This window comes from Argopecten irradians, chromosome 8 (assembly GCF_041381155.1).
Source record: "Argopecten irradians isolate NY chromosome 8, Ai_NY, whole genome shotgun sequence".
In the NCBI taxonomy this organism is placed as follows: Eukaryota; Metazoa; Mollusca; class Bivalvia; order Pectinida; family Pectinidae; genus Argopecten; species Argopecten irradians.
This window is the reverse complement of record NC_091141.1, coordinates 21727280-21841957: the sequence shown is the minus strand read 5'-3', so window position 1 is coordinate 21841957 and position 114678 is coordinate 21727280. Positions and strand designations below refer to the sequence as shown.

Sequence of the window (114678 nt, the reverse complement as noted above, 5' to 3'; positions counted from 1 at the left end):
GCTATTTTCTTGCAGATAGCTTGAAAATAATTCATGTTCTGTTTTAGAAAGCCTACCATTCAGCTAGCAGTTTTGCAATCTTGGTGATATGAGCGTCCAATTTCGATCGTCCGCAAGGGAAAAACCAAGATATCGATTATTTCTTTGCTCATCTTCCTTCTGATGAAATTAACAATAGACTTGAAAATAATGATATTGAGCAGACTGAACTAAAAAACTGAGGCGCAAGTTGACATTTCCTGGCGTTCCCAAAGACGTAGATTCCAGCCGCAGCACGTGAAATACTTTATCATTAATTGATTTTGGTGTAGAATAGGGACCAGGTAAATACCCAAGCATGAGATAGAATAATCCTCGGTATTTACCTATAGGCGGATAGGACACATAAACGCCGCAAACTTCGAGTGACTGTTCCAAATGCCTGTCCGAGCCAAAAGATATGCCAGTATTTCAATCTTATAAATATCATAAACTCTAAATGTGATAAGTATTGAACTATGAAAATAATATATGTCGCTAAGACTGAAAATATAAGGATTTTAGTTTCTTTTTGGTGTTTCTATAGAAAGATAAGTTGAGTAGGGTATAAATATTTGTTTTAAGGACCGATGTCCATTTCAAATATCGATACCTTATTCGTTTTTATCATTTGTTAGAATCACCAGAAAGTTATTTTAATCCTTAAATGTATCGCATGTATGAATGCATTAATGACCAACAGTGTGGTTCATCATTTGTACACAACACAGATAATATTATAGGCGTCACAAACTGTAACGCCATCGGCAAGTCTCATGTATTACTACATCTCGTGATCCTCTGGTAGAATGTATACATATCTTTCATTTCCATATGATTATTAAAAGTGTCTTTATACCATATACCGGCGACAACTGGCGTATTTTTATGAAATATTAGTTACAGATACCTTGTTCGTCTAACCTCTAGGCTGCTCAGCGCATTGTGTGCATGAAGTTAAAGATATAGAAATTGATATAAATGTTCTAATAAAATTTATTTTGCGATACTTCGATGAAAATATTTTTCTCTTTTTATGCTTTTATTTCTCACAATCTGATAAAAAAAAAACAAACAAACAAAAAATCTACCAAGCTCGATTCATCATCTTTATTTTCGATATATATTATAGTATGATATTAATATATCTTTTTGGTCGTTTTGCAAATACTGAATAATTCCAAATGCGACAAACCTAATGAAGGATCTATAAATTACCAGTTCACGCCTTCACATTGTCCACTTAACACGCGGAACTTTCTGCATGGTTTAATTGTTTTGGCTACATTTAAGTATCTACCTTAATAGATTTTATGTTACTATTGTCAAGGTAGATAACAGAAACTCGTTCAAAGCTCTACTATAAAGGTAGTTTCTACAATGGATTTATGTTTAGTAGAGTAAGGATAACCGTTTTGTCAGTGCAGTGCATATCGGAGGGAAAACACTTCCAGAGTTTAAATGTTACAAGGAGATGAAAATACATCCCCAAACACACTCACTCGCCACATCGCACAGAGGGATACCGTCCAAATAATGTACAAGTACCAGAGTCTGCGAACAATGTGAAAACAAAACAGGTGTGAGTTCCAAGAGACAGATTAAACTGTTATTGGCGGATACCCGGGATGTGTCTCGGTAACAAGACTGTCTATATATTAGTATTAGCTTACATGATATAGTAGGAATCCTGCTTGACTTAACTGAAAATCGATGCACCAGAAGACGACAATGGAATTCTGTAAGTATGCATTCAATGTTGAGGTCCTACCCGGGATATAAAGCTAGTACCGAAGACACCCGTGTGCCTAACAAACTACCATCGGCTTCTATAGCTATAGTAGAAAATTAATCAAAGCAATTTGTCTATGAATTTATTCACTTTGCTGTGTAGTAAGCGATATCGTTTTTGCTATTTCAACAAAATTCTATTTTAAATAAATTGAAAGGGGATAAAACAACAGGCAGTGCCTATGTAAGTTCTCTCCCTGGTAACAAAATGTATATATACAAATGACATGAAAGAGTATTTGAAAGTATATGTTTCAGAAGTCATGACATTATATGAGATATTATTAATGAGATTATAGATAGTAATTTTGTTTTTCAAAAAGTATAATAATAAAGAAATGAGAATGCAGCAGCCATGAGGAATTTATCTTCACCCACCAGATACAGACCAGAAAGTCCATGTGGCTAATAAGCCGATAGTTATCCAACAATGGGATTCAGAAATTCTACCATGGCTGCTGCATTCATGTATATGATTTAAAAGATAAAATGTTGCAGAATATCGAGATAAAGTTTGGTCTAAATTTATACTTGTCATGACACATGCATTAATTTTAACAATTACCTAAACAGATATGTAGCTAAGATAAATGTATTAATCATGTATTCTAAATAGTATGACAATTTATATAATAATACGTAAAATTTACAACTAATAAATGATAAATGCCCATCGAAACAGATGCTATTATAGAAGTGTTTTTCAGAACACTAACTTTATTAATTAAGGTATGGTATCTTTATCCACGATTAGTTAATCAATTCTTCAAAGTTATTGATGAATCATACAATTTAGAAGTACAAGATCTAGAGGAAGAATCAATAAGTCAAATAATTATGATGGTGGTTATATGTTATGAAATCTATTAGTAGCCCTTACAAACTCTAGTGCACACTGAAAGATATTCAAGTTTGTTTCATTATTACAATCATTACAACCAGACAAAAGTATTTGAAGGTCAAAGTGATTATGAGTAAAATTTATAAACTTATTTTGGAGAGTTCTGCGTTGTTCATTGTATTTACTACAGGAGAAGAAGTAATGTTCAGTGGTTTAATATGCATTACCACACTCGCACAATGGTGATTCTGCTAATTGATCATTATAAAGATCAAAGTTTAAGTTAATACAGCAGTTCCGTAATTGACATATCAGAATATTATCTTTCCTTTTGCCTGAACTAAAAAAAAGTTTTGTGCTCAGAATTATCTGTGGGTGTGATATCACATTATATTCTTTCAGAGTTTTTGGAATAAAACTATTAGCATAAATGGTAGATCTACTAATAGGAATTGCAAACAATCTTTCATTTCTTAGCAAATATGGGTTTTCATTATTAAAGTATTGTTCAATTAATTGTGGCAAGTGTATCCCAGCCAAGTTCTGAGTGAAGTTTATGATGAGATGTTCCCTTACGCAGTCCAGTGATAATTCGGGCAGCCTCTAATTGAATAGATTCAAGAAGTAATGCTTCCTGTTGTGTACAATAATCAAACAAGATATCACCATATTCTAATATTGGTCTAATTTATGAAACATAAATATCAGTTAGAGATTTTCGACTCAATTTATGTCTAACAGTTTTTAAAACGTTTATACAATTACAAGCTTTTTTGTAGATGTAGATGGTGCCATTTATCATCCTCAGAAAGAAATAAGCCTAGATGTTTGTGGTTTTTGACATTTTTGACAACCTCATTTTGGACATATAATGTTTCTTTAGCGACTGAAAGTAAGCGATTCTGTTTTATCTGGGTTGAATTTAATATCCCATTTTTAGACCATTTATCTATATTTTCAAGGTCCTCAGATAAACTATTTGCGGTATCTAAAGGAGAGATGTCTGTGACCTTAAAAAGAGAGGTATCACCTGCAAATAGTCTTTTATCAGTTGTTATACAATCAGTTATGTCATGTATATAGATAGAAAAGGGAAGCGATATTCAGGCGATCACTAAAAACTGTTATTTGAGAACATTTCGATAAAACTATGTTATTCGTAAAACTGACATATGAAGACACTTCACTTGGGTAACGTACAGGTATATGGTATGTCGTTTAATGCCATAATTAGTCATCTTTTCCTAACAAAACACCCACCGATTGGTAATGTTATTCTGAAGTTAAAGATAACATTAATTACTTTAGTATATGAAGATAATGCTTTCTTTAAATTTGATGTGATGCCTTACCACTATGCTTTGCTGCCATGTTGATTAGCACGACATACATCGTTGTTCCTTACCACTATGCTTTGCTGCCATGTTAATTAGCACGACATACATCGTTGTTCAAGATGAGCTCATGAATTATTGTAGGAAAAATCACGTACACGAAGGCATTGATAATTTGAATCAACAAGTATTTCAGCAAAGAATGATTATAGCATACTCAGTGGTTTTTTAAGCAACTTTATCATCAAAAGCTGAGGTATGATGGAATTGGATAACCTAGTGGCTTTCGAGAGCTTATTTACACAAACAGATCAAACAAAGCCGTTTTTGATATTTTTTATTTCAAAACTATGACATGAAGAAATGTAGGCAAACATTAACATAAATTATATCAAAGTGTATCTATTATGACATTATTTTAACCATGAATTATATAGTTTTGGCATGCTTGAATAACTTTGATCTCATTATAAGAGACACAGTAAATACCTGTTCTCAGCATAACGCATCACACACGACTGTATGGTGCTGTAAGTGAGTATTTGATCTATAGTAATTTAATAACGCTATATGTTTACATAATACAGGCAAACACAAATATGGTCACGAGAACCAACATCATAACGTTTGAAAATCAATCATCAATAAGTTTGAAAGTATAAATGTACAATTATATGAAAATCAATTTCGAGTTCCTTATCCTGGACGAAACCTGCTTACAAAAATGGTAACATTGATTAGAAATGTTAAACGTAACAATTGATTTTAATCTATTGGTATTGTATTTGTGTTAAATGTCAACTGAAAATAAGACGCGTATTGTTGCATTACTTTAACCCATATCATGATTTATTTGTTCGTTTATAGACCTGACGTGCAATGTTGGATTTTGGGAGACAGACAGCCGCATGCATTATTTTGATTCCCATGTATTTCACAATTTAAGGTTTTGAGAGAAGGTTGTGTTTAATGCCTATCTATTCCGTGGTAACATGCACTTCTTTACTACTTTCGATCACTGCTTGTGTGTACAGTTTACCGACAAAGGGAATAATTAATTTGACTTTCATTCATCCTATTTGTTACCTAACTTCACGGACAGATTTTTGTTGTTTATGTGATGCCCAAAGTGTATTCGTGAATACATAGTTTATGAATGTATCTACTACATTACTTAAATATCGGGTAGATTGTGCTTTTGGATGTTATACCGGAAGTATTCGTGTCAAGTTGAATGTTTAGTGATTTGTTATCTATGTACATAAAGGGCTATGTATAATACATAAACTACTCGACTGATAACTGAATAAGAACCATTTAGGATGACTGAACAGCCAAACTCGACATAACCCGTGTTGCAGGCGGATCATTATTTGTCCAGGTGAGAGCTAATCTATATTCTATGTCTACGTCTATGTATTATCATCTTAGAAATCAATATGTATTCCGTAATACTCTGACCTCTCGCACGTTTTTTTTTTATTATATTTGCAAATTAAAAATACATCAACATGGCAGAACAGCAGGAAACTATAATTGACAGTCAGCAAAAAGATAATATCACATATATAATATATATTATTAAAGATAAATATTATAATCCGCGTTTCTTTGTAATTGACGGTTGTATCGATGGATTCCATGCAGCCTTGCTTTGATGCAGGAACAAGATTATCACTCGAGGGTATAACTATAAATCAAATATTTATAGGGTGTCGATATCACGATTTTATCAGAAAATTTTACTAGCTATACCATAAATTAGGAGATCAGCCTTGTAAAGAATGTGGTGAGCCTGTTTTGTTCTCGCCATCTTTGATTTTTATTATTTGAAACATTGATATTGATTTGACACAGACTGTTTTACCTAGATCTGAATGACTTATTTTTTTCTCACTTTCTCACATAAATATGGTTTATCGTCCGATATTCTCCTTTTGGATCACTATTAAGTTCCTTGTCAGCCTGCCGTTTTGTTAAATAAAAATTGCCTTGAACATTTCTATTTCTATTTTAAGATCTATAGATGTCCATTTAATTGCTTGTTTAAAGTTGTCATAGATGTGAGTATTCTAGTTCTGAATTTAGACTTTTAGATAGATATGAGCTGGGTACATAAAGCTGTTCTACACAAACTATATTTAATATTTGTGTATTCCTCAAAAGTGTGATTGATTTATAGACAAATAAACATGTACAGCTTTTAATATTACAAAAACAAGATACTATCTATGTACCGTCGTGGCTGTCATCTTTCCTTGGGGTTACATCTTTGTGTCGGTAGTCGATATACATTGAATATTTCATTTTCCTCACTCTTTCATGAGATGTCGTAGCGAACTATGTAAACATTGAAAATGGGACACTTGAAACACATCTTCATTCTTGGAATTAAATACAGTTTAAGTTTAAAACCTCGACTATTTGCGTTTATTACATTTTTTTAATTCTCTTTTGACGATGTTGTTTTATTAATGTTATCCTTGAGTATTTACCTTGATTTCGAGGTTGCCCATGTGATTTTTATTTTACTGCGGCAAACTGATATATAACCACTGTGTCTCTATAGTATAAACCACCCGCTATCCGCGCCTACACTATTGAAATGTTGTGTTATCACCAGTGATATCTGACGGAATCGTTCTCTCTGTCAGACGTTTGGGAGGGCTTAGCACTTGTCGTTATAGTTAACATCCTCGCCTTTATTACGGGTTAATCGATACGTAATGACACCTGTTCAGTCTCGTGACACGGTTAACAAACTTTCATCTGCAACAGTTAACTAGAGTCGCAGGTAAGTACTTCTTTCCTATTGTCCGACAGAGGACTTTAATTCTGTTATTGTTATGGAATCGGAAAAAGTTTCATCTTGCAAGTATTATTTGTATTGATATGATTTACATTACAGGGTTTCATTGATTTTTACATCATAGCTCACATGTATAGAATTTTATGTAAGATTTCGATATCATATTTTATATATGATTTTAACACTATATTTTATAAAATATGTTGTTGCATTATTATATCTCATACGTCATATGTAAATGTTATTATGCATACTATAATACATGTAATAATAATAGACTTTATTTAGACTTGATATTTAGACTTGTCTCACATATGGTCTAGTAAAAATGTACAATACAGTATATACAACATTTACAATTATAGGGTAGTAAAAATGCTTAATGTAGAAAATTCGTGACAAAATATATAGTAGAAGACGAATGACAATTAACAACATATCACAGTTCAATTTAAATTGAGGGAGAATAATACTATAATATTTCTTGTATTATATTTTAAGTCAAAATATGGTAAAGTTAAATAAAAAATCCTTGATACAAATAACAATCATTATAACATTGTCTTACTGCATATGGACATTAAATTAAGATTGTTTTCTTTACTTGGGGAATAGCGCATTCAATTTTTCTAAGATTTATTATTTCTTGATTATCAGATAAATACATGTATATCGGCCATGGTGAAATGAATACCACGTAATACCGGACAACCAGCGCTCACGTTTCCGTCGCGACAATAATTATACAGTTTCTGGTTTTAATTCTGCTGTCACGGATGCATTTTAGATGGTCTTCTTCCTGCATGACATCTATCTGTATGGGAACATTTCTGATTCGTCTATCGAGGACGACTTAATTAAATATATTGATGGTAAATATTACTGTAAATAATTTATAACCGGCCATTACATAATGATTATATATCAGTGATTGGCAATTCGCTATTTGGGTGTAACTTGAAAATAAGGTGACCAGACACGAGGGTGATTACAGAAATACAGACAGAGACTAGTATGATATGAAGAATAGAACAAGCCATATGTAAATATGTGCAACAGGTGTTTATAGATTCCAAATACATTGAGAAGTGACCTTACAGACTGAAAAAAAAACATTTGAAATTTCGTGAAATACATGTGTACCACACTTGTCTTAACTGTTGGCTAATTTCGACACCACCATAATATTGAAAAGGCTTGCTATAAATAACATATGGCACATTTTGTCGAAAACTTTAATAAATCATTTGTTCATTGATGGACATACGTCAACAAAAAACAAGTGCTTGTGGGATGACCATTCCATTAGGTTGAGAGTACAACTTGCATTTTGCAAGTTTAAACATTTCCTTCAGGTTTGACCATTCATTGAAGTTTGACCATTCATTGAAGTTTTGACTATTCATTGAAGTTTGACCATTCACTGAAGGTTTGACTATTCATTGAAGTTTGACCATTCACTGAAGTTTTATGATCACTCATTGAAGTTTGACCATTCATTGAAGTTTGAATTACTGGCGTTAATGTGTAATACATTCTATTAACACAAATGTATTTACTCTATGATAGCATACCTGGTCTTCATTTTTACAGAAGATTATCATTATTTTCTGTACATTTTATGCTTTAATAGCGTTACTAAGCGACAAAACAGGCATCGGAAAGTCTATTGATTAATACTGAAACATCTTAGATGGCTAACCAGGATCATTCAGTAAGGTACTTTCCCTGCAACAACTTCGCTTACTATGGGTATTTATCATGATGTTCTTCCTGAAACAACTTCACTAACCACGGGTATTTATTATAATATTCTTCCTGAAACAACTTCACTTACCACGGGCATTTATTATAATATTCTTCATTAAACAACTTGGCTACACCAATTCAGTACGATACTATTAATGAATTCCCCTTGCTTATCATTTTAAACTTGACTGATTCGTTTCAGAAAAGATGAATGTAAGAAACCATTCGAACTTCAGAAAGCGTAGAAATGCTTTGTCGTTAGGTTACCTGATCACCGACTATATGACTTATGGAAGCTACTCTATTAATGATTGATTATGTCCTAGGCACTCCATTTTCTCATTTTAAACACTGATTATAAACCTCGAAGGATTCGTGAAAGTAATTCTCGTGGTTGTCGTTGTTTTTAAAGGAAACAAATCAACAACTTTACATCATTACGAACTATGCACATGTCATTTACCGTACTCTGTTATAAAATCAATCTTATATACTATACAAGGTCATGTAAATTTTGAGAATATTTTATCCCACAAAAATTGGTCTATGTAATTAATGTTCACAACTACATAGGCAGAAGGATATTCAGCAATAGTAAATGGAACAGAATGGCTATCTATTTGGCTGAAATGTAAATATCGTAAATTGTGAGTTGAAGGCCCGGACATGGTCTGAATCATAAATTGTTTTCTCAATCACTAAGTTATTGATAATTTAGTACGCTGTATATAATCTGTCGTGTCGTCGTTGGTAGAAGCATCAAGAATAGTATAATAACACAATATATAGGGGATGTAATTCCATTCTTTTTAAACGGGATTTTGTACTATCCAATTATTATTAAGTGGATTGAACTGTGAAATATTCTATTGCCTTTATATCACCTTTATACTTTTCCAACCAAATGATACGCCCCTAGTCACCAGATGTACTTTTATTCAAACATGTAAGCTTAGACCTGAAATAAACCGTGTCAACATGACGGTGAATTGTGTAGTTGTCGTGTTTAAACACGAGATCTGTCAAGTTTGCGACATTGATTTGGGTTATAATTCACCTAACAAATATCAAATGGATCATCAAAGCAACATATATACGTTGTTGTGTGTCTGTTTGTATCGGTTTCATATTACATCTGACAATAACATTAAAAGATACGTCTGCGTCTAACCTGATGGTTCCGTGTCACTGTTTGACACTGGCCAAGCGAATTAAAACACACACCATAGTTTGTACTTTTGAAAATCAATTTGCAATTTGTAATAAAAACGTCATGTTAAAGTTATATGGGCCATAACTAGGCGAAAATTTAGTTTTTTCTTCGGTAATCTTTTAAAATCCATAAGGTTCGATGAATTAAGCTGTAGAAATCATACAAATGTCTTCAGATGCCTTATAAACGTTAGGTACAACACAAATTATATACTGTAATTCTTTATGCCTTTTGTATGTTTAGATGGAAACATATCTGCAGTTTACGGTTACTAATTACACTGTAAAAATGTAAAATGGGATTGTAGAACACAACTCAGCGTCATGGTCTGGCCGTACGTACTCATTCTACTTCACTATAGATGTAAATAAAATGATTTTTGGCAGTACTGCCAAAACATTTTCAGCTCTTATTTGTAATTCATAAATCATAACCTATACATTGAAAGTTCTGTAATACTCAAAATAGTGTTAACGTTTGGTATTGAATAACATATTAAAAACTCTTCTTGATTCGTGAGTATGAAAAAATATGGCACATATAACTTTATAGCTAGAATATTCTGCTTCCTCGAAATTACCTTTATGTATGTATTGATTTATCATGTAATCTGGTACTCTGGTTACAAGCTGACACAGAAAACGAACGTTTTACGATGTAAAACTAAAAATATCAAAATAACGGCCAAGATAAAAAAAATATTGTTAATGAATACAAATATAGCATTTTGTTAGCGAATTTGGTAAATTGACAAAGACTTGCAGACATGATTGCGTTACAAATCTATTTATGGAATCTCCGTTTATCTCTGTTGTATATAGCTCTAGGCTTGCTCTTTACTCTTCCATACCATGGATTGTTCAACAGTCAACAACCTCGCTTAAACCGGATTCGATATAGCTGGGTATGGTGACGTTGAATGGTCACCTGATCAGTGGTTTTAACAAAAAACAATCAATTATTTATGTAAGTCTTCGGTTTATCGATTTTAACTATGTTAGATTTTCGTATAATCTTCAGTACTAAGATCAAGGTTATTCAAACTCACCATGAGATATGGTATAACTACTAAATGAATTATGGCGTTATAGAATGTAAAATAAAATGTGATATTGTTTGATATCGTATTTAGCTGTCGTCGGAGAGTGTGAGTTAGTATATAGAGGCTGTGCTATTATTGCTGTAGATGACACTCTATAGTTTTAACTTGATTTTTGTATGGTGGTTGTCAATGCAGCAGTGTGATTTGACCTATTTCTATAAGGCGGATGTCAATGAAATAGTGTGATTTGACCTATTTCTGTAAGGGGGATGTCAATGAAATAGTGTGATTTGACCTATTTCTGTAAGGCGGATGCTAATGAAATAATGTGATTTGACCTATTTATGTACGGCGGATGTTAATGAAATAGTGCGATTTGACCTATTTGGGTGTGATTACACCTCGATTTTGCATGGCGATTGTCAATGAAGCAGCGTGGTTTGACCTAGTTTTTGTATAATGTTTGAGATGTAGATTGTGATTAGACCTAATTTTGTAGGACGTCGATTGTTATGAAGATATTTTAAGATTAATCTGCGTGGTAGTTGTTGATGAAGAAGTTATTTGAATAAATAAACAGCTTCCTTAGCATAGATATGTACAACTATCGGTTAAGGTAAAAATTTTTATCGGATCTTGATATCACTTTGATGTACAGTGAAATCGATGATCAAGAATATGTCTGTTTTTCGCTTGTCTGTCTTATTTTGGGATGTTTTTTTTCTTTATAAATCAATTATAACATGGCGTTAGTGATGATCTTCAGTTGCTTTGATTTATTTGATCTGTATTAATGAACAATCTTCAAAGTTGTGCATTGTCACTGATCGATACAAATCTGTACACGTACATACTGCAGTCCTGTGTCTCCTCAATTACCACAGTTATACGACTTGAAATGTTTTGAAGTGCTACAAAGCTAATCTAATCTACAACTAAGCTTTTACGTCCTTCTAATCTGAAAAAAATATCAAAATCCAAGAGTTTTAATTTATACCTTAAGCTTTATCTTTTTTAATCAAAAGGAAAACATACATTGAACTTTGACCTTAAAATGTCGTGACGCATGCCGACGTATTTACATTGTTAGTAGTGAATGGAATTTGGTATCCGTAAAACATAAACAAATTGTTTGTAGCATTCCTATGGTAATTATAAGTTTAATAATATAAGGATGTGTATATAGTGACCGTACCTGTGGTAATGGTGACGGTTACAGTGTTGTAGAAACACATGATAGATTAGATTAAGTAAGTATATAATAAAATGTATACAGTGATCCTACTTGTGTATGTTTATATGGTGTATTATAAAATCTTGAAAAAAGAGTGAATAGAAAACAAAACCATTACAAATTTAGTTAAAGTCTTAACATTTTGCATGCATTGATTTCTCTTGAAGATAACTTATCTTCAGGAATTGAATAACTTTATTATAAAATCTTGCAAAAACAGAAAAAGTTGAAAACAAAACCATTAAAAAATTAGTTTTTAGTTTATCTTAAGGAATTGAATGAAAATTGTACATAGTTATATTAAGTATAGTTATCTGTCTTTTTTATATACTCATGTGACCAAAGACCATCGGCCACATTGAAAGAGGTAAGTGATAATAACAAATTGAAATACTTTTCTAATCCTAACACAAAATATTTCATGTGTCACTTTTAATGTAAAGCAAAATTTCACGGGAAGCTGTGACGACGTAGCTCTGAACGACAGACGTCAGATGTCAGAGCTACCATATAGTGTAACTATGAGTTCCGTAGCAAATTGACCTTAACTATACCTTACCTGTACATTTAACGTTTAGAAAGACTAATCATTAAAGGAATCAACCTACTCTGATAGTCCTCCGTAAGGTGACTTAGCACACACGTATTAATTAAGTCAGTTTAATACACAGAGGGATCCTTCTGTTGTGGGTAGACAATGGGTGTGTAGCACTTGACTGGATATGATTGTGTTGTGTGGGTAAAACAATGCATGGTACCAGTGACCTAAAATAAGGCTATTCCGTTGGTGTTTCTATTAGCTTGTGATTACATTGAAACAATCCAGGCCTCTAATGAATCGCTGTATACAGTCTACAAATACAGGAGGTCTGCTTGGGAACTCTATAGTATTATAGTTATTTTGGAATAGGCGAAATTATCTAAGTACATTTTTAAGAAGAACATACAACTATATTTAAATGGATTGTAGTAACTGTTAGTTTTATTAATCGCATATACACTTTGTTGTTTGTGTTAACTGTATGTTTAACCCTTGACATCCCTCGCCGACTCTGGAATACAGTCGCTGTGACTGTTAATGTGTATAATTAGACTGAGGGGCCTACACATATGGAGTAAATATATTTCATATCAATTTAATCATCAGTATTTATATTGGATGTGATAGTTCCACGGATACAGGAATATGTCACCCCGTCGGTAAGTGCATCCAGTAACAGATGTTATACGTAAATTGTATTTTAATTGAAATATCTATAAGTTTATCTTTTGTTATTTGTGTTAAGATGACACATGTGGTGAGGTATATAACATTCACGTCAATTAATAATGTAAATGCATGCTTTAGTGACAAGGATGCTTATTATTTATGGTAATGCTACGTAGGAAAGAATGTCTTCCCATATATAGTATGTGCATAATAATTTTACATGTTTATGAAAATGTGAAAAATATTTACACTTTGATGGTTACTAGTTACACAAATTCGACATACCTATCAGGAGACCCTTAATCTATCTTTTATTTGACCATTCAACTAATTCCAAATTGTTGATTTCGAACTTTGTTAAATTCTAATCATGTAACTCAAACATCTGGTATTGGTTTGCATAGGCAGGGTAGCAGCTGTTTGAAACAATTAACTACCTCCTGTAATCACATTTATTTTAAAGAAGAACATTATTTATACATGCTAATTAAGTTAAATATGAAGTACTGCTAGTCTCTTTATCTACAGTTTTTGTACATGCACAATTATTTTAATAATTAGGATACCAAGTGGAAGTCTAATATAGCATGTTATATTTTTCAATCATAAGAATATGCCTTTCAATGCTTGACGCTTTTGCAATTATCTGTTGCGCTAATACGTTTATGTAAATCCTGTATGAAAAGTCTATCAAGTAAATCAAGTTCCTTCCTTCGGTGGTTAATCATAGACTGTTAATCATTCTGTTTGAGGGTTACTAAAAGAACGACATTAAAGATGAAAACATTAAATAAACATCAAAATAGATATAAATTTACAAAATAAGTACTGGTAAAAGTCCTGTTAGAATTTATGTACTCTTTAGTCGTAGCTCAAATAGGTTTTTACGGCTTAATGTCGCTTTAATGTTAATTAAAACACAGTAGTACAATTAGATATATATTGACTTTCCCGTGTCTGATGTGTGCTAAACATCACATAATGCTTATCTAACTCGACCGCAGCGCTAAATCTGCAGTGTACCACTTACGGGCCGGCCACACCATGGCTTATTACACACTTGTACATTCTGGTCACGGACAAGTATTATATACGGAAGCGAATAAATATCTTTTACATCAGTTTTTAGGTCGCTTTAGACAAGATTCAAGTGGCCTTAATATAAATGTTACTTTCCCATGTCGTGCGTTGTCCGTTAGTTAAAATTACAATTACGAATGCTTCTACAAACTAATGGGAAACTGGTGATAAATATGTAGGAAATATATTTGTTTAATATCTGATTTCAGAAGTGTGTTTAGAGTAAAGTCTTACATATACGATGTTAAAGCAACATTTTCAAGGGAAAAAAAGGAACAAAAAAATGAATAAAGAAAGAAAACAGAGATTGTAGACAGTAATGTGATACAAGTATCTTAAATAATAAACCATTAATTTTCATTCTTTATATTGCCTGTTATGCAAATAGTAAACATTACTATTATATTACATCTGAAATAAAACAGACTCAGTACCTGTTGTTATGCAACTAGTTTGCCTTTGATGACGTTACAAACTATAATAACAACGGTTGATTACGGAGTTGGGGAAAGTCCTAGTATCCGGAAAAATAAAAACCAATTAACACTCAGTTGGTTTCGAACTCGCTACTCAGAGGTTGAAGGCTAGTTGTAAAGTGTCGGGACATTTCATTCATCATGCCACCGCCCGCAGAACCCACCCCTACCCCCACACCCACCCTCAACCCACACACACATGGGGTACAGGTGTGTACTAAAACATATTTAAAAAAGGTATGATACAAAATAACGAGTTTAATAAATTTGATTTTCATATTATGTAGCCACGAGTGTAATTTTCTTTTTACACATAATTAATTTCAATTTCAATTTTAACACATGTCTCTAACGCAATGAGACTCGAACTTTATTTTCTACGATGTCACAATAGGGTTATTACACGTTAACACACCACCCTCCTCACCTTTATATGAAATATTCCCCAGTCCGAATATATTGGATGGGTTTGAATAAAATGTTCAATCTGCGCCATGTTATGTTTACGGTGATATATCGGTACTATTGAACCAGTAAACCGTAATATTTATTGTCTTCAATGTTCTATGGTTGTCCAAAATTAAGTCTTTTCAAGCTTTTGTTTACATAATAATAATGTGATCGCAACGTATCAAATGTGACCGTGTGTTCGTGTTTACATTTATTAGATGCAGTGTTTGAATGCCATAGTTCTCGTCTTTGTATTTAAGAGCAGAGAATCGAGGTCTCACGCGTCTGTATGTCTGATAATCAATAACAAGACTACTGACTACTACAAACCTTAGAATTTTAGATTCTAGGACATGTACCTGTAGTGTTTCCACAATTTTGACAGCTCACTAACGTCATCCTCTTTGTTCCTCATGTAGAAACATGTGTATACAAACAACAGACATCAAATTAATAAACGAGTCGTAAAATGATTTTTTGTGCAGTCACACGGAAATTGGAAGGTAAAGATTGAAATATTATAAAACCTTCCAGTGTTCTGAAACGTTATTATGTATATAAACGAATTGCGTATTCAAATTCTACATATCTTACAAACAGTGGTTATTTTTGTTATCATTGTATTGTAACTGATACGGCAGGACATTTTATAACTGGACAAACCAGTTGTCTTATTGTTTACAAGGCTATGTAAACTGTCATATATTGTGAAACTGGCAAGTGATGGGCAGGTCACATTCCTCAAGCCCTCATCACACCCTATATATGAAATTTCTTACGAGAGATATATGAGGGGGAAAGGAACAAATAGCATCTGTATAACAAAAGTAAGTAGTTAATGTTGATAACAAATCTTCAAATACTTAATTGATATGAGGATGATAATGATTTTATTTTGGTTGTAACGCGATTTGTCATATTTGGTTAAATAATTTTGTCTGTCAATTGAGAGACCGCAAAGGACCTCTTTCACGAACAATGGAAATTTGCCCACGAACCAATTTTATTAAAACTAAATGTTACATGTTGCAACATTAATGCAAACCCTTGAAATACGTTTGAAAAATTCAAAAGGTCCCAGGGGCCTGTGCTATGGCCAAATTAATGTTGCCCAGTAGAGGTGTATGACAGGGTTCCCTTTTTTATCCAAAAATGTATCAAAATAATGTCTTAAGTCATAAAACTGTAATATTTTCTGGAAAATTTTGCTACATTTTAAAGACAGAAAATATCGAAATTTTGGGTGTTATTTTCGGCCGTGTCAATTATTAACAATGGTGATTCACCCACTTCCAGTTTGAGTGCACCAAAAACATTTTCTAAAAAGTTGGCTCATTACTTGAAGTAAATATTGAAAAAATTTCAGTGGGTGTTTTATGACCACAATAAGCTGTTTTGCATTTGAAGTAGCTTCACTAATATGTCCTGTTCTAATGATTTATTTTGTAATTATAGAGCATATTAACAGTGAAGAGAGTGATTAAAATGGATTTCTGTAACTGTGTGGTTTGAGAGGGAAGAGTTACCAAGTTACATGGGTCATGTTACAAACCTACCATAGTTCAATAATTTGCAGGGCTAACACTTTCAGAAATAATTTGTCTTTAGAGTAGAAGATACAATGTATATATGTATCTAAAATTTGATAGACGTCATTTGACCATTAGCAATTATGGAATAGGATTAGAAGCCGTTATGTGTTGTACGTCCTACAAGGAAACCAGGAGTCCGAGAACAACGATAAATTAACGTAAGTTTGAAGTAAGGTTAAATATTTATCACATAATCCGCCTGATATCCAGTGATTTCGCCCGTGTAATATTATTGCGTATGTAACTAGCGTAATATGACATGGAGCGATTTTCATTGGCTAGAAATTCATTGTGACCTCAGACAGAAACAATAAAATGACGTCAGGATAAAGATGACGGCGGGCCAAAATGGCGGCCTCTGCTGGATTTTCGGAATACATTTTGACGTGAAATTCTTTGTTATGTAGGTATTCGTAGTTATGTGATAAAAAAGTATCTTAAGTTTATGTTCATTTCATATGAGATTTTATGAAACTCGTCTCCAAGTTTTAATTTTTGCTCGCCAAGGCTCACAAAAATAAAAACTTCTTAGACTCGTCTCATAATAAAATCTCATATGAAATGAACACTCATGTAAGATCCTATATATATGTCAGCTTTAGATTCCATAAAGCCTGGCTGACAGTGACCACCTCGATATTGACGTTTTAATGACCTGCTTACCCCAGTTTTATGGACATATGATTAGTGAGTAGTAATTGTCTTTTCGCATACATATACCATCAGGGGCCGCGGTGGCCGAGTGGTTAAGATGTCCCGACATATTACCACAAGCCCTCCACCTCTGGGAAGCGGGTTCGAATCCCATGTGGGGCAGTTGCCAGGTACTGACCGTTGGCCGGTGGTTTTTCTCCGGGTACTCCGGCTTTCCTCCACCAACAAACCTGGCACGTCCTTACATGACCCTGGCTGTTAATAGGACGTAAAAATAAACAAACCAAACATATACCATCAAAACATTCAATCCTATTCCCGGCCTGTTACACGGTTATGATTATATACGGAAATTAATTCGGCAGGTTGAAATAAAGCAAGTGCCGTTCACAGAATAAAGGAAACGTTAACGTAATGGTTAGTTATTGGGAAGCAGAAGTCGTAGATAAAGTTTCCGTGAATGATCCTCTGGCACTGTTACACTCATGTATGAACGATAAATATTTCATCATTCAGTTTTAATACAATCGATGGGCGTTTGACAAATCAAAGTCATAATCCATTAGAATTTACGCGTGAAAAGCAACATAACTCCACTTTGTACGTACGCATTTCTAATAGTTTGATAATTACAAATAAAATCTTCTTGTCATACATAATATAAAGCTTTTAGCATTGGTCAATAGTCTTATATTAGTTCCGTCTTAGTAGACATATGGAAACCATACTTCTTATCATCGTCCAAACCTGGAGCTGCTAGGTAACCGCTGTGATTGTATGATGAATTATCCCTGAGGCTTATACAAGGGAATGTCTAGGACATTGGTAAGCACATTTGTCTTTACCTGTTTCTCCGTACTAATCAATCGTATAATGGTTTAATGAGGGATAACGATGCACGGTGACAATCATAGCTCTGTGGGAAGATAATTATTGAAAACTAAGTTGATGTTTCGGGGCAATTATAAAGATAAGCTCGTAAACCGAGAAATTAAACAACTTCACTGATCTATGCTTAAAATCAATAATTGTAAGTACGTACATACTAAGACGAAATGATGGCGAAATAACCTTTTCTTGGCGTAAATGTCGTAAAAATCAACCGCAGGCGCCTAGCGAGAATCAACCTTGATTCATGATGGTGATTTATGTATAAAAATAGCAATACAATATACAATATATATTTACATCGCCTAAACTCTATTTACGAGGTTGGCAAGAGCTAATTAAGGTCCATGCCATCTGTTACAAAGTGTGTATCCCATCTTTGCTTCCTTTCATTGGCGATACAGGTTAGGTAATTGATAAATGCGCGGTATGTAAATCAAAATACGTCATTGATTTATAGGCATTTTAACAACAATAAATTGGTTATGTTACATATGATTTTTTGTTAAGTAGCAGCAACAAGCGAACCTCTGATTGGGGAGAGCCAGACTATAATTTACCTTTGTGTATGTCTATTTCACGCAATCTCCGTCTAAACAATACCAACTATAGCAATTACCATTGAGTTTGTAACAATTTTAGTTATAATCGATCTTAATAAGATATTCTAACTCCTTGATCAGGACTACCTCTGGACGGTTTAGTAAGGTCAATAATTAATGGCGCAACTTTTGTGGCGTCACATGCGATTGACTAATCCTGAACGTGAGACAATTTTAGACTTGAAACCGTTTTACTTAATTATAAGAATTTTCCATGGCCTTAGCTAAGCCGATGTGTTAAATAATATTCAAAGCTTGTTGTAGGCCTTATATAAAAATAGAACTTTCGCGAAAGTGGATGACTAATACCTCTGCTGCACAAATTCAGTAATAACTCCATTAATGGGGGATATTTCGGACCCTGTATAGTGCACTCTACTTCCCTTTATGTCAGGGTTATGTGTATCAAATATTATCAAAATCTGTAAAGTAGTTACGAGGAGTTTGCCGGACAAAGTTGTGTCTACAGACAGACAGACCGACAGACAGTTGCACAGATAGAAAACCCTATTCCAGTATATCCCCTTAACTTAATTGTCTATAGATACATCTGTACATGACTTCATATAGCCTGATATATTATCGATACACAGGCTTGGCATTGTTTTCCAGATCTATAGAAACACCCATTAATCGTTTAGGGTATGCAAGAGTCATCTTTCTGTAACTGACCCTAACAACTTTTAAATTGTCATTAATCTTTGTAATCAGCTTGGGGTTCGCGAATAAAAATTACGTAGGTTGGTATTAAGTAAACTTTAATCTATAGTTTCGATTTACGCCCGATCAAACATTAAATGTAAATTATATCTTCAATGATATAGAAGTTCAGTGGTTACTAGTTCACCTAGCCATAATATTCGTGAATATTGTATCGTAAGACTTAATGCTATTAATAACAACATTGTTTTAGTTTTCAGCCAATTACATATCTGGTGATGTTGATTATGTTTAGTTATCATACGTAGGTAAACTACGTTACTTTATCATGTCCATAGTACTTAAATACTACTCACATATCTGGTGATGTTGATTATGTTTAGTTATCATACGTAGGTAAACTACGTTACTTTATCATGTCCATAGTACTTAAATACTACTCACATATCTGGTGATGTTGATTATGTTTAGTTATCATACGTAGGTAAACTACGTTACTTTATCATGTCCATAGTACTTAAATACTACTCACATATCTGGTGATGTTGAACATTGTTAGTTATTGTACGGAGGTAAAACCATGTTACTTTATCATATCCATAGTACTAAATCCTACTCACATATCTGGTGATGTTGAACATGGTTAGTTATCGTACGGAGGTAAAACCATGTTACTTTATCATATCCATAGTACTAAATCCTACTCACATATCTGGTGATGTTGAACATTGTTAGTTATCGTACGGAGGTAAAACCATGTTACTTTATCATATCCATAGTACTAAATACTACTCAAATATCTGGTGATGTTGAACATTGTTAGTTATCGTACGGAGGTAAAACCATGTTACTTTATCATATCCATAGTACTAAATACTACTCACATATCTGGTGATGTTGAACATTGTTAGTTATCGTACGGAGGTAAAATCATGTTACTTTATCATATCCATAGTACTAAATCCTACTCACATATCTGGTGATGTTGAACATTGTTAGTTATCGTACGGAGGTAAAACCACGTTACTTTATCATATCCATAGTACTAAATACTACTCACATATCTGGTGATGTTGAACATTGTTAGTTATCGTACGGAGGTAAAACCATGTTACTTTATCATATCCATAGTACTAAATACTACTCACATATCTGGTGATGTTGAACATTGTTAGTTAATGTACGGAGGTAAAACCATGTTACTTTATCATATCCATAGTACTAAATACTACTCACATATCTGGTGATGTTGAACATTGTTAGTTAATGTACGGAGGTAAAACCATGTTACTTTATCATATCCATAGTACTAAATACTACTCACATATCTGGTGATGTTGAACATTGTTAGTTATCGTACGGAGGTAAAACCACGTTACTTTGTTATATCCATAGTACTAAATACTACTCACATATCTGGTGATGTTGAACATTGTTAGTTATCGTACAGAAGTAAAACGATGTTACCTCATTAGATCATTAGTACCAAATACTACTCACATATCTGGTGATGTTGAACATGGTTAGTTATCGTACGGAGGTAAAACCACGTTACTTTGTTATATCCATAGTACTAAATACTACTCACATATCTGGTGATGTTGAACATGGTTAGTTATCGTACGGAGGTAAAACCACGTTACTTTGTTATATCCATAGTACTAAATACTACTCACATATCTGGTGATGTTGAACATGGTTAGTTATCGTACGGAGGTAAAACCACGTTACTTTGTTATATCCATAGTACTAAATACTACTCACATATCTGGTGATGTTGAACATGGTTAGTTATCGTACGGAGGTAAAACCACGTTACTTTGTTATATCCATAGTACTAAATACTACTCACATATCTGGTGATGTTGAACATGGTTAGTTATCGTACGGAGGTAAAACCACGTTACTTTGTTATATCCATAGTACTAAATACTACTCAAATATCTGGTGATGTTGAACATGGTTAGTTATCGTACGGAGGTAAAACCACGTTACTTTGTTATATCCATATTACTAAATACTACTCACATATCTGGTGATGTTGAACATGGTTAGTTATCGTACGGAGGTAAAACCACGTTACTTTGTTATATCCATAGTACTAAATACTACTCACATATCTGGTGATGTTGAACACGGTTAGTTATTGTACGGAGGTAAAACCACGTTACTTTGTTATATCCATAGTACTAAATACTCCATGTCCTCCTTTATAGATGTAGATTATATTTGTTTTTGAAAATAAGTTTTGCAATAATTTCAGTGAAGATCAAGACAGTCTTACTTAACAAAAACATTATTAGCTATTCTTATGTTTGCATGCCGATATTTATACACAACAAGACAAGATCGCAAGTCGAAAGTAAACACTGAGAAATATATTCTATATTTTGGAGAAAACAGCATCAAGATGGATCGCAGGCTATGCCTCATTCCAATACAGGGTGATTGAGCTGGTGTGAGACTGATATGGATTTTTCCACGTTGCATTCTGCATTTATCAGATTTTTGTAAAGACAAAAATAATCATGTTTATACGTCATTATACATATGCTGAACTGTTGGAGGTGTGTGGTTGGACAATACACCATGATTTACCATGATAGCATTACTACCAGAACATTCCACTTTTATTTTGTAGCACCATGAAGACTAAAAGTAGCATCCCAAAGATTGGCGTGCAGATCGGTTTGATCGGAGTAGTTATCATACTGGTGAATTATCAGATCTTTTACTACAGTCAAGGTAAGGCCATAAATAACTCTACTTAATGTACACTCTATATCTACCCCGCATCAATTAATTCCGTTATAATAAGGATGTTTAACATGTGTACATATATATCCTTAGTTAACTATACAGTAGCACAGACTTGATGTATTGATCGTATTTGCTCGGCCAGGTTCGTCATAACTGAACAAAAGGCTTCCATTACTCTAATGACGTTTTCATAAGTATTTTTCTACTGTATTAGACACATATCTTACTTGTAATATAGTGAAAAAAATATTATATAACCCTAAACAAATTTAATAAAGTGCTCCAATCTTATGATATCGATATCGTTATGGAAATCTAAAAATATATTGAATCATTAAAGTAACAGAAATAATGATGTGCATGTATTACCAGGAAGGAAATAAGAAGTGTTGGAAGGACGAGCATTCTTTTATATTGATATCATTAAAATGCTGTCAATACTAGAAGGTCGAACATAAATGGCGTTATTATTTGTGTTGTGGGCAGACGTCATGGTTTGATCACAAAGATATTTCTGATACAGCGCTTTTGGTAGACTTCAGCTGATAGAAATAACGGAATATCATAAACACTTCATTATTTGATACTCATTAACAGGTTTATTTTTATATTTAAAAAAAAATGATTTTCAATTTTACAGACAATGCAGACAAAGATAGAGAGCAATTTACTATAATAGTTACAAAAGCTATTTCATTTGTATCAATTTTACATAACATTCACATTTATCCTTTTACACACCTTCATGTACACACATTTACATACTCATATATACCTGAGAGTTTACTTTCATTATTACATACATTCAGATATTTCCATAACACACATTCATTCAGACATACATGAACTTTAGAAGAGGCGGAGAAGATAGGTTGAGAGGCAATAGTGGTATAAAAGGAAAGAATCGTGATGTAGATTATATGAAACTTTAAGCTGATGGCAGACAATTTACTGTAAAAATAATTAGTTGTCAGAATTTTAAAAATTATTATCAATGGCTTTCAAATTTTTGCATAATTTAAAAGAGTTCATATATGAAATTGCATAAAAGGTTCCCATAACTCAAACTTCTTAAAAAATTTTGCTTTCAAAAAATCATTTTGACTTTTTGTCTATGGATATTATGATATTCTTCGATGTTTTTTACCAGTGCGTTTATATTTAAGTTTTTTTTTGAAAACATCTTGTTAAAAATGAACTGTTTAATGATTAAAAGTATAACATTATCAACTGGTGCATTAATATGTTTGGTTTATATAAGATGTTTATACCACCTTTAAATATCCTTTCACCTCAGTTGAAATCTGTTTGATATTACGATTCCTCTCTGTTGTTGGTAACAAGGACATGTACAGTATTGATTAATTATCGTATAATAAAATTGAAATGAGATATAAAACTTCTACCTATTATTTAAGATACATTTACCTGAAATAAATGTTAATATCTTAGTGGTGAAAAACAATGAAAAATAAACGTTAGAAATGGAATTGAAAAGTTATTATCATAACAGTGAAAAAAGTGTCTAAGAGCGTGGTTAGAAATGTCGAAACGCAGCCAAAATGTAAGTCGGCAATAGTGTTTTTCTGGCTAAGTTATAAATTACTTACGGTTGTGACTTATTTACGAAATTAACTTTGATGTCTCCAGTTAATCCCCTAATGCTCAATTTAACAAACATATGAAGGAAATGGTAAGTTTACAAAGATATATGCTCTAAAGGTTCGGCAAATATTATTCGCCATGGACAAGAGTATTACATAATATAGCGTTGTTCTAAATTTTTGATATATATTGTATGTAGGTTAATTAGTGTAACGTGGTCTCATATTTCATAATTTTCTTTGGTAGGAAACGAGGAAAATAATTATTATGGTCTGCAAATATCTTAGGAAGACTTTTATCCAACACAAACATGAAAGAACAAAAATTAAAAGATAATGAAGCTTTGTTACCAGCTTAAGAACAACTATATCTGAATTTCTAAATCAAGTATGAAATCAATAATTTCGGCGGTAATTATATCATAATTATTAATGTCCATTCAGATAGATGAAAAGATTGAGAAACAACTTATGTTATAATTTCAATGGCATTTATATAGTATGTTGATGATCGAATCTCCTGCTGAGTGGTAATCCTTCATTTGAATGAATTTTTCTTTTGATCTCTTCATCATAAACTATTTCATTATTTTGGTTTTCAGCGGCCAAACAAACATGTAACTGTGACCAAAAAGAAACAAAGCACAAGGTATATATATATATATATATAAATCATCACTAAACGTTACACCTCTGCTTTACATCAAAGTCTAAATAAAGGTTGTTTTCATAAGCTGTGTTTGACAACGACTGCGCCAATGTCAGTGCTAATTGCCACCTATTTAAACGGTTATATGAGAAGATATCAATGGATTCTAGAGACTTGCTTTATCAAAACGATGACATATACGTCACCTGAAGATACGATGAATGTTAGTACAAGACCCGAAAGAGATCTTCTATATAGCGCGATCGAGCAAAACTTAGACTTGTAAGGCGGCTAGCGGTCACGAGGTTGATTCCTAGTGGAAATAGTGACTTTTATTTATGTAAAACAATGCGCTCTGTCACATGTATATCGCTAATTAAAATCAAATTGTAAAGAAAATCACAAATCAATTCTATTGAATACTTGATATATTGATGCCAATGATTAACAGCTAGACTAAGTATAGAAAAAAAAATTAATCTTCTGAAATGAATTCGATTTATTGATTTTAAAACACCGGGTACATATCAGGGACATTATCGTATATCTTGATAATAGATATCAAAATCAGAACCAAAACATTCCAGACCAATGCTGCTGGATACTTTGTATATTATGTATTGATGTAAACGATAATTGTCAATTGTAAATATTAAAGATATGTTAATCCCCTTAGAATAAACTTTATACATTTATTGTTAACGAATAAAATGATACAGTATCAGAGGGTATGTGGCATAGAAGAGAAAAATACAAATAGGGGCCAGTAATTACCGTATTCTTGTTACGTATCTTCACTGTTCCAGGAACTATATACCTTCATATAAAATTAGTGCCATAGGAATTTTATCTTATAATCAACCTGTCGTCCTGTGATTTCGCTAATGTGATAGTTTAGCATTTGTCACTAGTGTAATCGGTTCTGATGTTAAGTGGCTGCAATCCATTGCTACGTCGTCGAATGACCAATGGCTTGACCTAGAAGTGCTGTGAAATCATAGTTCAGAGATGACATGGCAAAGTGGGTGCAGCTGTTGGAATTATCACGACTCATTTTGACTTAAAAGTCATCAATATTTTTGCAGTGTATAATATGCAGGAACACTGCGTTTATTTCATACTACTCACTTCATGATAACGAAGATAAGCAAACGACTGAAGTTTTGAATATATACGAGTGTAAATTACGTTTGGATTTTTTTTAAATTAGAATATCAACATTTCTCGTTCACTCTACACTTCATTCAGCTGTACCTCTAACACAATCATGTCCTGGGAGCATATTGGTTAATATAACCAAAGCCTATCAAAGCATAAAGATTATTCCCATGTGATGTAGTGAGGCATTATGTTTATCCTCACATCAAATCAATACCTTTCATTCTAACATGTGTCCTTTTTTATAATTTCATGATAATGTTATGCAAATATTAGTTATTCTGTTGGATCGAGCATTTGAATGCAAATCAAATGTCAAATGTTAATTGACGAGATGTATTACTATATTTACACATTATGCATCATAAAGGTACAATATGTTGATTGCTCAACATTTAATAACCTATTATTTTAGGTTGCCATGGTGAAGTCTTACTTACCACCTATTCCGGGATATAATTCCGTGTCGGCGTTGACAATGAAAGTAGGTTTGCATGCTAATTTGACTTGGTGGAGTTCCACGGCTCCATTATACGGCCACCATCGACACAAGAAAAGTGAGTGACACAATGACGACATGTTTTGTTCACGTATTCTATACCTCAAATAAAGCAATATTGAATGTATGAATACTGAACTTGTCCAAATTAATTCGCCGTTCTCTCGGTGTTTCTAAAGTATAAGAATTCTGTCGGTATAGAAACAGAATTTCCCACCTTTTCAGTGGTTTAAAAATAGAGCAAAACGTTATCGTGATGAATGCCTCTTTTTGTTAAGAGATATGTTGCCTAGATCGTTCCATATTATGCGACATGCTCATATATATAAAATAACCAAGGCAAAATGAAGTCTATGGTGGTATAACTGACACCTAAAATGTGACCATTATTATGTTACAAATGTTGACGTGGTAACGTCATCTGATCAGCGTCAAAATTGTAGATTAGATCGTCCTTGATAAATGGTTTTCATGGCTTAACTTAACAATCTCCATGCAAAGACACCCAAAATGAGTTAATGATGAAAATATAAGAATTACACTATCTTCCAATGTACATGTGTCTGCAAAGCTCTGCAATCTATATAGACCATATATTCCATAGGACGATAGTCTAATGCTAAAATAAAGTTATTTAGAATAATATTGTGATTTTAACGTTTCAATTAAAGAAAATGTTATGTGACGGCATCGTTTTAATTTTCATACTTTTAAAGTGAACAGTCGGGCAAGGATGGCTAAAGTCGGTAAAAATGGTGTGAATGTATCCAGTATAATTTCTTATGAAATAGAAAAATAAGATCTCTCGCCAAAATCTGTCTGCGTACGAAGAAATTAATTTAAAGTATAGGAATCCTAAAACGTCCTCCCGGCTGACTATGTCCGTGGTTACATTTCCATGCAGCCTCGCTTTCAATGCTTTCAACTTTCCTTTACTTTAATGGTCAGAACTGGGAAACGTAAGCAGAACTTGGCCGTTGTATTAATATGTGAGAACTTTTGGAATGCCAATGAACGTATTTAGACTGGGTTTTTTTCCGACTATTCACTTTAATGTTGTTATGAAATTAAGATTTGAATGCATATGTCATATAAATCATTGATCATAGACCGACCTTGAGTGTTGAAATAATAAATATCTATCAAAGATAAAGGTATTAGATATTGAGTTTCTTGTTTGTGTTCGTAGGTGTAATAACCTTAGGAATTCCTTCCGTGAGACGACCGAGCGGGCGTAATTACATCATGGGAACTATTAAATCTATCATAGATAATACAGATGACGACGAGAAATCCAGAATCACCGTCGTCATATTTGTTGCTGATTTCAACGAAACATGGAACCAAGAGATGGCTGCGAAGCTGTATGCTAATTTCAGAGATTATTTTGAAGACGGTATGATTCAAGTCGTGAACGCCCCAATGTCTATCTATCCAGACTTTAAAACGAATTCCATCAAGGGTGCTATTCGTGATACTGCAGAGCGGACGTTATGGAGATCTAAACAGAACCTGGATTTCGCTTTTTTGATGCTTTATTCTAAAAACCTATCCGAGTACTATATACAATTAGAAGATGATGTTGTATGTGCACAACATTTCGTAGAGGACATAGAAACATTTGTGAATAAGACAAAGCGTTTTTGGATTTGTTTAGAATTTACAGAATTAGGTTTTATAGGAAAGCTTTTTCGCTCTGTGCATATTGAACGATTAGCACATACGTTACTGGCATACTACGACTCTAAGCCATGTGATCTGCTGTTAGGCCATGTTTTTAGGATATTGGGACAAAACGCGCCAATTCATTCATCGCCATCACTGTTTCAACATATGGGGAAGTGGTCTTCATTGGAACACAAGATGATGCCTTCTGTTGATAAAAAGTTCAAAGGGTTCGGTGAGGCTGATCTGCCTATCATAGAAGTACCAAAGGGAGATAACCCTAAAGCATCTATTCTTACCAATATGAATTGGGCTGCGGGATATGGCCCAGGACATGCATATAACCATTCATCGTCATTTTTCTGGGCCACAGACCCACGCAAACGTAGCTTCTATGAAATTGTATACAGATGGCCTATGACGATAAAGAAAATTATAATTTCTACCGGAGACGCTAAAAATAGAAAAGATTCACTTATCACGGGCAGTGTTAGGGTTGGTGAATCAGAACCGTGCCATTTAAAAGGGCACCTCCTGGGAAACTTTGTGGCAGGGGAATTTGACTCTGAAATTATAGGGAGTAAAATTCCGCCAGGTATCAAATGTATAGCTATAGTTGTAATCAGTAGTCAAACTGGCTGGCTAATTATACGGGATATAGCTGTCTTTGTAACGTGACATAAATACATAATTTTGATAATTCTCTATTTATTATCTTCTATGAAAGAAATGAAATTGAACTCTAGCTAAGATTTATCTATAAAGTGAAATCTTCTCTATCAAGAATTCATCAAGTATGGATGATGGTTATAAAAACGGCGAATATGTAACCTCGCCCGATTTCCCGAAGCATCTGTTAATATATACATACTTATTATAAGACAACGGGACCTTATCAATCTTTTTACAAATGTAACTGATTCACGTCCAAACAGGATGTATGGAAGTGAAATTTACAAAAACAAATTCCACAATTTTCATAAAGATATGAGAAGCACTCGCTTTTACAATACCGTTTTCCACAACTTCTTTGTTCTAATATTGTTTGTCAGCGGATACTGTTTTGTTCGTTTTGGGATTGTGCTGCATCCCTTTGTCAGGTAAAATGTTTAATTGTGGCATAGATATCTTAATTAATCCGGTGATATGCGTTTCATATTAAGTCATACTCAATATATATTCTGATGCTCTACTGAACTTGAATTTTCCTATCGAATTTCTGCCCTCAGTGCACACGTGTCTTGATATAGTACTTCCTAATATAAACATGCTAAGAATATTTTTCGTTTTCAGTTTATATAGACAGGTAGTTAGTTTAATTAAAAAATAAAATTTAAGGCCACAAAAACGTGACCCTAACAATTAACCAAAGTCTTTATTTTTTCCTTTTTTATGTACATTTTATAAACATTCCATACGTTGTCGGGATCAGGGTGGTGCTAGTCAACTTCACTGTCAGAAAAGCTGTGCGATGTCTAATGTTTATAGTTTAGTTTAAACATATATTATTGTATCAAATATGTACAATAGGATTGGGCACAAGTTTTTCCAACTTATATTAAGCCCTTTCCATACAATATTAGGGCATAATATAAGATATTCTGGTGCTTGTGTATGGAACGTGTCGTAATAAACACGATAATAGTCGAGTTTCAAATTGAAATGTTTCATTTACAGTATTCAGATTAAAGGGAGATAACTACCACAATGTTTAGAACAAGGTGGTTTACAAAGTGAATCAATTAAAGCGTCTCTGTGATATATCAATCTTTGTGAGATGTAAAAGTGATGCATATCATATATTTTTACAGATTGTGACGTGTGGTGCATACGGAGTGGTCCAACTGCATCTATATATACAAATCATGAATGTTGAATAATTTCATCAAATCCTTTTTTATGTTATGTACATATATGTGTCTTAATACTGTGCGAGATTAGTATGATATTAAAATATTAAAAGAAATGTAAAATTTCATCTATGTTGTGTTATATATACGCTATGCCCTCCTAAGCTGTTGTTAAGCGAAGAGGACTATAGGTAAAAAATACTTATTCTAACTACACATGAAATAGAAATGATTGGCGATAAAACGTCCGTTGGTTAGCATCTTATAATTTTAAATTTTTATAATACGCTCGCATATACCTGTGTTAATATTATTACATTGTATACACTAGCATCATATACATTCTGTTTCATTTTGTTTTTGAATTACAGCTAGATGCTTCTTTGGTAGAAAGGACACTGCTTTAGAAGTTCCCCGATGCTATAAACTATGCGAAAAGTGTATCGATATATTTGTTATACAATAAGTTGTTGTATGAAAAGTAGCGGTTTTTGTTTGGTGTTGTTATGCGATACTTAATGTTCTTTTTTACTATTTGTATATGTAAAAAGAAAACGAAACGTAACAAAAAATACTTTAATTTGACAAAAATAACATGACAGAAAAAAAGTCAACATAATAATAATTCTACATATCATATTTATAACATAGGTATTTCTCTATTTTAACGGTTACAGTAATGCTTAAATCTCCCTAAGATTTTATACCGTCGTATCTTTATAAAGCACAGCATTAAGGTAAACAAGAGGAAAGGGAGGAGCAAGAAAATGGTCAACACGGTCTCCTGTAACAGAAATAGCAATTTTTTTTTAGATATTTTGCTTCGTATGTGAATAGTTAATATAATATGAAGTATATACATAGAATGTATCTAGGCAAATATTCAACACAACGTAACATAATGAATTATAAAACAAGTTTTATAGCTGGATATATGTCATTTCAATACTGTTTTGTTCACATATCAATGATTTGAAATAGATTGGCAATTGATAGATAAACAATATTGCAATATCCCTATTATTGTGAAAAATCATGATAAGACGAGTTCGAAGTTTTAAAGAATACGAAATGAACAAAAAACTTTGTTAGAAATTACTTAAAACATTTCATATTTACCTCCTGTGCTTTAAGTCGGGCCTTCTGATTTCTGTTGTCCTGCAAATAGATACAGACAAACATAGATAAATCAAAATGTGAAATAACACGTACATTTAGAATTGATTAAAGTTGTATCTTAATATGAAATCATATAAAAAAGTTGATAAAATTGCTGAATAAAACTACAAATTTTTAAAGTTCTCGTCTATGATAATATGAAAAAGACTGACTCTTAATTTAGTATTTCATTTTTAACGTATTGTTGAAACAAAGGGAATCACATCAAACCCCAGAGACACTACGTTAAAACAGAATATCAGAAAATAAATTACTCACCATCATGGATACTGGGAAAGCGTTTTTTATTTCGTCTTTTAACATGTGTATATCGTAGACAGATTTGTTAATTTTATTATCAGCGACCTTAGTCATGGGTTTCATTGTGTCAGCGACCTTGACCTTGGGGTTAATTGTTTCTTCAGCTGGTGGGCAGTAATCAGGACCATTGATCATACCAACTTGTAGGCCTCGCCTGGTGTAATAGAGTAATTATACAGTAATATTTAATGTATAACTTAAAGACGACTCCACCTTAAATAGTAATAGTGTCATGAGTCCGCCTCTGCATATCATAAAATACGTGAGTTTCGAGATCTCAAAACGACGTGCGATTTATTTTTAATTGGTTAACGTTGTATTAACAGTCGGGGTCATGTAAGGACGGCCTCCCGTGTATGCGGTGTGCAGCGTGTATGTAGTGCGAGGTGCATGTTTTAGGACACGGCGATATGTTTGTGTTGTGTCTTCTTGCAGATGTGGAATAGTGCTATAGGAGCATGCTGCCGAAGACACCAAGCAACACATCCCATCCGGTCACATTATATTGACAACAGGCGAACCAGTCGTCCTACTCCCTAAATGCTGAGCGCTCAGCAGGAGCAGAAACTTTTATAGGCTTCGGTGTGCTTTGACCCGGGGCCAGAATCCAGAATCTACCTCACAGGGGCAAGCGCTTAAAGAGAGATGTTAGAAAAAAAAAACTTACTTATGAAGAGAAAAGATAATATCCTAAATTTAGTCGCCTTTTACGATCATGCAATAGGGGCATCAGGTACAATTCTAACGCCCTACCTGTAGGGCAAATGACGTGCGTAAAGTACGAAGGTAAATAGTTAGGCCATGGGCTAGGAGGGTCCCACATGCACCCCCCCCAAACCTCCGAACCAATATTTTTCTGAACCCTTATGACCCACTGATCACAAATCCAAATGTTAACATTGCATAAGTTGGGATGAACTTCCGGTTATGACGTCATCAAGATGGCCGCCATCTCGAATTTCACTAAAAATTGAAAAATAGTCATAACATTAACATTTTTCAACCGAAGTAGACAAATGAGGTATCAAAATGACCACATTAGAACAACAAATACATATCAGGACCACAAAATCCAATATATGTGATGATTTTTATGAAAAAATTGGATTTAAAGCTCAAAAATGGTGATTTTTCAGCAAATTTTTCCTATTTTGTTTGACGCAGCAAAAATGTTTCCCAACAGCATTCTATTATTTCTAATAAGTTTTTTGACCACTTGTCAATCAGTTTAAGCAACAAAAACAACCAAAACCAATGTTAACATCGTATAAGTTCCGGTTATGACGTCATCAAGATGGCCACCATCTCGAATTTCACTGAAAAATCAAAAATAGTCATAACATTGATATTTTTCAACCGAAGTAGACAAATGAGGTATCAAAATGACCACAATAGAACAACAAATACATGTCAGGACCAAATAATCCAATATATATAGTGATTTGAACGCAGGAAATGAAAAAAAAATATTTTAAGCTCAAAAATGGTAATTTTTCAGCATTTTTTCATATTTGGCTTGACGCAGCAAAATTGTTTCCCAACAACAAATTATTATTCACAATCAGTTATTTGACCTCTTATCAATCTGTTAAAACAACAACAACAAAAATATATAGAAATGCAAAAGAGAAATGTTATACCATCATTTGGTTTACAAAACATCACCGGATGCGGCACATGATTGTTATTTTTTCCAAACCGCTAACACTACAATTTCCTGAATATAACATTGGCTATTGACGATTTATATCTTAACAAATTTGAATTTAAAGTTGGCTGAATATCTAAGTGGGACTTCAAAATAATCCATTTTCATGTTCGAAATTTTGTAGACTAGTAGCCTCTCAAACTGAATTATTACAGCAAAACGCTAACTAATAGCTATAGGGTATCAAATTAAAGTTCCGTAAATACCATGACACTTTTCGAAACATGTGGTGTCTTTTAGAATGAGCACATCCATTGTTTATTTCCTGTGTATAACGCAAGGAAATATAAGATGGTTACTACAGTGTCACATATTTCTTTCACTAGTTCTTAATGCTAATCATTTTCGTTGTGCGTGCTTTCTCGCCAGAGTGTCGTCTTCGACCTCGGTGACCTGATGTGACATTACATTACCGGGTTACCATCGTGGTTCTAACTTGTCAACTGTCCATGGTCAGAGTTAAGATCAGAAACATCGGCTTCAGGGATGTGGGAGCTCTTCCTGTTTCCAACCTAGTTTCACCTAGATTCACATATCTTATATTATGTTCTAGACTTCCCCGGCATGATGGAAAAGACACCAGATCAACATTCTGCGGAGGGTTGAGTTGGTTCTCCTTAATTCGTATGAAGCACAATTCCTCATTCTTGTGAACCTCAGTGACCATAGGTGGCACAGGCGGATTCTTTGAGGTCATAAATGAGGTCTGCAGTGAAGTTTCACTCTTTGCCAAGTCTGGAAAGCATTTAGAGAACTTTTTACTGGAGAGTCTTCAATGGTCTCTTTGCGCATATACCAGATGTGACACAACCAGCACCTTACACGGAGTGGGGAAAGTCAGACCAATGAAAAACATTTAACATTTATGCCCTCATTAATGACCTCAATGATATCACCTGTGCCATTTATGGTTGCACGAGGGTCCACAAGATTGATGAATAGTACTTCATACAAATTATGGAGTTATGTGCTAATGAGAACCAATTCCACCATTGGAAGAATGTGCATCTGGTGTAATTTCCATTATGCCGGAGAAGTCTGAAACAGCATATACATACGATATGTTAGAATCTGAAAGAGATCCCACATCTCTGAACCTGTTGTTTCTGATATGAACTCTGGTCATGGATGGGTCATAAAAGGCTAGAACAACACTGGTAATGCAGTGTCACATGAGCTCATCGGCATCAAAAACGTCGATCTGGCTTTCGACGAATTGGATACTGATATCTCGAGTACTCTGATTCGGACTGCATGTACCAGCTACCAGATATGCCGAGTCTCTTCAGTGGGTAGGTCAGTGAGGCGAGAAAGAACGCACAATGATTATGGTTATCATTGAGAACCAGTGAAAGACATATTATTTAGTGACATTGTAGTAACCATCTGACATTTTGCTTATGCTATGCACAGGAAATAAACAATGAATGTGCTCATTTTCAAAGACACAAACACTTTGGGAACTGTTAATGATATTAACGGAAACACAGGCTTAGCTTAGGTTACATTTGTTACGCTATCAGTAGGTGTTGTGCTATTTTTGAGACGATGCTAATCTACAAAATTGAGGGTATAACAATAATTCTTTTTTTGCATTTCTATATATTTTTGATGTTGTTTTTTAATTTACTGATTGATAGGAGTTTAAATAACTGATTACGAGTAATAATTTGTTGTTGGGAAACATTTCTGCTGCGTCAAGCCAAGTACGAAAAATTTGCTGAAAAATCACCTTTTTGGAGCTTAAAAGATTATTTTATTTATTTCTTCCGCACAAATCACTACACATATTGGATTATTTGGTCCTGATATGTATTTGTCGTTCTATTGTGGTCATTTTGATACCACATTTGTCTACTTTAGTTGAAAAATATCAGTGTTAGGACTATTCTTCATTTTTTAGTGAAATTCGAGATGGTGGCCATCTTGATGACGTCATAACCGGAACCTATACAATGTTAACATTGGTTTTTGTTGTTGTTGTTGTTTAAACTGATTGATAAGTGGTCAAAAAACTTATTAGAAATAATAGATTGTTGTTGGGAAACATTTTTGCTGCGTCAAACAAAATATGAAAAATTTGCTGAAAAATCACCATTTTTGAGCTTTAAATCCGTTTTTTTCATTTCCTGCGTAGAAATCACTACATATATTGGATTTTTTGGTCCTGATATGTATTTGTTGTTCTAATGTGGTCATTTTGATACCTCATTTGTCTACTTCGGTTGAAAATGTTAATGTTATGACTATTTTTCAATTTTTAGTGAAATTCGAGATGGCGGCCATCTTGATGACGTCATAACCGGAAGTTCATCCCAACTTATGCAATGTTAACATTTGGATTTGTGATCAGTTGGTCATAAGGGTTCAGAAAAATATTGGTTCGGAGGTTTGGGGGGGGGGGGGGGGTGCATGTGGGACCCTCCTAGCCCATGGCCTAAGTATTTTTCCTACGTCGTTTTGAGATCTCGAAACCCCATATTACCATTGCCATGTCTTTATTTTGTGATCAAAATCTAAGTCATTTTCTCTGAGAAGTATTCCGTTGCCCTGAAAAAAACACAAGACGTCACAACCAATACATACTCGCAATGGGAGATAAGTCGGAAATATGTATATACATAATACGTCCAAAGCAATTGTAGACTACAAACGAGTACGGATAATCACTACCGACATCAGCGGTGTTGATAGTGGAACGCCGGATCCTTTCCATCTTACATTCCTTCTATACAAAGGTTGCTCTGATTGTTTCTGTTGCTTGTTTCTTACAATCAAAGCGAGTGAAAAAAACGAAATAAGTATTTACCGTACTCATTAGTAGACAACGTTTTGCGTTTACACCTTAGTGTTATCATATACTAACTATAGTAGTACAGACGTGAACCTATACAGCAGACCAATCCACCCTCGATACTCCAGGGGTTCCGATCACATACGATCTCTACAACCCTGGACTATCTCATAGTAAAACTGGAGGCAGCTCAGGGGAATAAATCTGAACCAATCACAGGCCTGTGAAATATATTCCGGAAAATTATATTATCCAAATTGAATAACAATACATGTGCTCAAAAAGTGATCTTAATGTTCTCTTCCGAATGCAAGAATGGTAGATTATATGACTCCGTGACTCCAGAACCGAGGCTTGCCGAGGTTTCTGACCCAAAATTCTGTACCCGAGGGTGGAATAGTTCTATCCTACATATGTACATATGAAAGAGTCATATAATCTACCATTCTTGCCTTCGGAAGAGAACATTAAGATCACTTTTTGAGCACATGTATTGTTATTCAATTTGGATAACAGGAGAAGAGTTAGAGAATACTTACCTTTTCATACGACATCTCTGTTCCTGAAGACGTGTCGCGGCTTTATGTACGTCTCTAACATCTCTGTGACTCCAGAGTCGTTCAGCCACGACAGAGGCCCGAGGCCTGTATTGTTATTAAAATGTGTCATTAGGGGTAATAATGCAATCCCATAAGAATTAGATCATCTTAACGGACAGCTACATGAAGGAAATCATTTCAATTAAAATGACACATATTTGTCCATTAACCAATATTGACATTCGCCTGTCTATTATATGGCAGAATGGGTATTAATTATTACAAACTATTGATACATATTCTAACTGATAATGTTTAATATTTCTATAGCGTGTCATTCATGGAATATGAAAAACATATTCTATGAGAAGGAAATATTCAATAATGAATTTCTCGACATAGATTTAAAAAACCGATATACCTTAATATGGTTAAATGTATATGATTAGTAGGTTTTTTTGTTAAATAAAATCGATACATACCAGGCGTAAAACATGGCTGATTCACTAGCGATATTCTCAGTCCATAGACACGCCTCACCTCCAAGTATCATGGACTCACGCTGTTCGTGTCCTGGAGACAAGTAGAATGATATCACATGACGTACTAACTAGTGGCACAATTAATATCTAGCTAATTAAAGTAATAGAAACATTATGTATGCTATAAATAGTATTTAAGAAAACTTAACACAGGATCAATGTAAACTAGAAACACAGCTTAGTTATAAAAAGTCTGATTGAAAATGCTATTTATATCATGCACTCTTTTCACCGGATTCAACCAAGAACAACGCAGCCATACAACAAAAAACAAGAGTATTTTATCATTGCTATGTTATCCCTAGAAACATAAGTGTTTAAACACATATTTGTCCATTAACCAATATTGACATTCGCCTGTCTATTATATGGCAGAATGGGTATTAATTATTACAAACTATTGATACATATTCTAACTGATAATGTTTAATATTTTCTATAGCGTGTCAATTCATGGAATATGAAAAACATATTCTATGAGAAGGAAATATTCAATAATGAATTTCTCGACATAGATTTAAAAAACCGATATACCTTAATATGGTTAAATGTATATGATTAGTAGGTTTTTTTGTTAAATAAAATCGATACATACCAGGCGTAAAACATGGCTGATTCACTAGCGATATTCTCAGTCCATAGACACGCCTCACCTCCAAGTATCATGGACTCACGCTGTTCGTGTCCTGGAGACAAGTAGAATGATATCACATGACGTACTAACTAGTGGCACAATTAATATCTAGCTAATTAAAGTAATAGAAACATTATGTATGCTATAAATAGTATTTAAGAAAACTTAACACAGGATCAATGTAAACTAGAAACACAGCTTAGTTATAAAAAGTCTGATTGAAAATGCTATTTATATCATGCACTCTTTTCACCGGATTCAACCAAGAACAACGCAGCCATCAACAAAAAACAAGAGTATTTTATCATTGCTATGTTATCCCTAGAAACATAAGTGTTTAAGCGATTGAGAACCACATTTACAACTCGCTTACATTGTTTTCTGCAATGAAAACAATGCATTCAGTTTCGTTAGTTAGTTAGTTTGTTTGATGAAATTAACGTCCGATTAACAGCCAGGCTCATGCAAGTACGGCTTCCCATGGATGCGGTGTATAGCGTGTATGAATTGCGTGGTGTTTATTTTGGGAGACTGCGGTTTATTCGTGTTTTGGCTTCTTGAGTAGTGGAACTGTTACCCTTTTATAGTGCTATATCACTGAAGCATGCCGCAAAAGACATCAAGCAACACATCCTACCCGGTCACATTATGCTGACAACGGGCAGTAATGGTTACTAGCCTTACCTGGTGTGTGAGCGTTAGGATCACAGAGGTAGTGGTCTGGCCAGTTGATGTGTTCCTGGACTTTGTCTAAATACCAACACTCCGAGTACACGACGTTATACCCGCTCTCTATGATCTTCTCCGCGGTGTTAGTCTCAAACCATACATGTATTATTGTGTCCTTAGGGATCTGTACAAAAACATCACCAATAGTAACAATGGCACATCAACCAAAATTAACGCGAGGAACAACTTCATCTGTGAGAAATGAGAATGAACACCTTACAGTAACACAAGTGACGAGGGAAGACAATTTTATGACATATGTCCAAAACGGGCCCAAACGCATTAATTTCGGTAAGTCTGTGGCTCACACCACCAAACCACATCCACACATCCCAAAACGACTTTTCAATAAAGAACTTTATTATAGTGGCATACATGTATTTTATATGTTGACAAAACCGACACATCAGTCGTACAATGTGATTTATGTTAGAATCCGTAATTATTTGAGCACGATTAAAAACAATTACCTTTAGGCCGGCTTTAAATACTTCATTCCACATCATAACTCGCTTAGGGGTTCCTTTCTTCTCTCCTATTTTCTTAACCATTGTGGCTACTCTATTAAATGAATCATTAAGAATTACATTTAAAAAAACTAAAATGGACTGTTCACCTCCTAAAAGTCGACATATAACTACACTTATCAACTGCTTACCATCTCAAAACATTCCATTGATTTCATTGATTTGTCGTTTTGCTATTATCCTAACACAGTGTTCTTTATATCATTGATTCCGAATATTGTTACATCTATATGTTATAAAGTATCCAACCAAATTATATAGTAACAACGTAAATATACAATGATAATTATAATATATTTACCGATATACGATCATTATACAATGATAATGATAATATATTTACCGATGTACGATCATTATACAATGATAATGATAATACATTTACTGATATACGATCATTATACAATGATAATGATAATATATTTACCGATGTAAGATCATTATACAATGATAATGATAATATATTTACATATGTACGATAATTATACAATGATAATGATACTATATTTACCTATGTACGATAATTATACAATGATAATGATAATGTATTTACATATGTACGATAATTATACAATGCTAAAGATAATATATTTACCGATGTACGATAGTTATACAATGATAATGATACATTTAATATATTTACCGATGTACGATAGCTATACAATGATAATGATAATATATTTAGCTATGTACGATAATTATACAATGACAATGATAATATATTTACCGATGTAAGATAATTATACAATGACAATGATAATATATTTACCTATGTACGATAATTATACAATGATAATTATAATACATTTACCGATGTACGAAGTAGTTCCATGCCTTTGATGTCCTTGGTTTTCCTATTTCTTGAGTACTCCATTGCTGGTCTAATGTGTGAACGAACTTTTGAATGCCTGGGTTAGTTCGCCTGTAAATAAAGATTCATATTCGATAATCATTGTTACATATCCGAACCAATTGGTAAACCGCAACACCATTCTCTATTTAACAAACTTACAGTAAGTGTTGCAAGCAACACACGTCCTCTGCTGTCAATTATATTTTTCTTATCTATGGTCAGTTATTGTTGCTTAGTTATGGTATCATTGTAGGAAGTTTAAACAAATAATGTTAATGTGTTATAAAGTTATCATCCGGAAACTAACATTTGTGAAATAGTCTATTTCTAGTAACAGTGAGTTTTGTAGTTGACTTTTGACCCCGAATTGAATCCCAAACTATGTAATTTCCTATGTTACCATTGTATGAAGTTTTAACAAATTCCGTTGATGTGCTCTCAAGCTATCATCCGGAAACTAACATTTGTGAAGCAATCTATAATTAGTAACAGTGACCTTTGTAGCTGACCTTTTGACCCCAAATTCAACCCCAAGCTGTATTCTCTCATATGCTACCATTGTGTGAAGTTTGATCACAATCCATCCATTAGTTCTTAAGTTATCATCTGGAAACCAAATCCAGACTAACAGACAGACGGACAGACAGGCAGACGGGAACAATCACTATAATCCCCTCCGGTTTCACCGACAGGGGACAAATCTAATACATCAATGATTGTAACCGTACCTATTTTAGCACAGTCAAAAACGAAAAACGGTAAATTAAGATTTATTAGCGCATATGATTTAACGCAATTTGGTGGTACAATACTGGAAAAACGGAAATATTCTGTTAGTGGACTGTCGTCTGTTGAGCGTTCTGAATAGACTGGAAGGGTAAAACAGCTTTTACGGTGTTCATGTAAACTTTCTTGGTCAGTATAATGATATTTATGTTTCCACTTTTAGCAATGGGAAACATTCTTGGTCAGTAAACGGAGTTCCGTTACAACTCAAAACGCAAATTTCACATGCAAACTTTGAATCTTTATCTAAACGTTAGCGCTGTATATGAATAAGTTCTGCAAAGCCAGTGAGTGTTTCAAAGCCAGTGAGTACAAAGCCAGTGCGTGTTTTAAAGCCAGTTAGTGCTTCAAAGCCAGTTAGTGCTTCAAAGCCAGTGAGTACTTCAAAGTCGGTGAGTGCTTCAAAGCCAGTGAGTGTTTCAAAGTCAGTGAGTGCTTCAAAGCTAGTGAGTGATATAAAGACAGTGAATGCTTCAAAGTCAGTGCTTCCGCTAAAACAAGTACTTTATAGTACGTAATCCTACCAGCAATCCATGGGAACCTCGTCTCCACCGGTGTGTACGACTGAATCAGGAAACAGGCTGGTCACTTCTTTGAACAACGTTTCTAGCGTAGCGTATGTGTTGTTTCGACTGGGGTCCAGGTTGAGGTAGTGTCCAGGTATGGGCCCGGTATCTGAGTAACACTGAGCCATAAGGTCGGGTTTACCGAGACCCCAGGAAAACGAGTGGCCTGTAGGTATCACAAAAAAGGTACAGATAATTTTACTCGTTGTTTTATATGATAAAAGTGAACAAAATTAATTCTAGATTCGAGTATTTCCAGAAGATACATTGATAACGCAATGAAGGAATTTGTTCAAACTTAATACAATGGTAATATGACACAGTAGACACAGCTTGGGATTGAATTTGGAGTTAAAAGGTTGACTACAAAGCTCAAGGTCACTGCGACTAAAATAGTTAGTTTAACAAAATATTAGTTTCCAGATGATAACTTGACAACACATTAACACAATTTGTTTAAACTTCATACGATGAAAGCATAGGAACATAGGAGCCATCATGTTTGGTCAACTACAACAGTTACTTTTACTTCGGATAGATTGGTTCACAAATTCTAGTTTACGGACAATATTTTGAGAATATATTAACATACTTTATTCAAATTCCATGCAATGATAGCATAACTAAAAATAATAAAAAACTTAACATAGATTAGAAAATGTATGAATAAATATCATGCATTACATGTATATGACTTGGTTAATATATTAGGGTCATCGAAAAACATGTTATATTTGGTTCCAAATAAACCCAAACTAAGACACCATATATGTTGTTGAAAATACCCGATTAATAAAACGTTTAATCAATACCTGGAATGTCGAATTCTGGAATCACCCTGATCGCACGAAGTCTCGCATACTCCACAATGTCGGCAATATCTGCCGGGGTGTAGACCATGGACGGATGATAGGCACCCTGTCAATCACGAAAATACAATTATGGACTGGTCATCAGATATCATTTGTTAGTTATAATTATTAGCTGAACGATGTTGATAACCTTCTCCTCGTTTGAAACTTAGGGTCTGGTCAAATCACGGTATTACTTCCCAGACTGTGTTGAGTTGACTTGTTGATAAGGCTGTGGTTAGTGTGTAGCCCTAAGCCAACACTTTTATTCCGCGGTGGAAGAAGAGGCTGGGGAAGTTTGCGATTTTATTATGGATGAAGATATCACGTTTGTTTTGAGAAGGTTGAATCAGAGTCAAAAACAATTATAAATGACACACCTATATAAAGGACACCTGACATGATAGTTAGTATAATAATCCTGTGGCATTTGACTCAATGTCTATTTCGCTAAAGTAAGAAAAGCTTTTTAAAGACAAACGTATAAGAATAGATATAATCTTGTTCACCAACAGGTAGAGAGGAAAACTTTATTTTTGAGAGTATATTTTGTCATCCGAAATATTAAGTAAATTAAGTCGTTAGCTATGATTGTTGTCTGATCAGCACTTATGACATATCAGTTAATTGTAAGCATAAACTGGTTCACAAATTAGTAGATGCACAAAAAGGTAACCAATCTTTATTGGTTCAGTTTATCAAAGGATTTACTTAACGGCTTAGAAACAGAAAACAATATCAAGGCAATTTAAGTGATTATTTTAATATTTATCTAGAGGCAGGTTTAATTAAAGAAAAAATAAGATTTATACATTTTAAGAATTGTGATTTTCAAAATATTAGTAACATTTAGTGGTGGATATCATATCAATTAATTAGTGCTCTTTTCTTTTTAAAGTTTTTCTACGATATGTGTAGAAGATCTACTTTTCATTTGTTAATGTCGAAAGGATATTGGACAGAGACAAAAAAAATCTTACTTTTCCAGATAGTTCCGGGAATGCCTCACTCTGATAAGGGAAGGACTGGTCATCCACAATGTGCCAGTGAAAAACATTCATTTTGTTCATCACCATAGCATCCTGCAAACATATATAGTAGAGTAGTAAATAAGTTTTAGTGTAAAAAAAGATAATTCAGGGATGAATGGTATGGTCTTAAATTGCACACAATCGATGTCAATCGAATTGATTTAGATTTCAACATCAGCAGTTTTGATCAGTCCAGCATATTGTAATAAACGTATTCATCGTTATGATGAAAATTAAATAAAACTATTTAAAAAATATATTTCACAGTTACTTTGCTCTTTTACACGATACAATATGTATTAATCTAAACGCTAGTTTTATTCCTGCTATTATGTATGACGTTTCCTTACCAACATGGAGTAGATTAACTCTTTAGGCCAGTAATGTCTTGCTGTGTCCGCCATCAGTCCACGGTACTGGAACCTCGGAAAGTCCTCAATGGTCAGTTCTCTGATGTAGAACTAAGTACATATATAATTATAAGATAGGAAAAGAGTACCACACTGCGATCCGGATTTCTTAAACACAGGGGACTATAGCAATCTTAAATTAATTATTTCTATTTTGCAATACATAGTCATAAAATGTTATTTTGTTTTTGTTCTAAGCCTCCCTACAACATGATCAAATCTGCGTATAATTATGTTTTGTGCAGGTATAAAATACAGCCATAATATAAAGGTATATATTTTGTGGTAGCCTCATCCTACAAAAGCAATAGAAAATAACGGCCACTTCCATTGGCCTAACATTTCTGTGAACAAACTGATTTTCACGTGGGACTAAAGTCACGTTTGCACGCATGACGACTTTTTCACGGTGATCTACATATGATATGTTTGGTTCTACATCAACTGTGACTTCTTATTGGTAGATACAACAGAAAAATCAGATAATACTTAAATTCCGCATTTCAACAAAAGCACAATCTCGACTAACAATAGATTTTGAACAATACTAAATATACATTTTTACGTAGATCAATGCAAGTCTGAGATCAGAACAAAACACGCGAACGAAAGTTTTACCTTTCCATCATATTTGTAAACCAGTTGACTAAACGTTTCTAGGCCTCGTATAGCTCCCCATACTTCAGTGGCGATGAGTGTAACTCCCGAGTCACTGACATTCAGGGCGTCTACAGAGGAAAGGTACATTATATAAAATAGGAATGATATAAAATAGCTGTGAAACTCAGTCTTATGTGTAAATATACTGCTATGATGAATATGGAGACCATTTTGTTTTATTATTTACATTTAAAGATATACTATACAAGAGTAAATATATAATTTTCTACTTTTTGTATTGCAAAAATGTTAAATATTTGTAAATTTTTAAGTTGTATCATAACGGCAAATGTTATATCATGAGTATAGGTTTACTTACAGTCTTCTTTCGATTTTTCCCCAGGATATTTATCACACGGATTCTTGATAGAAATCTTTAACGTTGTGATTTCTTTGGCGTTTAGGTAGAGTTCAGATGAAGATACCGGTGATGCAACCAGGTGGTCATAATTCTCGTGGACTTCCTCCATCGCAAATGTAAATATAATATCATTGTATCTTTCTATAGCTTTCTCTAATATATCACACGATTTACCTAGTTTCATAATTTCAAATTTATTGTTATCAATGTTATACACAATGTCTCCTTTGGCGGTATATTTCTGTGGTAATGGCCAAGGTTCCCCGAGTGTTGATTTTGGAGTTCTGTTGATTCTAAACCGATCTCCTGTTCGCTCGCGAAAATGTAACTTAAATACATCTCTATCCCAGCTAACATCAACATATGAATTATATCCCGATTGTGACGATTTTTTCGATAATGTCCGTGAGTTAGATGTTAAAATTCGTCTTGCGGCTTTCACTTCCTGGTAGTTTGAACTTTCCTCTGCAATTGTTACGGTTACCATCAGCCAAGCAAATGTAAGTAAAAACTGCTTCATGACTGATGAATAACATATGATGTGTCCTGAAAAGAGCGTAAGATTATTAAGAACATGTAATCAACATTTTAAGATATAATTGTTGTGGTTTTTTTGTGCGAACGTTACACAAATTTAAATATTTTATATTTGTTTCTGTTTTAACCATATTACACGTATGGTAGATATTGTATACATTGATAAAAATATATAATTCTTCTGTACACGATTTTTAAGCTATCTTTGTAAATAGAGTTCATAGACTTAATTTCAGTATTTTGAATAAATACAAAAGTGCTTGTCTGACTTATAGAGCTAGAGCTTTATCAAACGTTAAAATCAGTTTCAATATTTACGATAATATATTATAAATATATATGTTATTATTGTAAGGAGAAAATAAACATTTGTTAGTTTCTAACTCCATTGAAATGCTAAATATTATACGTTACTGAAACTTCCCGTAAATTCAATGAATAAGAAAATAAAAAATTACCTTTTGCTTCTTTTTTAATCCTCACACAGCGAATCGATGCACAATTTACATTGTTATTTTCCAAATAAAGGAAACTAAACAGCCAAGTAATCCACTTCCGAGGCCACAGTAAATCTCTGAACATTGATCATTATCTGACCACTCGACTGACCATCCTTTGACATATATGTCTCTAGGCGAAAAACGCTAACCGGGAACTGTGATAACACACAGCTGCTTGATTATCATTTTGTTAAAAAACTTTATTTATCTTTCAAATAATTTAATTTAAAAAAAAAAATGTTTGTGATGAAGATATATTCATTATAATCATATTAGAATAATTTTTGCTTTTGATTTTAACTGCACTTCTTATTTCCAGTTTATCGATGGCCACGTGTGTATGAGGCTAATGCCCGAAGGCGGAACAGTCAGGTATCGGGTAGTATATATATAACATTTCCTGGTCCACTACGAATTCTATGTAATGACAACCGGAGGCATTTATGCTTATCTGTCAAAACAATAATTACATTTCCCAACTTACATATATCTACCCAACAGTAAATCACCAACATAGTGCTACATGTATCAATACATGTGTGTTACGGATGGAAAAGAACCACAACCCTAGAACCCTATGATTATCTTTCTTTTCATTTTTTAATACTAAATCAGCATTCGGCATTTTAAGATAGACAACAATGACTTAATACTCGTTTTGTCGGTACCTTTTTATTTAAATTAATGGCGACATTGATAGAATAAGTCTTTTATTTCGGGAAAATTAGTTAACTGAGAAGATTTGATTTTGTGATAAATGAAACTTTTGAAGCTTTACGATTTGTATTTTTGTTAGAGATGTTTACGCATTGGAACAACATTTTGTGTGTGGGAAGCATTTAATGATGCTCCAGCGCCGACAGAGCATAAACGACACACATCCTTTGGATAAAAATTGGGTGTTTAATCGTGTGTGTATATCTATATATGTATTATTAACATAGAAATATTATAAATAATTTTTTTTTCTTTTGGTGAATGCGCAATAATTCAATATAGGACATAGTGCTAGTGTCACGGATTTTTTTCGGGACGCAATTTATTATTTCTTATTATTATATATTATCTTGAAATAAAATTAGAAGGTGATTTTTTTTCATGGTAATAATGGTGTAATGTAAGTTACTTTTGTAACTGAAGAAAAATATTAGTTTGTCTGCTCCTGTTTTTGATAGAGAAAAATAACAATTATCAGAGATGGAGCATATTTAAGGCAACCTTAGCTACGATCCCTCTTTATACGGAACGATAAATGAAGGAAAATACATGCCCTGAGCACCACTATTTTTAAATTTTAGCTATGATTTCTGGAAAAGGTGTCGCCAGATTTCTTGTACGTCATACTATACCTGATACGTAGACTTCAAGGACGATTACTATAAATAGCTTCTAAACATTACATAGTGCACACCGTGATCCGAAAACCCGATTGAAATAGACTGACATAATACATAGAATAGAGGCTGATATGAAACACAGAAGATAGAACTTTGTCACTGCCATGTTATCGCTACTTCTAATTGATTAAAATAAAATAATTATGAAATCAGTGAGTCAAAGATAGAAACCGACCTATGTGGAGACATTAAAAAAAGGAAGATTAAACACATATTTTCAGTTATACAAAACTATGCAAAATAATGACTAATAGAATCTGACATGGGGCTGTCAAAATAATGACTAATATAATCTTACATGGGGCTGTCAAGTGGACAGGGATGTCTCAACCCGAGTGAAAGATGTTAGCTAATCAACCCAAGGCTTGCCGAGGGTTGATGGTCAGAATCTTTCACGCGGCTTGAGATATCCCTGTCCACCTGACAGACCCATGTTTGATTCTTTTTTACTCAAACTTTAACGAGAAATGGTGAAATTTCAGTTGATATGAACGTCGCTGTGCGTAAAAATGGTCGCCGCATGTATTGATGACGTCACTGTCTAGCGCGTGTGAGCTGTCTTTTCCTTACCCCGGTAAAAGACAGAGTTGTCTTTTCCCTAGCAACCGCGGGATAACCCTGTCAGGCATGGACGATTTTTTTCTGTATTATCACTGTAATGTCATCGTTCAAAATTTTCCACACTGCTCATTCCCATCATTCCCTTGTATGTAATTGTATCTTTTAAATATGTTTAGCTGTTACTTTAACATATTTGTGGCTTCATAGTTTCTAATTCAATGATATATCAATAACAAACATCTAATTCAGCTTCAAAATTAACAGGTAATATTGGAATGCATTTTTATACAATAATTAAAAGACGTGAATCAATATAACGAAGTAAGAATAAAACAATATTGATGTCACATTATTTACTAGTTCCATTTGGAGACTCTGATACCAGCCGGAGGCCATAAAAAGCGTGATTGTAGATAAATAATGAATAATTCGGAAACGAATCATGCCCAGAATGATTTACCTTCAATCATGTCAATTTCAAAACAATACAATCATAATTAAAGATGGAAATAAAAAAGTGTGATAGTAATAAAACTTTACCCATTTTTTATAAATCACAAAATTGGGACATAAGTTATTAGCCACTTAAAGATGCTCCGCCGCTGACAAATGGTATTTTTTCACTATAAACAATAGGAGCAGACGATTTGGTATTTTTCTTCAGTTACAAACGTTACTTACTTTACACCATTACCACCATTGAAAAGTTTGAGCTTCTAATTTTACTTCAAGTTAAAAATATGAAAATAATTAATTGCATTCCGGAAAAAATCCGTGTCACTATATCCTATATGAAAGGAAGTACTGATTGCGCATGCACCAAAGGCGAAATGAATTATTTTATATTATTTTTGTGTTAATTAGACATATATATACAAGATCAAACACTAATTATTGTTCAACTGAGGAATATCATTTATGCTTTCTCGGCGGTGGAGCATCTTTAAGTTTTTAACCATTTAAGTTAATTCATACGTTCTCTCAAAATAAATCCTTCACTTTAAAATAAATATTCTTCAGAACGTTAGTTCCTGAGGCCAATTCCTCTGATAACTGTACCGCTTCTTTTCATTCATGAATGAGGGTGATCTCCCTTATATCACAACAGTTGCTAAAGAACTATATTTTATATAATTACCCATTTTCAGTGTTGATTGCTGTCTTGAAATAATAAGTATTTGTGCTTAAGATTGATCAACATGCATACCGATCTAATAAAACAACAAAACACAAGGACTTACGGAAGAGCATTATATCCATGTGTTAATTAATAAAAAATTAAAACATTCTCCTAATATTCTGTGATAGGGATTTAATGGTTATACACTGAAATCAGAGTTAAATGATATTGTTCCTTTTTAGGAGGGAAAACCCGATGCATCTGATAAAACAATAGCTGATATCAAGACGGTTAAGAATGATGTTTTTGAAATTACTCAAAAAATGCAAGTATTGGTGATCAGTCTTTTTGACTGAAATATCGATTGAATGTCATTTTCTTCTGTCCTTCTGCCTCAGGCAAGATTTTCGTATTCTTATTGGTTTAATTGACGTCACAAAATATCCCCGATAGTTTCGTATTACTTAAGCAAAAATTTCCAATTAGATTATAGTACTATTATTAAGTTATTAGAAGCCCATGTTAGATGTATTAAATTAGATTAGTATACACTCGTCAGCTAAGTAGAACCTTGTGTTAAGTTAGTAGTATTCTTAATTTTTTTTTATCGAAGGAAATTCTCATGTCGCGTTCTGTTGATGTTTGATATATTTACGTCCTATTAACAGCCAACTGGCGAACAAGTCGTCCCATTTTCTTAATGCTGTGCGCTAAGAAGGAGCAGAAACTGCCACTTTTATAGGGGACAGAACATAGAGACTATCTCACAGGGGCGAGCGCTCAACAGAAGGCCAAACGTGAGACGGTGTCTAGGGAAACGTTAGGGAGGACATAAAAAAAGATACCAACTTTTGTCGCCTTTTACGATCATGCAATAGGGGCAGCAGTCTAACGCCCTACTGCAGGTTCGGTTGTTATTATTATTAAGCTACACACATTATAGTTGGTAAGGAACTTTTATGGGGCTGTACGTCTTTGAAATAACAAAAAGGCATGCAAATGATCATCGTCATTGTCTGACGATGGCAAAATATAAAGGTTTTATTGAAATTGACCACAGAACCTTCACGAGATGACAAAACAATCCTTAAGAATTTTTGCTCAATGCTTTTGAATATTGCATGGGAGTGTCGTTTATGGGAAGCGCTTTCGCTATTTCTGTTGAAGAACGATAACTCGTTTGTCATAACCAAATATTACTTGGTTATCATGTTATATCCTTTTAACACAATATTCTTCACTGAACGGGGCCAAATCCCGAGTAAGGTTTGTAGAATATCGTGTACAGTTGAGTAAGTTTCTCATTAATCTTATGCTTAGAAGTATATCCAGGATAAAACTATTTGTAAGTGACCTAATATGTGAAAACTCGAAATTGGCTTAAGGCCCGCTTCGTAATGTGCAATGCTGTTGACAATACTCAATACATTTCTGTATCAAGTCATTGAAAACCCGCACTGTAAAATTTACTTTGGCTAGCGATGTAAAATTAAATATAGTAATATAGGCGCTAAATTATAGATCATAAACCGGTTATAAGCAGTGTGACGACGTTTATTATAACATTTTGGGAGTACATTTCATCAATACCCCGGGACATTTTATATAACAGAATAAGTCGTATCCATTTAGCACAAAAAGGAAAAATTACTGTTAAAGGTTCGCACGCGGAAGCCACATTGGTATTTCAGAAACCCTTGCACGAGATCATACAAGCGTTGATCATTCTGGTACTTTCTCCGATATATTATTAGATTTCACCCCAGAAGATATATACTGTATGTATTCCACTCCTCAAGCTTCAAATGCCTATAATATTGTACACTATAACCAGATGGAGTGTAAAAAGTAACGACTCGCCCACAGTCAGGAATATCAAATTCACTCGTTACACATAAATAACGATGCAGTTGACACAAGTATCGTTGTCAGATTCTCAGTGGGAATTCATTTGCCTTTTTGTTTAATGTTATATTTATAAAATGTTTTCATAGATATGATATAAAATTATTATGCCTTTGGAATCGGAATTACATACAGTCACTCACCACAGAACTGGTTACCCAGTAACGTTTGCTTATAGTAGTGTGGCGTGACTCAAATTATACGTCTCCATACATACATCAGATGTGACACAACCAGCACCTTCAAGTGAGTGGGAAAAGTCAGTTCATTAAAGACTCCAGATAACTCAACAGTTCGCTGCAGGTCAGTGTTATAAGACCTCATTATCGCACTTCGGATAGAAATGTGCCCAAATGTTTGGCTAAGAGCCGTCACGTGGTGACCCCCTAACACCTTATAGGGGACCGGTAAATTTTATTATGGTGCAATGTGGCGGCTCCCTCGCTTCAAAATTCAAACACATTCTCCTAAACTAAGTATACCTTTTTATTACAGTAAAATATGTATAACTTGATATTTTTTGTGTGAAATTAATTTAATCAAATCGTTGAAATACTTCAAATTAAATGAAATGTATTTTTTCAATGCGAGTTGCTTCCCCGGCCTATGTCAGTTTGAAAGTTGATGAAGAGGTTAAATTCAAACAGAGTAATTTAAGCGTTTTCTCGACTGTTATTACAAACAAATGTAGCGGTTCGTATCAATCCACTATACAAATCAATTTATCGGCATAAAGGCTAAGTGATTATCTCAGCAAAATGCAGAGATGATAAAGGAGAATACGGTTTAAATGTTGGATGGATGTTTGTATCACTTTTGTTTGTGATGCTTTTAATATACAGCTAATCTGGTGTCGTATTGAGGAAGGCCTACTGTGCTCTAAGAATGTCGAAATTATTGTTGATTTATGAATTATTTAGTATTATTCTCCAGGTTCTTTATACAATACATTTGTATATTCTGGAAAGAAATAATAAAGATAAATAAATATGTAGGCCTAACAATTATTTAAAGAAAAACGGCGATTGTTAACAAGTATCCTTCGCCGGTATGATTCTTTGATTTCAGATTCTTGACAAAACAAGTAGGAAACAAAGACCTATTTCAACAAACCAAGGGTCCTCGGTTCGATAAATTCGGTACATAGTCAGTTACTGATCCCTATAAAGAATTAGATGTTAGTAAGAAGTATTGGAGGCTCGGGCCATGCCCTCCCACCTATAAATCTAACTGATCCTCTATGCCTTTATAGGGGGTCAGTAACTGACTATATAACTAATATTAATTAACTCGAGGGAATCACCTGTGCCATCTATGGTCGCACGAGGGTCCACAAGGTTGATGAATGGTACTTCATACGAATTATGGAGCTTTGTTTGTTTGTTTGTTTGATTAATTAACGTCCTATTAACAGCTATGGTCATGTAAGGACGGCCTCCCATGTATGCGGTGTGTTGCGTGTATGTTGTGCGAGGTGCGTGTTTCGGGAGACTGCGGTATATTCATGTTGTGTCTTCTTGTATAGTGGAACTTTTGGAGCTTTGTACAAAGGAGAACCAATTCTACCATTCGAAGAATGGGGATCTGGTTTAATTTCCATTGATCCGTAGAATTCTGAAACAGCATATACGATATGTGAATCTGGAAGAGCTGCCGTATTACTGAAACCGTTGTTCCTGATATGATATCTGGCCATGGATGGGTCATGAAAGATTACAAGATAGAATAAGAGTTATACTGTCACATCAGCTTATCGACATCGAAAACGACGCTCTGGCTTCTGACGAATTGGATACTGGTAACTCGATAACTCTGATTCGGACTGCTTGTAACAGCTACCATACATGCCGAGTAATTAAGTAGCAAAGCACGCGCAATGATAATGGTTATCATTGAGAACAGGGGAAAGAAATACGTGTGTGTTGTACACAGTAAATAAACATTGTACACAGTAAATAAACAATGTATGTGCCCATTTTCAAAGATGCAAAAGTTTTGGAAACTGTTAATGATATAAATGGAAACACGGATTTACCTTAGGTTACATTTGTTACGCTATCAGTAGGTGTTGTGTTGTAATCATTATTTTGAGACGCTACTAGTCTTCAAAATTTGAAACATGAAAATGGATTATGTTAAGAGACTGTGAAGTCCCACCTAGATATTCCGCCATCTTTAAATTCGTTTTTCTACATATAAACCGTCAATAGTTAATGTTCTATTTAGAGAAATTATAACACACCTGTAAACTGTAGTGTCATCGATTTGGGGTTCTAGCAATAATATAAACTAGCAATCATATTACCAGTATAGACACCCGGTGATGTTATGTTTTGATGGTATAACACAAATTTTCTTTTGCATCTCTCTTTTGTCTACATATATTTTTTGTTATTGTTTTTACAGATTGATAAGAGGTCAAAAAGCTGATTAGGAATAATAGTTTGCTGTTTGGAAACATTTTTGCTGCATCAAGCCACATATGAAAAAAAATGGCTAAAATCACCAGATCACTACATTTATTGGATTATTTGGTCCTGATATGGAAATATATTTATTGTTCTTTTGTGGTCATTTTGTTACCTCATTTGTCTTATTCGGTTGAAGAATGTCAAGGTTATGACTAAATTATGCAATTTTAACATTTTTGATTTTTGATCAGTGGGTCATAAGGGTTCAGAAAAATATTGGTACGGAGATTTGAATTGGGGAGGTTTTTTTAGTTGGGGGCGGGGGTGCATGTGAGACCCTCCTAGACCATGGCCTATTCAGCTCATAATATTTTCATAAGTTTCGTTTTCAAATTATCAAATTATCACTATTTTTGTGCACTGCTTCAACTGCTTCATTGTTCTTACCAAAATGGAAACGAAAAAGTGTTGCTTAATGATAAGACACGATTTTCTCAAAATTTTTTTTTTCTTGAAAACAATTCTCTAACCCTAACCCTAGTTTACTTTATTCGGTTGAAATCCGTCTATAGATAATATCAGGAAAATTCAAAGGAGTAAAAATACATGAAATATAAAGAAAAAATATGAAGTGTCCAAGTAGTTTTGTCCAGGTAATGTAGAATGAGAAAAACCATACAGACAAAATCGTGTCCATTCCACATATTACATTCTACAGACTGTTAAAATGGCCAGAAAATGAGGGTTTATTCCCTTTCATCAGAGTCAAGACAAGGCATACGATTCTAACCTAATCTAATAATTAGAATGTCTAAAAATAAATTTGAAATTAACATCTAGGCCTGGGGCATATCTGCAAGCTTGTCGCCAATATAATTAAAAGGCAGGTGCTAGTAGTGTCATCATTAGACTGATTAAGTCTGCAGCCTGAAGATCAAAACAATCGTACATGACCAAAGGTTAAATAAGGATTCGAAAATGACATAAAAAATATTTTAAATCAAATTAAATTTTAATATCAAATGTAATCCACTGTAAATTAAATTAAATTAGTGAATTACGTGAATACTGAGTTCCCGTTAACCGCTCCAAAGGGTACTGTTAGATAACATATGATATTAAAATACTATTTGTTACATACATTTCAATAATTGTCATAGAAAAGGTAAAACAAAAGTTGTTAGAAGAACAACACATGTAAAATGGATGGAATGGCGCGACAAGAAATCCCAAGCCCCAATCTTCCAAAATATTTTCTTTGGTATTCTACGTGACCAAAGGCAGTGTTCTGATTGTATAATGTCTCAAGGTGTACACCAAAGTTTCTTTCTTTGTTCAACACTATATCAAATTAATGTTCCATTTTCTAAAAGGATATAATCTTCTTTTCTGCAAACTATGAATGAACATGTGTAGCTTAAAAAATAAAAATATTTTTTCCAGTTTAATTTGATATAGTTTTGAACCAAAAACGGAACCTTGATGTACACCTTCGGAGGACAACATTAAATCATCCATGACACAGGCCCCTCGGATATTTTAAAGTTTTTAAAGTATCTTCCAGGTTCGCCGTCATAGTACTATAAAAGGCAGTTGGTGTTGTTAAATTGGTTCCTGGGCAACATTCAATGGTAACTCTAACAGGTCCTTTAGTTTCCTTTTACGATATTACGTAATAAGGGAAGCAGGTAAATTTCGTATGCCCCACCTGCAGGGTAAACACACATCGCATACATGAAATCCCCGTCCTTAATGTTAATAGGACGCTGATTTAATTAATAGAACAAAGCTAAGATTACATATTAGGGTCACATGGGTAGCGTGACGTGGTCACATTTAATCTGTTCACTAAACGTCTTTGAGGTTTCAAATTTATAGGCCATGGGCTAGGAGGGTCCCACATGCATCCCCCCAATTATCCGAACCAATATTTTTCTGAACCCTTATGAACCACTGATCACAAATCAAAATGTTAACATTGCATAAGGTGGAATGAACTTCCGGTTATGACGTCATCAAGATGGCCGCCATCTCGAATTTCACTAAAAATTGAAAAATAGTCATAACATTGACAATTTTCAACCGAAGTAGGCAAATGAGGTATCAAAATGACCACAATAGAACAGCAAATACATATCAGGACCAAATAATCAAATATATGTTGTGGTTTCTACGAAGGAAATGAAAAAAAGTTTCCTAACAACGAACTATTATTCGTTATCAGTTATTTAACTTCTTAAAAATCAGTAAAAACAACAACAGCAAAAAATATATAGAAATGCAAAAGAGAATTATTGTTATCATTTGGTTTACAATCATCACCGGGTGCGTATACAGGGATGATTGTAACGTTTTCCGAACCGCTGACACTACAAAATGTGGTTTTTTGGTGTCTTAGAATTTCCTGAATATAACATTAGCTACTGACAATTTATATCTTAATGTATTTTAATTCAAAGTTGGCTGAATATCTAACTGGGACTTAAAAATTTCATTTCATAATCCATTCCATGTTCGAAATTTTGTAGACTAGTAGCGTTTTAAAATGAATTATTCCACACAACGTCAACTACTTGGGTATAAAAATAAAACTGAGGTAAGCCTCTGTTCCGCTAATACCACGACACTTTTCAAAACGTTTCGTGTCTTTTAGAATGACCATATCCATTGTTATTCCCTGTGAATAACATAAAGGAATGTCATACGGTTACTACAGTGTCATATATTTCTTTCACTATTTCTTAATGATAATCATTTTTACATTATGCGTGCTTTCTCGCCAAATTGTCGTCTTCGATGTGGATGAGCTGATGAGCTAATGCGACATGATATTACCGGATAACCATCGTGGTTTTAACTTGTCATCTTTCCATGGCTAGTATAAACATCAGGGATGTGGGAGCTCTTCCTGTTTCAAACCTAGTTATCCCCATATCGTGTATGATGTTCCAGACTTCCCCGGCATGATGGAAAAAACACCAGATCCACATTTTGTGAAGGGTTGAGTTGGTTCCCCTTAATTCGAATGAAACACAATTCCTCATTCTTGTGAAATCTCAGTAACTTTAGGTGGCACAAGTGAATTCTTTGAGGTCATAAATGAGGTCTGCAGGGTTCTACTCTTTGCCAAGTCCGGAAAACACTGTAGAGAACATTTTTTTCTGGAGGGTCTTCAATGGTGTTTCTAAGCATACACCTGCTGTGACAAAACCAGCACCTTCAAGGGAGTGGGAAAAGTCAGATCAATGATTTAACATTTATGACCTCATTAATGACCTCGAGGATATCACCTGTGCCATATATGGCCTCACAAGGTTGATAAGTGGTACTTCATACGAATTATGGAGCTATATGCTTAGGGAAACTAATTCCACCATTCGAAGATGTGGATCTGGTGCAATTTCCATTATGACGGAGAAGTCTGAAACAGCATATTCGATATGACCATAGCTGTTAATAGGACGTTAATTAATCAAACAAACAAACAAACAAAATCGATATGTTAGAATCTTAAGGAGATCCAACATCCCTGAACCTGTTGTTCCTGATATGGCCATGGATGGGTCATGAAAGATGTCAGTATAATGTGACCGGGTGGGGTGTGTTGCTTGGTGTCTTCGGCGGCATGCTTCAGTGATATAGCACTATAGTACATAAGGTCAGAACATCTGATGTGGTAACTTGTAAACAAGGTCCGAACCTCTAATGTGGTAACTTAAACACAAGGTCCGAACGCCTGATGTGGTTACTTGTACACAATATCCGAACATCTGATGTTGTTGCCTGCACACAAAGTCCCAAACTGTGATGCGGTAACTTGTACACGATGTCCGAACCTCCGATGCGGTAACTTGCAAACAAAGTCCGAATCTGATGTGGTAACGTGTACACTTGGTCCGAAGCTATGATGTGGTAACTTGTACACAAGGGCCGAACCTCTAATTAGGTTAGTTGTACGCAATATCCAAACCTATGATGTAGTTAATGATACACCAGGTACGATCCTCTGATGAGGTAACTTGAACACAATGTCCAAACCTCTGATGTGGTTAATGGTAAACCGGGTACGAACCTCTGATTTGGTAACTTGTACACAAAGTCCCAAACTGTGATGTGGTAATTTGTACATAAAGTCTGAACGCCTGATGTGGTTACTTATACACAAGGTCCGAACCTCTGATGCGGTAACTTTTACATAAAGTCCGAATTTCTGATATGGTAACTTGTATACAAGGTCCGAACCTCTGGTGTTGTTACTTATACACAAGGTTCGAACCCCTGATATGGTAACTTATACTCAAGGTCCGAACTTTGATATGGTAACTTGTACACGAGCTTCCAGCATGCGTTATGATAACTCGTACACAATTTCCCAGTCTGTGATGATAGAACTCGTACATAAGCTCCCAGTCTGTGGTGTGATAACTCATACACAAGACCAAAGTCTACGATGTGATAACGCCTACACAAGCTCCCAGCCTGTGATAATATAACTCGTCCACAAGCTCCCAGGCTGTGAGGATATACCTCGTACGCAAGTTCCCAACCCTTGATGATATAACTTGTATACAAGCTCCCAGCCTGTGACGTAGTAAATCGTACAGAAGCTCCCAGCCTGTGATGATATAATTCGTATAAAGTTCCCAGCCCGTGATGATATATCTCGTACACAAGCTGCCAGCCTGTGATGATATAATTTGTACACAAGTTCCCAGCCTGTGACGCAGTAAGTCGTACACAAGTTCTCAGCCCGTGATGATATAACGCGTACACAAGTTCCCAGCCCGTGATGTTATAACTCGGACATAAACTCCCAGCCTGTGATATTACAACTCGGACATAAGCTCCTAGCCTGTCATGCTATAACTCGGACATAGACTCCCAGCCTGTGATGTTACAACTCGGACATATACTCCTAGTCTGTGATTTTCGGAAATAAGCTCCCAGCCTGTGAAGCTGACCGTTTATTATATGTTTTGCTCTATCTCCCTAGAGACTAACTTCAGTCGTTTATTAATTACAACGGGTGAGGTTACCGACAACATTTCATGTCTGAATAAACATTTTCATAGAGTTTTTCAAAATTCTAAATCCAAATCAATTACAGAAGCTAATTACAGTACCGTTTGAAATTTGAGATACGGCGTAATTTTGCCAGCTCGTTATTTGATAGGTGGATTCTTTACTGCAACTAACGCAGCAATTTATCTCGACAGTTTTCGTCGTGGTTATGGATCAGAGGAATATATCAAAAAGGTGTTGTTTTCCTGAAAATCATAGCGCGTGAAAAATAAAACACTCATGATCATCGAATAAAGAAAGAAAAAAGAAAAGACAAATCGTTATTTCGGAAACGCCTTTTTTAATCAGTTCAAATTGAATACCAGTTTGTAGCCGGATATTCAGTTTACCAAACGAGAAATCTAAGTATATACAATATGCATTTGTAATAACCGTCATGCTTTATTAATGGAATACCAGACACCTCTGTAACATTGAATCCTAGATAGTTGACACGCCAACACTTTCTGTAATATTACCTTTATACGAGTAAAAATATTTTTTGAATTCCTTTAGCTTCTTATCTTTATTATCATATAAAGAACTATTTTCCATAAATCGACTTCGATTTTTTAAGTGAAAAAAATGGAATTTGAAGGAAACTCTTTGAACGGAATTTTCGAAATACACAATTTTCTTCAGAAATCATTCTACAAACAGTCAATGTGTGAGAGCTATAAAATCAAATTGAGTTTTCTTGAAATTGTCTTTTAATAGACGGCAAAATACATAAAGCTTTTCGTGAACCGAATAACATTTGGGGGATTTAATGGAAACAAGAAATGTCGTTTATGTAACGTTTCAATGAAGCAGAAAATGGCATCACACATTTTGGTTACATTTTAGAGCGTCAGACAAAAGGAATACAAAATGTATCCATTTGCAGATGTGATGTGTTTGAATTCGATACGGGACTTTGTTTCCTATTTGAAAACGTCTTACAGAAAAATTTTATGTTCGGTTTCAATTATGATACATTGTATAATGGGTAAGGATATCGGATTCGTTTTCATCAGAAACCGTAAAAACAGCCAAGCGTGTTAAAATTCAGAATTTCCCTATAACCCAATAAAACTGAATCTTTAAATGTTGTTCGTCGCAGAATCCATTACCATTAGCCAGACTGGTGTCATGTTTATCCAACAAAAATATTACAATATGCGTAAGGAGGCAGCAGCTAGGATAGCGAGCCGATACCACCACTCCCGAGCTGACAAGGAGTGTTTTATTGTTGCTTTGGGAAACCCTATGTTGGAAATGTGATCGAAAAAGCATATCATCAACCGTAATGTTGCATGTTTTGGGAAAAACATTAAAAGCATTATCAATTTAAAATTAAATGTGATATTTCATTCGTTTGGTTACCTGTCTCAAGTAATAAAACCTGCCCGCTTGTCCAAACCCCCAAAAGCTTTGATTATGTACCGTAGTCGTCCACTGTAATTTGGGCGCTGACGTCTTTGTAGTAAGATATTCCTCGGTGGTTTCAAATATCCATGGACAACTTCCGTAGAGTGCCTTAAGAAAATGTAATTCAAATCCCAAACGACGGACGCCGTTCTATAAAGTTACGATTCTAGTATTTAACCTTCAAACTAGCGTGTGGTGGACTTATTAGGTTTATTTTGTTTTAGGTCGTATTGAAAGTAAGGATCAGTTAAGGACGTGTCATGCTTAAGAGGTAACCGGAGTACCTAGAGAAACACCAACCTATTCACATAATAATTTATGATTGATAGAGGATATTTATCTACATGGCTATGTAAACAGTGGAAATTTATTCAGAGGCTTTGACGATGTTTCTATTTCATTTTGTTTCATTTAACATTACAACATAAGTATGCCATGTCTACTCAGTCTTTTTTAAAAATATGTTCGTTTACTACTTTGCATCCATCTGCCTGTGTCTGACGTCTTACAAAATTTATCATTATATTTACCGCTCTATTCGTCCATGTCCACCAATCCTGTATCCACTCATTTTAAAAGTGTCTAATGTCTAGTAACCTAAACTACGTTTATTAGTGAATTGGTTAAGGTGGGTTTGCTTTGCCACAAGGATCGTTGGATTGGTTAATTAATTGGTTGGTGCGACCTGCCAACATATGCGGTTCACCTTACAAATCAAAAGATCAATATTATTTTCGATTTTTATGTGTTATACAAGGTTATACGATACAATAGTCTTATAGTCTTAATAGTCTCTGGTAACAGCTATATAACAATTAATCGAAACTGACCTTTATTATAACGTTTTCAGGATGCGTCAAATCATAAAATATCTTAGTAACATTTGCCGGTGTGCATTTTTTTTCGTGCATATATTGAAAGCCTTCCTTAAATGCAAATTGTACATTAAATGCTTTGTAGTTTACTGCATTAGCACGCGATAAACTTACATTCATCAGTCAATAAAAGCAACAAATATGACAATCAATCCTTAAATACAGTAGTTTATTACATACCACCAGGCTGATAACCTTCCAGTATACCAACACTTTCCTAATAGAACGTTCAAATCAGACCAAAAGACCAGACACGACGAGTGACACAGGACACGTTAGAAAGAAGTCTATTAAAGAGAAGCTTTGTCTTTTTTTCATTGAATTACCAGTTATCGTTGTTTAAACCTTATTATTTTAAACGTTTTTCCCTTATGACACTATTTTATCGTCACTGGAGTCTCAGCTTCATACAATCGAAACAGTTACAAAATATATAAACATACAAAAATTCACGAAAACCAAACAATATACTTTAAGGGATGCATTCTTTTACAAAACCTTTACATTGACAATTCAATGAAACTGCCAAAATATTCTGCACGAAGCAGAAGGTTCGTTGAAATGATTAGTTTATAAATTTGAAGTAATCATTGATAAATAATCATTACAATTCGCTCATGAACCAATTTAAAGATGCTCCACCGCCGACAGACCATAAATGATATTCATCTTTTGAACAATAATTGGTGTTAAACATGTATATATATGTCTAATTTATTAAATAATATAAAATAGTTTATTTTGCCTTTTGTGCATGCGCAATCAGTACTTCATTCCATATAGGATATAGTGCCACGGATTGTTTTCGGGATACAATTTATTATTTTTAATGTTTTTAACTTGAAATAAAATTAGAAGCTCAAACTTTTCAATGGTAGTAATTGTGTAAAGAAAGTAACTTTTGTAACCGAAGAAAAATACTAAATCGTCTGCTACTGTTTTTGATAGAGAAAAACCCAGCATTTGTCAGTGGTGGAGCATCTTTAACAAACCCCATGTGCTTTTGGTAGTACTGTGTCAGAAAACCTGTAAGATATACCTGTAAAGAATCCAAAAGGTTCAAGAGGCCTGTGTGATGGGTGATTTAATGTCGCCTGCGCTAGATCTATACCAGGGGTTCCGTTTTGATACAAAGCTATATCAAATTAAGAAAGTATCTTTTCAGTCATAAAACACTACTGTAGGAGCGATATGCATTGTTCCGTGATTTACTAACTATTCAGTTTCGGCCTACACGAAGTAGTTACCGCCTATTTTAATGACAACGGGCGAAATGTATAAATGGATTAATCACAGTAGACATTGGCAGGCAAGTCACAGTGATACCAAATACTAACTTCCATGGGAATCGGGATATTACCAATATCAACGCAGCTTTCTATGCACTTTCTCACTAAATTTCCCCTTTTAAAAAGTATCAGAAGTCCTTATACACGTAATAATGACATAAACCACCGGTGAAAATTGTGATAAGGGGAAGCTTTTTGGTTATATAAATAACCTGCAAATAGGTTTATGAAAAATGGAGTGATCTGTTTTATTTCAACGTTTAGTAAATCGATATAGGCTGTCCGTGTAACGACTTCGAAAGTAAAGTATACCACTCCATCTACATAACGTGTTTGTGCGACAGTCTGGGGGATTGAGAACCTAACTATGTATGCGGTAGATCACTATCTAAATCGGACATCGTCACCGCCAAGTGATTAAAAATATCCTTATTTATATCTAAAACGTTAAAGATGGTGATTTGGTTTGAGATTTCACGGTGTAGAAACAATTATTATGTGGATTATTATTTATATATAGAACAGTCAGGAATAGTTATAAGCAATTTGTTCCGAAGAAGCAAGTGGAGGACGTTGACGATGCCATATGAGCGGCGATTTACAGCGCACATACGATAGTGTAGGCGATAAATCTACGTCAGGATTCGTTACTGGAATAGAACAAAAGGTGAACAATGAGCCAAATAACTACGCATCCGCAACCAGAAGTCATTCATGAACTAGGACATGAGAGACGGAGAATTATCTAAACATTTTAATATGGAATTTGTGAATAAATCGTAACTTTCAAGGTTTTAATACTCAAATATTATCGTACTTAATGAAATAGCATCATCTCATTCGTACACTGGCCCGTTTAAGTCTAGCAAATTACAACTACATGAATGATTAAGTTGTACATTTATAAATTGACAAAGTTAACATGACCATTTACTGATTTGTAGTTGTATAACTACTTCAAAGTTCATGTTCATGTCAAAAATGTCAATTTATAAATATACAACTTATTCAATCAGGCAGTTGTAATTTGACAGTCTCAAACGGGCCATCGTAGATTCAACAGCTTCCTGAAATAAATGGGGAAAACTAAAACAAAGTAGAGCTGTCATAGTTACAAACGATATCGATCTATTGACGATTCTCATCTTCCGATACGATATGAATTCCTATTTCCCGAAATCGACACAATGACCGAAATTGTACTTGATGACCTGCCTATGACCTAGTAAACGTTGGAATTTCGAATGCCGACGAATTATGTATTATTTTAAAAGTATACTAACTGTATATATTTTATAAGATTTCTCTTATTTTATCTCTGTGAATAATTCAAAATTGTTATGAATTATATATGAAATACTCTGCAATAGTTCCGATTTACATGTGTTGTTTTCGTTCATAAACCGATTACGTAATACATTAAACGAGCGTTCCGGATTTTTACCAATAAAGCATAATCTGCTTTGTTTGATTTATCGACAGGCTTCTCTATCTTTTAAAGAAATTATTATTTCTCAGAAAATGTAGTTATTAATATATATAATTTGACATTAAATTGATAGAAAACACGATTTTGTAAACTTATCAGTTTCCGAAATTTCTTTGTCCATTTCTACACATTATTGTTTCATCTTTTGTCCGGGTCTCATGCTTAATCGATCGATGGAGCATGACTGTCAAAACAATCTCTTCAAGTTTTCTTCAAAACGAGGAAAAAAGAGTGATGTATGGAAATCTTTTGGATTTCCGGCTTCATCAGACAATAATAATGTCTTCGATAGAAATAAAGTCGTTTGCAAATTATGCAAACACTTAATTCCTTACAGTGGAAACACGACGAACATAAGAAACCATCTGGATTGAGGTTTGTTTACTACGTAGCTAGGCCTATATAACGATTGGTTCCTATGTAACTAGGCCTATATAACGATTGGTTCCTATGTGACTAGGCCTATAAAACGACTAGTTCCTATGTAACTAGGCCTAACGATTGGTTCCTATGTAACTAGGCCTAACGATTCGTTTCTATGTAACTAGGCCTATATAACGATTGGTTCCTATGTAAATAGGCCTTTATAACGATTGGTTCCTATGTAACTAGGCCTATATAACGATTGGTTCCTATGTAACTAGGCCTATATAACGATTGGTTCCTATGTAACTAGGCCTATATAACGATTGGTTCCTATGTAACTAGGCCTATATAACGATTGGTTCCTATGTAACTAGGCCTATATAACGATTGGTTCCTACGTAACTAGGCCTATATAACGATTGGTTCCTATGTAACTAGGCCTATATAACGATTGGTTCCTACGTAACTAGGCCTATATAACGATTGGTTCCTACGTAACTAGGCCATATATATAACGATTGGTTCTATAACTAGGCCTATATAACGATTGGTTCCTATGTAACTAGGCCTATATAACGATTGGTTCCTATGTAACTAGGCCTATATAACGATTGGTTCCTATGTAACTAGGCCTATATAACGATTGGTTCCTATGTAACTAGGCCTATATAACGATTGGTTCCTACGTAACGATGTTCCTATGTAACTAGGCCTATATAACGATTGGTTCCTACGTAACCAGGCCTATATAACGATTGGTTCCTACGTAACCAGGCCTATATAACGATTAGTTCCTATTTGATTTACGATTGATATTACTAACGATAATATCATAGATAACACAATTAATGGCCTAAAATGTGGCAATAACATCGTAAATTTGAAATTAAAAAACGTTTAGATTTAGTGACTGTATTTGTATATAGCTGCTTATCTTAACATAAACGCAATTTCATTATTGTATTCATGAATTGATTAATATATTCACTGGTTTTTTCTTGAACTTTCTTCAACGAACTATTAATGAGAACTCGAACAATTCTTTAAAAAAAAATAACAGTCGTTGTACGAAATCAAGGGCAAAAGGGGAAATGATGTCTTTGAAATCAGATAAAGCAGTGGGTAAATTACAAACAGTGGCAGATTTTTTGGTAGTAGACATGAAATCACTTAGTATAGTAGATGGAGATGAATTCAAGCAACCCATTCAGGTTCTGGAACCACGATACAAATCACTAGCTTGAGAAATATTTAGTGCCAATTTATAACAACACAATTTTACAAGTTCAGCCTGACATCGACAAAAGAGTTAGACATGCTTTACAACTGGTGCACGGACTTACATCAATAAAGAGAGTTTCATAACAAGTACATGCCACTTCATTGAACCAGAGCCATAAGAACTCAAGTCTTAAGTTTTGGAAACAAAGCATACAAAGATAAACCATACAGCAGAGAATTTAGCAGAAGAGGTGAGATAGGTTTCAGAAAAAATGAAAATCTAAGGATCCAGTTGCTATAACGGACAATGCAACGAATAATGTGTTGGCATGCAATGTAGGAAAGTATCAACATATTGGTTGCTTTGGTCATACCCTGAATTTGGCTGTCAATAGAGAGATGGCAGTCAGTGAAACCAGTTGTTTCATCGATAGGTGCAGGAAAATTGTTTCTGTTTTCAAATAAAGCTATATCAAAACCGGTGGTTTACATGATGCTCAAATCCAACTTGAAATGAAAACATTGCCGGCTATTCAAGATGTCAAGACCAAACGAAATTCTGTATTGATAAGGATAAGAAGGTTATTGGATAGTTCCCCTGCAATATGGGCTTTACTTTACAGAGATAAGAAACATAGTCATTTTCTTCTTTTAGACTGCGACCGCAAAAAACCGTGCTTTATATGTTGCTCAAACCCAACTTGAAATGAAAACATTGCCGGCTATTCAAGATGTTGAGGGCAGCTGGAATTCTGCATTGACAATAATAAGAAGGTTATTGGAGATCTTCCCTGTAGTATAGGTTGTGCTTTACACAGATAAAAAACAGTCATTTGCTTCCTTCAAATTGCGACCGAAAATATGGATCCCCTCAAATAACTTTTGACACCTTTGGAAGTTGCCGCCAGTCGCATGTCAATAGAGAACAAACCAACAGCAAGTTTGATTTTGTCCATGATGCATAGGTTTCTCAATTACGACTTTGTTACCGATGTGTCCAAAAGGTACTAAAAACCAGAACAATATTTACTGAAAACAGCAACAGCACTTGACTTCGTTGCCATGGATGGATTAAGTGGACATTGATGTTATCTTTAAAGATATCAAAGCAGAGATAATGGATGAAAGTGTCACCGGAACAGTGACAACAACCTCAACAAGTTTGCTTTTCAAAATAAAAAAGAAATTGAAGGCACTCCTGTTCCATCCAGTAATGTCTTGTTTACCTGACTTTCAGGAAAATGTGTCTGAGTAGTCTGAAATCGAACCGTCAGTGCCAAAGCAACCAAAACTATCTGATTAACAATCAGATTCCTTTTTTGAAGTTCTGATTGTTAAAGACGAAACACCACCAGTGGGAAATTTCGCTATAGAGGCTGAGGTGAATTTAGAGCTAGAAACATAGAGAAACTTTTCATATCTCCACATGGAAGTTGATCCTTTGAAGTGATGGGCTGTTAACAAAAATATTTATCCACATTTAGCAAAGCGACTCCTCCGCTATCTCCACATACCTGCAACCAGTGTACCTTCAGAACGAGTATTCCCTACAGCGGTCAATGTCCTCGCAAAAAAGAGGTCCAGTTTCACCATAATTACAAAATTTAATTAGTTATAAAGTGAAGGCCTGAAAGGATTTCCATGATGCAAATTGTTAGTCTGATACAAATATGTTTAAAAACAGAGTTACATCTTAGTGTAAATTGAATTGAACTTTGAACACTTTATTTCACAATATTCAATTTATCATTTGAATTGATAAGTACACTGAAATTGTTTTTTTTTGAATGATAACATTTTTTTTTTAAATTTTATTTGCAAGTTTCAAATGTATTTGAGAAAAGCGATATTCAACACTTTGTTATCCAATCTGACAAAAAATTGATAAAAGAACAAGCGAAAAAAAAAACATCTTATATATGGGACTGTAAACTTTATTGAACATCCTTTCTCAACAACACCTTTGTTTCCATACATTGCAATATTTTCCTTTCGCTACATCGATACTCAAAATTATATCAATGATAGTTCTAAAAGCAAGATATGCTATTTTATTCATCCTTATTGCTCATCTACAAAGATGACTATATACCTTAGATGGTTAAAATCAACCGACAGCAATAAACACATATCATACATGAGTATACAATTTCCAAAAGTGGACTCACGGAGCAAAATATCGTTCTCCTTCAATAAAATACAAAAATAGCGTTCTTTTAGAGTCATACAGAATTTCCAAAAGTGTATAATCTGACCTTAATGTGGTCCAACTTCAGTAACATATAAAATCTCAGTCAGAGTACAATACACGCGCACGGTGTATCATAAATCTACGTACGCGATTCGCCTCGCGTCAGTATTATACCCATAATCATCGACAAAGGGTGTTTATAGAACATGTTTATTGCTTTACTTGAATTTTGGTCCCTTTAAGACGTCCACTCCTAGAAACACGAACAAGTCTGTATCACTTTGGTGTAGAGGTTTTTACAATGTCCTGATTACCCAGGAGAGGGAAGCAATAAAAGTTTCCCGTTGTTGAAGAGCCCGCGGTCGGACGATCAATTCACGTCAAAACAAGGCGTCATTAAATATTAATGTAATTCAATTCGGGATAGAAAATGACAGTGTAGCAATAGACTGGCAAATTACTCTATAAGACGCCATTGTTATAAAAAAAAAACATTCTTGGAAAAAAGCTTTGTCAACTTCCGATCTGATCTAGGTACCATGTGTTAGTAGTGTGTGGTATGATAGTAATCGATGCAGATAAACTGCGGAATCGTTTTACCTGACAGCTCTAATTAACCGTCATATTTTACTAACTACCAATGTACTTACGACTATTGAACAACAGGAGATGATATTTTCCACTATATGTTCAATTTGAAAGTTCTGAACTTTATATTTACTGGTGCTTGTTGGCAACGGTGTTAGGGGAAGACTAAAGTTGACACTGCCTGGTTCATTTGTAAATTGTTAATTAATAGGATAGTGTATAATCATTAACAGAATATCCGCATACATGGGAGGCCGTCTTTACATGACCCTGGCTGTTAATAGGACGTTAAAATAATCAAACAAACAAATCATTACGTAACAATACCTCCCAACTCCCTGTAAGAAATACATTCAAAAGTTAAATCTTGTTTGGTTATGAGTGTTTTATGTCTTTACATTCAGAATGTGGCTAAGTTTGATCAATGTTAGTTGAATATCATCTTCTGGTCACGTTATTTAATGTAAAAGAATAAAAATGAAAGAGAGATATAATAATATTCCTTGGGTTCATGTTTAAATAAGTATCAGAATAGAGTAAATTTAGTTTAAAGTGATGAGCTAATTAGTTCATGCGAGGGTGCTTTACTTTAATAATTGTCTTATAACACCAGCGTCAACTAAATATTGTCATTTAATTGAATTTAAACGGTACAAGCAAGTGATGAATGTATAAGCAATAATTGTAATGGTAATATGAATGCAGTGACATACATGGAACTTCAATATAATTATACTGATACACCTATCTATGCCTTTATGTTCAATATCAGTACCATATGCATATCTAGCTCATTCCGAATCAATCTTTAATCAGTTACAATTTAAATATATTTCATTTTATTGCTCGCGTTCTACCGTATTCGGGCACGTTTGATTTGAAAGATTCTATTAATTTTCTTCTTTTGGTTTAATCTTCCTTTGCCTAGAAAATAATTTAATAATACAACAATCTGGAATCATTACCATCCCAGAATCATTGCGGAAGCTGTAGTTAAACCTTACTTTACTGCTTAGTAATGACACCCCAAGGTTATCGAGATAGCTATTTTAACGTTTTAATTTTGCTACAGTCATAAAAGATAATTTCCAGGATATCAAAGACACGTAAAGACGGAATAAAGTTAATCTCTTAATCTCCAACGTTAGTTCTAACCCATGTGAGGATTTGGGGTTCTGTTCGCTGGTATGGACACATCAGAACCACTCCTGGCATTATCGTTGATTTTTACATTTTGGTCATTATTTGTTTATTTTGTTGCATGATGTTCTAGGTTTCCTACTTAGTATTTTCTAGAGTATGCTTCAGTGAGATATCACTGTACTTTGACATTAGCTACTGCTATCACAAGACAACTTACACGCATGCATCACCGTGTTCAAACCCAGACATGTGATATACCTAATATCCCTGACATTCGGCCTATTCTAGGCAATTTTGCTTGTAAACCACATTGCAGAGGTCATCACTGGTGTTCTAGCGGGTTGCGCATTTCTGATAAGTTGTTTCTCTTATCAAAGACATTAAAATTCCGTCACTTATATCTTGATAGTGACATCTTTGAGAGGTAAACGTTATTTACGAGATACAGAAAAAATACCAAGATCTGAAATAAACTAAATCAACCCACGTTGTTCCCATCACCATATCAACACCTTTAACACAATAACAGGGTCTCTGTCGTTTTCCGAGATTGTCACCTAATCCAGTTAGAGGTAGTAATTTAGTTAGATTAGTATTGTGTGGGGTTCACTTATCAGAATATTACTAATTCAAAATTCCCAGCATACCAAGGAATGACTTGTTCGTTACCACTAGATCCTTAACAAAGAAAAATTATCTAGATCATGAATTATTTATCGTTTGCAATAAAAAATCATTTTCTTACCGTTATTAATTTGCACCCGATTTCGTGAATATTTTACATATGCTTAGCCTTCTTTATTTCACGCTTCACAAATTCCTCAAATTCATGAATTTATTTTATTGCCCTTCATTGGGTTTCTTATTATATTGTTGGTGCTTTTATTCGCGGATTTCGATGAAATCATGAATATAGAAAATAAGTCACCGGTGAAATGTAATTATTTACATGTGAAATGTAATGTTATTCAGTAATTACCGGTAGACGAGATGCTCTATAAAACTGAATCTGGAAGTCGGAAAAGAAACCGATTAAGCTAAATTGTATTTTTTTACGTCTTTGTCAATCATAAAACCGTTGAAATCTGTTTCGGAATGGATAAGAAAAGTACAATCTATCAGTCCTAGCAGTGATGATTACGTATGTATGCCAGACTCTCACTTATAGTGCAGAAGTAAACCCCGTTATATACGTGTGGGTAGATCATATAGTTACGAGAACCGCTGGACGATTAGTACACCAACCAGAGTGCGTGATACCCTCCGGTAGATCCATAATCTCCGCAATCGAAATGACTACAAAGTCGATAACATAACCATATCATGTACTGCAGATAGGGTCATTCTAGCATTAGACTGGGGAGATTTGACAGACAAGTAACTAGTTTAGTCTGTATATCCTGTGGCACTGGTCTGGTCGATACGTGTTTACGGAGGGTGAGATGAGAGTCGTACAAGTCACGCTTGTGATTGTATGATCCATGGACCTAAATGAGGTGAAAATGTCACACTAGCCAAAATACAATCTCGCAAGCTATTCGGCCACCAACCTCAATATTGTCTGTTGGTACGGGGCGCGGGAGTTATAGTAAAGGGAATCACAGACATACGTTTCAACACAAGAGCATTATCCGAGAGTTCACAAGAGGACACGTTTATAGTGGTATATAGGGCTATTACTTAGTAAAGTATTGTTATAGAAATGTCAAATATTTAAGCATTACTCTCTATTTTTTGGGGTTTAAGAAGGCATAGAAAAAAAAAGAAAAAAAGTACAAATGTACATTAAGTTCTAACATGTCCCTGGCTGTTAATAGCACGTAAATTTAATTAAACAAACAAATAATAATTCTTCCGTTTCAATATTTACACTTTATAATTTAATTTTAATTACTCCATGAGATACTATTCGGCATTTCTTTCCGTTCTATTAATTACTATTACAATAAAATAAATTCGATTGGGGCTATGATATCCTATCCATTAGTTCAGTTTGGCCAATGGCTGCGCTGCTTAAATATTATCGCCGTACTTAAATGAAACCTTTTTATTTCACTGTAATTGATACCATTAAAGAAGTCGCGCATCCCAATTTTGCTGAATACACAGTATCTGATTAACGGGTTACTCCGTAAATAGCTAAATTCCAAAGTTAAATGTGAGTTGCTATTAAAGAAAATTAATTTTATGTCAACATTACACAAATATTAAATATAAAGCCATTAATAACCTCAAGTTATAACTTGGACCAGTATACGGCTAAATCTTTGCAATGCAAATCTATCAAAACCATAGACTAAGCATAAACATTTATTAAACATATCTGTACAAAAACTGTTAATAATTGTTTCGGTGAATGAAGCATTGAAAGATCCAAACCATCCGGTATTCGACACACATAAATTGTATCTTGTCATTAATCGTTTACAATTCACTTTTTTCAGGTGTAAAATGCTCCTATGTCAATGATGTCCAAAGAATTATCATAAGTGATGTTACCTCGATGTAATAGGATCTGCTAGTTAAAAACCGATAAATTTATCAAATCAGTAGGCATTTCTTCATTTCTTTCCTTTTCAATTTACACCACAGCAAATCAATTATAACAAAATACTCTTTGTCTGTCCAAAAAGTTTTTAAATAACACATATTAAATAACTTAACTGTGTCAAATGAATTAATATTTTATTCCAATCATGTCATCGATGCTTACAAAATAATATTTCAATAGATTGAAAAAGGATTAAGCAATAGTCGATACGTATGTACGTTCTCTCTCAAAATGCCATCAATAATACGCTAAAACAATCTGTCAAAAACGTATTTTGTTTACTCAAGATCTCACAAGCGACATACACAAACAGATGTGATGGGAATTTAGCCATACGTGGCGGGATATTAAGCATCTTAGCGTCTATCAGTAATATTTCTTCTAAGAAGCAAAATGTTATAAATATAATCGGTTAAAACATATGAAAGCAGTTTTAAATTGTTACTCCATTTTTTGTCTTCTTCATAAAACTTGTTCACGTTAGAACTTCATGATCATGATCTTTGAATTTTAAGGTATATATATATATATATATATATATGAATAAGTTTTTTTATGCTCGCGAAGCAAGAGGAGCTTTTAATATGTTATCTACTGCCACATGACACCAAAATTATGAGAATTACAATTATACTTTTTAAATTTAAATTCATAGGTGTTAATTTCAATAGTTTGAGCTCAAAATGAATTTTGGTAGTATTGCCAACAAAATGAACTTAACGTCTACACTGCAATGAAATTTGTATATCCGATCAGACAATGCAGCCAAGTTGTGGTCCACAATTTCATTTCACATTTTGACAGTTATATAAGTATTGATGAAGTGACTTCTTCAAAAATGTGTTCATCTAAACATACATAAAGCACAAACAAGAACATGTACATTGTAACAAATCTGTGTTGCTGCAAATGTATGTTAAGCACCGTACAGATGTATACGTGCCTTTTAATGGTTTTCAAAGCATAATTCATCAAAACTTACATTTTTCAATGAAGAAAAAATAAAATGTCGAAGTTATGACACATAACTTTAAACGTTTGAAGATGTATTCAAAGATGCAAATCCTAGATCACTGAAAAAGGAATACATATACATATTTGAATCGCTTTAACTATACGTAAGGCCATCCTTCAATGTCACCAGTTATTGTATATCAAACTGTTTAAGGATAGTCTACTTATCATGTAAATGATGTATAGGATTTGTATAAAAGCCTCTTATTAATATATCACTCAGCTAAAAACAGTCTTGACAATGCCTGAGCTTTTTTGAGAATAATCGATTTTGTTCTGAACCATCAGACACAACACACTGATAAGAAATTGATCATTTCATAATGCAATATTGTTCAGTAAACTTACAGAAAGCGATAATGGATAAAGGCCATGATGACGTTATATTCAATAGATTTAGGGCTATATCCCAGTAATGGATAATATACATATAACTAACACGCTAATACGTAAATATGCCAACAGACCCAATATAATGCATTTTTTGGTGTCCATTGCTCTCCACATCCTGTTCTATTACGTTCGATCTCCCGGTACATTTACAACGTCATTACAATAGTATCACAGAACACTAAAACTGCTACGGTCATTCAAGGGCGGCCCCTCTTTGTATTCAATGTGTAGCGTAAGCGAAAATGTTTTGGGAAGCTGTGGTATATTCGTGCTGTGTCCTCTGTACTAGTCTTCCACTTGTCATCGGGCAACACACTCCATCCGATCACGTTATGAGGACAGAATCCAGGACATCTAGCACAGGGGAGCGTACAAAGCGATGTTAAAATATTTTTGATTTTGTCTATCACTTCTCCACGAACTGCAGCAATGTTTTTATGAGACAGTGTATATAAATACTAGAATAACGATATTCAAATCTTAAAACATGTCACAAATAAATAAGAGTATATAAACAGCGAGGGAAAATGTCGTTATATTGATCAACATTTACATGTTTCATCATTAGCTTTAACCTGTCATGACTTACACTATATTGCACATGCACGTATGTATTTGAGATAATTAAATACAATACTTTTTGTGCATAGGTTCCAATGATATCGGAAACTCTGGCCATCATACAAAGTACCATCTCACTAAAACATACTGCTAAAGATAACGAAAGGAAACTTGTATTGATTTAATTCTTTGATATCCTTTACTTTGAAGGTATTGTAATAAGCCGATGGTTTAAAAATATAAGGGTTATTGTTCAACCCTCAGGATAACTACAGATAAAGAACAATTTGCTTTTTCTGGTGTAAACTTTGTGCGTAATCTGATTGGAGCCTACGCTGAACTTTGACTGATCTGCTTTTTTCGAGTGTCACATAACCACATTGTCGACCTGACTGATAATCAAATGACGTCATATTACGGTGCTTTGATCGCCAGTTGAATAAGCGGACGTGTCGTATAGTACGCATGCTTGTCTATCGTTTGACAATAAATACTCTATTGTTCATGCAACAGTAAAAATTTGAACAAATACACGTGAAATACACAGCACGTAATATGTATCCTAAACTTATCTTTTTATTATCACATTATTACTTTTGAATATCACCATACCTAATTTGCATTCGGCTAAAAAACATTTCTCTGAACATATCATATATATATATGGGATACCAGTGGACATAATTGTGGTAACAGCAAGTCACATTATTTATCAACACAGATTGGTTATTAAGAAGACAAGAACGTATCCATGTGTAACGTTGCCTTTGATTGGCTGATATAATGGCATTTCATAGAAAGAGTCCCAAATGATTTTAAAAGTGGATCTATAGTACTTGGAATTATAAGGATTCATTTGTATAGAATCTTTATGTTGTAGATATAATCCACGAAAATATGTGTGTACGCTCACGCTTTAATTTAGAGTATACTCTAATTTGTGTGTACAGAATTTTCAAGTTTATACTTAAAATCTTCTTTTTGTTACTCGTTCGTGGGTGCCGGATAAATACCATATCAAACAACCATTAGTTACCTAACCTCTATTTATATAAAGTAAAATGTGCCATAATATGCGAACATTTTGACTTATTTCCTTCAGTAATCGATTGAAACCCTCAAGTTTTGATGCTTGAAGCAGTGAAAACCCATTTAAATGGACACATTATAAACACAATAAATATGTACAATGCCTTATAAATATACATAGTTACAACATAGAATTCGTATTTTTATGCCCGTGTTTGTTTAGAGGAAAAGCTTCATGCTGAAATTACTATAATTACCATTAAAACATGAATGGAATTATAGACCACAACTTGGCTTTACAGTCTGACCGTACATACTTATATAGGTGATCTTATATGAGTGGCAATGTGATATAAAATTTGTCAAACGAGTTTGATACATTTTATATTAAATAGTCAAGAATGTAAGATTTTACTGATCGCATAACTTTTAAAATCGGCTCGGATGTGACGTTTCCGTCAAATGAGACATTCGTGGACGTCATATTTCGATTATTACGTCGAAACTACATGGGACGTCCTACTAGTGCTATTACACGGGGGTCTTACGACATTAATGATATAGCTGGGTAGGCAAATTACTGCCAAAATTCATTTTGAGCTCATACTTGTACTTTCAAAAAAGAAACATATGCATTTTAAGTATTGTAATTATCAAAATAGTGTTAACGTTTTGGAGCTGAACAACGTTAAAACCCCTTCTTGCTTCGTAAGTATTACGGCACATAAAACAATATCTAAACCGCAAAAAAATATATTCTGGAGTTTGAAAATAAAAAGGAGAAAAACAAATGGTATCGTTCACCATGGTTCATCATTCACACTAAAATTTATCTATTCAAGCCAAGCGTAATTGCGAGGATGTTTATGGATTTTCAACAGCAAATATCTGTAATATTGTCTTTCAAATTACTATCCTTTGTGTTTCCATTGTAAAAGATAAAATATCTATACTGCACCACGGCTAAGGCAACGATTTATCAATGTCGACTGGTAAAATGTCCTGTCGTCCGTCATTTGACATTATCCATATAATATTTCACTACCGTAACAGATATCCACACAATAATCTCAACGACAATCAGCGAAGATACAATCCAAAACACCAATCTATCAACAGCCAAAGAAACCTGCTGCCATGTGATATCGTCGATTACCTCCCCTGAATTATCATTATTATGGAAGTCGCCATTTGGCGGGAAACCAAGGTTGGAAAAATTGTCATGTATCGTGACGTCACGGGACGGAGACATGTCTTTTGTGCCGAAGGTTGTTTCCTTTGTAAACATGGCATCGGTTGTCAACCCCTTCCTACCCACCAGCGGACTGGCACTCACGTGGTTGGAAGGCCATCTGTTCGATTTATTTTTACGGCAACAGCTAAGAAAACCTATTAGTTTTCGGTACTTTCTAGGAATAGGTTTTTCATTTTCGCGATGGAATAATTGCACTACAAACACTGTTAGAATAGCTACCATGGCACTCACACCGAATTTGAGCATGAGTAGATAACTGAGGATGGGGACTGGGTCAGAGTTATCCGGGATCTCAGTCGATAGGATCGTCATATACACGGCAAGTGATAACAATGCACTTACGGCAAATGAGATACGCTCTCCTGCTTGTGCGGGAATAAAGAACACACACACATTCAGGATGCTTAGAACAACGACAGGTGCAATGATTGTGATGAGAAAAAACATCGGTTTTCTTTCAAGTGTTAATGGGAAGGCCACATACACAAAAGAGGTATCGCCGAAACTTGACACATATGGTCGTTCTTGTTTAATTCTCCATTTCGCATTTTCCTCCACGATGTCCATGGCCTGACTCTCCTCTAAATACGTAAGATCGAGGACGTGCAAGGAATGAAATAGTTCCAGAAGAGTAAACACAATCTCACAGCGGTGGGTATCGAAAGGAAAGAATCTGACGTTCGGAGTACACGATGTTGCCAAGACGCCTCCTGTGAATAACTGTATCACACCATTACGTTTAAGTCGGATGATCTCTGTGTTTGACTTAGAATGTAACAACATAAAATCCTGTACAGGGTTAGCAATAATAACATTCGGAATCCACACATCATTGATAGAAAAGGTAACTGACCGCACTGGCCAGTGGTCATAATCCCACATCAGACGCTCGTCCCTCCAAACCACGCCCAATACTCCCGTGGTCTGTAGGTGGCCGGACACTTCATTGAAGTCGTTTACTGACCGAAGGAAGTATTTCACCCTGATGGTGTTTTTAGTATCCCGATGTTCTCCTGGAATGATAGATTTGCTGTAGTTTGCTAAAAGTTTCTTTTGTAAGTTGACAAGCAATTCATCTTTACTATTCGGGAATCCGTTGACTGAGTAAATCAAAACACAAATGTGGTATAAGATCTGTCTAATTAACACCAGTATCTTAATCATCGTTCATCAAAATGGACATAGACGATTAAATAACGACTGTCTGAGGTTAAAATATAAAAACAACAGTTACGAGTACTCACTTTTCTGGTTAAAACTCTCCACAATATAATCCGTATGGAATCAGTCCGCGCCACAGACAATGTGAAGTATAGTGCCAAAGATTCAACCGGTAAGCGCAAACCAAATCTTTTTATCACGTCTCGATACCATCAACACAACACATTACAAAATTCTACTACTAGGAAAACATCCATCAGGATTGTCTCATCATTGGCGCCAAAACTAACGCGCATTTTTGCAAACTGTACACGACAGACCTAGTGTAAACACGGTCGTAATTCAGTCCTAATTAATCTGAATGGCTCAAAACACGAACAGTTGCTGAAGATAATATGTTCGGCACTTTGCTGTTCAAAACGACCTTTTGCAATATACTCAATCCAATGCAAGGGCTATAATTGACATTCGTTGTTAAGAAGCAAAGTTCGCACAAACATCCAGCAAAGTTCTGTCCTGGTATTAGTTCGCATCACACTAATCGTGCTTGAAACAGAAATTCCCCAATTGCATATAATCGTCAAACATATATGACAACAAAACAGTCTCATTTATATGAGTGTGTAGCTACGATATCCTAATACTGACACGTGCTTTTGTCGTTTCAGTCATATTAGTCATTAATGTAAAATTCACAGTATGAAATCTACGACAGAACGCTGAGGTATGTTAGTCGTTGATTGGTTTGGCAAGACATCGATATTGCCAGCTTAGGTACCACATCCACGTACGGCGTTGTGTAGTACCTGTCACGCCGTCATGGAATGCAAGCGTCTGGTACATTTATAGACAAAAAAGTAAATAAAGCACTTACTGTAGGAGTTATGAGGCATATAACAACAGGTGTCCTCTGTGTATGTTAACGCTAGATGTCTTTGGATTGAGTGTTGTCTTCCGATAATGAGTTGGTCATGTATTACGATCAGTCAACATTCCATTCAGTAAGATTTTATGTTGATATGTGTAACTTTACATCTGTGTGGAAATTTGATCTGTACTTAGCTATACAGATATACAAAGTTTACCCTCTTCTGATTGAAATAACGCATTTCCAAACTGTTCACGGTTTGAGTCTTTGACCTACTGCACAACAGTTTCCTAATACCAAACCATGCCAGAAATCCTCAAATTTGAAGCCATATTTGTTAATGATTAAATATATCCACAGTAATATATCCCAAACTTTATCAATCAATACGCTCCATTAAAAGCTCTATTGAAGAATCACATAAAAAGTTCTATTTGAAAATTTTTAAATTCAATAACACATTTTCTATTGCCAATAGAAGTCCCATGAGATCTTAAGTAGGCCGATGATAAATTGATGGTAGAACGTCTGATGTTACTAACTATATTGATATGGAATATAGAACAAAGCTAATATTTCCCAAAACACCGCTGGTACAGTTGGTCATTCTGTTACACTGTGATAGGGAGAGCATATTAACTAATGCCGAGTAGCTCGTTTCCTTATATAGACTGTTCCCGACTCGCCATAGTAAATCATTGAAACCAACCTGTATCACTCGTCATGGGGCCTTTCTCATATGCTGTCCATCGGCGTGTTCAAACGGAAAGCAATTCCCATTTTGTAACTCGCCAGTGATCTAATTTTACCGGTATTTTGTAATGCCGTCTCTAAAGATTCAGCCTGATCAAACCCAAACAGAAGGACTAACGATAAATCTTTATATCCCCACCAACACATTGGATGCCCATTTAGTTTCCACGTACCAGCTATTACCTCTAGCCTTCAGAAAGACCCAAGTATTGAACAGGTTTCGACGTCTTAGCACAAAATCTGTTAACTTATTACTCAGGATTATGAGGATTGTCTTTCACTAATATGTAAAATATTGAAGTTGTCTTCTTCTGCATCCACAAGTACGACAGTTAATACGTGATGGCGCAGATGTGCTACACTGCCATAAATGATAATGCATGCTTACCTTTAAAATCATCTCGAAATTGTTCCCCCTTCTGTAACAAAATATATACAGATAAATAAATTATCAGCAGTGAATTTATATTTTATCCATTTTCAATTACATCAACATAGCATTGTCCCAAAATATTCATACCCTGCAGAGTAACATCATTAAAGGAGTGGAGCGACTTGCTTTGTCCGTCGTTACCATTGTAATATGATCGAAGGGCGTTTGCTACATTGAGATTACACTATAAAAGTTAAAAGAATATCTCCACTCTCTCAAGGGGCCATGGTGGATTTGGTATTTCATTTTGCTTACTAATCAATGAACAACTAACATCAGACGGTCTGGGTTGTGTGGTTTGTGTAGTGATTGTGAGGCTGCCATACGTTGATAGTGTGGGTCCTGAAAAACACACGTATGTCGACCCCGACGTATCAGATACATGGGAGACGCGCTTGAATCAACTGTTACGGAATATTAAACAGCATACAACTGAAATTATAATCTCATAGATAACCTCGATATATATACTTTTGTGAGTGAAACATGTGTAAACTGAAATAACAGTAATGTTTAACAAATGACAAAGATCATGGGTATAAATAATATAGGAGTTATTCTGTAACGACATTGGTATCTGTCTTTATACGTGATATGAGAAACATCAATTCCGAAGATAAATATCATATCATTAATGTAATCCAACTGTAAAAGTAATCCGCCGCATTTGTGGAAGGAACTGCTAAAGCGTGAAATTGTACATAAAATATCATTAATACGAGACCGTTACCCATTAGCATCCATAACATCTCTACAGACTCCAACATTATCAGTAAACGAAAATTATGGCATTAATTTTACGTTTGGCATTCAGAGATTTCATGGAGAAAGTGTGTGTTCTTGTACCCAAGGCGTGCAGACTTCAAACCATTTGTCCGCTGTTTGAAGATAACATAATGTTGATAAAAGTTTAAGCTTATCACAGAAAGTTAACGTCGATATTAAGTATATTTTGAACACTTCACGTAGGTCGTCACACTTTGAAGTCCGTTATCACTTTTTGCCTTTCTGCTTTACTACTTAGTGATAAATTCGATGCATGGACGATTCATTTATATCGAATAAAAAGTACAGCGTTACTAATTTACATAAATGTTCAAAGTTCGATCACTGTCCCTATTATCGCCAGATAGCAAGCAGGAGCAACTGATAAAATATTAGAACACCACATAGAACTGTAAAGGCGATAGCAGGACTCGGATCTTTGTGCTAATTTCGTAAGAATAATCTGTATTTTTATGGTTTAACTACACACAGAGATATGGCATATATCCCAGTGAAATACATAAAACGGATGGTATTGCATAATACTAGTAGCATTTTTTTATACATATACATTAATCATTATTACATGTTTATGACGAGATGTTTGTTGTCGTCTGCAATAGGAAATTAGGGTATGCATTTATATGATATTACGTGTTTATCTGAGAAAGTCAAAGTGTTTATCACAGTGACCTACTGTCATCTCTACACACTTCAACCGAAAACGTTGTTATTGTTTCAACATGTATAACCGAAACCCCAGACAGGTTTTTATGAAGGAGGTATACCTGACACTATCCTGTTTCGAAGGGCACGTCATAAATATCCCTGCCAATATCATGTGTGACATGCTGCAAATTTGGGATCAAATAATCAATCTCCCTTGGGCCACACCAATTTGAAACCTAATTTTTCGGGATTTCCCGCCACTAAAATGGAAAAAGTTAGAAGAAAAAAAAAGATACTCCAAAATCCTTATCACTTGAGCGTTTGAACCGGTAGGAAAACGAAAGTATAAGCGCAATAGGGAACCAGATTAAGAAAAAACGAATGAAAATATGGCGGGTGTTTACTACGGTGCAACTGTGAGAACTTTTAACAGATATGTTGTTATCCCCTGTACTGTAACAGAATGCCCAGGTGAATGGACGTTTACAGATTTGTTCGATTCTATAAACGAAAATGTGATCGATGTGGCTGACGTAAAATTACATGCGTCATGGATAGTAATCAAATACTTAAAATCGCAAACCTAAATTCTTTTCTGATTATATTGACATCACATTCAGTGTTTATGTTTTTTACTTTGACTTCACATCATGCCAACAACATCAATATATAGAATTTATCTCCTTTTAACTTCAGAATGCTTTTGTATTGATTTTTTTTTCTTTTCAAAGATGAAAGCAAGGTCACAAAAACTAAAATAAGAATTAATGTGTTTGAATTAATATAATGCATAATATTATGAATCATGCACGGCATGGGAAGAGCGAAGCGCTACTTATTTATTTTAGTTTCTATTTCATGTAGCTAGAAGACATAATTTAGAAATAAAAGGATGCACTTCAAACTATAGAAGTATACGATAAAATAGTTGTCTAGCATAAACTCAAAGAAATGGACTCAAAGATTCGGATTTCTCCGTGTACATGCAAGGCCTGGAGTGCGGCGTACGCGAATCCTATGATTTTGCGGACATGATGTGACGTCATGATTCCTTGTGCTCATTGGCTAGGTGGATATTTTGACTGCATTCAATAGTTTTAAATTTTTAATGCGTTATTATTTGAAAAAAATATATTAAACATTTTTTTAATTACTACTGTTATGCATTTGCATTAGTTAAATATACATATTTACTGGGGAGAGCAGTAACGGCGCAACGCACAACCGCAACAGATTAAACCAGAAGTACGAACTTTTTTTAACCATCCATGCATGCAGGTCATTGATCAAAATGTGAAGACCACTTTTGCTTACGTACATGTTACCGGAACAGAGCTTCGATATTCGACGTACTTCGCGCGTCGAAAGAGCTCTGCTCTTATGAACAGTTTTGCGTGTGATAAGTCTGCCAATACTCAAATAATTATTCAGGATTATATCTACATGGTGATTTTTTTTTAAATATAAAATATATCTACATTTGATTTTGTGCGACTCTTAAACATTCTAATTATTACATTTGCATACTTGAAAATTTACATTCTAAAAAAGTATTTTCATGTACGCAAATTCACAGCTTTTTTTTCTATTTGGTGTGCCAAAATTTTACAGTTTGCCAATATTGTAGATCTTTGCACATGAACTTGTACAACATTCTTCAGACAATAATTTAGTTTTTTAGACAAGTCAATAGCACAGAGGCCAAAAAAATGTTATTTATATCTTTTCTTATGACTATCAAACCTAAAATGTTACAGCCTGCATATACATTAAATGCAAATAAAATGGATTTGGCCTTGTGTTTATGTTTGTATACATCATATTCTCATTTTTGATACCACTCGCCCCATTTTGTTGGAAAATGAAAATTAAAAAAAAACCTCTCGCCCCACTTTTCCCCCCAAAATCCCGAAGAACTATTTTTCAAATTGGCGTGACCTTGCATTGTTTTGGCTTTCCTTGAATGAGAACAAAATATATCCTACAAATAGCAGTACATCATATAACAATATGGTCCCGCTTTATAAGAGTATTACTGTCTGTGCAAGGTGCAAATGTTTAAAAACAAAAACTACATTGGCAAGAAATGACAATATTGATCCATTGTTTTATTGAACAGCAGAATGGGTGTCACCAGGAAAGAAGATTCGGCGATATCTTTACAGAGCACATGTATTCTTTATTCTCTCATCTCTTTTCTTTGATTGCTTGATTAATTCACGTTCTTTAAACAGGCAAGGTCATTTAAGGACGGCCTGCGATGTGTAGCGTGTGTGTAGTGTAGTGCGTATTTTGGAAGACTGTAGTGTGTTCGTATTGTGTCTTCTTGTATAGTTGAACTGCTGCCCCTTTTTATAGTGCTTTATTACTGAAACCTGCTGCCGAAGACACCAAGCAACACACCCCACCCTGTCACATTATACTGACAACCAGTTGTCCTACTCCCGGTATGCTGAGCACTATGCATGACCCAGGGGACAGAACCTAGAGCCAACCTGACAGGGGCGGGCGCTCAACCGAAGGCCAAAAGTGAGGTGGTGTCAATGGAGACATTAGGAAGATGAAAGGAGGTTAGGAAGAAAGAAAAGATAAAATCCTAAATTTAGTCGCCTTTTTCGATCATGCAATAGGGGCAGCAGATACAATTCTAACGCCCTACTTGCAGTGTCATTCTCCCGTCTTTTTTCTAGACTTCGATTTTTTTTTATGACGGAAATATAGTTGTACAATGTATATCTATAATAATTAACATATTAAATGAGACTAATTTATATCTATTTGTTTTATTTCGAGCTGAACAGATTGCTATTTATATATCATAAACACATTTTGGTTTGTTCCATTGACTTTTTCACGATACCCGAGTATTATGAATATAATGATATGCTTATATAAAAGCATATGTAATGCTTTATTACCGTTTACTAACATGCATCCTTTCCTTTATTGCAGAATGAACAGTGTTAAGTTAAAATGACTTCTAATTTCTCTCACACTTTCAGGGCTCGACGTACACAGTTATCATATCCTTGTATCCTTGTTAGCAAACTTTCACTGAGCTAGCTGTGGTACATGAAATAGGCTAAACCATACACGTAATGGTTTTAAAACATCGATTTCGTCATTTCTTGATCTCATGCAGATTGCTTCCTAAAGGTGTAAATATGAGTGACGACTTTTGAAAACCATACAGCTGCAAAATCAATTTTCTAACTTTGATATTACCATAGCTTGCCATATATGTATGATATTATTCCCAGGGATATATATCTATTCGAACTGGAACCAATGTTCTGTTTGTTTGTTTGTTTGTTTGATTAATTAACGTCCTATTAACAGCTATGGTCATGTAAGGACGGCCTCCCATGTATGCGGTGTGTTGCGTGTATGTTGTGCGAGGTGCGTGTTTCGGGAGACTGCGGTATATTCATGTTGTGTCTTCTTGTATAGTGGAACTTTTGCCCTTTTTATAGTGCTATATCACTGAAGCATGCCGCCGAAGACACCAGGCAACACACCTCACCCGATCACATTATACTGACAACGGGCAAACCAGTCGTCCCACTCCCGTTATGCTGAGCGCTAAGCAGGAGCAGAAACTACCACTTTTATAGACTTTGGTGTGTCTCGGCCAGGGGACAGAACCCAGAGCCTTCCTCATCAATGTTCTGGCTTAGCGATGCAAGAGGATATATTGTGAAGAAACCCAAACATCTCATCCTCAACTTTTCATTTCTTGTTCGGAAAACGTAACTTAACATTGAAGTACATATGTAGACGGAATAAAATAATACACAAAACAGCAAATCCGTATACCACGCATATAACAGTGTCATGAACTTTGCATCATATTCTCCGGGAATGATATATTGACAAATTAGAATTTACTACCTCTTTGTATGTCCTGCAGACAATTAAATAAAAGAAATTAACCAAAATGTGAATGCATTGGTTCCAAGTCTCCGTAATAAGAAACGTAGAAATGTTGTCAAGTGCCTTATACAGATATAGCTTCATAAAACGACAAATGCATAGAAAATAACTGTTTTTCAATTTGTTCAAACAAGGAGCACTAAAACACTCGAAAAAAAACTCATCTATCTGAAAGTGTATATACTGAACCTCACAGCATCTTTACAATTATCGTTTATTAGATCGAAACCTCATGTCATTTTTATATGCATTTTCTAAAATTGCATTCATTACTTTGTTCACAACCCCTATAGGGAACAATTCTTTTCTAATTTTCGTGATGTGAAGATTCCACATAGTGCCACAGAATCGATCATACTTCCTGTCTAGAGCCGTGAAGTTTACATTATTAATCACGTGAAAACATATATATACAAACAACACTCGTATCGACCAAGGCTACGGCTCTTGATGAAAACTTGCGAAAAACTAAGCCCGCGTCTAGAAAAAGAGATAGGTTATGTTTGTCTACTCGATATTAAAAATGCTGTGGACAATTGGCGTATATGATATTGACTTTTCTGATGTTTTTTTTTATCAGATAACCCGTCCTCACCGTGGAGCTACAAAGCCGTGTTACATAACCTTCTACGATAATTGTTTGTGAAGTATATTTTTTATCTCGACGCAATTACCTCCATGCTCAAAGAATGTCAACGGGTCATATTGTTTAATCCCTTGCCTGAAGAATTAGAATTTCCTATTTTTACCGGTCCATTCTCGCCGGGTCCTGATGTGTTTATTCCTTCTCCTCATGATGAATGTTTCTGTATCAAGGCAATCGCAGGGGACCATTTACGGCTATTTATTGGAGGTCTTTGGTTCGATCCCCAGTCTGGCACTACATTTTCCCACTGTATTTGGTAAATGTGACGAAATCCTTTACGAGGGTCACTTCAAAACGAAACTAGAAATATGTCTGTTAGACATTAAGTTCTGGCTAACTACTTCCTAAAACCTTAATTTCCAGAACGATATGCATCTACATGTAGAAGGCTCCTGTAGTGAGATATTTTGCAAGTACAAAACTGTAACACATTTATAAAAAAACGCAGATATACATATACATGTTGTATACTCACAAGCCTATATGAAATCATCCTCGGCAAAAGATGTACGTACGTAGCACTATCGCTCAGTATCCCTGGGAGATGGTTTATGTCCTGGATGTATTGTAATAAATAATTTCCTTTAAATTACGTCATCAGAACTACAAATGTGAAATTACTTTGAACTTTGTTAATTGTGTTCTTTGTTACATAGAAGTTTAATTGTTATCTTATTGATATCGATACGATTGACTTGTTTCGCTGTTCATGATGTGAAATTGATTAAATATAATCTGCTTAGTAACACTGTAAATGTCTTTAGCCGGTACTAAAAGTTATCCGTTTCGGCACTTTCTTTTATTGACTACATAAACCTGATTAGCATTATAATGTTCCGGAGGTTTCCAAAGTCGATCAGATGCTTAGAATGTTGTGATCGATGCAAGAGTTTGTATGATACGCCGCTTGAAGTCACTGTTATTAATTTACAGAAGAACAACGCTGACAGGTATCTCTTATTTTCGAAATCACTGCGAAATCTTTTAAACGGTATAACACAGTGCTTTCCGGTATCACGTGCGCAGTTGGTAAGTGCGCATAGCGGATGTCCACACCCGACAAGGTAAACAATAGGGCGAGAGTACGCTCGCCCTATAAAGATTCACCGACTTTAGATTTTTGCATATCTATAATTGTTACAAAATTATTTAAGTCCGGGTTTTACCTAAGCATTAAACTATCCTCTTATGGCATCTATGGTCTATAAATTTAAGATGCCAGAGCTTTACAGACAATCTTCATAATGCGCGTTAGGATTGGGTCGATCGACGACGACTAGGTATCTATTGAAGTGATGAAAACATGAAAGGAAAGAATGTACGGTTCTGGATTGGGTCGATCGACGGCGACTAGGTGGCTGTGGTACTGATAAAAACATGAAAGGAAAGAATGTACCGGGTCTTGATTGGGTCGATTGGCGGCTACTAGGTAGCTGTGGAAGTTATAAAAACATGAAAGGAAAGAATGTACAGGTTTTGGATTCGATCAATCGACGGCGACTTGGTGGCTGTGGTACTGATGAAAACATGAAAGGAAAGAATGTACCGGGTCTTGATTGGGTCGATTGGCGGCTACTAGGTAGCTGTTGAAGTGATAAAAACATGAAAGGAAAGAATGTACAGGTTTTGAATTCGATCGATCGACGGCGACTTGGTGGCTGCGGAACTGATGAAAACATAAAAGGAAAGAATGTACTGGGTCTGGATTGGGTCGATTGACGGATACTAGGTACCTGTGGAAGTGATGAAAACATGAAAGGAAATAATTTACCGCTTTTGGATTGGGTCGATCGACGGCGACTAGGTGGCTGTGGAACTGATGAAAATATGAAAGGAAAGAGTGTACTGGGTCTGGATTGGGTCGATTGACAGCTACTAAGTAGCTGTGGAACTGATGAAAACATGAAAAGAAAGAATGTACTGGGTCTGGATTGGGTCGATTGACGGCTACTAGGTACCTGTGGAAGTGATGAAAACATGAAAGGAAATAATTTACCGCTTTTGGATTGGGTCGATCGACGGCGACTAGGTGGCTGTGGAAGTGATAAAAACATGAAAGGAAAGAATGTTCCGTTCTGGATTGTGTCTTGCCTACATGCAGCACCTAATGCTTGAGAAACTGGGGGTCCGTCTAAATTATCAGAATGCCTCGAACATTTATATTACATTGATATGGAAATGAAATGCAATCCAATGCATCTAATTAACATCAATGGTATGAGTTGTGGTATGTTCTGTGACAGTATAATTGGTAGTACTATTCTGCTAGAATTTGTACGTTTCGCTCTGATAGCACTAAATATTAGCCAAAAGACACGCGCAATAAGTAAAAACTTATTAAACCTGATTAAAACTTTCATTGCATTAAACTTTGCAATGTTACTTTGATTTTTACTTAACACACGTAATATCGATGTTTGATATATTGGTCCTACATTTCATCTTCTGTTATACTTCCATCGGCTACACATTATGCAAAATGTCTTTAATAATTTAATGTAATTGGTCATCTTTGTTCGTACACTCAGAAATAAGATTGTTGCATGAGCTTTAGGCTACACAGTTGATGGCTAGACTAGATATCAAATCATTACACTATTAATTACACTTGAGTTTACGTTCTAAGAAAATAAATTTCTGATGATATCCATTTCTGTCAATTTTAGAAAATAAATAACCAATACGTTTATAGTCTTTGATTCTATAACGTTTGATGGTTATTGCCTTGCATTTAATTTATCGTTTTCTTTGTTAATGATTGATGATTAATATCGTCTGATTTCCCGGAGGAAGTTTATAATTGATAGCCCGCCTGTCGATAACATTTCTAATAACCGAGTTTCTTGTTATTACTCAACTGGCGACAAATCCACTCCAAACTTAATTATTTCAACACCAACGAGTATTAAAACATTCTTTATCGTCACAATATTCTCCATATTAAATATCATGCTGTATTGAACTAAAGTATAGTCAGATCTTTAATTAAGATAAGTACATCACATGATAATTACTAGGAATGCGATTGGATAACAGCCATGGTCTAATTTACGACAGTTCCCTGTCCTTCTTGACTACGGGAGACTATACCTGACTACGGGAACTATACCAAAGTATATTCCCCCGGGAATGAGCACGCGATCAAATATATAACGTCATAATGAATGTCATATGACATACTAAATCTATTATGTATTATGTCTTCGACTTACTATACCTCGCCAGACAACACTACAGGAGAAAGGTTCCCTCTGGAAAGGGCCATAATAGAATATGAAAATGCATTTCTATCATCACTTTGTTTACTTTACACGGCGAAATCAAAGTGATATTTGTCGTTGTGGTGATGCTCACGAGCGTATAATAGGCTTTAATTTTCACCAGTATTAACGGAACACACTAAATCATTTCCAGTGACAAACTCATTTTCTCCGCCAACATCAAAAAATATATATTGTATTTTGAGTAGAGATAATAAAGTGTATTGGAATAAAGTTTTCTTTCATTTCTACATCTGCAAAACCATATAATATGCTCTTTATGCCTAAATTCAAAGTTGTATGTGATGTATTGTTAACCCAGACTATAATATTATCCAGGCATATTGGTTTAATGTTTAGAACAGAAAATATATTGTTGTCCAAACTTTTTATCTCTAATAAAGTGCAATAATTACTCTATATATAACGTTATTGAATGCTAGCACAATGTTTTTATCTCTAATAAAGTGCATAAATCACTCATAGCGTTATTGAATGCTAGCACAATGTTAAAGCATATATAATCTAAATAAATGGCATGGAAAACTACACTTAAATCAGTGAAATATCACAAATCATTACGGCCCTATGGGAGTAGTAAATTACAACAGTTACAGTAGTAAAACACTAATTGATACAGTACATGTAAATATTATTAGACACTCTGTATATTCAGAAAAACTCAATATAACAAACACAACTACTTCGATTTATGGCCATGATTCCAAAAAGTACATTAACGTATCAATCCCCTTTTACGACATCACACATTAGGATCAGCATTATATTTTTAGCCCACCATCGTCAGATGATATTTTGACGAAGAAGATGGATTTTGATAATTGAAGTTTGTTAATGTTATTTCTCAGAAAATAAAGAAGGGAATTTAATGTGCAGGGAACTCCTTGGGCCCTTGTTATATATATTGTATTTTGGTACCGGTCGGTGAACAAGATGACCGACAGGACGCCATCTTGGATTTTGACCATTGAAGTTTGGTACCGCTATTTCTCAGAGAGTACTGAAGGGATGGATCTGTCTCAAATTGCATATGTAGGTTCCCCTAGGGACTGGTTGTGAAAATTACTTTTTTGGACTGATCGGTCAACAAGATGGCCGATAGGTCACCATCTTGGACTTGGATACTTGAAGTTAAAGGGACAATTCGTTTTAAGACTTCATTAAAACTTGCACATATTTCGGAAACAAACCAGTTCTAATGGAAATTAGATTAGTTGGTTTTACTGTGATATGTCAGAAAAGCCCACTGCAGTCAAATGTATGTGAAATGTTCAATCGCCATTACACATAGCCTTGTATGCCGAACCCTGACCCTTGCCTGTGTAGTAAAGCATTTTTTGTCTACAACTACTCAAATCGCCCTTAAAGTTGTGGTAACATTATTAAATGCATGTTCTTGTCTAAAAATAATTTCATCAACTCCTCAGTGGTTATGTATTGCATTTGTTTAACGTGCGTGACTTTGACTCGGGTAAGGGAACAGCGTACATGTTGTACCTGCTTAATCGTGTTGATCAACGATTTGGAATTTCAATGGTATTAATCAAAATACTTAACAATGTTGTGGAATTTGTCGCTATTTCTTGTCATATGTTTCATAAGGACTGTAAAATAATACATTAATGTCATATTTTGCTTCGTGGTTATGTAACGAATTAGCCTTACTGAATTGTCCCTTTAATTATTAATTTGATTCTAATAATTGAAAATTGTTACCGCTATTTCTCAGAAAGTACTGAAGCAATCTATTTCAATTTGTATTTATATATTCCCCTAGGGCCCTAGTTGTGCATACTACTATTTTTGGACTGATCGGTCAATAAAATGGCCGACAGGTCACCATCTTGGACTTGGATACTTGAAGTTTGTTACCGCTATTTCTCGGAAAGAACTGAAGGGATCTGTCTCAAACTTCAAGTGGAGGTTCCCCTAGGACCTTAGTCGTGCATATTGTATTTTCAAACGGATCGGTCAACAAGATGGCTGACAGATAGTCATCTTGGATTTTGATAACTGAAGTTTGTTACTGTTAAATATTTCAGAAAGTGCTGAAAGTATCTATCTCGAATTTCATATGTAGTAATATGTAGTAAACGCTTGGAAAAGCAGAGAAAAGATCTATCTTTCCATTGTCAGACGTAGATCAGTCTTTGTGGGCGCCAAGATCCATCTTGGATCTCTTGTTGATGCATGTCATTAATCTAATTATATTACATTCGTATAGTAAATTACACACATTGACTTATTACATAAACTATATTGTTACTTCGAAGGACTTATTCTGGGGATCTGCATTTCATTTAATTCATCTTTACAGAAAAGTTTCCAGGTGCGATTTTGTCAATAAACCATGATAGTTGAATAACGTACATTGAACATTAGATTATCAAATTGATGGAACGATTCCCAACATAATGTAACACTGCTATTTGTTGCAGTTGACTCTGTCACGTGGAATTCCCTTATCTTATTAGAAAATGGGCGGAAGTCGCAAACGAGATTCATAGTCAATCGGAGACAGCTTCTCCTGGCCGTGAAGCCTCCACGTCGAGCCTATATCATCATCATGGATCTTCCCACAAATTACGTCCGATATAAACGTGCCAAATAATACGATGTGTCAATAGATGTTGAATTACCTGAGGGCATGGCGAGAGTAACACGTCAACAGCAGGACAGTACGATGCTTGTTCGGGGAATGCTTTAAAGGAAATTAAAATAGGAATTGTTTATTTTTGGATGTTTCAGCTTCTGCATCACTTGACGGAAATCAGATTCGTGATGCTTTGAAAACGTAATTGCAGGAACCTGAAACATCGGGGATAAAGAGAGATATAATAAATTAAAAGAAAACATACATGATTCTTTGTGTAAATACATGCAAATCCCTAAAGTAAATCATATTAAAGTTGTTTATATATGGAGATAATAGTCGGTCGATATAAAGGTGATATCTGTTTAGGCACATCCATTGCGTGAAATTTGTAGTTTTTATAGACCAAGTAGATAATTAAATTAAGGCTGAATCAGCAGGAATCAAATGGAGGCTTGATTGAATAATCCTCTCGGGGCGACATTATCTAGTCAGTGCATGTCGTATAAACGATTTGTAGCTGATTTATGTTACGTCTCCCTTGCATGTGGCGTCCTAGTCAATCTCGCGGGCACGTGCTGTCTTGCGTGTTCCGTCCTAGTGAAGCGCGCGTGCATTCGCTTATGTTACTTCTCCGGTTACATCTGCCAACAAAAGTATGTTATAAAGTAAATTGTATTAGTAATTTAGTTTGTTACTATGAGTTGCACATTTTGTCCGCTCGCTATGATTAAAAAACCGATTAAACCCTGGAAAGTTATACATGTATTTTGAAATGTCATGGTTATAATCTTGTTTTACTATTCGTTGTTTTCTCTCCTGTCAGACATAAACGATGAAAGCACCAAAATCAAAGCCACAGCAACTATACAGGGAAATTATAAAAAAAAAAACATGAAAAGAGACATCACAAGAATGCACAAGAACGATGTTGTTTCAATCAAATTCACAGAGGATATCGTTGCATTACAGAAATAAATGATAGTTTATATTGAAATCCAAGCAGAAATGTGGATATTTTAATATCACTATTATAAAGCTGCCGTTTGTTTTGTAAATTAATGTATAAAAATCAAGATACATAATTTATATAAAGATTAAACCAAAGTGTCTGTGACTAAAGCAGAATTTCTTTGATATTGTTGCACTCGGAAGAGAACAAACTATAACCATATTCAATATTTATAAAGTTTTATTTTTCAATTCAGTATGTTTTCTGTTTGATTATTTTAGCGGCCTATTAACAGACAGGGTCATGTAAGGACGGCCTCCCATGTAAGCAGTGTGTAGCGTGTGTGAAGTACGAGGTGCGTGTTTTGGGAGACTGCGGTATGTTCGTGTTGTGTCTTCATGTATAGTTGGACTGTTGCCCTTTTTGTATAGTGATTATACACTATTATAGACTTGGGTGGGTCTCGGCCAGGGGACAGGACCCAGAGCCTCAAGGGAGACATTAGGAAACAATGTCAGTTTCAGAATCTTACTAACAAGTTTCCAATTTTATTTATTGCTTTCTTACACCCATTTCAAAGGGTCAATAGCAAAACATACATAACACACAGATTAAAACATCAACGTAACTCAGTTCAAAGAACATTTCAATAAAGAGATCTAAATCCTGTATAAGTTGTAGATCATTAGAAGACAAAAGTCCTATCAAATTTTCAAAATCTCTTAGATGATGGGTAATTACATCTCTATGTCTATTAAAGAATGAAAAATGGTTCATCCTCAAAGTCGTTACAAAACGTAGAAGACGGGGAATCCTTTTACCACACCGCCTCGAATTCTAAACTTGCTAATTTGCAGTTTTGCGAGCAATATCTTTATTCAAAATCCATTATAGAACGATAGGTTTCCTCCTAATAATTTTGTTTAAGTTTACTAATACAAAACAAGTTTACTTTGAAATTTTGTTATCCGATTGATTGATCTTGATTGTAAAAATGCCTTTGAACTACATGTATCTTGTAGATTCCTTGACTACTCGTTTCAAACTACATTTTAACGTTCTACTGGAATTGTCAATCTTGTTTTCGTAAATGACGACAAAAACGATCTTATCTTTTGTCTTCCTACATAACTTTCTACTTCCTAATGTCTCCTTTGACACCACGTCACGTTTGGCCTTCTGTTGAGCGCTCGCTTCTGTGAAGCAGGTTCTTGGTTCTATCCCCTGGCCAAGACATACCATAGTATTTGAAAGTGGCAGTTTCTGCTCCTATTTAGCGCTCAGCAAACAGGGAGTAGGACGACTGATTCACCCGTTGTTAGTATAATGTGACCGGGTGTGAATGGGTGAGGTGCGTTGGTTGGCGTCTTCGGCATGCAGCATAGAGAAAAATTAACAAGGACAACAGTTCCACTACACAACACACAATACAATTATACCGCAGTTTCCTTAAACACACGGCCGCACTAGATATACGCAACACACCCCATACATGGGAGTCCGTCCTTACATGACCCTATCTGTTTAAAAGGATCCTACTTGAATAAAAATGTGGTTTTAATGAGGATTCCTTATTATTATTTTTGAATTCAAAAGAGAAATATTATGATTGATCAATATTTTGAAACATAAGCCGCCGATTCCACTGTCTTCTGACCGAAGTTATAACCGGAGCGCAGTGGAGTTTAGACAATGAGGTTTCCGTGGATGTTGAAGACACTACTTAGCACTCCCGTCCGATCAAATGTGATCTTTCGGTGCATAGCTTTCTGAACATATCAAAATCTCTTCCGTAATTATGTTTAGAGAAAGGTTGTGCGCAATCCATTCATTCTACGCTAGTTTTGTCAGACTAATTTCTTTGTTGTAATCAAAATACCAATTTATCAATCTCAAATTTGTCTAGCAACAACGTTCATTTCAGTGCAACTAGTAGTATTAGTCTACGTAAATAGACACCAAAAGATGGCCATCAAACCAATGATGTTCCAGACATGTATCATGTCGTATCTAGTGAGTGCTTTGTGTGGCGCCAGGGGATTGGATTGTTTGGATGATATGGTCATGTTACAAAGATACAGTTGGTGATTATATAATATCTCCAGAAGTTATCAAGACAAAATAGGAATAATCAGTGTTTAGTGTGTATTTCATACCACTAACAGAGGGAACATAAAAAAATTATGTACTTGTCAATATGGCATCATCAGCGATTAAATGTGGTAACTTATCTTTTATCTACCTTCCGTACGTCTCTACTGATACTACTTTACTTTTCGCCTGTGCTCGAGCGTTCGCTCCTGTGAGGAAGGCAGTGGGTTATGTTCCCTGGCAGAGCAGTATAGTCCATAAACGTGGTAGTTTCTGATCGGCATAAAACACAGGGGGAACCGAATTAGGGAAACTGCATATTCCCGTATCCAATATGAAATCGTATTGTCTGTTCACCGAATAGACGGGTACTTTTCTTGTATAACCATCGTAGATCGTGTCTTGTAACAATATTAATTAATTTGTATGTACCGAGATCCGCAGACGTTGGATTCAAGCATGAAAAATTACGCATGATTAGGTAACTTAAAAAGTAATAATTAGGGTAACTTATTTCTTTTCTGTGGATTGTTTAGCTGATGTGATCACGGACATAATCTATAAAAAGATTCGATGGAATTGTCCTCAAAACGTGAATTATAAAGATGATTGGTTACATTTTATTTAAAATACTTCTTAAATGGGTACACATCACCAATTGAGATACCCGTACATGTACATATAGATACAATTTACATATGGTTGTGCGAAAATAAGACATTGAATAATATTTCACATGACAAAAATAACGGTCTTAGAACCAAGACAAAGTGAAAATCTGAATTTCAACCAGTAAGATGAATATATATCACAATCATATGAAGATACGATAACGGCGTATACCGTGAAAGTCAAGAATATCATTGGAATATCATCACTGCATACTTTAGCAGCGTTTGTTTCGCTAGTTATATAGTGTACAGTAGTCATAAGGATTAATTTCAGGGGGGTTCCCTGGGGGTCAGTCATAGAAAATGTGTTAATAGGATACAATGGCCATCTCATACTGATAATTCTGCCAATATTCGACTCATTTCCTATCATAAATGACAAAAATAATGCTCAAAAATGGGGTTATCCTATATAAACTATAGTAAACTTAACCCATCTCCAGGGGGAAACGAGAGATCCTAAGGTCATATAATTCACATTTTTTTGTAAAAGACTTAAGACCTTTCTATCTATGAAGAGTATTTGATTCAACTACATATGTGAGTGGAGAAGATTTTTGAAATTTTAGTCAATTTTACCCTTTTTGGCCCCTCCCACAGCCCCCTGGGGGGCGAGGAACATATAATTCACAATTTTGATTGGCCTTATGCCTAAGAAGGTTTGTGCAAAATTGCATTGAAATTGCTTCAGGAGTTTTGGACAAGAATTCGAAAATAACCAAAAATTTTCAAAAAAATCAACTAAGTTCACAGGTTTGTTGGAAGCAAATTTTCAAACTCAGGTGACAGTTAAGGCCTATGGGCCTCTTGTTTATTTCTGCTCCTATTTTGCTCAGCATTAAGAGAGTGGGACGACTGCTTCATCGGTTGTGACCGGGTGAGGTGTGATGATTGATATCTTCGACTACATGCTTCAATGATATAGCAGTATTAAAAGGACAAGCGTTCCACTATACAAGAAGATACAATACAAATATACACAATTGTACCACAGTCTCCCAAAATACGCACCTCGCATATCATACACGCAAGACATCACATATATGGCAAGCCGTCCTTATATGGTCCTGTTCTTATATTTCTCACAAAGTGCAAGAGAACATATAAATCCCATGAATCAATACGGTAACAAACAAAACAAATAACCGCACACAGCGAGAGGACATTCACTTTATCGAACTTCCGGTCAATGATTAGCTAGCTCGTTAGCTGACGTGATATGTGAATGGAAAACACTTTAACATCATAATCGATATTTCTATTCCCTTCCGATTAGTGTTTCAGGAATTAGACAATTACTCAAGCGAAATACACGAACAGGAAACAATCAGAAACATTAGGGAAGAAACTATATTTTTGCCAACTTAACCGAAATCAATGACAGGCCTTATAAAAATCACAATCAATGTCAGTAATATTGAGTAACAGACTAAGTTAAGGCTTTGATTCATATAATTCCCCCCCTTTAATTTAACGTTAGTGAATACGTCATGCATACGTACAGGGATTTATGTGGGTTTTGCGGATCTCTAGGACAAACTACATGTATCAGAGGACCAGTATTGTGAGTTTGTAAGAAGGGAACAAAAATAATATAAATTTTCAGCCTTCTGTGATTGCGCAATGACAGAAACAGCATGCTAGGTTGTTATACTGTATATGCATTGTTGCCAGTGATTTTAGCACCTAATGCGCCTGATAATCTAGAACGATTTCTATTGGTTGGTACGTGGTTGTGACGTCATGCCTGTCAATGAACACTTGTGTGATGTTGAGACAAAATGGTTACATCCGCTGAATTTTTACAATACATTTTGACGTTGAGGTTCTTCGAAATATAGATTGTTGTAGTAAAACGCATCTTAAACTTCTGTTCATTTCTAAAGTTTGCAAAATTAAAACTTCCTATAAACTAATTTCATAAAATATATTAAGAAATGATCACTCATTTAAGATCCTGTATATATCATTGCCAGATGACAACGAAAACATATTCGTTTTCATTCTAAAGCCAATAATCTTTTACACAAAATTTTTCTTTCATTATCCTAGAAATAGTGCCATGAAAAAGCGTCTTACAACACGACTTTTCCGCATTTTTTGTTTAAAAACTGCATCTTTGATCACCCACTAAGGAACATATGATACTCCGGTAGTTAAAAAATACTTGTTTTGTACAGGTATCTTTTTCAAAGAATCATGCCTGTTGGTCATATTGATGTTTATATTTCTTCTAATGTTAAAGATGCTCCACCGCTGACGAATGAAATTTTTTTACTATCAAAGACAGAAGCATACGATTTAGTATTTTTCTTCAGTTACAAAATTTACTTATTTCACCTCATTACCACCATTGAAAAGTTTGAGCTTCTAATTTTACTTAAAGTTAAATTACCATAAATAATTAATTGCATCCCGAAAAAAATCCATGGCACTATATCCTATATAGAATGGAGTACTGATTGCGCGAGCACCAAAGGCAAAATAAATCATTTTATTATTTTTTTTTGTGTTAATTAGACGTATATATACACGATTAAACACTAATTATTGTTCAAGTGATGAACATCATTTATGCTCTGTCGGCGGTGGAGCATCTTTAAATTGTTTGCTGACGATACTTTCTTAATAAGTCTCATTGTAGGAAATAGACAGGAATCAGCCGAAATTCTTAATAATGATATGAGAAAAATATCGTTGTGGGCTGAAAAATGGTGCATCCTTTTTAATCATGATACAACTGTTTTTCTTCTTTTCTCAAGGCGAGTTGACTCACAAATATTAATTCCTGATTTATTTTTCAACAATACAGAATGATAATGTAACCAATCATAAACACCTAGGAGTATATTTCAATGGGAAATTGGTATACCGATTCAATTATATCTATGAGAAAGCATACAAAAGAATAAATATACTCAGATTACTGAAAATCAAACTTGATGGATCTCTTTAAACTATTTATGCGTCCTTTATTCGACCAATTCTCGAGTATTCTAATACAGTATTGTCTTATTGCAACCAATCTGAGTGTGATATTTTGGAGTCAATTCAGCTTGAAGCAGCACGCATTATAACTGATTTAAGATGGGGAACAAGTCACGCTACAATTTATAGAGAATCTGGCTTACTATAAACCGCAGAACCAAATGATTTCGCTATATACGATATATTAACGTTTGCCATTGTCCAGGTTAAATGGAGTTTTCAAGTCTGGTCACCTGTCACTAATTTTGAAGAATGGCATCTCGCATACCTGTAAATAAAAAGAAATTAAGATATACCATCTTGCTAAACTTTTATGTGGGGGGGGGGGTGCCATCCTATGTTAATTCCGCATGTTGAATTCCGCACCAAAAATTGACCAAAAAATTAATATTTTGAAATTCCAATATTGATTGATCACCCCCCCCCTGTCAGACACATACTTGACAGAATTTTAAAATTTCTTTATATATTTTACATCTACATGTATTGCCCAACCCACACATTAAACATTTGAAACTGATGCGCCCTGAATACCCAATCAGCAGGCTCCGAAACATTAACCTCTCTATGAAATATTGTGCCCAAAAGGGGATTTCCAGGAATCTATTTTTGGTTTCATTCTGCAGTCCCTATATACTACCACTTATTAAACGAAGACATCTACATCGAAATATAACTTTTTTTAATATATTAAAAAAATGCCCTTGTCATTTTTATGAACTATTACAACCCTCTTTAAATATTAGTGATAATTACAGACATAACAGATTATTTAATGTTCCTGCTGCTAGAACCCAGTAAAATAAAAACAGCCTCTTCCCGTCTATTATGACCGAGAGGAACGAACCGTCCTGTCCATTTCCTACAATGTCATCGGTTAGATCCACCAAATGTTTTACAGTAAACACATATATCTTTGATAAAAGAGCTCAATGTTCCGATATTTTCAAATATAATGGTGATCGTATGTCAAATAATTTATTATGTCAGTTGAAAAATTTTATAAGTAAACTTAATACGGATCTCTTTAATTCTCATCTCAGTGACAGTCCAGCCTGCTTGTATGGATTTCAAAACGAAGGTTGTGAACACTATTTTCTATACTGTCCTTTATACCTCAACCCAAGATGGCTCCTTTTTGATTCTGTCTTGGAACTTGACAATGACATACCACTGACATCACAAGCATTTGTACATGGCTCTGAAAGACACGTTATTAACATTAATAAAGCTATATTGGATAAAGTTCAGTGTTTTTCTCAGGGATACCAATAAATTTTACTGAATTTTGTTGAATAGATTTTTTTCTATATGTAATCATATACACCAGGAGAAATTTTGTATATGATGTTTATCAATATCTTAGCTTGATGTTTTAGGATATCATCATTAAATAAAGATAGCAATTGAAATTATTTATGTATATATATTGATTTGTATGTACTGTTAATATGTAAGGAGAGGGCGTGTATAGGCATGTTGCCCAATTCCGATTGTCTTTAACATCCGGCAATAAAATATTCTAAAATGAAATGCCTGCTGGTTACAACGTATATCTGTGATAATTATGGTTAAACTTAGTCCCTTACCGCTTCTCAGGTTATTTACGCTTGCGGGTTAGCCCTGCAGGTAGGGCGTTAGAATTGTACCTGCTGCCCCTATTTCATGATAGTAAAAGGCGACTGAATGAAACATATGATTTTTTCTCTTCTTTCTTGTCATCTGGGCTTTATGCATCAACTTATTACCAGTATGATTAACTACATATAATTACATATTTGCGTCAGGTGGCAGAGCCATCTTTTATTATTCAACATCATTTGAAGTAGAGTTTTGTTTGTTTGTTTGATTTATTAACGTCCTATTAACAGCTATGGTCATGTAAGGACGGCCTCCCATGTATGCGGTGCGTTGCATGTATGTTGTGCGAGGTGTGTGTTTTTGGATACTGCGGTATATTTTTTTGTTTGATTATGTTAGCGTCAATTAATCAAACAAACAAACAGACAAGTCTGGGTAGCAGCCAGGGTCCCATGTTTGTTATGTATGAAGTGCGCGACACATGGGTTGGGTTTAAAGTTTGTTTGATTATTTTAACGTCCTATTAACAGCCAGGGTCATGTATGGACAGCCTCACATGTATGCAGTGTGTAGCGTGTGTAAAGTGCGAGATGCGTGTTTTGGGACACTGTGGTATGTTTTTACACAACTGTTTTGTCAAACTGTTGAGTGTTGACATTGACAGTAAAATTTGTCTGCAACTTTTGTTACAAAATGTTTGGAAAACCTCATACAGTACAACAACTGTGGATAAACCGGTCATCGTATGGTCTGCTGAGCATGCGTCTGATTATTCTTCAAATACTTTACCATTTCGGAAAAAGTGTAGTATGCACGAGTTTTTTTGGTTAAATTAATTTGATATTAATATGTGGTAGTTTCTGCCCTGCCATCAACATTAAGGAAGTGGGACGACTTGTCCGCTCGTTGTCCATATAATGTATCGGGTGAATTATGTTGATTGTTGCATTCAACTGCATGCTTCATTGACCAAGATTCCCACTTCAGGTAGGGCATTAGAATTGTACCTGCTGCCCCTATTGCATGATCGTAAAAGACGACTAAATTTAGGATCTTATATTTTCTCTTCTTCCTAACTGACTTTATCTTTCCTAATGCCTCCCTTTTGGCCTTGAGTTGATTGGTTTGGTTTGTTTAGTTTTACGTCCTATTAACAGCCAGGGTCATGTAAGGACGTGCCAGGTTTGTTGGTGGAGGAAAGCCGGAGTACCCGGAGAAAAACCACCGGCCAGCGGTCAGTACCTGGCAACTGCCTCACATGGGATTCGAACTCGCATCCCAGAGGTGGAGAGCTTGTGGTAATATGTCGGGACATCTTAACCACTCGGCCACCGCGGCCTCGCCTTGAGTTGAGCGTTCGCCCCTGTGAGGAAGGCTCTGGGATCTGTCCCCTAGCCGAGACACACCAAAGTCTTTAAAAGTGGTAGTTTCTACTCCTGCTTAGCGCTCAGCATACAGGGAGTGGGACGACTGGTTCGCCCGTTGTCAGTATAATGTGACCGGGTGGGGTGTGTTGCTTGGTGTCTTCGGCGGCATGCTTCAGTGATATAGCACTAAAAAAGGGCAAAAGTTCCACTATACAAGAAGACACTACATGAATATACCGCAGTCTCCCAAAACACGTACCTCGCACAACATACACGCAACACACCGCATACATGGGAGGCCGTCCTTACATGACCATAGCTGTTAATAGGACGTTAATTAATCAAACAAACAAACAAAAAGATTCCCACTTCGCAAAAAGACGCACGATAAATCTACTACATTCCAAAAAATGACCCTAGCTGTTAATAGAACGTAAATATAATAATCATACACACATAGTAACATCCAAACGAGCAAGCATTGCAGCCGAGACCTTTGATATATGATTGTCGTGTGTGCGAGTGGATGTAATTTTAAAGTGTTTGATTTTTAAAAACTGAATGTTTTTAGATGCAAGAAAAAAAAGTCAATTTTCTCTAGTGAAACTTTAATTGTTAGAAACAGAAGTAAAACAACACTAACAAAAGCTGGCCAATGGTTTTGAAAACAAAATGCTCAGGTGGGTCCAATAACCCAAGCTCATACACAATCATCTGCGGTTCTGGTGTAACTAAAATGTTGATCTAGAGTCTAAAGTTACTTACTTTGAAGATAACGAAGAAACATATTATTAATGTAGACTCTACATTTGTATTTTAAACCACGAAATAGGAGAAAGGAAATATTGAACGGATGCGTATAATGATAATCTTGATGTTGTAATTAAAAGATTGTCAGTTAAACAAAATATGCATGTCTTCTAAATCACGAATCACGCATTCATTTATGGCGTTGAGATAGCTTTATCCATTTTAAGCGCGGAGCTGTGATTATTCATCATAAGGTAGCTCGAGTTTACTCCCTTTCGACGCATCGTCTAGCATTTTTTCTCTCATTGAAAACATTACTCACAGCATTGAGATTGCAATTCAGTTCAAGAGACTGGAGAAATTGTCATTCCTCATGATTGATCGGCAAGTTTTAATTTTTTCTTTTACTGATTCTAACGTGGGAAATATCTTGGTTTTTTGCATAGTGTCTGATACGTGCCATTGCTTTCATGTTTACTACGTTTGTTGAAAGTCAGGGCCAGTAAGGGTGAAACTTATGATCAACTTGTCAAATATAATTTAAGGTTAAATAAAACAGATGAGCGTGTTGTAAATTATTATTATTGTTTGCTATTTTGGCATTCATAAGCTAACGTTGTGAATGATATATGTTATTATCCGTTAAAATTCATTTCACAAAACATATAGCTTTTAACTATGTATTATGGCGATGGTCGAATCGCCGGGGTCCAGCTTCAGATGACAATAACCAAGATCTGAGTAAGGTTTGACGTTTTATTGTAATACTTAAACATTTTACGGAAGGTTACTCTCTGGTTATGTTTTATGCCACCGTACATTACAGATTTACATATCGAAAAGGTAAGTCATATGAAGCGAATTAATAGAATATAGTCATTTTTACTTAATAAATAAGTTCACTAAACAACATGCGTATTAAAATGAACCATCAAGTTACTTTCTATATTCTGAATTCTCTTGAATATATATTAATAATATCTGGTACAATTACAGCCTCTCATGCATGCTATCCCACTCAATCATACCGCCACTGCACAACACACATCACCCAGTAACATTACATTGGGCAAACTATGCGTTTACTCCCTTTATGCTGAATGTTATGTTAAGCAGGAACAAAAACTAGAAACTTCCACTTTTATAGACTATGATGTCCCGGCTACAAGACAGATCACGACACTTCCTCACTAGTCCGATCACTCATCTGAGGCGAAATAGTGACAAGGGAGACGTTTGACGTCAGAGCGAGTCATATAAAATATTTCATACATCTATTCAGTATAAATTAAGGCACTTACAGATGTGATGTATTGTTTTATTGTAATGTTTAATCGAAAACTTAAGTCACTTTGTACCAACATAAAAACGTTTACTTGTTTGTTTTGTTGGTTCAATTAACAGCTTCATGTAAGGACGGCCTACCATGTATGTGGTGTATTGCGTGTATGTAGTGCGAGGTTCGTGTTTTGGGAGACTGCAGTATGTTCGTGTTGTGTCTTCTTGTATAGTGAAACATTTTTTTTTATAGTGCTATATCACCCGTTAACACTATACTGAAAACGGACGAACCAGTCGTTCCACTCCCGGTATGCTGAGCGCTAAGCAGGAGCAGAATCTACCGCTTCGAAATTTCATCTAGACCTAATTTTAGTAAGTATAATAAATTTTTATATTATACTATTTTTTAGGTCTGTTTATCAAAATTGTTTTCAATTTAAGTACGGAGCTTTCCGTTTACACCTTTTCTCTTACTGTTCAAGCGCTTTATGATTTTTATTTATCCCGTCGGTGATTTGGTGAACGGAAGATATGCTATTTCAAGCGTCTTCGTGACGTTGCTAATGTTGTAAACAGACGACGGGACGAAACCGAAATTCATTGAGATTTTTACGAAGTTGAGATTTTCACAAGTGCAGGAGACGAAACAATAAGAATATTTCACTGAATGTTTTTGTGAGTACTTTGTTTTACAATACAACGGTCATTAGTGCTACTGAGTACAAACTTTTGTTATTTTATTTTACTGCCGACAGTGAGTTTTCGACTTTTTTCTAAATAAGTAAAATGTTTTAATAGATCGCACATACTTTGAAACTAGTTTGTTTCTAGACTTTTGGGTAATACAGTGCCTAGTGTCACCCCGAAGATATCACTGTCACCCGAGACGACACTAGGCACTGTCACCCTTTAATGCAGGTAGTATTTACATATATATTATTTACTTGAACCACTTCAACGTGTACTATTACATATGAGAGTAAATAAACCTCCATATCACACAACTATTGGGGCCATAAATTGCTTATTATATCAAAAATATAAAACTGACAAACTAAATAGGGAATTAGTGTGTTTTTAAATTCAACATCACAATAGAACTAACAACAGTACTACAAAGGTCTGAGTGCTAAAAAAAACCCATTACAATGATGGTGATCGGGTTTTTTCACAGGTGTCTGGGGTTAGGAATTAATTATTATGCAATAGTATTATATAAAAAAAATCGATTTTTTTTTCGAATTTTCAAAAACTCACCCCCAAAACGACCCTGGTCTTTCGATTCACTATGCTTTTTATACATTCGCAGAACACAGTCTCAGTTTCTAATTTACTCCGTTTCTGCGAATATTCCGCTGAAATTTGCACAACATTCAACATTCAACGTTCCCTCCATTAGAAATGCCGGAAGTGACCTTTTGCATGACCCCGCTGTCAAGCGCGATAACTCTGTTCGTTTCCCGAGAGTTTGTTTGTTTGTTTGTTTGTTTGATTTATTAACGTCCTATTAACAGCTAAGGTCATGTAAAGACGGCCTCCCATGTATGCGGTGTGTTGCGTGTATGTTGTGCGGGGTGAGTGTACTGGGAGACTGCGGTATGTTCGTGTTGTGTCTTCTTGTATAGTGGAACTGTTGCCCTTTTTATAGTGCTATATCACTGAAGCATGCCGCCGAAGACACAAGCAACACACCCCACCCGGTCACATTATACTGACAACTGGCGAACCAGTCGTCCCACTCCCTGTATGCTGAACGCTAAGCAGGAGCAGAAACTACCACTTTTATAGACTTTGGTGTGTCTCGGCCAGGGGACAGAGCCCAGAGCCTTCCTCACAGGGGCGAACGCTCAACTCAAGGCCAAAAATGAGGCGGTGCCAAGGGAGGCATTAGGAAAGATAAAGTCAGTTAGGAAGAAGATCCCCTTTAGTATCAATCACATAACAAAGTGATCTTTAAAAACCCACAGGTGTCTGATATAACAAAGTGATCTTTTACGTTACCTGCTTGACATTCGCATCCCGAGAGTATCCGAATGTCAAGCAGGTAACGTAAAAGATCACTTTGTTATATCAGACACCTGTGGGTTTTTAAAGATCACTTTGTTATGTGATTGATACTAAAGGCAACGTTCCAATTGTCGCTGAAACTTAGATTAAAAGAAAAAATACCATGTGAACCTAGAATATTTCTCTATGTATTAAATGTTAAAACAGTACAGTTTACATTCATCTCAGCACCCTAAACATTATCTTGGCCAGAGCCTACCTCACAGGGGCGAACGCTCAGCAAGGCCAAAAGCTAAATTAAATCCTAAATTTAGTCGCCTTTTACGATCATGCAATGGGGCAGCAGGTACATTTCTAACGACCTACCTGAAGGATAAACTTACGAGTTTATAGATCTAAGGTAACCGTTAATACTACAATTATCGTCATCTTCTGAACAAAAAATTAGTGGCCACATTAGCCGAGTGGTTAAAATGTCTTGACATATTACCACAAGCCGGACCTTGATGGCGTGAGGACGTGTTCAGCATCGGTCCGATTTTTCATATAAATTTTCAGCAATTTTCATCAAAGTAACTACAAGTGTGTAACTATGTTACGAGCTATTGAACAATGTATATGTATACACGTACTATAGTACACAGACTTATATAACATCGTTTATCCCATGCACAGGCATGGCTTTCGTATTAATGGAAAATAAAACTCTCATTAAACCGCGAAAATATGGTTGAACTGTGAACATTTGAAGTGAAATATTCTATGGTACGCCGTTAAATAGGTGCATGTACAACCCATGCAGACACGTCCAACTGAATACACCTCCCCCCTAAAAATTGTCAACTTCCAAGCTCGGATAGAAGCTTTTCAGACTGTGAAAAGCCAAAATATTCTGTTACATTAACGAATAACAGAAAGGAGAAACCAGCAGCTAAATTCAAAACACAATTTAATTATATATACAATATTATACAGAGATGGTTTACAATGTCTAAAGTAATTGGTGGTGGTACAAGAGTAGTACGATGATTTAAAGTGTAACTTATCTGTATGCGAATGTCCTGGTATAATCCTTGATCCTTCCAGGTTTCAAATTCACAATAATCACAAATCCACAAGGAAATTGAATGTCCACCGATGATTTGTAAAGTTCCAGGCAATATGAATAAATCCAAACAAAGTGTTGTAATAATCCACAGATAAAGTCACAATAGCTCTCCCAATAGAATCTCATATGGCGCTGTACAATTCTTGGTATGTCTTATTACAGGTCTCATTACAGTTCTGATTAGCCTTGGACAGCTGGAGTATATATAGCTAAACCGTAATTCAAGAATATTGGAGAACCTTCTACTTCTAGAAATATCTAACTAAAAACAGTAAACAAGTAAACACACATAACTTTCTGGAAATAGATCATTCTAGATCTCTACTTAATAATCAACATGTTTACAAACATATTTGTTTATACGATGATGATATTCTAGAAAGTTCTATAACCTAAATTAATTATGTGAACTTTATAGGATGTATTGATAAAAAAAACTATAGGAGTTATCTCCCTTATCTCATAACTACATGTATTTAGTGTCATACATAACACACCCCTCCTTAAAGAAAAGAATGTTTTCTTGAAAAGGAAACTTTCTTGACATATCAAGTAATATTTAAATCCTTGATAAAGCATCTGCTAGAATATTGTCTTTCCCTTTGATATGTTTGATGTCAAGATTGTATTCTTGCAAAGTCAATTTCCACCTGAGAATTCTTTGGTTTTTGTTTTTCATTTTCCCAATGAATGTCAAAGGGTTGTGGTCGGTGAAGACCAACACAGGCACAACTGTAGTGCAGAGATACACATCAAATTGGTTCAAGGCCAAAATCAACGCTAAACATTCTTTCTCAATGGTGGAATAATTTCTCTGGTGTTTGTCAAACTTTTTCGAGAAATAACAAATTGGATGGTCAATTTGTTCAGTACCTTCTTGCATCAAAACAGCACCAACACCTACATCACTGGCGTCAACAAACAGTTTAAACTGTTTATTAAAATCTGGAGCAGTCAGAACTGGTGAGTTTGATAGTATGGCTTTCAATTTCTCAAATGCAGACTTACATTCGTCTGACCAAACAAATTTGACATTTTTCTTTAACAAAGCAGTAAGTGGAGCTGCTATAACAGAGAAATTTTGACAAAATTTTCTGTAGTATCCAGCCATACCAAGAAACCTCATCAGCTCTCTCTTGCCTCCAGGAGCTGGAAAATCTATAATTGATTCTACTTTGGCCTGAACAGGTTTAACCTGCCCCTGTCCTACAACATGGCCTAAAAATTCAACAGTTGCATGACAAAATTTACATTTCAATAAGTTTACAGTCAATTTCATGGTAGTGAGTCTTTCGAAGAATTCACGAATCCCGCGTAGATGGTCTTCCCACGTGTCGTGGTAGTTGATGACGTCATCAATGTATCCATCACAGCCTTCCAGGTCTGATATCACGCTGTTAAGAAGACGTTGAAATGTTGCCGGGGCATTCTTCATACCAAATGGCATAACTTTGTACTGGTACAAACCTTGCGAGGTTACAAATGCCGACACTTCTTTAGCTCTTTCTGTTAATGGTACCTGCCAATATCCTTTCAACAGGTCAAACTTGCTTACGTACTTGGCTTTGCCAACTTTGTCAATACACGAGTCAATCCTTGGAATTGGATAAGAGTCTGTTTTACTGACAGAGTTTACTTTTCTGAAGTCAGTACAGAACCGGTATGTCTTGTCTGGCTTTGGTACCAGAACACATGGAGAGCTCCATTCACTTTTGCTTGGTTCAATAATATCATTGTCCAACATGTATTGAATTTTTTTTCTTTAAATTGTTCTTCTTTTAAAGGATTGACACGGTAAGGATGTTGCTTGACAGGTGGCGCATCGCCTACATCCACGTCATGATAGATAGCATCTGTTTTGCCTGGTGTATCCGGAAACAAATGTTTATACTCCAGTATCAAATCTTTAAGTTCATTGCGTTCCTTTTCTGATAGATGACACAGTTTCTTGTCCAAGTTCGCGAGCACATCTGAATTCCGTAACTTAACACCACAGTCTAAACCAACATCTTGTACACCACCATCTAAGTCTAAGTTACAAATATCAGCTGTACTTTCACTTTGTGATGGTACAGAGGCCAAAGTAGCAATAGGTTGAGAGGTCTTGCTCTCTTCTCTATCTACATATTCCTTAAGCATATTAACATGACATAATTGAGTTTTCTTGCGCCTCCCTGGAGTTTGTACAATGTAGTTAACATCATCGACCTTTTTCTCAACAACATAAGGTCCAAAATATCTAGCTTGCAAAGGCTGACCCGGTATTGGTAATAGAGCCAAAATTTTGTCACCTGGATCAAAACTTCTTGCACGGGCATCTTTATCATACCATGTTTTCATTTTGGTTTGAGTAAGGGCCAAATTTTCTTTTGCCAATTCACATGCCCTTGTCAACCTTTGCTTAAAGTTACACACATAATCTAAGAGATTCACTTTAGAATCTTCGTCCAAAATTTTGTCTTTCAAAATTTTCAAAGGACCACGTACAGTATGTCCAAACACAAGTTCAAAGGGACTGAAGCCAAGAGATTCTTGTACAGATTCTCTAACGCCAAACAACAACATGTGTATACCTTCGTCCCAATCTCTTTTGTTTTCAAAACAATAAGATCTCATCATATTCTTCAATGTCTGATGAAAACGTTCTAAAGCACCCTGAGACTCTGGATGATAAGCACTAGACTTATACTGCTTGATCTGGAGCTGGTACATGACTTGTTGAAAAATACCAGACATGAAATTCGAACCTTGGTCCGATTGGACAGCTTTTGGAAGACCAACCAGTGTAAAGAATTTAACCAAAGCCTTGACTATGTTAGGGGCTTTAATATTCCTGAGTGGAATGGCTTCAGGAAAGCGTGTGGAAGCACACATAATAGTTAAAAGATACTCATTCCCAGACTTAGTTTTGGGTAGAGGACCTACACAGTCTATAATGACTCTACTAAATGGTTCCTCAAATGCTGGAATGGGGTGCAAAGGTGCAACAGGGATTTTCTGATTAGGTTTCCCTACCACCTGACAAGTATGACAAGACCTACAAAAATCAGCCACATCCCGTTTCAACTTGGGCCAAAAGAAGTGATCTAAGATCCTGTTATAAGTCTTGGTCACACCTAGATGCCCTGCCATAGGTACGTCATGAGACAAACTTAGAATATCTTGCCTATACCTCGGTGGGACAACTATTTGATTGACAACCTTCCAGTCTTCCTCGGGAGACACATCAGGGGGGCGCCACTTGCGCATCAACACACCTGACTGACGGAAGTAACAAACCGGGACTTTCTCAGCCTCTTCCTCACTCAAAGCCCGATTACACAATAAGGAGATTTCAGGATCTTTCTCCTGTTCTACTATAAGCTCCTCTCTAGACAAAGATGATTTACTCATCATATCAGACAAAGAAGTACCCTTGTTAGGAACAACTCTATCACTATCAAAGTCTACAGAATTGCTCAAAAGATCACACTTGCTCCCGACATCCTCTATATCATGAGCCAAGAAAGTGTCACCTAACCCTGGACTATAATGATCCTCAACTACTGCAACATCAGAAACCTTCTTACTCATTGAACGAGTTACAGCACAAGAAGGGAAAATACCAGGAAATTCCTGTTGAATAGTCTCAGCATCATCTGTTTTATCTGGAATACTGGACACTAAGGGATCTACCCTAACTTTCTCTCCAGCCAAGTCATTGCCTAAAATGAGCGACACGCCCTCTATGGGAAGTTCCGGTCTAACACCAATGGTGACAGGCCCAGTAACCAAATCTGACTTTAAATAAACACAATGGAGAGGCACATTAACAAAACCTAACTCTACACCTTGAAGCAAAACACTACTACCAGATGAGGTCTCCTCAGACAAAGGCACTACGCCATCTAATATCAAAGAATGAGAAGCCCCAGTATCTCGCAAAATCTTCACAGGTTTCAAGTTGGTAATATCACTAGCAAGTGAAACAAAACCTTCAGAAATGAAGGGAGAGTACTTCTCCAAGACACTATCAGACTCTGAGCTCTTAATCTCAACAGACACTTTAGAATCTTCCACAATATCACTAAGTTTCTGACTAGGCTTTGACATAGCTAACACAGAAGGAACTGACTGTTTACGCCTTTGCTCCTTACGCTGGAGAGAATAACATTCAGACATAACATGCCCTACTTTCTTGCAGTAATTACAAACAGGACCAGAAGGAGACCCCACACCTACCCTATCATCTGTTTTAGAAGCAGACTTAGTTTTATCACCTAATTTAGGTTTGTCGTTGGAAGGGCCACTAAAGGTTGGGTTCCTAGGCTGACCAAATTTACTAGTACCTGTGGTACTGTTTTTGTCTTGAGAACTGTTTTTAACAAATGAGCCTTTGTGGGTGAGAGCGTAATCATCAGCCATTGTAGCTGCTTCACTAAGTGTTTCAACTTTTCTCTCATCTAAATGAGTTTTTATGTTTGTGTGGACACAACGTTTAAACTCCTCTATCAACAATAATTGCCTCAATTTACCGAAATCCTCATCAATTTCTTTAGAATCACACCACCTATTAAATAATTGTTCCTTTTCTCTGGCAAATTCTACATGAGTTTGTTCATCTCTCTTTCTCGAGTTTCGAAATTTCTGGCGGTAAGCCTCAGGAACTAACTCATAAACTTTCAAAATAGCTTTCTTGACTACTTGGTAATTTGAAATCTAATCTACAGATAAAGAAGAATAAATGTCTCTAGCTTTACCAATCAAGACACTTTGAAGAAGCATTGTAAGCTTATCTTCAGGCCATTTCATACTATCAGCTATTTTCTCAAAATGCAGAAAATACTTGTCAACTTCTTTCTCTTGAAAAGGAGGAACTAACCTAATGTTTCTACTGACATCAAAACCTCTGTTTCCTTGTAAACCCCTAAAAGTTGGATTACTTGAACCGTCTTGAGAAGCTAGTTCTAATTCTTTAATTCTAAGTTCTGTTTCAGCTTGAATTTTTTGCTTCTCTAGCTCTAACATCTGATCTCTCTCTTTTTCTTTTAATTCTTTCTCAATTTCTTTTTCTCTTAACTCCTTTTCTATTTCTCTTTCTCTCATTTCTTTCTCTTTATCTATTTCCATTTGTCTTAGTTTCATTTCATGTTCAAGTTCCATTTGTCTAATTTGAATTTCTGAACTGACTGTTTCCTCTATACTATCTAATGCACTAGAGTCAAATTTGCCATTGTCAACAAAATATCTTATAATTACATTCCTAATTTCAGCTTTCCTCAAATTAGTTTTGATAGTAAGGCCTAAATGTTTACCCAATAACAGTAAATCCTTCTTACTAACTTGCAAAAGAACTTCCAGGGATGGCGCTTTAACAAACTGTTCTACCTGCATAGTAGTCATATTTATCTAGCTGTTGGTTTCAAATGTAAACTCAAAGTTTGTACACAAATTTTGAAAATTTCTTAATTAATTTTTCAAAGTTAGATTTCACAAATTGAATATCGATCCCGGACGAGCCCCCAATTCTGTTACATTAACGAATAACAGAAAGGAGAAACCAGCAGCTAAATTCAAAACACAATTTAATTATATATACAATATTATACAGAGATGGGTTTACAATGTCTAAAGTAATTGGTGGTGGTACAAGAGTAGTACGATGATTTAAAGTGTAACTTATCTGTATGCGAATGTCCTGGTATAATCCTTGATCCTTCCAGGTTTCAAATTCACAATAATCACAAATCCACAAGGAAATTGAATGTCCACCGATGATTTGTAAAGTTCCAGGCAATATGAATAAATCCAAACAAAGTGTTGTAATAATCCACAGATAAAGTCACAATAGCTCTCCCAATAGAATCTCATATGGCGCTGTACAATTCTTGGTATGTCTTATTACAGGTCTCATTACAGTTCTGATTAGCCTTGGACAGCTGGAGTATATATAGCTAAACCGTAATTCAAGAATATTGGAGAACCTTCTACTTCTAGAAATATCTAACTAAAAACAGTAAACAAGTAAACACACATAACTTTCTGGAAATAGATCATTCTAGATCTCTACTTAATAATCAACATGTTTACAAACATATTTGTTTATACGATGATGATATTCTAGAAAGTTCTATAACCTAAATTAATTATGTGAACTTTATGGGATGTATTGATAAAAAAAACTATAGGAGTTATCTCCCTTATCTCATAACTACATGTATTTAGTGTCATACATAACACTACAAAACCCAAAAAGGTTATCAAACGTCCCAAAGTATCTTACTTTAATCAGTCAACCCTACTTTCATTCAAAATGGACGCACAATTGAAGAAGAGCCCTGCAGGTATTGCGTTGGAATTGTTTAAAAAAAAGGCGACAAAAGTTGGGATCTTATCTTTTCTTCCTAACTGACTTTATCTTTCCTAATGCCTCCCTTGGCACCGCCTCACTTTTGGCCTTGAGTTGGGCGTTCGCCCCTGTGAAGAAGGCTCTGGGTTTTGTCCCCTGGCCGAGACACACCAAATTCTATAAAATTGGTAGTTTCTACTCCTGCTTGGCGCTCAGCATACCGGGAGTGGGACGACTGGTTCGCCCGTTGTTAGTATAATGTGACCGGATGGGGTGTGTTGCTTGGTATCTTCGGCGGCATGCTTCAGTGATATAGCACTATAAAATGGGCAACAGTTCCACTATACAAGAAGACACAACACGAACATACTGCAGTCTCACAAGACACGCACCTCGCACAACATAAACGCAACACAACTCATATTTTGGAGGCCGTCCTTACATGACCATAGCTGTCAATGTTAATAGGACGTTAATTAATCAAACAAAATAAACAAACAAACTGTTAATAGGACGTTAATTAATCAAACAAACAAACAATTGAAGAAGTTAAATACCAGTATTACTACTTATTTCAAGGTTCTAGAGGACAAAATGAGCATACAGTTAATAATAATAGATCGGACAGTGAGTACATGTATTTAGCATCCTTAATTGATTAGCCTGTATAGTCCAATGTTTAAAAAATCTTGAATGATATTTATATCCGGTACTGTTTCAAATATATGTCTTTTCATTTGTATAACTGTAAGCTGATGTGGAAACTTCTATGCGACGATGGCGTTTAAAGCTGTTTATACCTTTCAGTTAAATAAAGTTTCATTTTTTAATTTAGGACATTGTCTACCATTGTCCTATTTCGCTAACGAATGTCTCTTACGGAGAGTGCCAAGAATATCCGATTGGGAACGTCGTAGAATCAATCGAACGCGCCGCTAAATCAGAGTCGCATAGAAGTTTCAGTCAACGTCGCACATCAACATCAACCCCAATTTGGGTAAAAAGGCGTCTTAGCGTATATATATCTGATGGTACCAACAGTTTAGAAGCGTCTTTTTTGTTCCATGAATTCTCTGAAGGTTGTATATTTCATGTGTTTACGAATTTTATGCATTTATGTCAATGTTTGGCTCCTTCCCTCAATTTTCTAGTAGCAAGCCAATGACTACATCAGTTTGTTTCCAATTTAATTCCTAGATGCAGGGCATAAGGATACTATCTGCTAACTGCCATGGTCTTGGTGACATAAAGAAACAAAAAGATGTATTTGCATACATGAGAAATAAAAATTAAAATATATTCTGTCTACAGTATACAAACATAGAAACTTGCTCTTATAACTTTGTATGGTCCAAATAATGATAGACCAGATTTCTATGAAAATATACAAACAATCATAGGTGATTTAGGAATTGATCAGTTTATTCTATGTGATGATTTCAATCTTGTAATGGATCCTAAGTTAGACTGCAATAATTATTAGCATGTTAATAACCCTAAAGCAAAAGATACATTTTTAGAAATAAAACAAGAATTTGAAATTATAGACACATTCAGAGAATTAAATCCTAAGGTAAATAGATTTACTTGGCGCAAAAGAAACCATTTGAAACAAGCACGCTTAGTGTACATCTTTATATGTCCTTCCCAGTTTAACTGCATCTAAAATTGAGCCAGGATATAGATCTGATCACTCAATATCTCTTATCAATTAAAGTTTTAACAAATTTAAAAAAGGTAGAGGGCTGTGGAAAATGAACAATTCATTACTTCAAGATTCTGATTACTTGGACACTATCAGATCCTTAATTGTAAAAGTAAAATTACCATTATACAATATTGACAGTATTGAAAATATTCCTATAGAAAACTTAATGTTTCAATAGATGATCAGTTGTTTTTGGAAACTCTACTACTTGAAATTTGAAGTAAAACTATTTCTTAATCTTGTCATAAAAAGGAATATGCAATGATTCTGAGAAAAAAAACTGATAGATGATATTCAGCAATTAGAAGAAAGTGTATCTTTAAATAATGATGATATTAATATGCTTATACACAAAAAAAAACACCATGAATTATAACAATTCAGAAAGCACAAGTTAAACGGTAACATGATTCGCTCTCGGCAAAATGGATCACTGAAGGAGAGAAACCAATTAGTTATTTCTGTCAATAAGAAACAAGAAATTTCATCAACTAAATCGTTCCACGTATAGAAAAAGATGATGGTACAGTATTTACTGATCAGAATGTAAATTTCAAAAATTAAAAATTGAATGCAACGTATATGAAATTTTAGCAATGTAATTTTACATTACCTGAAATGTGTTTACTATTAAAATTAAAAAAAAATAATTTAAACCCATAATAAATCAAATTTGTACAGATAATAGTTTGTAGCTGCACAAGACAAAAGTTATTATTTGTTACAGTGCCACTACTCAACAAGACACAACACGAACATACCACAGTCTCCCAAAACACGCACCTCGCACTTCACACACGCTACACACTGCATACATGGGAGGCAGTCCTTACATATAACAAACAAGTTATACAGCTTATGTCAACTACTTTAGATGGCCCGAATGTTAGCGTGCGAAGGGTGGAAAGAAACCAGATTGCCCAGACAAAAACCACAAGTGATCGGGTATGTTCTGCTAGGTGAAAAATGACTTAAACACTACATCCCCGATCATCCATACATACTCTTCACAAAAGAGAAACAAGAGACAAATGCACAGTATAATTTTGTTTGTTTCATTAATTAACGTCCTATCAACAGCTATGGTCATGTAAGGACGGCCTCCCATGTATGCGGTGTGTTGCGTGTATATTGTGCGAGGTGCGTGTTTTGGGAGACCGCGGTATATTCATGTTGTGTCTTCTTGTATAGTGGAACTTTTGCCCTTTTTATAGATCTATATCACTGAAACATGCCACCGAAGACACCAAGCAACACACCCCACTCGGTCACATTATACTGACAACGGGCGAACCAGTCGTTCCACTCCCGGCATGCTGAGCGCTAAGCAGGAGCAGAAACTACCACTATTATCGACTTTGGTGTGTCTCGGCCACGGGAAAGAACCCAGACCCTTCCTTACAGGGGCGAACGCTCAACGCAAGTGTAACTTTTTGCCCTCGGGTTGTGTATTTCAGCAATCACCAAGTAAAAGTAATATATAAGGGGTTCGGTTCCAGCCTAGCACTACTCCATAAAAGAACAAAGTCAGCAATAAAATAAACTTATGATTTATTATAACCACAAATCATCAAAGTAC

The 114678-nt window shown here is 34.9% G+C and overlaps 3 protein-coding genes across 5 annotated transcripts; 1 reads left to right on the top strand and 2 right to left on the bottom strand.

Moving 5' to 3' along the window:
- Positions 1–5172: 5172 nt before the first annotated feature.
- LOC138329666 (alpha-1,3-mannosyl-glycoprotein 4-beta-N-acetylglucosaminyltransferase C-like) lies at positions 5173–30269 on the top strand. 3 transcript variants are annotated; one of them, XM_069276909.1, is made up of 5 exons: positions 5173–5365; positions 22285–22388; positions 24610–24656; positions 26230–26371; positions 27503–30269. In XM_069276909.1, the coding sequence occupies exons 2-5, from the start codon at positions 22289–22291 to the stop codon at positions 28654–28656; spliced, it is 1443 nt and encodes a 480-aa protein (XP_069133010.1). In that variant the 5' UTR covers positions 5173–5365; positions 22285–22288; the 3' UTR covers positions 28657–30269. The 3 variants fall into 3 exon arrangements, with proteins under 3 accessions (XP_069133010.1, XP_069133009.1, XP_069133011.1); XM_069276908.1 differs by lacking the exon at positions 5173–5365 and adding an exon at positions 12858–13231; XM_069276910.1 differs by lacking the exons at positions 5173–5365; positions 24610–24656 and having other exon boundaries at positions 22287–22388.
- A 121-nt stretch (positions 30270–30390) lies between these two features.
- On the bottom strand, positions 30391–45374 carry LOC138329665 (beta-hexosaminidase subunit beta-like). The gene is made up of 15 exons (XM_069276907.1): positions 45294–45374; positions 44257–44844; positions 43896–44005; positions 43218–43328; positions 42817–42918; positions 41798–41903; positions 40944–41151; positions 39592–39702; positions 38724–38814; positions 38209–38377; positions 37486–37576; positions 36349–36453; positions 31266–31461; positions 30948–30986; positions 30391–30612 (listed from the first exon to the last, which is right to left on the bottom strand). Exons 2-15 carry the CDS (start codon positions 44816–44818, stop codon positions 30493–30495), a joined length of 2121 nt encoding a protein of 706 aa, XP_069133008.1. The 5' UTR covers positions 44819–44844; positions 45294–45374; the 3' UTR covers positions 30391–30492.
- Positions 45375–71576: 26202 nt separating this feature from the next.
- LOC138329791 (acetylcholine receptor subunit beta-like) lies at positions 71577–76329 on the bottom strand. Its single transcript, XM_069277086.1, has one exon. It carries the CDS (start codon positions 76327–76329, stop codon positions 74923–74925), a length of 1407 nt encoding a protein of 468 aa, XP_069133187.1. The 3' UTR covers positions 71577–74922.
- Between the last annotated feature and the right edge of the window lie 38349 nt (positions 76330–114678).

Bases quoted from the DNA above. Each gene is read 5' to 3' on its own strand.
- LOC138329791 (XM_069277086.1), bottom strand. From the start codon at position 76,329: ATGATTAAGATACTGGTGTTAATTAGACAGATCTTATACCACATTTGT.
- LOC138329665 (XM_069276907.1), bottom strand. From the start codon at position 44,818: ATGAAGCAGTTTTTACTTACATTTGCTTGGCTGATGGTAACCGTAACA. The intron at 38,815-39,591 runs GTAAATGTATTA...TTCATTTAATAG, and splicing joins TGGAACTACTTCGTACATCG to AGTAGCCACAATGGTTAAGA. The intron at 30,987-31,265 runs GTGAGTAATTTA...ATCTATTTGCAG, and splicing joins CTTTCCCAGTATCCATGATG to GACAACAGAAATCAGAAGGC.
- LOC138329666 (XM_069276908.1), top strand. The intron at 22,389-24,609 runs GTAAGGCCATAA...TTTGGTTTTCAG, and splicing joins GATCTTTTACTACAGTCAAG to CGGCCAAACAAACATGTAAC. The intron at 24,657-26,229 runs GTATATATATAT...CTATTATTTTAG, and splicing joins AAAAAGAAACAAAGCACAAG to GTTGCCATGGTGAAGTCTTA.